We start from the raw sequence: 131,609 nt of genomic DNA, 5'->3' as shown, positions 1-131,609 counted from the left end.
AAATTGACGGAGACACATTCTCGTTTACGGCAATGAACTGGGGAATGGTTACAGGGGAGAAGATGATTAGGTGGCCATGATGGTACGATGGCCAGATTGGGAATTTAGCCAGAACAACAGGTTAACAGCCCTACTCTTTAGTGACCACAGAGAGTCTGAACACCTGTTTATATTGACATCTAAAAGACTGCACTTTACACAGCAATGTCCCCAATCCATGCAATATTTTTTAAGACCAGAGGAAAGAGTGCCTCCTACTGGCCCTCCAACACCACTTCTAGCTGCATCTGGTCTCCCTTCCAGGTACAACACTGCTTAGCTTCATGGGCAATCCAGCAGTGAGATGCAGGGTAGTATGCTGCTGTTTATTCATTCTGAAATTATTTTAATAATTAATAAACAGTATTTCAAAAAACCTGCAGAGAATTCTGTGTTTTTATGTCAAACTGTTTTTATTATATTTCAGTCTTCTGTGATGTATATAAAGTGTAATATTGGGATGCAAACTCAAAATGTAATACATTGCAACTCTATATCTGACGTGGTACAGGTGTCTTCATTTTTCTAAGTCTATAACCATGTGTGTGAGGTGTACACTTTTGTTTCAAATAGATTGTTTTAAGACTACCAAGAAATTCTCTGTGTGCCCCTGATTTAGCCCACTGAAGTAAAAGGTTTGTAAATATCTGTCTTATGTAACCATACTAAACGTAACATATCATACTAATTTGAGTGTTTACATTTAATATGTTACGTCTAGTCTATGAGACCAGGCTGGTATTCTGTGCTAATGACCATACACATAGTTTTTTTTTTACTGAGCGCAATATACAATACAGCGAACTTAGCAAAATTAGAAATTTACATTTACATTTAGTGTGTTAATAAGTGCATGGGGGTGGCACTTCCGCTATTGTTTCATCCAGAGTAGAGCAGCAGGTCCCAGTCATGCCAAGGATCAATAGCGGTCAGCATGGAATGCTGGGTTGTATTTTTCTAGTGGCGCAAACATAAACTAGGTCAATTAGTTGTTACAATAGCCAGCTACTAATGACACAAAAGCCTAATTATGGAATTGTGTTTCAAAATACTTTCATATGTTATGTACCGGGCTCCACTGGGCTCTAAATCAGTTGTACAATATCTTTTTGATTTTCAAAAATCCTGTCTTGGGGTGAAGGACCTAGTCCTACCACAGGCCTACTACACAGGGGGTGAAGATGATGTGGAGGTGCTCTTTGTGTAATGAAATTGAAAATGTTATGGCGAGAATCAAATAGTGTAACTTGGAGGTGAAAGGGGAAGGGGGAAATAAAAGACTACTCACTAGGCCTATCTGATGTAAGCAGTAAGGATGAGGTATGAGTATCTGGGAACAGGAAGATAAGGTTTTCTGCAGACAGGACAGAGGGGGAAATTCAAACAAAATGAGTCAAGGACGCCAGGTATGAGTTTCCTGGTGTAATATACACAAAAGAAAAACAGTGGGAAATCTCACAGAAGACTTCCTGCTTGACAGTTAGCTAAAGCACAACATGACCACACAGTCGATTGCTGCCTGCTGGCTGGAGTCTGGATGCCAGGGTTACACATCCTAAAATCTCTCGTAATTTGGTCAGTCTGTCCACGAGAGATTACCTGAGATAGTTCCAAAACTTTTCCACCATCATTCTTTACTGCATACATCAAAACACATGGTTTGTTTCTCAGCTTTTAGCTACACTAAGACAAAGTTCCCAGAAGAAAAAATCAAGAGATAAGTCATCTATGTATGACACTGTGTACTGAAAAGAGATGATGGTTAACACAGGAGAATAAAAGTCAAGGAAGGTCACTGGGAGCCAAACACCTCCTAACTGCAGTGTCTGGGACCTAGACGGACGGACGGACGGACGGACGGACGGACGGACGCACGCACACGCACGCACGCACGCACGCACGCACGCACGCACACACACACACACACACACACACACACACACACACACACACACACACACAGGAAGGCCGGCCACAGCGCTCCTGTAGACCCTGGATTGGCTGTTTTACAGAATCCTATTGTTCCTCTCTGTCAAGTAGACAACTATCTCCAGTGTCCATTTCTTCTCAGTCACTTTCACACCCAGCGGAACAATAAAGCTGCCCATTGAGAAGACAAGAGCCAAACAGGAAATTCTAACTATCTGCTTCTCTCTCTCTCCCTCTCTGCTTCTCTCTCTCTCTTCTTCTCTCTCTCTCTGCTTCTCTCTCTCTCTTTCTGCTTATCTCTCTCTCTGCTTCTATCTTTGTTTCTCTTTCTCTTCTCTTCTCGCTCTTTCTGATTCTCTCTCTCTTCTTCTCTCTCCCTGCTTCTCTCTCTCCCTTTCTGCTTCTCTCTCTCTCTGCTTCTCTCTCTCTCTGCTTCTCTCTCTCTCTCTGCTTCTCTCTCTCTCTTTCTGCTAATCTCTCTCTGCTTCTATCTTTGTTTCTCTTTCTCTTCTCTTCTCGCTCTTTCTGATTCTCTCTCTCTTCTTCTCTCTCTCCCTGCTTCTCTCTATCCCTTTCTGCTTCTCTCTCTCTCTGCTTCTCTCTCTTTCTGCTTATCTCTTTCCCTCTGCTTCTATCTCTTCTTCTCTTTCTCTTCTCTCTTCTCACTCTTTCTGCTTCTCTCTCTTCTTCTCTCACCCTGCTTCTCTCTCTCCCTTTCTGCTTCTCACTCTCTCTGCTTTTCTTTCTCTGCTTCTCTCTCTCTGTTTCTATCTCTTTTTCTGCTTCTCTCTCTCTGCTTCTCTCTCTCTCTGCTTCTCTCGCCCTCTGCTTCTCTCTCTCTTCTCTCTCGTCTCACCCTTTCTGCTTCTCTCTCTCTCTCTCTCTCTCTCTGCTTCTCTCTCTCTGCCTCTCTCTCTGCTTCTCTCTCTCTTGGCTTCTCCCTCTTTCTGCTTCTCTCTCTTTCTGCTTCTCTCGCTCTCTGCTTCTCTCTCTCTGCTTCTCTCTTCTCTCTCTTTTCTCTCTTCTCCCCCTTTCTGCTTCTCTCTCTCTTCTCTCTCCCTGCTTCTCTCTCTCTCTTTCTGCTTCTCTTCTTCTCTCTCTGCTTCTATCTCTGCTTCTCTCGCTCTCTGCTTCTCTCTCTCTTTTCTCTCTTTCTGCTTCTCTCGCTTCTGCTTCTCTCTCTCTCTTTTCTCTCTTTCTGCTTCTCTCTCTCTCTCCTCTCTCGCTTTGCTTCTCTCTCTCTTTCTGATTCTCTCTCTCTTTCTCTCTGCTTTTCTCTCTCTGCTTCTCTCTCTCTCTCTGCTTCGCTGTCTTTACGCTTCTCTCCCCTCAGTCTTTATCTCAGTCTGTCTGTCTGTCTGTCTGTCTGTCTGTCTGTCTGTCTGTCTGTCTGTCTGTCTGTCTGTCTGTCTGTCTGTCTGTCTGTCTGTCTGTCTGTCTGTCTGTCTGTCTGTCTGTCTGTCTGTCTGTCTGTCTGTCTGTCTGTCTGTCTGTCTGTCTGTCTGTCTGTCTGTCTGTCTGTCTGTCTGTCCGTTCAATTCAATTCAAGGGGCTTTATAGGCATGAGAAACATATGTTAACATTGCCAAAGCAAGTAAAGTAGATAATATACAAAAGTGAAATAAACAATCAAAATTAATAAAAATGAAATGGTATTTACAATGGTTTTTGTTCTTCACTGGTTGCCCTTTTCTTGTGGCAACAGGTCACAAATCTTGCTGTTGTGGTATTTCACCCAGTAGATATGGGAGAATATCAAAATTGGGTTGTTTTCTTTGTGGACCTGTGTAATCTGAGGGAAGTATGTGTCTCTAATATGGTCATACATTTGGCAGGAGGTTAGGAAGTGCAGCTCAATTTCCACCTCATTTTGTGGGCAGTGTGTACATCAACTGTTTTCTCTTGAGAGCCATGTCTGCCTACGGCGGCCTTTCTCAATAGCAAGGCTATGCTCACTGAGTCTGTACATTGTCAAAGCTTTCCTTATGTTTGGGTCAGTCACAGTGGTCAGGTATTCTGCTACTGTGTACTCTCTGTTTGGGGCCAAATATCATTCTAGCATTCAAATAGCACACTGTTTTTTGTTAATTCTTTCCAATGTGTCAAGTAATCATCTTTTTGTTTTCTCATGATTTGGTTGGATCTAATTGTGTTTCTGTCCTGGGGCTCTGTGGTGTCTGTTTGTGTTTGTAAATAGAGCCCCAGGACCAGCTTGCTTCGGGGACTCTTCTCCAGGATCATCTCTCTGTAGGTGATGGCTTTGTTATGGAAGGTTTGGAAATCACATCCTTTTAGGTGGTGGTAGAATTTAACATCTCTTTTCTTCATTTCGATAATTAGCGGCTATCAGCCTAATTCTGCTCTGCATGCATCATTTGGTGTTTTATGTTGTACATTGAGGATATTTTTGCAGAATTCTGCTTGCAGAGTCTCAATTTTGTGACTGTCCCATTTTGTGAATTCTTGGTTGGTGAGCGGACCCCAGACCTCACAACCATAAAGGGCAGTGGGTTCTATAAATTTATTCTATAAGTATTTTTAGCCAGATCCTAATTGGTATGTCAAAATGTATGTTCCTTTTGATGGCATAGAATGCCCTTCTTGCCTTATCTCTCAGATCGTTCAAAGCTTAGAGTTGAAGTCAGAAGTTTACATACACTTAGGTTGCAGTCATTAAAACTTGTTTTTCAATCACTCCACAAATTTCTTGTTAACAAACTATAGTTTTGACAAGTAGGTAAGGACATCTACTTTGTGCATGACACAAGTCATTTTTCCAACAATTGTTTACAGACAGATTATTTCACTTATAATTCACTGTATCACAATTCCAGTGGGTTAGAAGTTTACATACATTAAGCCGAATGTGCCTTTAAACAGCTTGGAAAATTCCAGAAAATTATGTCATGGCTTTAGAATCTTCTGATAGGCTAATTTACATCATTTGTGTCAATTGGAAGTGTACCTGTGGATGTATTTCAAGGCCTACCTTCAAACTCAGTGCCTCTTTGCTTGACATCATGGGAAAATCAAAAGAAATCAGCCAAGACCTCAGAAAAATATTGTAGACCTCCACAAGTCTGGATCATCCTTGGGAGCAATTTCCAAATGTCTGAAGGTACCACGTTCATCTCTACAAACAATAGTGTGCAAGTATAAACACCATGGGACCACGAAGCTGTCATAACGCTCAGGAAGGAGATGCGTTCTGTGATGAACGTACTTTGGTGCGAAAAGTGCAAATCAATCCCAGAACAACAGCAAATGACCTTGTGAAGATGCTGGAGGAAACAGGTACAAAACTATTTAAATCCACAGTTAAACGAGTCCTATATCGACATAACCTGAAAGGCCGCACAGCAAGAAAGAAGCCACTGCTCCAAATCTGCCATAAAAAAGCCAGGATACGGTTTGCAACTGCACATGGGGATAGATCGTACTTTTTGGAGAAATGTCCTCTGGTCTGATGAAACAAAAATATAACATTTTGGCCATAACGACCATCGTTGTGTTTGGAGGAAAAAGGGGGTGGCTTGCAAGATGAAGAACACCATCCCGTCCGTGAATCACGAGGCTGGCAGCATCATGTTGTGTTGTGCTTTGCTTCAGGAGGGACTGGTGCACTTCACAAAATAGATGGCTTCATGAGAAAGGAAAAGTATGTGGATATATTGAAGCAACATCTTAAGACATCAGTCAGGAAGCTAAAGCTTGGTCGCAAATAGGTCTTCCAAATGGACAATGACCCCAAGCATACTTCCAAAGTTGTGGCAAAATGGCTAAAGGACATCAAATTCAAGGTATTGGAGTGGATATCACAAAGCCTTGATCGCATTCCTATAGAATATTTGTGGGCAGAACTGAAAAAGTGTGTGCGATTAAGGAGGCCTACAAACCTGACTCAGTTACACCAGCTCTGTCAGGAGGAATGGGCCAAAATTCACCCAACTTATTGTGGGAAGCTTGTGGAAGGCTACCTGAAACGTTTGAACCAAGTTAAACAATTTAAAGGCAATGCTACCAAATACTAATTGAGTGTATGTAAACTTCTGACCCACTGGGAATGTGATGAAAGAAATAAAAGCTGAAATAAATAATTGTCTCTACTAATATTCTGACATTTCACATTCTTAAAATAAAGTAGTGATCCTAACTGACCTAAAACAGAGATGTTTTACTTGGATTAAATGTCAGAAATGGTGAATAACTGAGTTTAAATGTATTTTGCTGAGGTGTATGTAAACTTTTGACTTCAACTGTACCTATGGTGCTGATGTTTAGGCCAAGCTATGTATAGTTTTTTTGTGTGATCTTGGGCAACGGTGTCTAGATGGAATTTGTATTTCTGGTCCTGGCGACTGGACCTTTTTTGGAACACCATTATTTTTTGTCTTACTGAGACTTACTGTCAGGGCCCAGGTCTAGTAAAATCTGTGCAGAAGATCTAGGTGCTGCTGTATGCGCTCCTTGGTTGGTGACAGAAGCACCAGATCATCAGCAAACAGTAGACATTTCACTTCAGATTCTAGTAGGGTGAGGCCAAGTGCTGCAGACTGTTCTAGTGCCCTCGCCAATTCGTTGAAATATATGTTGAAGAGGGTGGGGCTTAAGCTGCATCCCTGTCTCACCCCATGTCCATGTGGGAAGAAATGTGTTTTTAGCTATTTTAACCGCACACTTGTTCTTTGTGTACATGGATTTTATCATGTTTATCATGCTTTCCATCAATTTGTATAGCAGACCCTCATGCCAAATTGAGTCTAAGTTTTTTTATTTATCAACAAAGCATAAGAAGACTTTGCCTTTGTTTTGGTTTGTCTGTTTGTATATTCGGGTGTGCAGGGTGAATACCTTGGTCTGTCGTACGATCATTTGGTAAAAATCCAATAAGAAATTTGCTCAGTACATTGTTTTCACTGAGGAAATGTACGAGTCTGCTGTTAATGATAATGCAGAGGATTTTCCCAAGGTTGCTGTTCACGCATATACCACGGTAGTTATTGGGGTCAAATTTGTCTCCAATTTTGTGGATTGGGGTGGTTCTGGTTCCAAATATTGGGGAAGATGCCAGAGCTAAGGATGATGTTAAAGAGTTTCAGTTTAGCCCATTGGAATTTGTTGTCTGTATATTTTAACATTTCAATGAGGATACCATCAACACCACAGGGCTTTTTGGGTTGGAGGCTTTGTGTTTTGTCCTGTAGTTCATTCAAGGTAATTGGAGAATCCAGTGGGTTCTGGTCGTCTTTAAAAGTTGATTCTAAGATTTATATTTGATCATGTATATGTTTTTGCTGTTTGTTTTTTGTTATAGAGCCAAAAAGATTAGAGAAGTGTTTTACCCATTCATGTTATGCAGGTGAATGAGGACCCAAAAGCGACTTGGCGAAAACAGAGTTTTTAATCCAGTAAAGATACTTTACAAAACAAAAGGCATAATACTACTCGTAAAGACGAGAACCGACTGGAGACTCGATCTTGAACAGCAGGTTGCCTCGGGAAGGAACTTGAACCTAGCAGACTCAGACACCTGCTCACCACGCAGCATCTGAGGGAAACACGACACGACAGGGCGATACACAAACACAGCACGGTGAACAATAGATAAGGATCCGACAGGGCAGGAACGGAAAACAAGGAGAGAAATAGGGACTCTAATCAGGGAAAAGGATCGGGAACAGGTGTGGGAAGACTAAATGATTGATTAGGGGAATAGGAACAGCTGGGAGCAGGAACGGAACGATAGAGAGAAGAGAGAGAGGGAGGGGGAGAGAGAGGGATAGAAAAAGGGAACGAACCTAATAAGACCAGCAGGGGGAAACGAACAGAAGGGAAAGCATAATGACAAGACAATATATGACAAAACATGACAGTACCCCCCACTCACCGAGCGCCTCCTGGCGCTCTCGAGGAGGAACACTGGCGGCAACGGAGGAAATCATAGATCAAACGGTCCAGCACGTCCCGAGAAAGAACCCAACTCCTCTCCTCAGGACCGTAACGGAAAAACGGAAAAAAAGGGAAACTAGGGTACTACTCTAAAAAAAAAAAAATGAGACACGGGTAGAGAACTGAAAACTTTAGAGCAAACAGGACCAAACAGGCCAGGAGAGTAACAACTAGGGACAGACTGAGACACAGCAAGGGCAGGAACAAGAACAGGAGAGATGCGATGGCAGGGAACAGACTGAGACCCAGCAAGACCAGAAGCAGAAGCAGAAAAATACGCACATGGGTGGACCCCATCGTCAGTATCGGAGCGCTGGGACAGAATGGCTCCCACGCCCACCCCGACGCGTCAACCTCAACAATAAACTGTTTAGTGACGTCAGGTGCAACAAGGATAGGAGCGGATGCAAAACGCTTCTTAAAGAGATCAGAACAACAATCATACGACCGGTGAGGAGGAAGGGAGTTGGTTCTGGACCGACTGAAGACCGTGCGCAGACCATGATATTCCTCCGGCACTCCTGTCAAATCACCAGGTTCCTCCTGAGAAGAGGGGACAGAACAAACAGGAGAAATAGCAGACATTAAACACTTCACATGACAAGAAACGCTCCAGGAAAGGACAGAACCACTAGACCAATCAAAAGAAGGATTATGACACACTAGCCAGGGATGACCCAAAACAACAGGTGTAAAAGGTGAACAAAAAATCAAAAAAGAAATGGTCTCACTATGGTTACCAGATACAGTGAGGGTTAAAGGTAGTGTTTCACATAATATACTGGGGAGAGGACTACCATCCAAGGCAAACATGACCGTGGGCTCCCTAACTGTCTGAGAGGAATGTCATGTTCCCGCGCCCAGGCTTCGTCCATAAAACAGCCCTCTGCCCCAGAGTCTATTAATGCACTGCAGGATGCTGCCGATCCGGTCCAGCGTAGATGGACCGGTAAAGTAGTACATGTACTTGACGGAGAGGACCGTCTAGTAGCGCTTATCAGTCGCCCTCCGCTTACTGATGAGCTCTGGCCTTTAACTGGACATGAAATGACAAAATGACCAGCGGAACCGCAATAGAGACAGAGGCGGTTGGTGATTCTCCGTTCCCTCTCCTTAGTCGAGATGCGAATACCCCCAGCTGCATGGGCTCAACACCTGAGTCAGTGGGGAAAGACGGTAGTGTCGGAGAGAGGGGAGACACAGTTAACGCGAGCTCTCTTCTATGAGCTCGGTGACGAAGATCTACCCGTCGTTCAATGCGAATAGCGAGTTCAATCAAAGAATCCACGCTGGATGGAACCTCCCGAGAGAGAATCTCATCCTTAACCTTAGCGTGGAGTCCCTCCAGAAAACGAGCGAGCAACGCCTGCTCGTTCCAGTTACTGGAGGCAGCAAGAGTGCGAAACTCTATTGAGTAATCCGTTATGGATCGATTACCTTGACATAGGGAAGACAGGGACCAGGAAGCTTCTTTCCCAAAAACTGAGCGATCAAAAACCCTTATCATCTCCTCTTTAAAGTTCAGATAATTGTTAGTACACTCAGCGCTTGCCTCCCAGATAGCTGTGCCCCACTGCCGAGCCCGACCAGTAAGGAGTGATATGACGTAGGCAATCCGAGCTCTCTCTCTTGAGTATGTGTTGGGTTGGAGAGAGAACACGATATCACACTGGGTGAGAAAGGAGCGGCACTCAGTGGGCTGCCCAGAATAACAAGGTGGGTTATTAACCCTAGGTTCCGGAGGCTCGGAAGAACCGGAAGTAGCTGGTGACACGAGACGAAGACTCTGATACTGTCTTGAGAGGTCGGAGACCTGAGCGGCCAGGGTCTCAACGGCATGCCGAGCAGCAGACAATTCCTGCTCGTGTCTGCCGAGCATCGCTCCCTGGAACTCGAGAGTAGAGTAGAGAGAATCCATAGTCGCTGGGTCCATTCTTGGTCGGATCCTTCTGTTATGCAGGTGAATGAGGACCCAAAAGCGACTTGGCGAAAACAGAGTTTTTAATCCAGTAAAGATACTTTACAAAACAAAAGGCATAATACTACTCGTAAAGACGAGAACCGACTGGAGACTCGATCTTGAACAGCAGGTTGCCTCGGGAAGGAACTTGAACCTAGCAGACTCAGACACCTGCTCACCACGCAGCATCTGAGGGAAACACGACACGACAGGGCGATACACAAACACAGCACGGTGAACAATAGATAAGGATCCGACAGGGCAGGAACGGAAAACAAGGAGAGAAATAGGGACTCTAATCAGGGAAAAGGATCGGGAACAGGTGTGGGAAGACTAAATGATTGATTAGGGGAATAGGAACAGCTGGGAGCAGGAACGGAACGATAGAGAGAAGAGAGAGAGGGAGGGGGAGAGAGAGGGATAGAAAAAGGGAACGAACCTAATAAGACCAGCAGGGGGAAACGAACAGAAGGGAAAGCATAATGACAAGACAATATATGACAAAACATGACAATTCAATTACATTTTGGATAGATAATTCTTCGTGTTGTTGTTTGTTTAGTGTTTTCCAAGTGGTTAGAGGCTATGGATTCTTCAGTTACATTGAACTGATTTTTGACGTGCTGTGAAGGTGTAGACTCAGGTTTATGTTTCTGTTTGGATAAGGTTTCTCAATTTCCTCTTAGCCTTTTGCATTCTTCATCAAACCATTTGTCATTGTTGTTAATTTTCTTCGGTTTTCTGTTTGGAATTTTTAGATTTGATAGGGAAGCTGAGAGGTCAAATATACTGTTAAATCACACTTTCACTATTACAGTGAAATGTTTTGTCCAGGAAGTTGTTACGAAAGTGATTGAATTTGTTGTTGCCTAATAGTTTTTTTTGGTAGGTTTGCAGTGTAGGTTTTCACTACATTCCTTCCATCTATAGCATTTCCTAATATTACTCAGTTCCTTTGGCTTTGATGCTTCAGGATTGAGTATCGCTCTGCTCAAGTAAACTGTGATTTTGCTTTGATCTGATAGAGGTGTCATTGGGCTGACTGTGAACGCTCTGAGAGATTCTGGGTTGAGGTCAGGGATAAATTAGTCTACAGTACTACTGCCAAGAGATGAGCTGTAGGTGTACCTACCATAGGAGTCCCATCGAAGCCTACCATTGACTATGTACATACCCAGCGTGCAACATAGCTGCAGGACTTGTGACCAGTTTTTGTTGTTTATGTTGTCATAGTTGTGCCTAGGGGGGCATATGTGGGAGGGAATGCTGTCACCTCCAGGCAGGTGTTTGTCCCCCTGTGTGCTGAGGGTGTCGGGTTCTTGTCCTGTTCTGGCATTTAGGCTACATGTCCCTGGGCCTGGAAATGATTGATTTCCCCCTCCAGGATGGAGAAGCTGTCTTCATTGAAGTATGGGAATTCTAGTGGGGGGTTATAGGTAGCACACAGGAGGACATTTTTCTCTGTTAAGCTCATTTCCTTTTGAATGTCTAGCCAAATGTAAAATGTTCCTGTTTTGATTCATTTAATTGGAGTGAGTTAGGTCTGTTCTATACCAAATTAGCATACCCCCTGAGTCCCTTCCCTGTTTCACACCTGGTAGTTTGGTGGATGGGACTACCAGCTCTCTGTAACATAGAGGTGGGTCCAGTGGGTCCATCTCCTCTATACCATGTTTCTTGTTAGATGACAATGTCTGTATTTCCAATTTATTTTTCCTTTATTTAACTAGGCAAGTCAGTTAAGAACAAATTCTGCCTTGTTCATGGGCAGAATGACAGCTTTTTACCTTGTCTGCTCAGGGATTTGATCTTGCAACCTAAGCTACCTGCCACCCTTTCTCATCAAGTCCAGGTTCCTGCTCTTTAGGTCAAAGGCAGATGACCTCAGGCCTTGAATATTCCAGGATGAGACAGTGAAGGCTTTGTGTTCCATAAAGTGTCCAATGTTGCTGGTCGTGTGGTTTGGCCTCTTGCCAGGAAGTGTGAGCAGAGCCCGCTAAGCATCTGGTACATGCCATTGGCTCGGGCTAGTGTAAGAGTGGGGGTTGGGCCTGTTTTCCTGCTCACAGCCTGGGCGTATGTGTGACTTCCATGTTAAGGCCTTCTTTTCTGGGGTGGGGTACATGGAGTGGGCAGGAGAGCATAGGTCTGATCTGAGGGGGCCTAAAATGGGGTGTGGGAATGGTTGACTTGGGGGGGGGCTGGTGATGTTGTGGTCTGGATGTAGGTCCTCTATGTGTAGGTCCGGGGGGGGGGGGGGGGGGGGGTCCAGCAGCAGGTATGGGATAGTGTCTAGCTGGTCTGGGCGGGTGTCTATTGATCTGTTGCTCCTGTGTGAAGTGTTGGGGCTGTGTTTGAGAGTGATGTCCTTTAGGATCCGGGCAAAGGTGGGCACTGCTGCCTTGTATAGGTGGACCTGGTTAGAAAGGCTGTTCAAGTCCAGGGTGGAGTGGTGGGCCAGGTAAACATTTGCGTTGGGGAAAGTAGAAGAAGCTTTTTCAATCACTCCCTTGAGTACTGTGGCCACCCTTTCCTGCTGTGCTCTCATGTCGTTTGTGCCTGTGTGGATTACTATGTGGCATAGTTGGTCCTCAAACAGAAGGTCTAGGGTCTCTCTCCACCTCCAGCTCTCCGGGTCTGGTTAAGGGGGTGTTGTTGTGCTGGACTGTTGTCTGGGTCTGTGCTGACTGAAACCTGCTGTTCCAGCTCCACCTACCTTACCTCCAGCTGGATAAATGTATCCTTCATTTCAATGAGGGAGTAGTACTGTATGCTGGGAGGTTGACTTTCCGCTTGGGGTTGCTCATTTGTGGCGTTATATAATGAAGAGGTCTGTACTGATCCGCTCGGGGTGGGGGTATCTTTATCAAGGGAGAGCTTCTCCTGCTGAGCTAATTCTTTGATTAGGTGAAAGTCCAGCTGAAACTGTTTGGGGTTGCCCTGTACCAATACTGTTCCAGACTTATATAGATTTATATTAGCTGACTCAGAGTCCTCGTTGTCTAGTATCCTGAGTTTCCACCCCTTGGTAACACCCCCCCCCCTCTTAACAGAGGTGTAATGTGCTAATATAGCGAGTGTGTCATGCCAGGGGATGGACTATGTGGAAGATAAGGTTGCTGATGTTCCCATTTGTATAATAGTCAGCAAAAAGTGTCTTTTGAAAAACAAATCATTGGGAGCTTCAGTTTGTGCTCTTTTCGTGTGTTATCTTTCTTTACATAAACAGGCTACTGTATTTTAATTACCTCTGAACAGCGGGAGGCAGCTTCTAAGGCCTACATTTGTTTGGAGTAGACTGTGCGAATCTCCTGCCATTATTGGGCTAAAAGGCTTTGACACCTCTCAATTAACACGTTAGTGCTAATTGAGGTTGAATCAAACTTGGCAGCCTTAATTTAGCATTCATTCCTTATAAAGTAATGTCATGTATTTTTCTTCTTGGCTTTTGGAAATCTAATATATCTTCAGACTAAGCATTACTCCCTCAGTTCCAGGTTGGATGGTGTTTTCAGGTTTCTGTTGTTTTCCAGATCATTTGCTGTATAGCTTTGGATTAATAATCTTTGGTAGTAAATCTTCCAGGTGATTCTGTAATTCCATCTAAAATCAGGTTGTAGGTTTTGGGTTTTGATTTGGAGTGAAGGCTATGTTGTACAGGGTAACTGTAACGGCGTTCTTCTATCTCCTCCTCTGACGAAGAGGTAGAACAAGGATCGGACCAAAATGCAGGTTACTCATGTTATTTTATTTAATGAAGAATAGACGATACATGAAATAACTATATATATACAAAACAACAAACGGAATGAGAAAACCTATACAGCCTGTCTGGTGAACAACTACACAGAGACAGGAACAATCATCCACGAAAACACTCACAGAATATGGCTGCCTAAATATGGTTCCCAATCAGAGACAACGAGAATCACCTGACTCTGATTGAGAACCGCCTCAGGCAGCCATAGACTACGTCGACGCCCCACAAAACCCCAAGACAAAAAACACACCACAATAACCCATGTCACACCCTGGCCTGACCAAATATATAAAGAAAACACAAAATACTAAGACCAAGGCGTGACAGTAACATCCTGTATATGTCCCTGACAAAAATCTATATCTATATTATTTTAAGAACATGCTGAAAAATGTAGGAGCTCATCTGCTTATGACCTCTCCTCTCTCTCCTATCTCAGTTCTCTCTCTCTCTCTCTCTCTCTCTCTCTCTCTCTCTCTCTCTCTCTCTCTCTCTCTCTCTCTCTCTCTCCTACCTCAGTTCTCTCTCTCTCTCTCCTACCTCAGTTCTCTCTCTCTCTCTCTCTCTCTCTCTCTCTCTCTCTCTCTCTCTCTCTCTCTCTCTCTCTCTCTCTCTCTCTCTCTCTCTCTCTCTCTCTCTCTCCTACCTCAGTTCTCTCTCTCTCTCTCCTACCTCAGTTCTCTCTCTCTCTCTCTCTCTCTCTCTCTCTCTCTCTCTCTCTCTCTCTCCTACCTCAGTTCTCTCTCTCTCTCTCCTACCTCAGTTCTCTCTCTCTCTCTCTCTCTCTCTCTCTCTCTCTCTCTCTCTCTCTCTCTCTCTCTCTCTCTCTCTCTCTCTCTCTCTCTCTCTCTCTCTCTCTCTCTCTCATCAATGTCAGTAGAAGTGTTTATGTTGTGTTTACAATTCCACACTCCTTTAGATGACTACTGGACTGTATGTGTACCCAACACAGAGGGGAAGTGAACAGTTGGAGTCATATTTCGTGCCAGTACAGCTCTCTAGTAAAAATAAATGGCCTAACCTTGACTCCGTTCATAGCAGAAACGTAATTAGCTTTTTAACTAATAGACGATTGATGTCCTGAGATTGCTCATGAACACACTTCTTGCTTCCTGCCACATGGTCAGCTTAAAGAAAGATAAGATATTTGGAGCCAAATAACAAATAAAGCCTGCTTTTGTGACTCTCTTAGTTTCCTACGTCTACAAATACCTTAGTCTTTGTAATTAATGCATGCGACCACATTAAATGTGTCTGTAATGGTGAAAAGTAGTGCACTGTGTAGGGAATGGGGTGCCATTTGGGACGTTTCATTAACAAACAATGAGACGACATAGAAAACTTCAAAGAAAAAGGGCATGAACAGGCTTGCATTCAGAAGATTATCTGCTAGCTTACTTATGCATTTATAGACCATTCACACAACAATGTCTGCTCAAAGCTCTTGCATAGTGGCTGTTACCTCGTTTGGCTTCCTATATTGACCCTGTTGAACCATGTGTAGCTAACTGAAGGCAATGAAGCAGAAGCAATGAGTGTTCTTTTTAAACAGTGATGTTTATTTGATTTTTTGTGTTGTGTAAGCCTCGGTGAGTGTATGTATGTGTGTGTGTGTGAGTGTGAGTGTGAGTGTGAGTGTGAGTGTGAGTGTGAGTGTGTGTGTGTGTGTGTGTGTGTGTGTGTGTGTGTGTGTGTGTGTGTGTGTGTGTGTGTGTGTGTGTGTGTGTGTGTGTGTGTGTGTAGTGGTGGAAAAAGTACCCAAATGTCATACTTGAGTAAAAGTGAATATACCTTAATATAAAATAACTTAAGTGAAAGTGAAAGTCACCCAGTAAAATATTACTTGAGTGAAAGTCTAAAAGTATTTGGTTTAAAATATATTTATGCATCAAAAGGAAAAGTATAATCATTTCAAATTCCTTATATTAAGCAAACAAGACAGCACCATTTTTAAATGTATTTTAAATTTACGGATAGCCAGGGGCACGCTCCAACACTCAAACATCATTACAAATGAAGCATGTGTGTTTGGTGAGTCTGCCAGATCAGAGGCAGTAGGGATGACCAGGGATGTTTTCTTGATAAGTGCGCAAATTGGACTCTTTCCCTGTCCTGCTGTATCTGTCATGTTTGTCATTTATTGTCATGTCTTGTCCCTGTGCTCCCCATGCTATTCGTTTCCCTCTGCTGGTCTTGTTTGGTTCTATCCCTCTCTCTCCCCCTCCCTCTCTCACTCTCTCGCTCTCTCTTCTCTCTGTCGTTCCGTTCCTGCTCCCAGCTGTTCCTATTCCCCTAATCATCATTTAGTCTTCCCACACCTGTTCCCGATCCTTTCCCCTGATTAGAGTCCCTATTTATTCCTTTATGATCCGTTCCTGTCCCGTCGGTTCCTTGTATTGTATTCACCATGCCGTGATTGCGTTTCGCCCTGTCCTGTCGTGTTTTTGCCGTGATTGTGTATCACCCTGTCCTGTCGTGTTTTGTGCCTTCATCAGATGCTGCGTGTGAGCAGGTGTCTCAGTCGACTACGGCCTGCGCCTACCCGAAGCGACCTGCAGTCTGTGGCCGCTTCTCCAGTTGTTTCCCCTCTACAAGTCTAGAGGAATTCTGTTATTCCGTTTTGGACTTTAATAAACTCTGTTTCTGTTAAGTCGCTTTTGGGTCCTCTTTTACCTGCATGACAGTATCGTCTGCTTCCAACTCACACCCTAAAAAACACCTAGATCCCCTGAACGCAGCCCACTTTCCAGCCCACTTTCCAGCTCACACTCTCAAACACCTAGATCCCCTGAACGCAGCTCACTTTCCAGCCCACTTTCCAGCTCACACTCTCAAACACCTAGATCCCCTGAACGCAGCTCACTTTCCAGCCCACTTTCCAGCTCACACTCTCAAACACCTAGATCCCCTGAACACAGTTCACTCTCCAGATCCCAATCACCTGAATTCTGATCACCTGTTCACACACCTGTATGTTATTATCACACACTATTCAGTTCAGTTCTTTGCACCCCGTCACTGTGCGGTATTGTTTGATTTGTGACACACATCTTTCAGCGCTCTGGGTTGCCCTGTGATTTATGCCTCCTGTGTATGATAGTTTTTGCCTGCCTCACTAATGATTCTTTTTCAAAGAATTCAATAATTTTTGTTTCAATATGAACCCTTTTCTTTTACAGGTTAATATGTTTAGGCCTGGTCCCAGATCTGCGGTCTCCCCACAGCCTGCCTGTACTTGCCTGTACTTTAGCCTTTCGGATTTCCTGTTATCTACCTATTGCCTGATCTCCCGGACTACATTACTAGCCTTTTCCCTGCCTGTACTGTTGCCCCTTGGACCCCCTGGGTATGACCTTCTGCCTGCCGCTGAACCCAACTACCTGCAACCTCCTGTGGTCCTTTACAATAAACACCTGCTGCGCCCTGCGCTTGAAACCAGCTCTCTGTCTCCCCTCGTGTTCATTACACCTGCGTAGCCATCAAAATGTAACAAGTACTTTTTATTGTCAGGGAAAATGCATGGATTGTCTTATTGAAATGTCTTATTAATGTAGTGAAGTAAAAGTAGTCAAGTACAGTAATCCCCAAAAATGACTTAGTAGTACTTTATAGTACTTTCAAGTATTTTTACTTAAGTACTATACACCCGTGTGTGTGCATGTGTGAGTGAATCTCACTGATTTTTAATTTTTAATTTCACCTTTATTTAACCAGATAGGCTAGTTGAGAACACGTTATCATTTGCAACTGCGACCTGGCCAAGATAAAGCATAGCAATTCGACACATACAACAACACAGAGTTACACATGGAATAAACAAAACAGTCAATAATACAGTAGAACAAAAGAAAACAAAAAGTCTATGTACAGTGAGTGCAAATGAGGTAAGATAAGGGAGTTAAGGCAAGAAATAGGCCATGGTGGCGAAGTGATTACAATCTAGCAATTAAACACTGGAATGGTAGATGTGCAGAGGATGAATATGTAAGTAGAGATACTGGGGTGCAAAAGAGCAAGATAAATAAATACAGTATGGGGATGAGGTAGTTGCATGGGCTGTTTACAGATGGGCTATGTACAGGTGCAGTGATCTGTGAGCTGCTCTGACAGCTGGTGCTTAAAGCTAGTGAGGGAGATATGAGTCTCCAGCTTCAGAGATTTTTGCAGTTTGTTCCAGCTGCAGAGAACTGGAAGGAAAGACAACCAAAGTAGGAATTGGCTTTGGGGGTGACCAGGGAAATATACCTGCTGGAGCGCGTGCTACGGGTGGGTGCTGCTATGGTGACCAGTGAGCTGAGATAAGGCAGGGTTTTACCTAGCAACGACTTGTAGATGACCTGGAGCCAGTGGGTTTGGCGACGAGTTTGAAGCGAGGGCCAACCAACGAGAGCGTACAGGTCGCAATGGTGGGTAGTGTATGGGGCTTTGGTGACAAAACAGATGGCAATGTGATAGACTGCATCCAGTTTGTTGAGTAGAGTGTTGGAGGTTATTTTATAGATGACATCACCGAAGTCAAGGATCGGTAGGATGGTCAGTTTTACGAGGGTATGTTTGGCAGCATGAGTGAAGGATGCTTTGTTGCGATATAGGAAGCCAATTCTAGATTTAATTTTGGATTGGAGATGCTTAATGTGAGTCTGGAAGGAGAGTTTACAGTCTAACCAAATACCTAGGTATTTGTAGTCGTCCACATATTCTAAGTCAGAGCTGTCCAGAGTAGTGATACTGGACGGGCGAGCAGGTGTGGGCAGAGATCGGTTGAAGAGCATGCATTTAGTTTTACTTGCGTTTAAGAGCAGTTGGAGGCCACGGAAGGAGAGTTGTATGGCATTGAAGCTCGTCTGGAGGTTAGTTAACACAGTATCCAAAGAAGGGCCAGAAGTATGCAGAATGGTGTCGTGATCTACTGCAGCTTTGTAAATAAACTTGAGTAAAATAATTGACTTCCTCTCTGTTAGAAACTGTCAGCTTCATTTGAAGTGTGTGATTCTGATTGACACTCCTCAGGGGGATGAAAAACAATCAAATTAGTTTTTAACGACCCTGAAGTTAATTACTCATTAAGGTAATGCTGTCTAATTAGAGGAGGCACTAATCTTCAGAAATTTCCCTTCAAGGCAGCTGTAGGCCATAGGCTGAGGAAACAAGATTGAGACACTTCCAGACACCGTTCTCATTCACGGTAACTTTACTATGTTCTTGCATACTAGAAGGTACTTAATACCTTTTACAGTTTTAATGCAATTTAAGAGGGGAAAATAATGGAGGGTTTTTTTGTTGCAAAATTGAATATTTACAGTAAAACCATACTAGTATTTATGATGCTCTTAATTTAGTAGTGTAGGTAACAGTCTCTCAAATCTTGTCATTAGGCCTATAGGTGTATTCCTGAGGCTCAAACCCTGAGCAGGTCTCATCAGGAATCATTCAACTTCATTTAATCTCATAACCTTTCATATCTAATAATGTCTCAATATATTTCTTCATGAAATCCATAAAGGACCATGTGATCATACATCATAGGGATGAATGTATGGGGCTCCGGGCAGCCGAGCGGAAATGGAGGAAAACTCGCCTCCCTGCGGACCTGGCATCCTTTCACTCCCTCCTCTCTACATTTTCCTCCTCTGTCTCTGCTGCTAAAGCCACTTTCTACCACGCTAAATTCCCAGCATCTGCCTCTAACCCTAGGAAGCTCTTTGCCACCTTCTCCTCCCTCCTGAATCCTCCTCCCCCTCCCCCCCCCCCCCCTCCCTCTCTGCAGATGACTTCGTCAACCATTTTGAAAAGAAGGTCGACGACATCCGATCCTCGTTTGCTAAGTCAAACGACACCGCTGATTCTGCTCACACTGCCCTACCCTGTGCTCTGACCTCTTTCTCCCCTCTCTCTCCAGATGAAATCTCGCGTCTTGTGACGGCCGGCCGCCCAACAACCTGCCCGCTTGACCCTATCCCCTCCTCTCTTCTCCAGACCATTTCCGGAGACCTTCTCCCTTACCTCACCTCGCTCATCAACTCATCCCTGACCGCTGGCTACGTCCCTTCCGTCTTCAAGAGAGCGAGAGTTGCACCGCTTCTGAAAAAACCTACACTCGATCCCTCCGATGTCAACAATTACAGACCAGTATCCCTTCTTTCTTTTCTCTCCAAAACTCTTGAACGTGCCGTCCTTGGCCAGCTCTCCCGCTATCTCTCTCTGAATGACCTTCTTGATCCAAATCAGTCAGGTTTCAAGACTAGTCATTCAACTGAGACTGCTCTCCTCTGTATCACGGAGGCGCTCCGCACTGCTAAAGCTAACTCTCTCTCCTCTGCTCTCATCCTTCTAGATCTATCGGCTGCCTTCGATACTGTGAACCATCAGATCCTCCTCTCCACCCTCTCCGAGTTGGGCATCTCCGGCGCGGCCCACGCTTGGATTGCGTCCTACCTGACAGGTCGCTCCTACCAGGTGGCGTGGCGAGAATCTGTCTCCTCACCACGCGCTCTCACCACTGGTGTCCCCCAGGGCTCTGTTCTTGGCCCTCTCCTATTCTCGCTATACACCAAGTCACTTGGCTCTGTCATAACCTCACATGGTCTCTCTTATCATTGCTATGCAGACGACACACAATTAATCTTCTCCTTTCCCCCTTCTGATGACCAGGTGGCGAATCGCATCTCTGCATGTCTGGCAGACATATCAGTGTGGATGACGGATCACCACCTCAAGCTGAACCTCAGCAAGACGGAGCTGCTCTTCCTCCCGGGGAAGGACTGCCCGTTCCATGATCTCGCCATCACGGTTGACAACTCCATTGTGTCCTCCTCCCAGAGCGCCAAGAACCTTGGCGTGATCCTGGACAACACCCTGTCGTTCTCAACCAACATCAAGGCGGTGGCCCGTTCCTGTAGGTTCATGCTCTACAACATCCGCAGAGTACGACCCTGCCTCACACAGGAAGCGGCGCAGGTCCTAATCCAGGCACTTGTCATCTCCCGTCTGGATTACTGCAACTCGCTGTTGGCTGGGCTCCCTGCCTGTGCCATTAAACCCCTTCAACTCATCCAGAACGCCGCAGCCCGTCTGGTGTTCAACCTTCCCAAGTTCTCTCACGTCACCCCGCTCCTCCGTTCTCTCCACTGGCTTCCAGTTGAAGCTCGCATCCGCTACAAGACCATGGTGCTTGCCTACGGAGCTGTGAGGGGAACGGCACCTCAGTACCTCCAGGCTCTGATCAGGCCCTACACCCAAACAAGGGCACTGCGTTCATCCACCTCTGGCCTGCTCGCCTCCCTACCACTGAGGAAGTACAGCTCCCGCTCAGCCCAGTCAAAACTGTTCGCTGCCCTGGCCCCCCAATGGTGGAACAAACTCCCTCACGACGCCAGGACAGCGGAGTCAATCACCACCTTCCGGAGACACCTGAAACCCCACCTCTTTAAGGAATACCTAGGATAGGATAAGTAATCCCTCTCACCCCCCCTTAAGTTTTAGATGCACTATTGTAAAGTGACTGTTCCACTGGATGTCATAAGGTGAATGCACCAATTTGTAAGTCGCTCTGGATAAGAGCGTCTGCTAAATGACTTAAATGTAAATGTAAATGAATGTCCCTGATCTGAATTGTAATCACAATGGCCATAGGTCCAGCAAATAGCCTATGGTAGACTTACCTTACGATGGTGGTTTAGGAGGAGTCAAACATTGTCTTTACACATAAATAAGATATGCTGAATGGTTCCTTCCTTGGAAATCTAAGGAATAATCTGGCCCAGTAGGTCAGATCACATAAAAGAGGTACTGATATGGCCTGCTGAGATTAATACTAGTGTGTCATAATGGTGGGAACACTGCAATATACTGCAGAGCCTCTGCACTGCATAGCCTGCAGTCAACACTGTTTGCTATCTTTCACTAGAGTCAGATACCAACAACTGAGCAATAAACCCTGCAGCTTTCTACTTCCCCCCCACACACACGTTCCAGATCCCAACCTGCACCATGACTGGCTGCATCACCACTTGGTATGGCAACTCCTCGGCATTCGACCCCAAGGCGCTACAGAGGGTAGTGTGTACGACCCAGTTCATCACTGGGACCGAGCTTCCTGTCATACAGGACCTCAATACCAGGCGGTGTCAGTGGAAGCATCTAACAATTGTCAAAGACTCCAGCCATCCAAGTCCCACTCTGTCCTTTCTGCTACCGCATGGCAAGCGGTACCGGAGCGCCAAGTCTGGGACCAAAAGGCTCCTGAACTGCTTCTACCCCCAAGCCATAAGACCACTGAACAGTTCATCAACTGGCTACCTGGACTATTTACCCTCCCCCCCTTAACTCTTTCTTGAACTGTTGGTTAAGGGCTTGTAAGTAAGCATTTCACGGCAAGGTTGTATTTGGCAAATAAAGTATGATTTGAATAACAACATGACCTGTCATTTATTATTTGGATATAGGCTATACAGTGTCCTTACTTCAGTTTTTCCATACTCCAGGTAGCCTTAGGGCCTAACCTCCTCTGTTCAGAATGCAGATCATTTTTGAAGGACTTCAATTAGAATTGACCGCAACCCTGCTGGCCAGGCCTTTGTGTCAGGCCCCCAGTCACCCCAGCCAAACCACCTGGCCACGGGCCACAGCCAGGGGAGGGGTGGTAATACTCACACTGTAGGACCTAGGTGTGAACAACGCCAAAGCCCAGACTGAGCCTTGTTCACATCCTGTGGAAGAATGTCACAAAAACAAATCTGACCAGCACACACAGACTGAATGCGACATATGGTTTATAAGTCTGTGTGTTCCAGATAGTAGAGGATGATTGGGAATGTAACATGGATAATTCTTTACAGGAAAGCATTATACTGTAGGATTTAGTGGAACATTAGATATGTGTGGAAGTGTGTGTTAAAGGAATGAAATAGTACTACTATGAAGGTTCAAATGCAGAGACGTGACCAAAGGTAATTCTCACAATGACAAGCCACGGGAAGAAACCATCCAAGTCTCATGCTACCCCCGTCTGGCAAAATAAATACAAACAAATTATTCAAAAAGTCAATTTGCTGGCCTACAGCCTCTTCCCTTAAACCAGGGATGTCAATGTCATTCCATGGAGGGCCTAGTGTCTGCTGGTTTTTATTCTTTATTTTCAATTAAGACCTAGACAACCAGGTGAGGAGAGTTCCTTACCAATCAGTGGCCTTAATCAATCAAGGACTGGGGAGGAGCGAAAACCCGCAGACATTCGGCCCTCTGTGGAATGAGTTTAACACTTGCCCTAAATGGAGAAATGCCCCAAACACATCCTGAAAGAGTTTACCTTTAGAATACCACATGACATTTTCTGAGTTCTCATCAAACCAAGTTTCTTGATGAGTATGCATTGATGGTTAAGGGCTTGTAAGTTAGAATTTCCTGGTATGGTCTACACCTGTTGTATTCGGCGCATGTGACAAATAAAATTTGATTTGCTCCATAGAAATATAATTACAATGGCTAAGGCCCTCAGATCACTGAAATTGACTGGACATTTGTGTAATCCTATGTCTATGGCATGCTCAATGGTGACATGTCTGCTTTATACTGAAGATGATGACCTAAGGGCCGGAGATATGGCCCAATGACCAGAGATATTTTCTCCCTTAGATACACATTGGAAGAACGTTAGAGCACCATATGTGTCTTTATCTTGGCCCTACATAAAGGGGCTGTGCTAACTTTGTAAATCTGTGCAGGAACAGGGGATTAGACCCCGTGAGTCTGCATGTGTCACGGCAGATGTCCTCCTCTTCCTCTGAAGAGGTGAAACAAGGATCGGACCAAAATGCAGCGTGGTAAAGTGTCCATGGTTTTTAATAAGAAAAACTAAACATGAACACAAATACAAAATAATAAAGTGAACTGACAACAAAACAGTCCCGTGTGGCACAAACACTGACACAGGAAACAATCACCCACAAAATACCCAAAGAATATGGCTGCCTAAATATGGTTCCCAATCAGAGACAACGACAGACAGCTAGCTGCCTCTAATTGAGAACCAATCTAGGCAACCATAGACATACAAAACTACCTAGAAAGGAAACAGCTCCATAAACATACAAAACCCCTAGACAACCCCTAATAAAGAAACAAAGATAACTAAGGCCAGGGCGTGGCAGCATGCATGGTGATGTACAGGGATGGTACTGTGTCCCCAATCACACACTGTAGATAAACACTAAATTAACTAATATGGTCAGGATGAAAAGTGGTCAACACTAGTTTTAGATGAACTCTGTTGGTTTGTATTATAAATCCCACTTTATACAGCCTGTAATCATACTGGGGTTATTGTTAATAATAAATGAATGTAGTTAATACATTTTTGATGGCAGAGACTGTGCCCATAATGTTACCTGATACCATTTTTGATGGCAGAGACTGTGCCCATAATGTTACCTGATACCATTTTTGATGGCAGAGACTGTGCCCATAATGTTACCTGATACCATTTTTGATGGCAGAGACTGTGCCCATAATGTTACCTGATACCATTTTTGATGGCAGAGACTGTGCCCATAATGTTACCTGATACCATTTTTGATGGCAGAGACTGTGCCCATAATGTTACCTGATACCATTTTTGATGGCAGAGACTGTGCCCATAATGTTACCTGATACCATTTTTGATGGCAGAGACTGTGCCCATAATGTTACCTGATACCATTTTTGATGGCAGAGACTGTGCCCATAATGTTACCTGATACCATTTTTGATGGCAGAGACTGTGCCCATAATGTTACCTGATACCATTTTTGATGGCAGAGACTGTGCCCATAATGTTACCTGATACCATTTTTGATGGCAGAGACTGTGCCCATAATGTTACCTGATACCATTTTTGATGGCAGAGACTGTGCCCATAATGTTACCTGATACCATTTTTGATGGCAGAGACTGTGCCCATAATGTTACCTGATACCATTTTTGATGGCAGAGACTGTGCCCATAATGTTACCTGATACCATTTTTGATGGCAGAGACTGTGCCCATAATGTTACCTGATACCATTTTTGATGGCAGAGACTGTGCCCATAATGTTACCTGATACCATTTTTGATGGCAGAGACTGTGCCCATAATGTTACCTGATTCCATTTTTGATGGCAGAGACTGTGCCCATAATGTTACCTGATACCATTTTTGATGGCAGAGACTGTGCCCATAATGTTACCTGATACCATTTTTGATGGCAGAGACTGTGCCCATAATGTTACCTGATACCATTTTTGATGGCAGAGACTGTGCCCATAATGTTACCTGATACCATTTTTGATGGCAGAGACTGTGCCCATAATGTTACCTGATACCATTTTTGATGGCAGAGACTGTGCCCATAATGTTACCTGATACCATTTTTTTCTGTGTTGTGTGGAATTAGTGAGGTGTGATGTGGAAAGGTAAAGGCGTTTAATTGCATATTAAGCTTATTAACACAGCACTCTGTTCTACAACTTGATAAATGTTTTAGTTACATGAGCATGACCTTAATATATCAGACACTTGAGTCGTCAGTGCAAGTGCTCATAGCTTCCATTGGCTATAATACAAATCCTAATGGTCTGCTGTCATACCTCCCATTTGTATTGGAATATTCTAGAATCATCATACACTGAAATTGTGCTTAAAAGTTCTGCCAAGCTCCTTATCACTGCAATGTTATAGAAGAGTTATCAGCAACACTTATAGAGCTTAGAGGAAAGCTTACTTCATTGGCAGTTTACAAATTGCACTTAATCTTTACCAAAAAGTATTGTTTCTCAAACCATCTTTGTAAAGACACACTGCCCCCTGTATGGTCTGGGGAGTAAGAGTTCATAGTACGAGATTAAATGGACTACTATCCAAAGCCTTCCGAAAAATGGTAAGTGCGGGTAGCCAATCTGTTTTGTGAGAAAGTCTGTGATATCATTATTCTATGCTTTCTCTCTCTTTCTTTCCACCTGGGATGTTTCGACAATTTCACAAACTGAAAGAACTTTCCCGGAGCACTGATCAGAAAAACATGCGTAGTAAACAAGAACAATAAAGGATTTCTCTAGCTACATTCTAGAATATTTTTGAACATTCTGACGCACCTACATCACCATGAGCCACATTAAAACAGTATCAATATGATACAGCATCATCGATTTTCGGAAAACAGAAAACTCTTCCCAACTTACCTATTTCAAGGATAGAATCATGTGACAACCTGCCAGGTCTTGGATGAAAAACTGACTTGGGGAAAGTGTGTTTGTGAAAACAAAAGAGCAATAAAAAAACAATTCAAATCTAATTTGATTGGTCACATACACATGGTTAGCAGATGTTATTGGTCACATACACATGGTTAGCAGATGTTATTGGTCACATACACATGGTTAGCAGATGTTATTGGTCACATACACATGGTTAGCAGATGTTATTGGTCACATACACATGGTTAGCAGATGTTATTGGTCACATACACATGGTTAGCAGATGTTATTGGTCACATACACATGGTTAGCAGATGTTATTGGTCACATACACATGGTTAGCAGATGTTATTGGTCACATACACATGGTTAGCAGATGTTATTGGTCACATACACATGGTTAGCAGATGTTATTGGTCACATACACATGGTTAGCAGATGTTATTGGTCATATACACATGGTTAGCAGATGTTATTGGTCACATACACATGGTTAGCAGATGTTATTGGTCACATACACATGGTTAGCAGATGTTATTGGTCACATACACATGGTTAGCAGATGTTATTGGTCACATACACATGGTTAGCAGATGTTATTGGTCACATACACATGGTTAGCAGATGTTATTGGTCACATACACATGGTTAGCAGATGTTATTGGTCACATACACATGGTTAGCAGATGTTATTGGTCACATACACATGGTTAGCAGATGTTATTGGTCACATACACATGGTTAGCAGATGTTATTGGTCACATACACATGGTTAGCAGATGTTATTGGTCACATACACATGGTTAGCAGATGTTATTGGTCACATACACATGGTTAGCAGATGTTATTGGTCACATACACATGGTTAGCAGATGTTATTGGTCACATACACATGGTTAGCAGATGTTATTGGTCACATACACATGGTTAGCAGATGTTATTGGTCACATACACATGGTTAGCAGATGTTATTGGTCACATACACATGGTTAGCAGATGTTATTGGTCACATACACATGGTTAGCAGATGTTATTGGTCACATACACATGGTTAGCAGATGTTATTGGTCACATACACATGGTTAGCAGATGTTATTGGTCACATACACATGGTTAGCAGATGTTATTGGTCACATACACATGGTTAGCAGATGTTATTGGTCACATACACATGGTTAGCAGATGTTATTGGTCACATACACATGGTTAGCAGATGTTATTGGTCACATACACATGGTTAGCAGATGTTATTGGTCACATACACATGGTTAGCAGATGTTATTGGTCACATACACATGGTTAGCAGATGTTATTGGTCACATACACATGGTTAGCAGATGTTATTGGTCACATACACATGGTTAGCAGATGTTATTGGTCACATACACATGGTTAGCAGATGTTATTGGTCACATACACATGGTTAGCAGATGTTATTGGTCACATACACATGGTTAGCAGATGTTATTGGTCACATACACATGGTTAGCAGATGTTATTGGTCACATACACATGGTTAGCAGATGTTATTGGTCACATACACATGGTTAGCAGATGTTATTGGTCACATACACATGGTTAGCAGATGTTATTGGTCACATACACATGGTTAGCAGATGTTATTGGTCGCATACACATGGTTAGCAGATGTTATTGGTCACATACACATGGTTAGCAGATGTCATTAGATCCGACAGTGCAGCAGTATCTATCAGGTAATATCTAACAATTCCAAAACAAAACCTAATATCTAACAAATTCCACAACAAAACCTAATACACACAATCTAGTAAAGGAATGGGATGACAATATATAAGTGTAAAATGTATGGATGAGCGGCTAAGATGCAATAGATAGTAAAGAATAGAGGGTGAAGGACACAGTACATATGTATGAGATGAGTAATGTGAGATATGTAAACATTCTTAAAATGGCATTATTAAAGTGACAAGTGTTCCATTTATTAAAGTGGCCAATGATATTCAGTCTGTATGTAGGCAGCCACCTCTCTATGCTAGTGGTGGCTGTTAAACAATCTAATGGCCTTGAGATAGAAGCTGTTTTTCAATCTCTCTGTTCCAGCTCTGATGCACCTGTACTGACCTCACCTTCTGGATGGAAGCGGGGTGAACAGGTAGTGGCTCGGGTGGTTGTTGTCCTTGATGATCTTTATGGCCTTCCTGTGACATCGGGTGTTATAGGTGTCCTGGAACGCAGGCAGTTTGCCGCCGGTGATGCGTTGTGCAGACAGCACCACCCTCTGGAGAGCTCTGCGCTTGTGGGCGGTGCAGTTGTTGTACCAGGAGGTGATACAGCCTGACAGGATGCTCTGAATTGTGCATCTGTAAACATCAGTGAGGTTTTTTGGTGACGGGACAAACTTTTTCAGCCTCTTGAGGTTGAAGAGGCCCTGTTGCGCCTTCTTCACCACGCTGTCTGTGTGGGTGGACCATTTCAGTTTGTCTGTGATGTGCAACCCGAGGAACTTAAAACTTTCCACCTTTTCCACTACTGTCCTGTCAATGTGGATGGGGGGGGGTGCTCCCTCTGCTGTTTCCTGAAGTCCACGATCATCTCCTTTGTTTTGTTGACGTTGAGCGAGAGGTTATTTTCCTGACACCACACTCCGAGGGCTCTCACCTCCTCCCTGTAGGCCGTCTCGTCATTGTTGATAATCAAGCCTACCACTGTAGTGTCGTCTACAAACTTGATGATTGAGTTGGAGGCGTGCATGGCCACGTAGTCATGGGTGAACAGGGAGTACAGGAGAGAGCTGAGAACGCACCCTTGTGTGGCCCCAGTGTTGATGATCAGCGGGGTGGAGATGTTGCTTCCTACCTTCACCACCTGGGTGCGGCCCGTCAGAAAGTCCAGGACCCAGTTGCCCAGGGCGGGGTTGAGATCCAGGTTATCAAGCTTAATGACAAGTTTGGAGGGTACTATGGTATTAAATGCTGAGCTGTAGTCAATGAACAGCATTCTTACATAGGTATTCCTCTTGTCCAGGAGGGATAGGGCAGTGTGCAGTGTGATGGCAATTGCATCATCAGTGGACCTATTGGGGCGGTAAGCAAATTAGAGTGGTGGGGTACGAGGTAATTGAGGTAGATACAGTATGTACATATAGGGATAAAGGTAGGGATAAAGGTAGGGATAAAGTGACAAGGCAAAATGATAGATAATTAACAGTAGCAGCAGGGTATTTGATGAGTCAGAGAAAAAAGGGTCAATGCAGATAGTCTGGGTAGCTATTTGGTTAACTATTTAACAAACTATTTAGTAGTGTTATGGCTTGGGGTAAAAGATTAAGATCCTATACCTGTACCCTCTGTAGCGCATTGAGGTCAGTGCCAAGCCATTACCATTCCAAGCAGTGATGCAGCCAATCGAGATGCTCTCAATGATGCAGCTGTAGAACTTTATTTTTTACTTATCTGAGTTACAGTCTTGTCCCATTGCTGCAACTCCCTTACAGACTCGGGAGAGGTGAAGGTCGAGAGTCCTCCAAAAACACAACCCCACCAAGATGCACTGCTTCTTGCCACCATGCTCACTTAACCCAGAAGCCAGCCACGCCAATGTGTCAGAGGAAACACCATACACCTGGTGACCGTGTCAGTGTGCACTGCGCCCAGCCCGCCACAGGAGTTGCTAGAGCACGATGGGACATGGACAACCCGGCCTGCTAAACCCAGACGACGCTGGGCCAATTGTACGCCACCTCATTGGTCTACTAGTCGCGGCCGGCTACAATATAGCCTGGGATCGAACATATAGACACCGGTTAGTCAGGCTGACTGAGGTAGTATGTACATGTAGATATGGTTAAAGTGACTATGCATATATGACGAACAGAGAGTAGCAGTAGCGTAAAAGAGGGGTTGGCGGGTGGTGGGTGGGACACAATGCAGATAGCCCGGTTAGCCAATGTGCGGGAGCACTGGTTGGTCGCCCCAATTGAGGTAGTATGTACGTGAATGTATAGTTAAAGTGACTACGCATATATGATAAACAGAGAGTAGCAGCAGCATAAAAAGAGGGGGTGGGGGGGGGACACAATGCAAATAGTCTGGGTAGGCATTTGATTACCTGTTCAGGAGTCTTATGGCTTGGGCGTAAAAACTGTTAAGAAGCCTTTTTGTCCTAGACTTGGCACTCCGGTATCGCTTGCCATGCAGTAGTAGAGAGAACAGTCTATGACTGGGGTGGCTGAGGTCTTTGACAATTTTTAGGGCCCTCTGACACCGCCTGGTGTAGAGGTCCTGGATGGGAGGCAGCTTAGCCAGTCCTGATGTACTGGGCCGTACGCACTACCCTCTATAGTGCCTTGCAGTCAGAGGCAGAGCAATTGCCGTACGAGGCAGTGATGCAACCAGTGCTCTCAGTGTTGCAGCTGTAGAACCTTATGAGGATCTCAGGACCCATGCCAAATCTTTTAAGTTTCCTGAGGGGGAATAGGCTTTGTCCTGCCCTCTTCACGACGGTCTTGGTGTGTTTGGACCATTCTAGTTTGTCGTTGATGTGGACACCAAGGAACTTGAAGCTCTCAACCTGCTCTACTACAACCCCGTCGATGAGAATGGGGACGTGCTCGGTCCTCCTTTTCCTGTAGTCCACAAACATCTACTTAGTCAAATCAAATCAAATCAATTTTTATTTGTCACATACACATGGTTAGCAGATGTTAATGCAAGTGTAGCGAAATGCTTGTGCTTCTAGTTCCGACAATGCAGTAATAACCAACAAGTAATCTAACTAACAATTCCAAAACTACTGTCTTATACACAGTGTAAAGTGATAAAGAATATGTACATAAAGATATATGAATGAGTGATGGTACAGAGCAGCATAGGCAAGATAGAGTAGATGGTATTGAGTACAGTATATACATATGAGATGAGTATGTAAACAAAGTGGCATAGTTAAAGTGGCTAGTGATACATGTATTACATAAGGATGCAGTAGATGATATAGAGTACAGTATATACGTATGCACAGGAGATGAATAATGTAGGGTAAGTAACATTATATTAGGTAGCATTGTTTAAAGTGGCTAGTGATATATTTTACATCATTTCCCATCAATTCCCATTATTAAAGTGGCTGGAGTTGAGTCAGTGTCAGTGTGTTGGCAGCAGCCACTCAATGTTAGTGGTGGCTGTTTAACAGTCTGATGGCCTTGAGATAGAAGCTGTTTTTCAGTCTCTCGGTCCCAGCTTTGATGCACCTGTACTGACCTCGCCTTCTGGATGGTAGCGGGGTGAACAGGCAGTGGCTCGGGTGGTTGATGTCCTTGATAATCTTTATGGCCTTCCTGTAACATCGGGTGGTGTAGGTGTTATGGAGGGCAGGTAGTTTGCCCCCGGTGATGCGTTGTGCAGACCTCACTACCCTCTGGAGAGCCTTACGGTTGTGGGCGGAGCAGTTGCCGTACCAGGCGGTAATACAGCCCGCCAGGATGCTCTCGATTGTGCATCTGTAGACGTTTGTGAGTGCTTTTGGTGACAAGCCAAATTTCTTCAGCCTCCTGAGGTTAAAGAGGCGCTGCTGCGCCTTCTTCACGATGCTGTCTGTGTGAGTGGACCAATTCAGTTTGTCTGTGATGTGTATGCCGAGGGACTTAAAACTTACTACTAACTTACTACCCTCTCCACTACTGTTCCAGTCTTAGTTACGTTGAGGGATAGGTTGTTATTCTGGCACCACCAGGCCAAGTCTCTGACCTCCTCCCTATAGGCTGTCTCATCTATGTCGTGATCAGGCCTACCACTGTTGTGTCGTCTGCAAACTTAATGATGGCGTTGGAGTCGCGCCTAGCCATGCAGTCGTGGGTGAACAGGGAGTACAGGAGGGGACTGAGTATACACACCTGGTGAGCTCCAGTGTTGAGGATCAGCGTGGCAGATGTGTTGCTATCTACCCTCACCACCCGGGGGGCGGCCCGTAAAGAAGTCCAGGATCCAGTTGCAGAGGGAGGTGTTTAGTCCCAGGATCCTTAACTTAGTGATGAGCTTCGAGGGTACTATGGTGTTGAACGCTGAGCTGTAGTCAATGAATAGCATTTTCACACAAGTGTTCCTTTTGTCCAGGTGGGAAAGGGCAGTGTGGACTGCAATAGAGATTGCATCATCGGTGGATCTGTTTGGGCGGTATGCAAATTGGAGTGGGTCTAGGCTAGGGTTTCTGGGATAATGATGTTATCAGCCATAACCAACATTTCAAAGCACTTCATGGCTACGGATGTGAGTGCTACGGGTCTGCAGTCATTTAGGCAGGTTGCCTTTGTGTTCGTGGGCACAGGGACTATGGTGGTCTGTTTGAAGCATGTTGGTATTACAGACTCAATCAGGGACATGCTGAAAATGTCAGTGAAGACACCTGCCAGTTGGTCAGCACATGCCCGGAGCACACTTCCAGGTAATCTGTCTGGCCCCGCAGCCTTGTGTATGTCGACCTGTTTAAAGGTCTTACTCACGTCAGCTACGAAGAGCGTGATCACACAGTCGTCTAGAACAGGTGATGCTCTCATACATGCCTCAGTGTTGCTTGCCTCGAAGCGAGCATGGAGGTGATTTAGCTTGTCTGGTAGGCTCGTGTCACTGGGCAGCTCCAAGCTCTGCTTCCCTTTGTAGTCTGTAATAGTTTGCAAGCCCTGCCACATAAGATGAGAGTCGGAGCCGGTGTAGTATGATTCAATCTTAGCCTGTTTGATGGTTTGTCACAGGGCATAGCAGGATTTCTTGTAAGCTTCCGGGTTAGAGTCCCGCACCTTGAAAGCGGCAGCTCTACCTTTTAGCTCAGTGCGAATGTTGCCCGGAATCCATGGCTTCTGGTTGGGGTATGTACGTACAGTCACTGTGGGGACGATGTCCTCAATGCACTTATTGATAAAGCCAGTGACTGATGTGGTGTACTCCTCAATGCCATCGGAAGAATCACTGAACATGTTCCAGTCTTTGCTAGCAAAACAGTCCTGTAGTTTAGCATCTGCTTCATCTGACCAATTTTTTATATAGACTGAATCACTGGTGCTTCCTGCTTTCATTTTTGCTTGTAAGCAGGAATCAGGAGGATACAGTTGTGGTCGGATTTACCAAATGGAGGGCGAGGGAGAGCTTTGTACGTGTCTCTGTGTGTGGAGTATAGGTGATCTAGAATGTTTTTCCCTCTGGTTGCATATCACAACATGTTGATGGAAATTTGGTAGTACTGATGTAAGTTTCCCTGCATTAAAGTCTCCGGCCACTAGGAGCGCCGCCTCTGGGTGAGTGGTTACCTGTTTGCTTATTTCCTTATACAGCTGAGTGTGGGCTTAGTGCCAGCATCTGTCTGTGGTGATAAATAAACAAAACGTATAGCTGAAAACTCTCTAGGCAAGTAGTGTGGCCTGCAATTTATCACAATATACTCTACTTCAGGCGATCAAAATCTAGACTTCCTTAGATTTTGTGCACCAGTTGTTGTTTACAAATAATCACAGACCCACCTCGTCTTACCGTAGTGCAGGCAGTTAGGAAAGCTAAGGCTAGCTTTTTCAAGCAGAAATTTGCATCCTGTAGTACAAACTAAAAAAAGCTCTGGGACACTGTAAAGTTCCATGGAGAATAAGGGCACTTCCTCCCAGCTGCACACTGCACTGATGCTTGGAAACACTGTGCAGCCATATTCATCGACCTGGCCAAGGATTTTGACTCTGTCAATCACCACATTTTAATTGGCAGACTCAACAGCCTTGGTCTCTCAAATGATTGCCTCACCTGGTTCACCAACTACATCTCTGATAGAGTTCAGTGTGTCAAATCGGAGGTCCTGGTGTCTGGACCTCTGGCAGTCTCTATGGGGGTGCCACAGGGTTAAATTCTCGGGCCGACTCTCTTCTCTGTATACATCAATGATGTCGCTCTAGTTGCTGGTGATTCTCTGATCCACCTCTACGCAGATGACACCATTCTGTACACCTTTGTCCCTTATTTGGACACTGTGTTAACTAACTTCCAGACGAGCTTCAATGCCATACAACTCTCCTTCCGTGGCCTGCAACTGCTCTTAAATGCAAGTAAAACTAAATGCATGCTCTTCAACCGATCACTGCCGCCCGTCCAGCATTACTACTCTGGACAGTTCTGACTTAGAATATGTGGACAACTACATATTGTAATCTCTCCTTCCATACCCACATCTCCAAGCATCTCCAATCCAAAATTAAATCTAGAATCGGCTTCCTATTTCGCAATAAAGCATCTTTCACTCATGCTGCCAAACATAACCTCGTAAAAGTTACCATCCTACCAATCTTCGACTTCGGCGATGTCATCTATAAAATAGCCTCCAACACTCTACTCAACAAATTGGATGCAGTCTATCACAGTGCCATCCGTTTTGTCACCAAAGCCCCATATATTACCCACCAGTCTAGTGTCCTGCTCTGTTCCTCATTTCATAAACCTCTCTCTCATACTCTACTGGCCCCTGGCCTCCGAGTGCAACACCATTGCTGCTGAGCACTCAGGGAGGTATAGCTTCATCTTAGCCAGTCTAGATAAATTAAGATAAAGATAAATACCATCTGTTTCAAATAAATGTAGGCCTATAAATCATGGACAATTATTTGCAGCATTGTCTCATTAAAATCTATTGTAGCAACCCCTGCAGCAGTGTTACTGCACTTTTAGAGATTTGAGATGGACCAAAACTATCCAGTCATGGTCCAGGGGATGAAAAGAAGCCTAAACATGTGTCACAGTGATAAAGCTAAACTTGAACTAATTTAGACCGCTATGCCAACACGTTTTCTTCAGCCGGGTCGAATGTCCACTTCCTATAAATACATGCCGTTTAGCAGATGCTTTTATCCAAAGCGACTTACAGCCATGCCTTTTCTTATAGCTGGCCCCAGTGGGAATCAAATGTCGAAGGCTGCTGAGGGGAGGATGACTCATATTAATGGCTGGAATGTGATCAAATGTGGTTGATACCATTCGATTGACTCCATCACTATGAGCCGTCCTCCCCTCGGCAGCCTCCGCTGGAATCAAACCCATGACCCTGTCGTTAAGAAACACAAACTCTACCAACTGAGCCACACAGGAGCCTCCATGTCCTCACAGCAAGTCTTTCTCTTCACGTAGAGGAATGACCTCAGACAGAGGTTCAGACTTGGTCCTGGTGTTGGTCTCCATTGACAGGCACATTACAGACCTCACCCAGTGTCATTATGGGAGTCACAGGCGCCTTCAGTCTCTATACCAGGAGGGAGGAACACATTCATATATCTGTCTATCTATCCATCTGTCCATCCATGCGTCCGTCCATCCATCCAGACATTATCCATCCATCTTGGTGGATTCATGTTCATTCATAGGGTGGCAGGTAGCCTAGCGGTTAAGATCATTGGGCCAGGAACTGAAAGGCTGCTGCTTTGAATCCCTGAGCTGGCAAGGTAGAACAATCTGCTGTTCTGCCCTTGAGAAAGGCAGTCCAACCCGCAACAGCTGAAGACATGGGCCTTGATTAAGTCAGCCCCTCTCACCTCACCTCTCTGATTCAGAGGGCTTGGGTTAAATGTAGAAGCTCTCGACCATCGCCTCTCCCGAGTCCGTACAGGAGTTGCTGCAATGAAACAAGACTGTAACTACCAATTGGATGCCACGGAATTGGGGAGGAAAAGGGGTAAAAAAAGAAAAAAGAAAAGATTGTTGAGGAGAAGAGTTCGCCTTTCATGGTGAAAAATAGCTAAGGTTGCCTACATACATTTTTAATAACAAAGGAAAATTCCACTATAAATGTTAAGAGACATGAAGTGCCATTTTCCTTACTAAAAAAAATCTGTGCAAAATGCAGAACTGTGAAACACAGTTAAACTCGCAATACAATGCAGCGTGATTAAGGCTGTAAATGTTTTGCTCATTGCGGTTGGCTGCCCTGGGTAGGGGCAATGTCACCCAATGCAGTGTGATGAATGAGGTAGACTCACCATGATTAACATTGGAGAGACCACCAACCAGCAGTGCCTGAAAGAAGAAATGTGGAAGTTTTTCCAGGATCCTTTTCACCATGATAGCGAGCCGCTGTACTCCAACAAATCAGCAGGAGGTATATTGTCATGGACTAAAAGCGTATAAGAAATGATAAGAATGAGATCTGCAAAGGTCATTATCTGCTGTATATTGATGGGGTCAATTTACGGTCATGATAGGGGCTGCACCAAATGTTTGATGTATTATAATAATTGATTATGCTTATTTTGTATTAATAGAAGGGGAAGGGCTATAAGACCCCTCCCTCCTCCACATTTATAGGGTCCTAGACTACAGATTAACTATATACAGTGGGGAGAACAAGTATTTGATACATTGCCGATTTTGCAGGTTTTCCTACTTACAAAGCATGTAGAGGTCTGTAATTTTTATCAGACGTACACTTCAACGGTGGGCCAAAATCCCTGCTGCAGTGTGTGCAAACCCGGTCAAGAACTACAGGAAACGCATGACCTCTGTAATTGCAAACAAAGGTTTCTGTACCAAATATTAAGTTCTGCTTTTCTGATGTATCAAATACTTATGTCATGCAATAGAATGCAAATTAATTACTTAAAAATCATACAGTGTGATTTTCTGGATTTTTGTTTTAGATTCCGCCTCTCACAGTTGAAGTGTACCTATGATAAAAATTACAGACCTCTACATGCTTTGTAAGTAGGAAAACCTGCAAAATCGGCTGTGTATCAAATACCTGTTCTCCCCACTGTATATTCATTATAAGGTTTAACATTGTTCCACAGTCTTTTATAGTCTCTGCCTCTTATAAAGAAACGGTGTGAGTTATTGCAGTCAAAAGGGGGAGGTCTGTGAGAAAGCGCCTCAAAGATAAAAAAAGATTCATAGACACAGAACCCTGCAGGGAGTGAAAGAGATAAGAGACCAGTCAGACATACCACTATAAAGCAACTTCTGGATTGGACATTTACTGCTGAGCCTTTAGTTAACGCTGAATCTATTGTTTGTATATCTTGGTCTTGGTCTCATGAGTAGAAGGTAATGACATAGGCAGTGACATCACTGGGGTTGACTGCAAACATAATAAAATAATTTGGACCCTTTCCTATTTTGCAGATAGACATCAGTTGTACAGTATGTTTGATGTTTGACCTTTGACTTCTGTCTACAGCTGTATTTTGATGAAAATTGTTATGATTTATAAGTGCACATTTTGAGTATTCCTTATTTGTTAAGTAAAAAAATGTAGCACAGAAAAATGGAACCAACAATATAAAATACATCTTTAGAAAATAAAGATCACAAGATGCATTGAAGACATGTTCAGCATTGCCAGATAATGGGGCAGATAGCCTATTGGTTAGAGCGTTGAGCCAGTAACCGAAAGGTTGATATATCGAATCTCTGAGCTGACCAGGTAAAAAAATATGTCGTTCTGCTCTTGAACAAGGCAGTTAACCCACTGTTCCTAGGCCATCATTGTAAACAAGAAATTGTTCTTAACTGACTTGCCTAGTAATATATATATTTCTTGGAAGAAAGAGGAGTTGTTTTGGAGAAAAAAACCAATGAATAATGTCATATAACGGCATAATCATTCAAGGCCAGAAGAAGCAAACAGATACAGCACAATCATTCTGAAAAAGAGCTCACATTGGAACACTTACCAAATATCCAGCATAGGGCAACAACTTCAGATAAAGAAGTGAACATCAGTGTTATAACCACAGCATGGTCTTCCAATTGGAAGATTTAGACCCTGTCCTGTAAAGACCAAGGCCCAAGGGGATAATATGATATTATTTGTTTGAATAGGATAACAGCCCCAATATTACACCTCTTGAAACCAGATACACATATGCATGCACACACACACACAAAGAGAAATAGAAACATGCATGGACACGCGCGCACACACACACAGGTGCACACACACACAGGCGCACACACACACAGGTACACACACACACAGGTACACACACAGGTACACACACACAGGTACACACACACAGGTGCACACACACACAGGCGCACACACACAGGTACACACACAGGTACACACACACAGGTACACACACACAGGTACACACACACAGGCGCACACACACAGGTACACACACAGGTACACACACACAGGCGCACACACACAGGTACACACACAGGTACACACACACAGGTGCACAAACACAGGCGCACACACACAGGCGCACACACACAGGTACACACACAGGTACACACACACAGGTACACAAACACAGGCGCACACACACAGGCGCACACACACAGGTACACACACAGGTACACACACACAGGTACACACACACAGGTGCACACACACAGGCGCACACACACAGGCGCACACACACAGGCGCACACACACAGGCGCACACACACAGGTACACACACAGGTACACACACACAGGTACACACACACAGGTACACACACAGGTACACACACACAGGTACACACACACAGGTGCACACACACACAGGCGCACACACATAGCTCAGTTGGTAGAGCATGGCGCTTGTAACGCCAGGGTAGTGGGTTCGATCCCTGGGACCACCCATACGTAGAATGTATGCACACATGACTGTAAGTCGCTTTGGATAAAAGCGTCTGCTAAATGGCATATATTATTATTATATTATTACACACACACATAGGTACACACACAGGTACACACACACAGGTACACATACGCACACACCTTAGTAATGCAGTAAAGGCCAAGCAGGAAGGCCAAGAAGTTAACAAAGTAATAGGGTCACCACCTTTTTATACACCAGCCTGAGGAGACTCTTTGGAACAGAGCTGTCATAATACAGTCCCCACAACCCCACAAGACAAAACACACATCAAACTATACACAAGACAAAACACACAAACTATAGAGAAGACACACATCAAACTACGGACCTGCCAAAACACACATCAATCTATAGATGAGACAAAACAAACATCCAACGACAGACAAGACACACATCAAATTATAAACAAGATACAAATCAAACTATCGACAGGACAAAACACACAAACTATATACAAGACTAAACATACATCAAACTATAGACAAATCAAAACACACCAAATTATAGACACGACAAAACACACATCATACTATAGAAAAGACACATCAAACTATAGACAAGACAAAACACACATTAAACTATAGAAAAGACACATCAAAATATAGACAAAACAAAACACACATCACACAATAGAAAAGACATATCAAACTATAGACAAAACAAAACACACATCACACAATAGACAAGACAAGACACACATCAAACTATAGACAAGACAAACATTAAACTATAGACAAGACAAAACAAAAAAACATGCAAACAAATCAAATGATAGACAGGACAAGAAACATATAATTATACACAATACAAAACACACATCAAAACTATAGACAAAACACACATCAAACTATAGACAATACAAAACCACACATCAAACTATAGACAAGACAAAACACACATCAAACTATAGACAAGACACACATAAAACTATATACGAGACAAAACACACATCAAACTATAGGCAAGACAAAACACACATCTAACTATAAAGAAAAAACACATCAAAACTATAAACAAGACAAAACACAGATCAGACTATAGACAAAACAAACATCCAACGACAGACAAGACACACATCTAATTAGACAAGATTAAACACACATGAAACTATAGACAAGAAACACATCAAACTACAGATGAGACAAGACACACATCAATCTATAGTCAAGACAAAACACACAAGAAACTATAGAAAAAACAATACAAACATCAAACTATATACAAGATTAAACAAACATCAAACTATAGACAAGACACTCATCAAACTAGAGACAAGACAGAACATAAACTATAGACAATACAAAACACTAACTATAGACAAGACAAAACACTCATCTTTTAATCTTTCATAAATAACAGATTTTGTTAGTGTGTGTGTTTGCGTGTGTGCGTGCGCATGTGTGCTTGTGTGTGCATGTGTGAATATACCTTACATTACAGACTTAAAACTTTATTGAAGTTTAGGTTCTATAAAACATATCAACAATACAATAGAATGAGGGGTTACGGATATTTTTAAAGGTTTCTATGAACCATAGAAGTTGGCTCAACAAGTCTGGACATTTTAGAGTCAGTGAGTACTGCAAGGCACTCAAAGAGGTGAGAAAGATGAGAAACTTGGGCTTGAGTCCCAAATGGCACCCTATTCCCTATACGTATAGCACACTACTTTTGACCAGAGCCTATGACCTTATGGGCTCTGGACAAAAGCAGTGAATAAATATGGGGAATAGGGTGCCATTTAAGATGCACCCTGAGTTATTTACCTCCTATTTTCATTCTCTGTTTAGAGATACGTTAAGCTGAGTCCTATTCATTGTGAATTCTTATATGTTATATGCTTCAAACACATCAATCTCACTCCCCAGACACACTGTACTTATCCTGGTCTGACCAGGTAAAAACAACATCCTCGCAGTTAATCTAGAATGAGAAGAACGAAAGGTTTCCCCCCGTATCTCTGGCGTAATTAATGGAAGAAGCACAGTTGGCTACGGTGTTAAGTTTAGTTCAATGATAAAGAGAGTGGAAGGTACTACGTTTACAGGCCTGTTTCCTAGCTCCTAGCCATAATGTCAAGATAGAAGAGGGGAGAGAGAGAGAGAGAAAGAGGGTGGGGAGGTGGAGGGGGGAGGGAGGGGAGAAGAGAGGGAGGGGAGGGAGAGAGGGGAGAGGAGAGAAAGAAAGAGGGTGGGGAGGTGGAGGGGATGGGGAGGGGGAGGGGAGAGGAGATAGAGAGGGGAGGGAGAGAGGGGAGAGGAGAGAGAGAGAAAGAGGGTTGGGAGGTGGAGGGTAGGGGGAGAGGAGATAGAGAAGGAGAGGGGAGAGGGGAGAGGAGAGAGAGAAAGAGGGTGGGGAGGTGGAGGGTAGGGGGAGAGGGAGGGGAGATAGAGAGGGAGAAGGGAGAGGGAGAGAGAGAGAGAGAGGGGAGAGGAGAGAGAGAGGGAGAGGGGAGGGAGAGAGGGGAGAGGAGAGAGAGAAAGAGGGTGGGAAGGTGGAGGGTAGGGGGAGAGGGAGGGGAGAGGAGATAGAGAGGGAGAGGGGAGAGGAGAGAGAGAGGGAGAGGGGAGAGGAGAGAGAGAGGGGGGAGAAGGAGTGACCCATAATAAAGTAAATAATGTGATAGAGAAAGCAGACTGGTTTGACCTCCTATTGCTCTATTTCACAGGTTTGACCATTTTCATTAAGTAATGGAGTTACTGAGTAACTCATGTTATATCATGATAATACAATTATACTTTTCTCTAAACACATCACTACAATAAACACTATTCATAAACATGTTATAAAAACATATTTAACTGTAGAATGAAGCATGATATAATGTATATTGTAAAATAGGAGGCTTATGTGGACATGTAGTCGACATAATTGGCAGAGTTGACATAGACACTTATCTACTGCCATTGAGTAAATAAAATAACACCAGGTTCATTTGTCAAAGAACACATTTTTTCTCAATACTGTCCCTAGAAAAGTGTTATTATAATGAAATGCTACGCCATGCATAATCAAGGCACTGTCGCATGAAAGTTATGATGATAGTACAATACTACACTATAATAGTGGTGCGGCAGATAGCCTAGCGGTTAAGAGTGTTGGGCCAGTAACCGAAAGGTGGCTTGTTTGAATACCTGAGCGGCAAGGTGGAAAAATCTGCTGTTCTACCATTGAGCAAGGCATTAACCCCCAACAACTGCTCCCCGGTGCCATTGAACTTGATTAAGGCAGACCCCTGCACCCTTGATTCAGAGGGGTTGGGTTAAATGTGTTAGACACACATTTCAGTTGAATGCATTCAGTTGTGCAACTGACTAGGTATCCTCTTTCCCTAATAAATCACATCTTCTCTCGCATGTTTTTACAGGCTCATACGTCTGTCATACGGCTCATCAAACAACCCTGACAGAAAGTTGTCTAACAAGACCCTCTACTGGACAATATTAGAATCTACACACTATAAACCATAGCCTGGGACAACTTTTTCAAAAGTTATCTGATCGGATTTCGGCAATCGGATAGGATTAAATGCATAGAAATGGAACGAATAGAACAGGTGTCCCCATTTAACTAAATTATATGCCCTTTCTTTTTATTCTATTTCTTTCCATTTAATCAGATAGCTTTTGAAAAATTGGGCCCTAGGCACTGGATCACAAGTGATTTCCCATTGTGGACAATCAGGTCAATTGTGAGTGAGAGTAATGTATACACGGACAGCTGATAATAAAGGCAGTGTGTTTGGTGCTAGTAGTTCTGTTTCACAGGTTGTTGCTGTGATGTAGTAGGCCGTGGCAGAATTGGGCCATTGGTAAGACAGGGCTGGAGTCATACTGTCCAGTAAGTATTCAAGGCTCATGTTAATGTCAAGGCTGGGGTCCTGGGAGTCGGGCTAAGCTGTGTGCAGGCTCCTAAAGATGCTGGGTCCCGACAAGGCTTGGCTAAGGTCCTAAGGATACTGCTGGGTAAGGCTCTTAGGCTGCATCCCAATTCTCCACCCTTCTCCCACAGTGTGCACTTAGACTTTCTGACATGGATTTTTAAAAGCATTGGATTGGATAAATCATTGGAAGGATCTTCCAATATTGTTAAATCCATGACAGAAAGTGTGCAAGAGCATACTGTGGGAGAAGGGTGGAGAATCAGGATACAGCTTAATAAGTGAGGTGTGGGTGAGTTAGTCAGAGACACGGAGTCCTGGTTCCGGATGGACTGGATCAGTCAGGGTGCTGGGCAGGGCCAGTACCAGGGTCCCTCTCCTGCATGCCTCTGTCCCCCTGTCCTCTCAGCGCCAGGTAGCGTTGGACTACCACAGCCCAGTCTGTCACTTGCTCCACACGCACCTGGCCAGCCAGCCTGGAGCTGGAGGGGAGGGGCTGGGCCTGGCCATCTGGGGGGCATAGAGAGAGCTTGAAAGATAGGAACAAGAATGTAGGAACTATATGTTTGTTGGAACTTTTATTCATGAGAATCAAGAATGTAAGATGCTCAAACTATTTGTTTTTTCACGTGCCATGCATGTATGTATCAGATAATATTAGAACAGCAAATCACATGCGCATTACCAAATGATTACTTTGAACAGTTAATTGAAGTGAATTGAAATACATGAAATATGTGAATCTCAATCAATTGAAATCAGTGAATTGAAATGGATCAGTACAATCAGACCCTCACCCTCAGGTAGGATCTGTGTCCTTTTGTTGGTCCTCATCCAGCCCAGGGAGGTGTGAGCTGGTATGTCCAGAGAGCGGGGGTCAGGCAGACCCTCTGCATCCTCCTCTTCAGTCATCAGGTCCCGGCCCTCTGTAGAGCAGATCTTACCTGGAGGGTTATACATAACACATACTGAGTGTACAAAACATTAAGAATACCTTCCTAATATTACATTTACATTTACATTTAAGTCATTTAGCAGACGCTCTTATCCAGAGCGACTTACAAATTGGTGCATTCACCTTATGACATCCAGTGGAACAGTCACTTTACAATAGTGCATCTAAATCTTAAAGGGGGGGTGAGAAGGATTACTTATCCTATCCTAGGTATTCCTTAAAGAGGTGGGGTTTCAGGTGTCTCCGGAAGGTGGTGATTGACTCCGCTGTCCTGGCGTCGTGAGGGAGTTTGTTCCACCATTGGGGGGCCAGAGCAGCGAACAGTTTTGACTGGGCTGAGCGGGAAGTGTACTTCCTCAGTGGTAGGGAGGCGAGCAGGCCAGAGGTGGATGAACGCAGTGCCCTTGTTTGGGTGTAGGGCCTGATCAGAGCCTGGAGGTACTGAGGTGCCGTTCCCCTCACAGCTCCGTAGGCAAGCACCATGGTCTTGTAGCGGATGCGAGCTTCAACTGGAAGCCAGTGGAGAGAGCGGAGGAGCGGGGTGACGTGAGAGAACTTGGGAAGGTTGAACACCAGACGGGCTGCGGCGTATTGAGTTGCACCCCACCTTTTGCCACCAGAACAGACTCAATTTGTTGTGGTGTGGACTCTGCAAGGTGTGGAAAGCGTTCCATAGGTATGCTGGCCCATTTTGACTCCAATACTTCCCACAGTTGTGTCAAGTTGGTTGGATGTCCTTTGGGTGATGGACCATTCTTGATACATACAGGAAACTGTAGAGCGTCAAAAGCCCAGGAGCGTTACAGTTGCTGACACAAACCAGTGTGCCTGGCACCTACAACCATACCCCGTTCAAATGTACTTAATTCACAATTCATGTTTCAATTGTCTCAAGGCTTAAAAATCCTTTTTTAACCTGTCTCCTCTTCATTGAAGTGGATTTAACAAGATACATAAATAAGGGATCATAGCTTTCACCTGGTCAGTCAATGTCATGGAAAGAGCAGGTGTCCATGTTTTGTACACTCAGTGTATATATAATACATGATGTAGCATTACACTCATGGTTTGCCTCCTTGGGAAACAATAATTTGTAGTGGTTAAAACTGCCGATATTGAATCTATGAATTCCCTGAACAAGGTAGGAACACTAGTATGAAACTCACCTCCATGTTTGCAAAGCACCTTGGCGAAGAAGAAGAGGTTGGTGAAGAGGTTGAATGGAGACGGCGTTCCCGACTTCCTACTCATGTCCCGTATGAGCACGGCCCGGCCAAACTTCCACTCAGTGTCCGAGCGGGCCTGAATGCGCTGGTAGGTGTCACTCATCATGGCAATGAGCAGGTTGATCAGCACGATCACCGTCACCACCAGGTAGATGCCAAACGCCAGTTGGGCCACCACGCCGGCAGCCGGGGGTGAGCCCTCCAACGTAGGCATTTCTTTAGGCTCCGTCAGGCCGAAAAGGGCGAAGAAGAGCAGGACGGACACCTCCCGAGGGGTGTGGACTGCCGTCTCCGGCTTCACAAAGGTGGCATTGTAGACGGCACACAAGCTCATGGTGAAGGCGGTGTGGAAGAGTGCCAGGATGACGGCAAACCTTCCCAGATCCTTCATCAGGTCACTGATGAGGATAGAAAACAAAAAAAAACAAAATAAGGCCTTATTATTGCAGATAATACTTAGGTGAACAATAAAAACATATTTACAGAGGTACAGTGCATTTGGAAAGTATTCAGACCCCTTGACTTTTTAAACATTTTGTTACGTTACAGCTTATTCTAAAATGGATTCAATAACGTTTTTCCCTTATCAATCTACAATCAATACCCCATAATGACAAAGGGAAACAGGTTTCTATAAGATTTTGCAAATGTATTAAAAATAAAAAACAGAAATACCTTATTTATGTAAGTATTCAGACCCATTGCTATAAGACTCGAAATTGAGCTCAGGTGAATCCTGTTTTCATTGATCTACAACTTGATTGAAGTCCACCTGTGGTAAATTAAATTGATTGGACATGATTTGGAAAGGCACACACCTGTACCACAGTAAGGTACCACAGTTGACCGTGCATGTCAGAGCAAAAAACCATGCCATGAGGTTGAAGTAATTGTCCGTAGAGCTCCGAGACAGGATTGTGTCGAGGCACCAAAACATTTCTGCAGCATTGAAGAAGTTTGGAACCACCAAGACTCTTCCTAGAGCTGGCCGCCCCGCCAAACTGAGCAATCGGGGGAGAAGGGCCTTTGTCAGTGAGGTGGAGATGGGAGAACCTTCCAGAAGGACAACCATCTCTGAAGCACTCCACCAAGCAGGCCTTTATGGAAGAGTGGCCAGATGGAAGCCACTCCTCAGTAAAAGGCACAAGGACTCCCAGACCATGAGAAACAAGATTATCTGGTCTGATGAAACCAAGATTGAACTCTTTGGCCAAATGTCACATCTCGAGGAAACCTGGCACCATTCCTACGGTGAAGCATGTGTGGCAGCATCATGCTGTGAGGATGTTTTTCAGCGACAGGGACTGGGAGACTAGTCAGGATAGAGGGAAAGATGAACGGAGCAAAGTAGAGAGAAATCCTTGATGAAAACCTGCTCCAACAGGACAATGACTTTAAGCAAACAGCCAAGACAACGCAGGAGTGGCTTCTGGACAAGTCTCCGAATGTCCTTGAGTGGCCCAGCAAGAGCCCGGATTTGAACCTGATCCAACATCTCTGGAGAGACTTGAAACTAGCTGTGTAGCGACGCTCCCCATCCAACATGACAGAGCTTGAGAGGATCTGCAGAGAATAATGGGAGAAACTCCTCAAATACAGGTGTGCCAAGCTTGTAGTGTCATACCCAAGAAGACTCCAGGCTGTAATCACTGTCAAAGGTGCTTCAACAAAGTACTGAGCAAAGCATCTGAATAGTTGTGTAATGTTTCAATTTTTTTATAAAAAAAAAATGCGCAAACATTTCTAAAAACCTTTATTTGCTTTGTCATTATCAGGTATTGTGTGTCGATTGATGAGGGGAAAAACTATTTAATCCACGTTAGAATAAGGCTGTAACGTAACAAAATGTGGAAAAAGTCTAGGTGAATACTTTCCTAATGCACTGTAGGAGCAGAGGAAGACCTGTTTAGTTGAAATGTGTTGCAGTATCAGTCCTGCTGACATGTTGATATGCTCATGTTGATATACTTGTATAGTTTTCTCCAATGATCTTCTCTCACCTGATGATGATGGCCCAGGGGCCAAACAGGTGGTGGAAGGTCAGGAACTCCAGCAGCTGGATGAAGCCTAGAGTCATTGCCACGGCTAGTAGGACGTTCCGGGTGAAAAGGCAGTGGAGATGGGAGGGGGGCCAGAGCTGGAGAACCAGGGCCAGGAGATGGCAGAGCAAGGCAGCGGCGGAGAAGCCCAGGACAAGCACTCGGATCCAGGCTAGGCCGTGGCGCTCCCCTGGCTGGGTGAGCTCAGACACCAGCATGCCCCCCAGCCAGGCCAGCAGCAGCCACTCACTCCATCCAGGCAGCAGGTGACCCAGGTGGATGGGATTCAGCGGGGGGTAGGCGATGGTGAGGATGAAGAGGGCCAGGAGAAAGACGTGGGACACCAGGTAGCTCATGAACTTCACGATGGGGATGGTGTTGAACCTGGTGTGGTTTTGAAAGATTTTACATTAAATCCTAAAATAATATTCAATCCCAAGATAATATTGTCTGGCAATCAACTATTTTACAAAACTGTCATTGATTCCCTGGAGGAGTTTTTATGTTTTAAGTTAATTGTTGAATAATTGATTCATGATTGGTCAAAAATAACTTAGTATTAGTTCTCTTTTTGTAACTGGTAGAGTTTGAGATACAATGTTTGAATTTAAACACATCCCACTCGGCACAAACTGGTTGACTCACCGTTGTTTCAATGTAATTTGTCAATGTATTGTGACAAGGAATCTAAGTGAAAAACACATTGGATTTGAAAAAAGAAACAGTTGTTTTGAGGGTGGAATCTCAACCACAGGATTATGTCATCATTGTAAAAAATGTACATTATCAGAACCCACCTGCTATTTATTTGGTCTCCCATGCAGGGTTTAAATCAAGCCTGGCCCTGCTTAGTGTTGACATTGGTCACTGACTACTACCAATGTGCTATCGCAAGAACGATTATTATTATATTCACTGTTGCTATCGAAATTATTCCAAAAGATAGGTTTAAAGCAAATGAAATGTAACCATACTTTATAGGTCATATATTATCAATGAGACTATTTAGCACTATATAGCATTTTGGAAGTCATCAACAGCTATTTTTTCAATTCAACCCAGGGTTCAACTAAAACTAGACAAGACATATAGCACTAGGGTTCAACTAAAACTAGACAAGACATATAGCACTAGGGTTCAACTAAAACTAGACAAGACATATAGCACTAGGGTTCAACTAAAACTAGACAAGACATATAGCACTAGGGTTCAACTAAAACTAGACAAGACATATAGCACTAGGGTTCAACTAAAACTAGACAAGACATATAGCACTAGGGTTCAACTAAAACTAGACAAGACATATAGCACTAGGGTTCAACTAAAACTAGACAAGACATATAGCCCTAGGGTTCAACTAAAACTAGACGAGACATATAGCACTAGGGTTCAACTAAAACTAGACAAGACATATAGCACTAGGGTTCAACTAAAACTAGACAAGACATATAGCACTAGGGTTCAACTAAAACTAGACAAGACATATAGCCCTAGGGTTCAACTAAAACTAGACAAGACATATAGCCCTAGGGTTCAACTAAAACTAAACAAGACATATAGCACTAGGGTTCAACTAAAACTAGACAAGACATATAGCACTAGGGTTCAACTAAAACTAGACAAGACATATAGCACTAGGGTTCAACTAAAACTAGACAAGACATATAGCACTAGGGTTCAACTAAAACTAGACAAGACATATAGCACTAGGGTTCAACTAAAACTAGACAAGACATATAGCACTAGGGTTCAACTAAAACTAGACAAGACATATAGCACTAGGGTTCAACTAAAACTAGACAAGACATATAGCACTAGGGTTCAACTAAAACTAGACAAGACATATAGCACTAGGGTTCAACTAAAACTAGACAAGACATATAGCACTAGGGTTCAACTAAAACTAGACAAGACATATAGCCCTAGGGTTCAACTAAAACTAGACGAGACATATAGCACTAGGGTTCAACTAAAACTAGACAAGACATATAGCACTAGGGTTCAACTAAAACTAGACAAGACATATAGCACTAGGGTTCAACTAAAACTAGACAAGACATATAGCACTAGGGTTCAACTAAAACTAGACAAGACATATAGCACTAGGGTTCAACTAAAACTAGACAAGACATATAGCACTAGGGTTCAACTAAAACTAGACAAGACATATAGCACTAGGGTTCAACTAAAACTAGACAAGACATATAGCACTAGGGTTCAACTAAAACTAGACAAGACATATAGCACTAGGGTTTCAAACTTTGGTTGATTTCAAATGGAATCTTCAAGTTAATCATCAACATGTTAGAGTCAAGTCTCCATCTCAACCAAAAATCTAAGTTAAAGAACATGACTAAATCAAATCAGACTTTATTTAAAGTACATTTAAACTTCGATAAGATTAGATTTAGTCCGATTCTTGAACTTAGATGTTTGGTTGAGTTGGAGATGTTAATCCAACATATCAATGATTAATTCATAGGCAAACCGGGTATTGAATTGTGTTTGTTGTCAATGCAACCAAATATGAACATTTAAAGGAGATTTATCTTCTGCTTGGATAGGTCCATCTGTGCCACTGATTTAGTCTGGCTTTAATTACAGTTTGACTACAAATTAGTAATTGATATGTTCGATTCACATCTCCATCTCAACCAAAAATCTAAGATAAGGAATAGGACTGAATCAAATAAAACTTGAAATGCAAATTGACATTTTTGCTTTTAAATGGTTGAAAGCACAGTGATAACACATTTAGATTAACCAAAACCCTGACATTGTTTTACCATTGGAAATTGGTTCTGCTTTTAGATGGTTGAAAGCATAATGATAACACATTGGTAATTCTACAAACTTCTGGCTGACTTTTTGAGTTGGTAACTAAAGATTGACATCTCATTTATCAATGTCTACCAAATATTACCCAAATTTCCACGTTGAAATGACGTTGTGTGTTCAGTGGGTTAGCCTCAAAAGGGCTCCCATTAATAAAGGCTATGAACCTGTATCTATCTATGAAATTCTACTCTGTACCTGTGTTTGAGAGGCAGTGAGAGGAACAACCACAGTGGAGGGCAGAGCAGCTGGCCAAAAAACAGCAGCAGGATCCTCCAGGAGTCCCACTGCAGACTGCCATACCACACCTCCGTCATGTACTTCTGGACAGCCGGGTGGGCCACCACTCCCTTCTGCCTCCCCTCGATCAGGCAGTCCAGCACGCTGGCCCCTCTATGGTCCACCGCCCTGAGGACGGCGCCGGCCCCTCTCCCCCCGGTCGAGGCCATGCTGAGCAGGTCGGAGGCCAGGCTTTCACAGTGGTGGGCTGCGGCCTGGAGGTCCACGTAGCGCTCCTTCTCCCTGAGGGCGGCCAGGCCCAGGGCTCGGGACAGACGCACAGCCGTGTCCAGGGGAGCAGCGGAGTGAAGAACTAGCTCCTCCAGAGTAGTGTTGGAGTTCAGCTTCCCACACACCATCAGGTCAAACACAAACTACACACAACATCACACCATCAGGTCAAACACAAACTACAGACAACACACACCATCATGTCAAACACAAACAACACACACCATCAGGTCAAACACAAACTACACACAACACACAACATCACACCATCAGGTCAAACACAAACACCACACCACATCACACCATCAGGTCAAACACAAACTACAGACAACACACCACATCACACCATCAGGTCAAACACAAACTACAGACAACACACACCATCAGGTCAAACACAAACTACAGACAACACACCACATCACACCATCGGGTCAAACACAAACTACAGACAACACACACCATCAGGTCAAACACAAACTACAGACAACACACCACATCACACCATCAGGTCAAACACAAACTACAGACAACACACACCATCAGGTCAAACACAAACTATAGACAACACACCACATCACACCATCAGGTCAAACACAAACTACAGACAACACACACCATCAGGTCAAACACAAACAACACACACCATCAGGTCAAACACAAACTACAGACAACACACCACATCACACCATCAGGTCAAACACAAACTACAGACAACACACACCATCAGGCCAAACACAAACTACAGACAACACACACCATCATGTCAAACACAAACAACACACACCATCAGGTCAAACACAAACTACAGACAACACACCACATCACACCATCAGGTCAAACACAAACTACAGACAACACACACCATCAGGCCAAACACAAACTACAGACAACACACACCATCAGGTCAAACACAAACTACAGACAACACACCACATCACACCATCAGGTCAAACACAAACTACAGACAACACACACCATCAGGTCAAACACAAACAACACACACCATCAGGTCAAACACAAACTACAGACAACACACCACATCACACCATCAGGTCAAACACAAACTACAGACAACACACACCATCAGGCCAAACACAAACTACAGACAACACACACCATCATGTCAAACACAAACAACACACACCATCAGGTCAAACACAAACTACAGACAACACACCACATCACACCATCAGGTCAAACACAAACTACAGACAACACACACCATCAGGCCAAACACAAACTACAGACAACACACACCATCATGTCAAACACAAACAACACACACCATCAGGTCAAACACAAACTACAGACAACACACCACATCACACCATCAGGTCAAACACAAACTACAGACAACACACACCATCAGGTCAAACACAAACTACAGACACCACACACCATCAGGTCAAACACAAACTACAGACAACACACACCATTAGGTCAAACACAAACTACAGACAACACATACCATCAGGTCAAACACAGACAACACACACCAACACACCATCAGGTCAAACACAAACTACAGACAACACACACCATCAGGTCAAACACAAACTACAGACAACACACACCATCAGGTCAAACACAAACTACAGACAACACACACCATCAGGTCAAACACAAACTATAGACAACACACACCATCAGGTCAAACACAGACAACACACACCATCAGGTCAAACACAAACTACAGACAACACACACGATCAGGTCAAACGCAAACTACAGACAACACACACCATCAGGTCAAACACAAACTACAGACAACACACACCATCAGGTCAAACACAAACTACAGAAAACACACAACATAAGGTCAAACACAGACTACAGACAACACACACCATAAGGTCAAACACAAACAACACACACCATCAGGTCAAACACAAACTACAGACAACACACCACATCACACCATCAGGTCAAACACAAACTACAGACAACACACACCATCAGGCCAAACACAAACTACAGACAACACACACCATCATGTCAAACACAAACAACACACACCATCAGGTCAAACACAAACTACAGACAACACACCACATCACACCATCAGGTCAAACACAAACTACAGACAACACACACCATCAGGCCAAACACAAACTACAGACAACACACACCATCAGGTCAAACACAAACTACAGACAACACACCACATCACACCATCAGGTCAAACACAAACTACAGACAACACACACCATCAGGTCAAACACAAACAACACACACCATCAGGTCAAACACAAACTACAGACAACACACCACATCACACCATCAGGTCAAACACAAACTACAGACAACACACACCATCAGGTCAAACACAAACTACAGACACCACACACCATCAGGTCAAACACAAACTACAGACAACACACACCATTAGGTCAAACACAAACTACAGACAACACATACCATCAGGTCAAACACAGACAACACACACCAACACACCATCAGGTCAAACACAAACTACAGACAACACACACCATCAGGTCAAACACAAACTACAGACAACACACACCATCAGGTCAAACACAAACTACAGACAACACACACCATCAGGTCAAACACAAACTATAGACAACACACACCATCAGGTCAAACACAGACAACACACACCATCAGGTCAAACACAAACTACAGACAACACACACGATCAGGTCAAACGCAAACTACAGACAACACACACCATCAGGTCAAACACAAACTACAGACAACACACACCATCAGGTCAAACACAAACTACAGAAAACACACAACATAAGGTCAAACACAGACTACAGACAACACACACCATAAGGTCAAACACAGACTACAGACAACACACACGATCAGGTAAAAACGCAAACTACAGACAACACACACCATCAGGTCAAACACAAACTACAGACAACACATACCATCAGGTCAAACACAGACTACAGACAACACACACCATCAGGTCAAACACAGACTACAGACAACACACACCATCATGTCAAACACAAACAACACACACCATCAGGTCAAACACAAACTACAGACAACACACCACATCACACCATCAGGTCAAACACAAACTACAGACAACACACACCATCAGGTCAAACACAAACTACAGACACCACACACCATCAGGTCAAACACAAACTACAGACAACACACACCATTAGGTCAAACACAAACTACAGACAACACACACCATCAGGTCAAACACAAACTACAGACAACACACACCATCAGGTCAAACACAAACTACAGACAACACACACCATCAGGTCAAACACAAACTACAGACAACACACACCATCAGGTCAAACACAAACTACAGAAAACACACACCATAAGGTCAAACACAGACTACAGACAACACACACCATCAGGTCAAACACAAACTACAGAAAACACACACCATAAGGTCAAACACAGACTACAGACAACACACACCATAAGGTCAAACACAGACTACAGACAACACACACGATCAGGTCAAACGCAAACTACAGACAACACACACCATCAGGTCAAACACAAACTACAGACAACACATACCATCAGGTCAAACACAGACTACAGACAACACACACCATCAGGTCAAACACAGACTACAGACAACACACACCATCAGGTCAAACACGAACTACAGACAACACACACCATCAGGTCAAACACAAACTACAGACAACACACACCATCAGGTCAAACACAGACTACAGACAACACACACCATCAGGTCAAACACAAACTACAGACAACACACACTTTTAGGTCAAACACAATCTACAGACAACACACACCATCAGGTCAAACACAAACTACAGACAACACACACCATCAGGTCAAACACAAACTACAGACAACACACACCATCAGGTCAAACACAAACTACAGACAACACACATCATCAGGTCAAACACAAACTACAGACAACACACACCATCAGGTCAAACACAAACTACAGACAACACACACCATCAGGTCAACACACAGACTACAGACAACACACACCATCAGGTCAAACACAAACTACAGACAACACACACCATCAGGTCAACCACAAACTACAGACAACACACACCATCAGGTCAAACACAGGCTACAGACAACACACACCATCAGGTCAAACACAGACTACAGACAACACATACCCTCAGGTCAAACACAGACTACAGACAACACACACCATCAGGTCAAACACAAACTACAGACAACACACACCATCAGGTCAAACACAAACTACAGACAACACACACCATCAGGTCAAACACAGACTACAGACAACACACACCAACACACCATCAGGTCAAACACAAACTAGGTACTCATCAGCAACATTGATTAAAAAATATATGTTTTGGCAGTGCCTGTTCTATTAAAATTGTGGTTTGCTGACATCTTGTGGTTAGACTAGAAAGAAAGTAGAAAGTATAGGGAGAATATTGAAAGGGAAAGGGGGATACCTAGTCAGTTGTACAACTGAATGCCTCCAACTGAAATGAGTCTCCGCATTTAACCCAATCCCTCTGAATCAGAGGGGGGCTGCCATATTCGACATCCACGTCTTCGGCACCCAGCGAACAGGGGGTTAACTGCCTTGCTCAAGGGCAGAACGACAGCCAGAAAGAGAGAAGGAACACCAACCTTCCTGTCCTCCAGGAGTCTCAGTATGTTGTTCTCTTTTCGTCGTAGCAGGAAGCTAACCGTCCCCTGGTGGTTATCCCCGGCAGCGTACTGCAGTGGTGTTCGTCCCCCCTGGCACTCTACACTGGCCGACGCCCCACTCTCCACCAGGAACCGCACCATGTCCAGACAGCCTGCTTTGGCTGCGTAGTGGAGTGGGGTCCAGCCACTCTAGAATTGGGGGGTCAGGTGTGAATGGAATTAGTGTGTGATCTGGCATAGTTTTTTATTATTGTCACCATAACATCCCCATATCATCCTCATAACATTGTCACACTCTCCCCATAATGTTTCCATGACATCCTCATTCTCTCCCCATAATGTTTCTATGACATCCTCATACTCTCCCCATAATGTTCCATGACATCCTCATTCTCTCCCCATAATGTTTCTATGACATCCTCATACTCTCCCCATAATGTTTCCATGACATCCTCATTCTCTCCCCATAATGTTTCTATGACATCCTCATACTCTCCCCATAATGTTTCTATGACATCCTCATACTCTCCCCATAATGTTCCATGACATCCTCATTCTCTCCCCATAATGTTTCTATGACATCCTTATACTCTCCCCATAATGTTTCCATGACATCCTCATTCTCTCCCCACAATGTTTCTATAACATCCCCATTCTCTCCCCATGATGTTTCTATAACATCCTCATACTCTCCCCATTATGTTTCTATAACATCATTTACATTACATTTAAGTCATTTAGCAGACGCTCTTATCCAGAGCGACTTACAAATTGGTGCATTCACCTTATGACATCCAGTGGGACAGTCACTTAACAATAGTGCATCTAAAACTTAGGGGGGGTGGGGTGAGAGGGATTACTTAACCTATCCTAGGTATTCCTTAAAGAGGTGGGGTTTCAGGTGTCTCCGGAAGGTGGTGATTGACATCCTCATTCTCTCCCCATAATGTTTCCAAAACATCCTCATACTCTCCCCATAATGTTTCTATAACATCCTCATTCTCTCCCCATAATGTTTCCATAATATCCTCTACTCTCCCCATAACATTTCCATAACATTCCCCTACATCCTCAATAGATCCTCAAACTCTCTCCATAATTTTTCCATAATAACCTCATACTCTCCCCATAATGTTTCCATAACATCCCTTACATCCTCATACTCTCCCCATAATGTTTCCATAACATCCTCATACTCTCCCCATGGCGTGTCTATAACATCCCCTTAACATCCTCATACTCTCCCCATAATGTTTCCATAACATCCTCATACTCTCCCCATGGCGTGTCTATAACATCCCCTTAACATCCTCATACTCTCCCCATAATGTTTCCATAACATCATCATACTCTCCCCATAATGTTTCTATAACATCATCATACTCTCCCCATAATGTTTCCATAACATCCTCATACTCTCCTCATGGCGTTTCTATAACATCCCCTTAACATCCTCATACTCTCCCCATGTTTCCATAACATCCTCATACTGTCCCCATAATGTTTCCATAATATCATCTACTCTCCCCATAATGTTTCCATAATATCCTCTACTCTCTCCACAATGTTTCCATAATATCCTCTACTCTCCCCATAACGTTTCCATAACATTCCCCTACATCCTCAATAGATCCTCAAACTCTCCCCATAATGTTTCCATAACATCCCTTACATCCTCATACTCTCCCCATATTGTTTCCATAACATCCTCATACTCTCCCCATAATGTTTCCATAATATCCTCTACTCTCCTCATAATGTTTCCATAATATCCCTTACATCCTCATACTCTCCCCATAATGTTTCCATAACATCCTCATACTCTCCCCATAATGTTTCCATAACATCCTCATACTCTCCCCATAATGTTTCCATAATATCCTCTACTCTCCCCATAATGTTTCCATAATATCCTCTACTCTCCCCATAATGTTTCCATAATATCCCTTACATCCTCATACTCTCCCCATAATGTGTCCATAATATCCTCTACTCTCCCCATAATGTTTCCATAATATCCTCTACTCTCCCCATAATGTTTCCATAATATCCCTTACATCCTCATACTCTCCCCATAATCTTTCCATAACATCCTCATACTCTCCCCATAATGTTTCCATAACATCCTCATACTCTCCCCATAATGTTTCCATAATATCCTCTACTCTCTCCACAATGTTTCCATAATATCCTCTACTCTCCCCATAACGTTTCCATAACATTCCCCTACATCCTCAATAGATCCTCAAACTCTCCCCATAATGTTTCCATAACATCCCTTACATCCTCATACTCTCCGCATATTGTTTCCATAACATCCTAATACTCTCCCCATAATGTTTCCATAACATCCTCATACTCTCCCCATAATGTTTCCATAATATCCTCTACTCTCCTCATAATGTTTCCATAATATCCCTTACATCCTCATACTCTCCCCATAATGTTTCCATAACATCCTCATACTCTCCCCATAATGTTTCCATAACATCCTCATACTCTCCCCATAATGTTTCCATAATATCCTCTACTCTCCCCATAATGTTTCCATAATATCCTCTACTCTCCCCATAATGTTTCCATAATATCCCTTACATCCTCATACTCTCCCCATAATGTGTCCATAATATCCTCTACTCTCCCCATAATGTTTCCATAATATCCTCTACTCTCCCCATAATGTTTCCATAATATCCCTTACATCCTTATACTCTCCCCATAATCTTTCCATAACATCCTCATACTCTCCCCATAATGTTTCCATAACATCCTCATACTCTCCCCATAATGTTTCCATAATATCCTCTACTCTCCCCATAATGTTTCCATAATATCCTCTACTCTCCACATAATGTTTCCATAATATCCTCTACTATCCCCATAACATTTCCATAACATTCCCCTACATCCTCAAACTCTCCCCATAATGTTTCCATAACATCCCTTACATCCCCGTACTCTCCCCATAATGTTTCCATAACATCCTCATACTCTCCCCATAATGTTTCCATAACATCCTCATACTCTCCCCATAATGTTTCCATAATATCCTCTACTCTCCCCATAATGTTTCCATAATATCCCTTACATCCTCATACTCTCCCCATAATGTTTCCATAACATCCTCCTACTCTCCCCATAATGTTTCCATAATATCCTCTACTCTCCCCATAATGTTTCCATAATATCCTCTACTCTCCCCATAACGTTTCCATAACATTCCCCTACATCCTCAATAGATCCTCAAACTCTCCCCACAATGTTTCCATAATCTCCTCACACTCTCCCCATAATGTTTCTATAACATCCTCATACTCTCCCCACAATGTTTCCATAACATCCTCATACTCTCCCCACAATGTTTCCATAATCTCCTCACACTCTCCCCATAATGTTTCCATAACATCCTCATACTCTCCCCACAATGTTTCCATAATCTCCTCACACTCTCCGCATAATGTTTCCATAACATCCTCATACTCTCCCCATAATGTTTCCATAACATGTCATTACATCCTCATGACATCCTCATACTCTCCCCATAATGTTTCCATAACATCCTCATACTCTCCCCATAACATCCCCTTACATCCTCATGACATCCTCATACTCTCCCCATAATGTTTCCATAACATTCTCATACTCTTCCCACAATGTTTCCATAATCTCCTCACACTCTCCCCATAATGTTTCCATAACATCCTCATACTCTCCCCACAATGTTTCCATAATCTCCTCACACTCTCCCCATAATGTTTCCATAACATCCTCATACTCCCCTCACAATGTTTCCATAATCTCCTCATCCTCTCCCCATAATGTTTCCATAACATCCTCATACTCTCCCCATAATGTTTCCATAACATCCTCATACTCTCCCCACAATGTTTCCATAATATCCTCTACTCTCCCCATAATGTTTCCATAATATCCTCTACTCTCCCCATAATGTTTCCATAATATCCCTTACATCCTCATACTCTCCCCATAATGTGTCCATAATATCCTCTACTCTGCCCATAATGTTTCCATAATATACTCTACTCTCCCCATAATGTTTCCATAATATCCCTTACATCCTCATACTCTCCCCATAATCTTTCCATAACATCCTCATACTCTCCCCATAATGTTTCCATAACATCCTCATACTCTCCCCATAATGTTTCCATAATATCCTCTACTCTCCCCATAATGTTTCCATAATATCCTCTACTCTCCACATAATGTTTCCATAATATCCTCTACTCTCCCCATAACGTTTCCATAACATTCCCCTACATCCTCAATAGATCCTCAAACTCTCCTCATAATGTTTCCATAACATCCCTTACATCCTCATACTCTCCCCATAATGTTTCCATAACATCCTCATACTCTCCCCATAATGTTTCCATAACATCCTCATACTCTCCCCATAATGTTTCCATAATATCCTCTAATCTCCCCATAATGTTTCCATAACATCCCTTACATCCTCATACTCTCCCCATAATCTTTCCATAACATCCTCATACTCTCCCCATAATGTTTCCATAACATCCTCATACTCTCCCCATAATGTTTCCATAATATCCTCTACTCTCCCCATAATGTTTCCATAATATCCTCTACTCTCCACATAATGTTTCCATAATATCCTCTACTCTCCCCATAACGTTTCCATAACATTCCCCTACATCCTCAATAGATCCTCAAACTCTCCCCATAATGTTTCCATAACATCCCTTACATCCTCATACTCTCCCCATAATGTTTCCATAACATCCTCATACTCTCCCCATAATGTTTCCATAACATCCTCATACTCTCCCCATAATGTTTCCATAATATCCTCTAATCTCCCCATAATGTTTCCATAATATCCCTTACATCCTCATACTCTCCCCATAATGTTTCCATAACATCGTCATACTCTCCCCATAATGTTTCCATAATATCCTCTACTCTCCCCATAATGTTTCCATAATATCCTCTACTCTCCCCATAATGTTTCCATAATATCCCTTACATCCTCATACTCTCCCCATAATGTTTCCATAACATCCTCATACTCTCCCCATAATGTTTCCATAACATCCTCATACTCTTCCCATCATGTTTCCATAACATCCTCATACTCTCCCCACAATGTTTCCATAATCTCCTCACACTCTCCGCATAATGTTTCCATAACATCCTCATACTCTCCCCATAATGTTTCCATAACATGTCATTACATCCTCATGACATCCTCATACTCTCCCCATAATGTTTCCATAACATCCTCATACTCTTCCCACAATGTTTCCATAATCTCCTCACACTCTCCCCATAATGTTTCCATAACATCCGCATACTCTCCCCACAATGTTTCCATAATCACCTCACACTCTCCCCATAATGTTTCCATAACATCCTCATACCCCCCCACAATGTTTCCATAATCTCCTCATACTCTCCCCATAATGTTTCCATAACATCCCCTTACATCCTCATAACATCCTCATACTCTCCCCATAACATCCCCTTACATCCTCATGACATCCTCTTACTCTCCCCATAATGTTTCCATAACATCCTCATACTCTCCCCATAATGTTTCCATAACATACTCATACTCTCCCCATAATGTTTCCATTACCTCCTCATACTCTCCCCATAATGTTTCCATAACATCCCCTTACATCCTCATAACATCCTCATACTCTCCCCATAATGTTTCCATAACATCCTCATACTCTCCCCATAATGTTTCCATAATATCCTCTACTCTCCCCATAATGTTTCCATAATATCCTCTACTCTCCCCATAATGTTTCCATAATATCCCTTACATCCTCATACTCTCCCCATAATGTTTCCATAACATCCTCATACTCTCCCCATAATCTTTCCATAACATCCTCATACTCTCCCCATCATGTTTCCATAATCTCCTCACACTCTCCCCATAATGTTTCCATAACATCCTCATACTCTCCCCACAATGTTTCCATAATCTCCTCACACTCTCCGCATAATGTTTCCATAACATCCTCATACTCTCCCCATAATGTTTCCATAACATGTCATTACATCCTCATGACATCCTCATACTCTCCCCATAATGTTTCCATAACATCCTCATACTCTTCCCACAATGTTTCCATAATCTCCTCACACTCTCCCCATAATGTTTCCATAACATCCGCATACTCTCCCCACAATGTTTCCATAATCACCTCACACTCTCCCCATAATGTTTCCATAACATCCTCATACCCCCCCACAATGTTTCCATAATCTCCTCATACTCTCCCCATAATGTTTCCATAACATCCCCTTACATCCTCATAACATCCTCATACTCTCCCCATAACATCCCCTTACATCCTCATGACATCCTCTTACTCTCCCCATAATGTTTCCATAACATCCTCATACTCTCCCCATAATGTTTCCATAACATACTCATACTCTCCCCATAATGTTTCCATTACCTCCTCATACTCTCCCCATAATGTTTCCATAACATCCCCTTACATCCTCATAACATCCTCATACTCTCTCCATAATGTTTCCATAACATCATCATATTCTCCCCATAACATGTCCTTACATCCTCATAACACCCCCATACCTTCCCCATAATGTTTCCATAACATCATCATATTCTCCCCATAACATCTCCTTACATCCTCATACTCTCTCCATAATGTTTCCATAACATCCACAAATTCTCCACATAACATCTCCATCTCCAGGCCAGTCTCACCTCTTCGGTGTGGTTGATCTCGGCCCCCTGGCCCAGCAGCACTCTGACCATGGCCACGTGGCCGCTGGCGGAGGCCAGGTGCAGACAGGTGCGGCCCTGCTTGTCCCTCAGGTGCAGCAGAGAGCTGGAGCGGCTCAGCAGCAGCCCCACCACAGACATGTGACCACTCTGGGCCGCCAGGTGAAGGGGGGTGGAGCCCTGAGGAGAAGGGGGAGGGACAGGAGGACGGTCAGTCTGACAGATCCCCACAAATATATACCGTACACATATGCTCACACACAAGCTTGCAAAACGTGCACATGAACACAAACATTTACACATAAACACTTGCACAAATGCATACACTCATGTAAAATGCATTCAGAAAGTATTCAGACCACTTGATTTTTTCCACATTTTGTTACGTTACAGCCTTATTCTAAATTGGATTACATTGTTTTTATTCCTCATCAATCTACACACAATACCCCATAATGACAAAACAACATTTTTATTTTTTTGCTAATTTATTAAACATAAAACACTGAAATATCACATTTACATAAGTATTCAGACCGACACCTTTGGCAGCGATTACAGCCTCAAGTATTCTTGGGTATGACGCTACAAGCTTGGCACACCTGTATTTGGGGAGTTTCTTTCATTCTTCTTTGCAGATCTTCTCAAGCTCTATGAGGTTGGATGGGGAGCGTCACTGCACAGCTATTTTCAGGTCTCTCCAGAGATGTTCAATCGAGTTCAAGTCCAGGCTCTGGCTGGACACTCAAGGACATTCAGAGACTTGTTCTGAAGCCGCTCCTGCGTTGGCTTGGCTGTGTGCTTAGAGTCGTTGGCCTGTTGGAAGGTGAACCTTAGCCCCAGGCTGACGTCCTGAGTGCCCGGGAGCAGGTTTTCATCAAGGTTCTCTCTGTACTTTGCTCCATTAATTTTTCCCCCGATCCTGACTAGTCTCCCAGTCCCTGTCGCTGAAAAACATCCCCACAGCATGATGCTGCCATGCTTATGCTTCACCGTAGGGATGGTGCCAGGTTTCCTCCAGACATGACACTTGGCATTAAGGCCAAATAATTCAATCTCGGTTTCATCAGACCAGATAATCTGGTTTGTTATGGTCTAAGAGTCCTTTAGGCACCTTTTGGCAAAGCGGGCTGTAATGTGCCTCTTACTGAGGAGTGGCTTCCGTCTGGCCACTCTACCATAAAGGCCTGATTGGTGGAGTGCTGCAGAGACGGTTGTCCTTCTGGGAGGTTCTCCCATCTCCACAGAGGAACTCTGGAGCTTTGTCAGAGTGGCCATCGGGTTTAAAAAATATATTTTTTCTCTTTTATTTTTTATTTGTTACATAAAACATAAGGAAGGGGTAACATTAAAGTATTAGAACATGATGGACAAACAATACAGCATCAAGACACTATCAAACATGTATCAGTCTTTCCGCAACAGTGCCATCCTTATGTATGAGGGTGTGTGTGCATGAGAGTGATATAAAATATATGTCATAATTTCCTTTTTCATGATCACAATCTGGTGAAACCCGAACCCTCCAAGATCCCCCCACAGTTCCCCAATAGCTGTCCCTCAACAATTCGCGAACCCTTCCACAGCCCCTCCACCCCGGAATAAAAATAAATAAAAATAAGATTAAATAAATTCCATTCCCCACCCTCAAGAACCCCCCAATGCACCAACAACCAAGAGAATGAACTAAAGAGAAAAAAGGAAAAGACAGAAGCAATCAGCAAACAACAAGGCAAAAAAATAAAACAAAATAATAAATTTAAAACAAAGGACATCAAGGACAACTAAAATCAGAACAGCAATGCCTACTTTATATGTTTGTGTGCATGTCTGGCACTATTACATGTATGTGTGTGTTCTTGTATGTGTTTATTTGAATGAGAGTGTGTGTATATGCATGTGTACAAACACCTGCACGGCATCAGCCTCAGGCAAACCGGCGTTAGTTGTAGAAATGCTGGCACTTAGTGTCATTCAAATGTACTTTTATTATGTTTTATTTAGCCTTTTTTCCCCTTTATCTTTTGACCATCATTCTCTCTCTCACACAGCAACTCCACTCCCACTTGTCTCCAATTCCACATACCAACCCTCAGTCCATCCCATCATTCGCTCTTACACAGCAACTCCACTCCCACTTGTCTCCAATTCCACAGACCAACCCTCAGCTTCCCTCAGTCCATCCCATCATTCTCTCTCTCACAGCAACTCCACTCCCACTTGTCTCCAATTCCACATACCAACCCTCAGCTTCCCTCAGCCCATCCCATCATTCTCTCTCTCACACAGCAACTCCACTCCCACTTGTCTCCAATTCCACATCCCAACCCACAGCTTCCCTCAGCCCATCCCATCTAACTCTGCCGGCAACCCACTGTGTGTTTCTACGCAACACATATCTTTCAACTATGCTATGATGTTTAATGTACAATTTCAATCTATCTAATCAAATAGAATTTACAGATTGCAAAAATCTCTATAACTCTATTGCAGTCCTGTATGGCACAGTTGTCAACATCCTGGTCCTCAAATGAAACTGGTATACTTTCCTATTTATGCTATTTTTATTCCTACCCAGTTTTGATCCTTTATATTGGGCAGACAGACCAGTTCCCTACCTCTTCCCGCTGCCACCTGACTCCTCCATTTTTAGGAAAATGCTGTAAACAATTGGTTGAACTCTTGGATTGAGCAGACCTTCCCGTACAATTCTGATAACTCCATGGAGAACATAACTCTACCATTACAATTTACAATATCATTTAAGAACAAAATACCCTTTTCAAACATCTTTCCCATAAATATAGGTATTTTATCAACCAGTACATTTGAGTTCAGCCATAATATTTGTTCTATCTTTTCAGGGGGATGGAATTGAAATTGTAGCCAGCTCTGCAATGCTTGTTTGAAAAAGACAGATACTTGGAAAAAAGTATCATTTTTAAATAATCGAAAATGAGACATGGCAAAAATGCCATTTTAAACAATGGATGAACTTTTCTTATTAATCTACTTGAGAATTATTTAGGGTTCAAATAAAACTTTTGAATGAGTGAAGCTTTTAGAGAGAGGTTTAGTGCTTTTATATTTAATAATCTCAACCCACCCAATTCATATTCATTATATAGATAAGCTCATTTTTATTTTGTCTGGTTTAGCGTCCGAGATAAAGCTAAATATTTTTTGCTCACATGATTTGAAAAAGGAATCATCAGAAGTAGGCAGCGCCATAAGTATGTGAGTAAACAGATCTGACTGAGGAGTTAATCAGGGAAATTTATACATAAATAGACAGGTATTTACCGCTCCATGGTTGCAGGATCTTGTCTATTTTGACATGTTTTCTATTGAAATTCATTGTGGAGAGCTTATTTATATCTGTTGTGATATGAATACCGAGTATGTCTACTTCACCATCAGCCCATTTTATAGGTAAGCTGCAAGGTAATGTAAAAGTTTTATTTTTTAAGGATCCAATACGTAATATTGTACACTTATCATAATTAGGTTTTAGTCCAGAGAGTACAGAAAAGTTATCTAGATCTTTAATGAGACATTGCAGGGATCTAGCTTGCAGACTTAACATAAAACTTGAGTCATCGGCACACATGGACACCTTTGTTTTTAAGCCTTGGATTTCTAATCCTCTAATGTTGTTATTGGATCTCATTTTAATAGCTAGCATTTCAATGGCCATAACGAATAGATATGGTGACAGCGGACACCCTTGTTTAACTCCTCTTGACAATTCAAAACTCTCTGAGAAGTAGCCGTTATTTACTATTTTACATCTGGGGTTACTATACATTATTTTCACCCATTTTAAGAGAAGAGAATTACCGGAATTGAAAAATTCCAGGCATTTATAAATAAAATCCAGTCTTACTTTATAAATGCCTTTTCAAAATCTGCTATAAATACCATTCCTGGCTTCTTATATGTTTCATGATGTTCTATTATTTCTAGCATTTGTCGTATATTATCTCCAATGTATCGTCCATGTAAAAACACTGTCTGATCAGGATGAATAATACCTGGTAAAACCCTTTTAATTCTGAGTGCTATGCATTTTACTAGTATTTTTGCATTACAACATTGAAGTGTAAGGGGCCTCCAGTTTTTTTAGATAGACCGGGTCTTTATATTTGCTATCTGGGTCTTGCTTTAATAATAGAAAAATCAGACCTTCCTGCTGAGTACGTGACAGACTACCATTTCTATAGGAGTAGTTAAAACAATCTAACAATGGAGCTTTAGATATATCAAAAAATACTTGATATACCTCTACCGGTATGCCATCAAGCCCTGGGGGTTTTCCAGACTGAAAGGATTTAATAGCCTCAAAAGGTTCTTCCTCTGTAATTTGGCCTTCACACTGATCTTTCTGTACATTTGTTAATTTTCCATTTTTTTAAATATTATTTGTAAAGAATTCCTTACCGCAATCTTCATTCAGTGGGAGAGGATGAGACGGAAAAGAGAACATCTGCCTAAAATAATTCGCTTCCTCTTTTAAAATGTAATTCGGAGAATCATAGATGACTCTGTCTTCAGTAACGAGTTTCTGCAAATTCTTATTGTTAGCGTTCCTGTATTGGAGATTCAGGAAGAATTGTGTGCATTTTTCTCCATATGTTCTTAGTTTTTCCTCTAACTTATTTTATATCTCTGTAGTATTTTTATTGCTATCTACCTGTACTATTAGTTCATGGATTTCCCTTGTTAGTCTTGTTTCTTTAGCCAGAAACTGCTTTTAAAAAAGTATTATTATTATTATTGATGAATATTGAATTGAATGACCCCTGAATGTACATTTAAAGGTATCCCAAACAATAAGGGGATTTCCTGAACCAATATTATACTGGAAAAATTCAGTTGTAAATGATTTTGTCTTAGTTAAAAATAAGTTGTCCCCCAGTAAACTTTGATTACATTTCAATATCCCTGTCCACGTGGAAAATCTATAACCTCTATCTAACCTTTGATGCAAGAGAGAAAGATACAAGAAAGTAGTCAAGACGACTAGCTTGATTAAGTCTCCTCCATGTAGATCTCACTAGGTCGGGGTTTGTAGTCTCCAAATATTCACTATTTATAATGTGTCCATAATATTTGTGATTTCCCTAAGGGCACGGTGATGATAGTTTGTAGAGTGATGACCTTTACGGTCCATTGAGGTACTTAACACGGTGTTATAGTCTCCTACCATAATGATTAGATAATTTGTTGCATGTAAGTTCAATAAATTGGTATAAATGTTTTTTCGAAGAAGTGTGGATAATCCTGATTTGGAACATATAGATTTCATGAATTCTCTGATGGCACCCTCTGGATAATTGTATGCGTCCTCAGGAATACCAGAAGAAAATCGATTTTCACGCATGCTACGACTTTGTATGTCTAGTAGCGTCTCCTTCATCACCCTGTTTCCCCGAGTAGAGAATCCATGTTGGAATCGTGTATTTTTACCTTGGCTGTGAGTGTCTTGTTTTCTCTTTGGAGCTTGAGACTTTCACTCTGGCTGAACTCCTAACTTCCCCCTCAGCCCTGCTACCTCCTCACACAACCTTTCCATTGTTGCATGGATTCCAGCCCTGCTACCTCCTCACACAACCTTTCCATTGTTGCATGGATTCCAGCCCTGCTACCTCCTCACACAACCTTTCCATTGTTGCATGGATTCCAGCCCTGCTACCTCCTCACACAACCTTTCCATTGTTGCATGGATTCCAGCCCTGCTACCTCCTCACACAACTGTTCCATTGTTGCATGGATTCCAGCCCTGTTACCTCCTCACACAACTGTTCCATTGTTGCATGGATTCCAGCCCTGCTACCTCCTCACACAACTGTTCCATTGTTGCATGGATTCCAGCCCTGTTACCTCCTCACACAACTGTTCCATTGTTGCATGGATTCCAGCCCTGCTACCTCCTCACACAACTGTTCCATTGTTGCATGGATTCCAGCCCTGCTACCTCCTCACACAACCTTTCCATTGTTGCATGGATTCCAGCCCTGCTACCTCCTCACACAACTGTTCCATTGTTGCATGGATTCCAGCCCTGCTACCTCCTCACACAACCTTTCCATTGTTGCATGGATTCCAGCCCTGCTACCTCCTCACACAACCTTTCCATTGTTGCATGGATTCCAGCACTGCTACCTCCTCACACAACCTTTCCATTGTTGCATGGATTCCAGCCCTGCTACCTCCTCACACAACTTCCATTGTTGCATAGATTCCAGCCCTGCTACCTCCTCACACAACTTTTCCATTGTTGCATGGATTCCAGCCAGAGAACTAGACACTACCTCAATGGTAAGTAAATCGTCCGTGTCTGTAGATTAATCTGTTTTTCTTTATTTTGTCGGGTTAAAGGAGTATGTTGTTCCTCCATAGCGTAAAGCTGTTGGTACTCGTCGATTTCCCCCAGGATCTGCTTGGTATCCAGATTGGCTCTATACTGCAACTAGTTGTTTTACGAAGTTGTTTTACGAAAAGATAACAATGAGTCTTTCTCACGACGACGACAGGTGTCTGTAGTACAGACAGCCAGCAGTCGCGGAATCCACACACAAAAAAAGGAACACAAACTTGCAGTCCCAGCCATAAAGGCTAACCGCATTGTGGAACCCTTAGTAACAAAACTTTAGTTCGGATTAAAATCGATTTAATGAAAAAGTTTGAATGTAAACAACAAACCGAATGTAGACAATACAGTGTCCTGTTGCTCGCTTTGATTTGGCCATCGGGTTCTTCGTCACCTCCCTGACCACGGCCCTTTCTCCCCCGATTGCTCAGTTTGGCCAGGTGGCCAGCTCTGGGAAGAGTCTTGGTTGTTTCAAATTTCTTCCATTTAAGAATGATGAAGCCAACTGTGTTCTTGGGGACATTAAATGCTGCAGACATTTTTTGGTACCCTTCTCCAGATCTATGCCTCGTCACAATCCTGTCTCGGAGCTCTACGGACAATTCCTTCGACCTCATGGCTTGGTTTTTGCTCTGACATGCACTGTCAACTGTGAGACCTTATATAGACAGGTGTGTGCCTTTCCAAATCATGTCCAATCAATTTCATTTACCACAGGTGGACTCCAATCAAGTTGTAGAAACATATCAAGGATGATCAATGGAAAGCAATTTTGAGTCTCATAGCAAAGGGTCTGAATACTTACGTAAATAAGATACTTCTGTTATAAAAAATAAATAAAATTGCTTTGTCATTATGGGGTATTGTGTGTAGAGTGAAGAGTTTTTTATTTATTTAATCCATTTTAGAATAAGGCGTAACAAAATGTAGAAAGGCAAGGGATCTGAAAGCTTTCCGAATGCACTAGCAATGGTCATCACAATTTGTATTTATTATTTTTTAGTGTTATTTTACCCCTTTTCTCCCCAATTGCTAGTTACAGTCTTGTCTCATTGCTGCAACTCCCATACGGACTCAGGAAAGGCAAAGGTCGAGAGTTGTGCATCCTCCGAGACACAACCCAACTAAGCCGCACTGCCCACTTAACCCAGAAGCCAGCCGCAACAATATGTTAGAGGAAACACCGTGCACCTGGCAACCATGTCAGCGTGCACTGCGCCCAGCCCGCCACAGGAGTTACTAGTGTGTGATGGGACAAGGACATCCCTGCCAGCCAAGCACTTCCACAACCCGGAGGACGACACTAGGCCAATTATGCTCCGCCCCATGGGTCTCCCGGTCACAGTCAGCTGTGACAGAGGCTGGACTGGAACCCAGAATCTCTAGTGGCACAGCTAGCACTGTGATGCAGTGCCTTAGACCACTGCGCCACTCAGGAAGCCATCACAATTGTTAAAAGTTTTTTTTAAACTTCTCTGTCTAGGTCTACCTGTACTCACTCTGTCTAGGTCTACCTGTACTCACCTGCTCTGTCTAGGTCTACCTGTACTCACCTTCTCTGTCTAGGTCTACCTGTACTCACCTGCTCTGTCTAGGTCTACCTGTACTCACCTGCTCTGTCTAGGTCTACCTGTACTCACCTGCTCTGTCTGGGTCTACGTGTACTCACCTGCTCTGTCTAGGTCTACCTGTACTCACCTGCTCTGTCTAGGTCTACCTGTACTCACCTGTTCTGTCTAGGTCTACCTGTACTCACCTGCTCTGTCTAGGTCTACCTGTACTCACTCTGTCTAAGTCTATCTGTACACACCTGCTCTGTCTAGGTCTACCTGTACTCACCTGCTCTGTCTAGGTCTACCTGTACTCACCTGCTCTGTGTAGGTCTACCTGTACTCACCTGCTCTGTGTAGGTCTACCTGTACTCATCTGCTCTGTCTAGGTCTATCTGTACACACCTGCTCTGTCTAGGTCTACCTGTACTCACCTGCTCTGTCTAGGTCTACCTGTACTCACCTGCTCTGTGTAGGTCTACCTGTACTCATCTGCGCTGTCTAGACTGCCTCATTAATTCATTACTGTTGTTGTCACGTTCTGTTGTGTCAATAGGATACCCTCAGATTAAAAATCAACAGGCTTGGCTCTAGATTACACCTATCTATACATACTTTACATTGTTTGTGAGATCAGACATAATATCACTATAATCCAAGTGTTCATTTTTGGAAGTTACTTTCATTTTAGTGCATCTAATTTGTAAACATTTCAACTGTATGAAATTATTACTTTTTTCAATTCCACAAAAAATGAATTCCACAATTATTCTCTTTCTTGTGATGTAAGTGTCTAGATGATGCATTAAATCCCATATGGAGTGTTCTTATAGATGCAACAGAGAGACAATGTATTCCATTGAGCCTATTTCAGCCATTAGTGTTTTTGACAAGTCATTTCAAACATTACAAACATTTCTGCGATCATAATGTTAACGGGAAAAACGACAGGCAAAGTATGAAGAGTAAAAGGAAAGCAATCAATCCAGCGAGATGCCCAGTCTTGCAGTCAAATGACCAAATTGCCCTCTAGTGGCCTCATGGAAGGAATGTTATTAATATTTTTCATAATTTAATTAAAATACTTTTCTTATCTTTTTTTCTCTCCAGAAAATCCTACATTTGAGTTTTCTGTGATTTACATAAGTGTAATATTGGGATGCAAACTAAAAGTTGTGTATATTTCAGCTCTATATCTATATATACTTTTTAAGCCTATAACCATGTGTGTGAGGTGTATTCTTTTGTTTCAAAGTAGATTTAAGACTACCAAGAAACACTCTGTGTGACCCTGATTTAGCCCACTGCAGTAAAAGGTTAGTGGATTAGTGCACCCATCAAACACTGGAAATTGATGCCTGAAAAAGACAGATCCTCAGGTGGGCGGGGCATGCACATTGCTATATGCACACATATTCACTTACGTGCATGCACACACACAAAAAGAGCTTACCTGTATGTCTGTCACTTTGTCTGCCTGTACACCAGGGGAATTGAGCAGCAATCTCACCACATTCTCATGGCCAGACTGGGCAGCCAGGTGTAGGGGAGTGTATCCTGACTGGAACACACACACACACACACACACACACACACACACACACACACACACACACACACACACACACACACACACACACACACACACACACACACACACACACACACACACACACACACACACACACACACACACACACACACACATACACACACACACAATGAATGACTTTTTATGAAGGACTCTTTTATTCATGGGGGAGGACTGTTGATTTTCTGGTCATAAGTGAGTTGTGGGGTACTATAATGTTACCTACCTCTGAAGGGGGCTGCTGCACTGGTATTCCCTCCCTACTGTTGCTGTTTGGGATGTCACTGCGCATGGTGGCTGGCACCTTGGTAAGGATCTCTGAGACAAAGTCCACCTGACCAAAACGGGCTGCTACATGCAACGCAGTCAATCCTGTCTGGGATCATAGTTACACATCAAATCAACATACCTAAACAGTAGTTAACTTAAAACTAGTTAACATAGTTAGTTGGTTAACATTTTCTAGTTTTAAGAGTCGGGACAGATACCTTGGAGCTGGTGATCTTAAAGGAGATGCTTCCCTTTAGCACGTCCATGATGTGTGTGTGACCGTTCTTGGCTGCCAAGTGAATGGCTGTCATCCCTTCCTGGGAAGATGAGAAAGTTAATAAGCTTTTGAATGAATCGATCTGAGCTACTTTTGAATGAATCGATCTGAGCTACTTTTGAATGAATTGATCTGAGCTACTTTTGAATGAATCGATCTGAGCTGCTTTTGAATGAATTGATCTGAGCTACTTTTGAATGAATTGATCTGAGCTGCTTTTGAATTAATCGATCTGAGCTGCTTTTGAATTAATCGATCTGAGCTGCTTTTGAATGAATCAATCTCTGTTGAGCTATTCTTTACTGTAGACTGGGTTTTGCATGACATCCTAAAACTGAATTGAATAAATTTAGCTACAGTCAGTAACAGTGCATCATTTCTGGTCAGTCTGCAGTCAGTCTTTGGTCAGTTCCCCCCCAGGTGAGGTTGTGTTCTCTCCATCACTCACTGCGTCCTCTTCAGCTACAGACGCCCCGGCCTCCAGGAGGACCTTCACCACCTCGGTGTGTCCCCCAGCAGACGCCAGGTGCAGAGGACAGGAGCCATTGGTCTGGGGATGAAGGAAAGTGGACAGAAGGGATTTTAAAAAGTCAAGCTGGTGACTAAGCTTATCAATCACCCTTTATCCCTTTGATAATCATATCAAATCAAATTATAATTGTAACATGCAGCGAATACAACAGGTGTAGACTTTAAGGTGAAATTTTTACTTACGAGCCCTTCCCAACATTGCAGAATTTAAAAAATACAAAAATATACATAGTAACACAAGAGGAATAAAATACACAAGAATAGAGCTATAAACAGGGAGTACTAGTACCAGATCAATGTACTGCTATTACAGGGAGTACCAGATCAATGTACTGCTATTACAGGGAGTACCAGATCAATGTGCTGCTATTACAGGGAGTACCAGATCAATGTGCTGCTATTACAGGGAGTACCAGTACCAGATCAATGTGCTGCTATTACAGGGAGTACCAGATCAATGTACTGCTATAAACAGGGAGTACCAGATCAATGTGCTGCTATTACAAGGAGTACCAGATCAATGTACTGCTATTACAGGGAGTACCAGATCAATGTGCTGCTATTACAGGGAGTACCAGATCAATGTGCTGCTATTACAGGGAGTACCAGATCAATGTACTGCTATTACATGGAGTACCAGATCAATGTGCTGCTATTACAGGGAGTACCAGATCAATGTGCTGCTATTACAGGGAGTACCAGATCAATGTGCTGCTATTACAGGGACTACCAGATCAATGTGCTGCTATTACAGGGAGTACCAGATCAATGTGCTGCTATTACAGGGATTACCAGATCAATGTGCTGCTGTTACAGGGAGTACCAGATCAATGTGCTGCTGTTACAGGGAGTACCAGATCAATGTGCTGCTATTACAGGGATTACCAGATCAATGTGCTGCTGTTACAGGGAGTACCAGATCAATGTGCTGCTGTTACAGGGAGTAATAAGGGAAAGAGCATTTAACATCATACAACAGAATCTGTATGATTTAAAGCTGGTTCTAAATTCAGGTAAAACAAAATGCATGATATTTTCAAATGCCAGGCATGTTACTAACCATGCCATTGCTACATTGGCTGGACATACTATAGAGCAAGTTAAAGTGCACAAATATTTGGGTATGTGGGTTAATGATAAGCTGAGCTTCACTGTGCATGTAAAGAACTTTATAAGGAAGCTCAAGCTGAAAATAGGTTTTTAATACCGACATAAGGCTTATTTTTCTTTGAGGCCAGGAAGGTGCTGGTACGATATACATTACTGGCAGTTTTAGATTTTAGAACACTTGATTCAGTGTATCATGCAGCCCTCAGGTTCATTACAAATCAAAAACGTCTAACACATCATTGTGATCTCTACAGCTCTGTTGGCTGGTCGTCATGGACCTTGCGTAGGCTTAAACACGGGTAGACACTGATTTATAAGGCCATATTGGGTAAAATGCCATTTTATCTCTGTTCTTTTTTAGTCAGGTCGGTCAATAAATATCAATTACGGTCCCATTCTCATTTGCTTCTAACAGTACCAAAAATTAGAACAGGTCATGGTAGAAATAGTTTTAGTAACTTAGCTCTGTTGTCCTGGAATTCTCTCCTGAACATTTTAGAATTTGATGATCTAGTTTCGTTGGTGGAGTTTAAATACTTGATCGATGTATATATCATAGAAGAGTGTAATTGTTTTAGGGGGAGCTGTTTTTAGTCAAGACTTTCATGGTTTTTACATAAAATGTTTTTGTTGTACTGTATGTTTATAGTTTTGTTTCATGTTGTGTTAGTGTATGTAGGTTGTTTTGTTTGAAATGTTGTTCCCCCTCTGTCACGCCTTGGTCTTAGTATTTTGTGTTTTCTTTAATTATTTGTTCAGGCCAGGGTGTGACATGGGTTTATTGTATTTTCGTATTGGGGTTTGTAGTATTTGGGATTGCGAATGAGTAGGGGTGTTGTATAGGCTTGGCTGCCTGAGGCGATTCTCAATCAGAGTCAGGTGATTCTCATTGTCTCTGATTGGGAACCGTATTTAGGTAGCTGGGGTTTCACTGTGTATTTCGTGGATGATTGTTCCTGTCTCTGTAGTTTCACCAGAATGGCTGTAATTAGGTTTCACGTTCCGTTTGTTGTTTTTGTATTTATTAGTTATTTCATGTATCATTCCGTTTTTCTTCATTAAAGACTTGAGTAACCACCACGCTGCATTTCGGTCCGACTTTCTTTCGACAAACGAAGAACGCTGTTACAGAATCACCCACCACACACGGACCGAGTGGTGTGGTAACAGGCAGCGACAGCAGGAGCAGCGAAAGGAGGATGAATTATTCGGAGAATGGACATGGGAAGACGTGTTGGATGGCAAAGGTTGTTACACTTGGGAGGAGATACTGGCCGGAAGAGATCGCCTCCCATGGGAACAGGTGGAGGCACTTAGGAGAGCAGGGGCAGCAGGAGATAGGAGCCGACGATACGAGGGTACACGGTTGGCAAGGAAGCCCGAAAAGCAGCCCCAAAAAATTATTGGGGGGAGGCTTAAAGGGAATATGGCTATGCCAGGTAGGAGACCTGCGCAAACTCACTGTGCTTACCGGGGGGCTAGAGAGACCGGGCAGGCACCGTGTTATGCTATGGAGCGCACAGTGTTTCCATTCCGGGTGCATAGCCCGGTGCGGTTCATACCAGCCCTTCGTATTGGCCGGGCTAGAGTGGGCATCGAGCCAGGTAAAGTTGGGCAGGCTCGGTGCTCAAGAGCTCCAGTGCGCCTGCATGGTCCGGTCTATCCAGAGCCAACTCTCCTTGTTTATCGTGAGGAGCCAACGAGGAGACCAGAACCAGAGCCGGTGTTAGAGGTGAGCGAAGCAGAGACTGTGAAGGAGTTAATGGGGAAAGTGGAGGAGAGAGTAATGAGGGAGTTGCTAGTATGGTGCTATAGGTACGATATTCGTCCGACGGAGCGTGTCAGGGATTTAATGGCACCTGGGTCAGCGCTCCATACTCGTCCTGAGGTGCGTGTTAGTCGGCTGGTGAAAAATGTGCCAGCCTCACGCACTAGGCCTCCTGTGTACCTACCTAGCCTTGCACGTCCTGTGCCAGTCCTGCTCTCAGGCTCTCCAGTACACCTTCACGGTCCAGTCCATCTTGTGCCACCTTCACACACCAGTCCTCCGGTAGCAGCTCCCCACACCAGGCTTCCTTCTGCGTGTCCTCGATCCTGTAGCACCAGTTCCAGCACCACGCACCAGGCCTTCAGTGCGCCTCAACTGTTCAGCACAGCCAGAGCCTTTCTTCCCTCCTGCGCTGTCGGAGTTTCCCGTCTGTTCAGCGCTATCAGAGCCTTCCTCCTCTACAGCGCTGCTGGAGTCTCCTGTCTGTTCAGCGCTATCAGAGCCTTTCTCCTCTCCTGCGCTGTCGGAGTCTCCCGCCTGTTCAGCGCTATCAGAGCCTTCCTCCTCTACAGTGTTGCCGGAGCCTCCTGCCTGTTCGGAGCAGCCTGAGCTGTCAGTCTGCATAAAGCAGCCAGAGCTGTCAGTCTGCATAAAGCAGCCAGAGCTGTCAGTCTGCATAAAGCAGCCAGAACTGTCAGTCTGCATAAAGCAGCCAGAGTTGTCAGTCTGTATGAAGCAGTCAGAGCTGTCAGCCTGCATGGAGCAGTCAGAGCTGTCAGTCTGTATGAAGCAGCCAGAGCTGTCAGTCTGCATGAAGCAGCCAGAGATGTCAGTCTGCATGAAGCAGCCAGAGCTGTCAGTCTGCCTGAAGCAGCCAGAGCTGTCAGTCTGCCTGAAGCAGCCAGAGCTGTCAGTCTGCCTGAAGCAGCCAGAGCTGTCAGTCTGCAAAGAGCTGCCAGTCTGCATAGAGCAGCTAGATCCGCCAGTCAGCCATGATCTTCTAGATCTGCCAGTCAACCAGATTCTTCCAGATCTGCTAGTCAACCAGAATCTTCCAGATCTGCTAGTCAACCAGAATCTTCCAGATCCGCCAGCCAGCCAGGATCTACCGGAGCCTACTACCTGCCTGAGCTTCATCTCAGTACTGGGCTTCCTCTCAGTACTGGGCTTTCTCTCAGTACTGGGCTTCCCCTCAGTCCCGGGCTGCCCCTCAGTCCCGAGCTGCCCCTCAGTCCCGAGCTGCCCCTCAGTCCCGAGCTGCCCCTCAGTCCCGAGCTTCCCCTCAGTCCCGAGCTTCCCCTCAGTCCCGAGCTTCCCCTCAGTCCCGAGCTGCCCCTCAGTCCCGAGCTGCCCCTCAGTCCCGAGCTGCCCCTCAGTCCCGAGCTGCCCCTCAGTTCAGTGGGGTTCTGGGTGAGGACTATTAGGCCATGGTCGGCGGTGAGGGTGGATTATCCCAGGACGCGAAGGGGAGGAACTATGACATTAATGGAGTGGGGTATTTCGTGGGTGATTGTTCCTGTCTCTGTGTAGTTTCACCAGAATGGCTGTAATTAGGTTTCACATCATTAAAGACATGAGTAACCACCACGCTGCATTTCGGTCCGACTTTCTTTCGACAAACGAAGAACGCCGTTACACCCTCCTACTATTGGACCAGGTCTCTCTTGGAAAAGAGATGTTATCTCAATGAGAAAAAGGAGAAAAACCTGTATAAATAAAGGTAAAATTCGAAATAAATTCAAACAGAGCAGCACTACTAGCAAAACCCTCCTGCCCTCTGACATTGTTGTGGAATTATTGTGTTATTCTATAACATTGTAATTCTCTATTGTTCTGTTTCCCTGATACATTTTCAGCCAAGCACAGAGAAACACTACTTCCTGACTCCTTGTGACTCCTAAACCCTGACCTCTGACCTTGTTACTCAGCGTGGTCACTCCCCCCTGTTTGAACTTGAGCAGCTCCCTGATGACGGCCAGGCTGCCCTTGGCCGCAGCGATATGGGTGCAGGTGGCCCCCTCCACGTTGGCCAGGGTAGCCAGCTCTGGACGGTGCTTCAGGAACAGCTTGACCACCTCAGAATGGTCGTTCTCTGCAGCCAGGTGGAGGGGCGTCTGGCCGTGCTGGGGACAAGAGAGACATAAATGAATGGAAGGATGGACGGATGACTAACTGAATTAACCAATGAATGGGTGTTTTGGATGGGGGGATAGGCGGCCGGTAGCCTAGTGGTTAAGCGTGTTGGGCCAATAACTGAAAAGTTGCTGGTTCAAATCCCAGAGCTGACTATGTGGCAAATCTGTCGATGTGCCCTTGAGTAAGGCACCCAAATTGCTCTGGATAGGTGCGTCTGTTAGGATAGATGAATGAATGATAGTTAAATGCAACCAGGGGGGAATCTGGCCATGCTGATAGATAGGAAAGGCACAGGTAAAATAACAAAGAAATTAGACCAGGACTTTTGTAAAATTAGATTGTCGAAGTTACGACTACAGAGAAATTTCCTTCAGGCAATATTTACATTTTAATTTGTCTATTTAGCGCAGACAAGATTTAAATAGACACAGACAGCCACACACAGACAAAGGCAGTGTCAGACAGAGAAACAGACTCACTATGTCTGTGGCAGTGATGTCTGCTCTGAGATGCAGCAGGCTGCTGCACACATCCAGCTGTCCACTGATGGCAGCGAGGTGGAGAGGAGTCTGCTTCGTCTGGGGGTCAAACATACACAGAGGTTCAGAACACCTTATTTCTCTTTATGGGTCAGGAGTGGACAAATAAAAGTGTTCCTTAAGAAAGAGAAAGATATGGCAAGAGACTTTGCTAGGTGTTCGATAATAACTTTACTTCCCCTGAGCACACAGATTAGCCTTGTGAAACTCGACTGACCACAACGCTCGTTATGTTTCACTTCAATATAATAGAACAGAATGTGAGCTTGTGAGATCAGGTTAAACAAGGTTACACACAGATGCCTACGAGAATATATATGACATCTGCCCCAATAATAACCAAATGTACTCTTTTATTTCCTATGACTAGGGACATGTTCTCAAGACCTCCATAGTTGAGGGGTCATTGCTCAGCTCACTGACCAGGGAGAGAGCGTCGATGCTGGCCAGGTGTGTCTCCACCAGTTGTCTGACCAGGCTGGCAGAGCCGTTCTGGGCCCCCAGGTGTAGTGGAGTGAGGCCCAGCTTGGTCTTGGCGTTCACAAAGGCTTTATGGGACAGCAGAATGTCAGAAATGTCCTCGTGGCCCCGCTCTGCTGCCAAGTGGAGAGCTGCCTTGCCGTCCTGTAGGATACATCAGAGTTGTGTTCATTAGGCTCCAAACGGAAGAAACCGAAACAGGGAGGGACTATGTAAACGTGTCCCATAACAAACGCTAGTTTTGGTTTTGTAAGTGGAGATTTGGGTCGGCGTCCTGTAGGATACATCAGGGTTTTGTTCATTAGGGCACGCAGCACAGCCATGACGATGTCATATCTTCTTTGGCTTTTATCCTGCTTGAGTCATGATGACCACATTGCAGTGACTCAGCAAAATGAATGTTTTACAGCTCAGCAGGCCGTGGCAGAGTTTAAGAGACAGAGTTACGTTGTGGTACAGTATACTGAATTAGCCAATGGAAAAGTCTGAAACATTCCAGGGCCCTCACCTCATCAAAGACGTCCACCCTGGCGTGGTTCTGAAGCAGGATTCTAACAACCTCTGTGTGACCTCTCTCAGAAGCCAATAACAACGGGGACCAGCCGTTCTGTATGGGCCCACAGAGAGTGCCCTCTCAGTAAACAATAACGCATAACCAAAAGGCAGTTCATGCCACTTCGGAATTATACTCACCCACAAACTACCCATTTAACAGCAGTACCAGTTATTTTACAGCAGTAAACCAATATTTAAATATTATGAGAAACTCTCCAGTAACACCCAAGTAACATTCTATCAGTACCTTGGAGTGCTTGTTGACTGCCATCTGCAGGCGACTGGAGGGAACACTGTTGAGCATCTCCTGGAGAACGTCAGTGTTGCCCACTCTGGCACAGTAGTGAAAGGGAGTCTCACAGGACTACAGGACCAGCCGAGAGCAGGGAGAAACAGAATGAGACACAGATGTACCTGTACACCTCAATAACATAACACCAGAACATCTAACTACTATTCAGCTACCAAACAGAACGTGTTGTACTGTACCCCCCCATCTGCTGTAGTGTACAGCATTGCTTAAAGGAGTCATTCACTCAAAACACATCAACTTCTATACTGAAAGTATAATCTTGAAAACTTGACATTTTTTGGGATTGTATTGTAGCGATCCTCCATAACATGATCCATGTTACAATTCCCACCAAGTTGTTTAACACTATCGGCACAATGCATAGGGTGTTTGTAGACAAATTCATCAAATGCTATAGCTATTGTTGACCCACAAATGCAAAGATACAAATCATGATATCAGACTGTTCCTTGTGCCATACCTCTTTGGTTGCGGCAGTGATGTCTGCGTCATATTCCATCAGAATCTTGATAATGTGTACGTCTTCTCCTTCTCTGTGGACGCTCTCCTTCTGCAGCTCAGCAGCCAAGTGCAACGATGTCTCCCCTTTCTGCAGTCACACAACAATAGAATAATGCTACATCAAAATCAAGAAATAAAGTAACATACAAAGAGGAGTTGGCCAAATTGCATGTGAAATGGAAATGGAAAATGCAAAATGGAAAAACATTTCTATAATAGAACAATGATGACAGTAATATTTCTATAATAGAACCTCTATCCCATCATCTGGTCCTGTGTGGCTCAGTCGGTAGAGCACGGCGCTTTAAAAAAAATCCCACTGGAACCACCCATATGAAAATTTATGCACGCATGACTATAAGTCTCTTGTCTGTGAAATGGCATAAATGTTGATTATTATCATGAGTCTTATTCTCACTCTGTTCCCCTGGCTCACACAGCACTGAGCTTCCTCACGGCTTCTCTCACTGGTCAGATAGGTGAGAATATCCTCCACCACATGGGCGTGACAGTGGCGCACAGCGACATGGAGAGGGTTCTCTCCAGCCTATGAATACAGAAACACACACATATTTCAACACACACACACATGCATGCATGCACATACGGTGCCTTCGGAAAGTATTCAGACCCCTTGACTTTTAACATTTTGTTACGTTACAGCCTTATTCTAAAATGGATTAAATAGTTTTTTCCCCCTCATCCAATCTACATAAAATACTCCATAAAAAAAATTGAAATATCACATTTACATAAGTATTCAGACCCTTTACTCAGTACTTTGTTGAAGCATCTTTGGCAGCAATTACAGCATTGAGTCTTCTTGGGTATGACGCTACAAGCTTGGCACACCTGTATTTGGGGAGTTTCTCCCATTCTTCTCTGTAGATTCTCTCAAGCTCTGTCAGGTTGGATGGGCAGCATTGCTGCACAGCTATTTTCAGGTCTCTCCAGAGATGTTCGATCGGGTTCAAGTCCGGGCTCTGGCTGGGCCACTCAAGGACATTCAGAGACTTGTCCTGAAGCCACTCCTGCGTTGTCTTCCTGTTGGAAGGTGAACCTTCGCCCCAGTCTGAGGTCCTGAGTGCTCTGGAGCAGGTTTTAATCAAGGATCTCTCTGTACTTTGCTCCGTTCATCTTTGCCTCGATCCTGACTAGTCCTTGCCTCTGAAAAACATCCCCACAGTATGATGCTGCCCCCACCATGCTTCACCGTAGGGATGGTGCCAGGTTTCTTCCAGACGTGGTGCTTGGCAAACATGGCCAAAGAGTTCGATCTTGGTTTCATCAGACCAGAGAATCTTGTTTCTCATGGTCTGAGGGTCTTTAGGTGACTTTTGGAAAACTCCAGGTGGGCTGTCATGTGCCTTTTACTGAGAAGTGGCTTCCGTCTGGCCACCCTACCATAAAGGCCTGATTGGTGGAGTGCTGCAGAGATGGTTGTCCTTCTGGAAGTTTCTCCCATCTCCACAGAGGAACTATGGAGCTCTGTCAGAGTGACCATCGGGTTCTTGGTCACCTCTCTGACCAAGGCACTTCTCCCCTGATTGCTCAGTTTGGTGGGGTGGTCAGCTCTAGGAAGAGTCTTGGTGGTTCCACATTTCTTACATTTAAGAAACACAATCCTGTCTCAGAGCTCTACTGACAATTCCTTTGACCTCATGGCTTGGTATTTGCTCTGACATGCACTGTCAACTGTGGGACCTTATATAGACATGTGTGTGCCTTTCCAAATCCTGTCCAATCAATGTAATTTACCACAGGTGGACACCAATCGTTGTGGAAACATCTTAAGGATGATCAATGGAAACAGGATGTACCTGAGCTCAATTTCGAGTCTCATAGCAGGGTCTGTATAATTATGTAAATAAGGTATTTCTGTTTTATATTTGCAAAAAAAAACTGTTTTCTCTTTGTCATTATGGGGTATTGTGTGTAGATTGATGAGGATTTTGGGGGGATTGAATCAATTTAAGAATAAGGCTAAAACATAACAATATGTGGAAAAGGTAAAGGGGTCTGAATACTTTCCGAAGCCACTGCACATACAGTACAACCACATGAAAAAACACATACATGACCACAAAAAGGAAGTGTTTTAGACTACTGAAAGTGGGAAATAGACTCAATGTGCCATTGTTACACTGGTTAGACAGAGAAAAGTGTTTCTACTTGACCTTAGATATCCAGGTGAGGTCTCCTCCCTCCTCTTTCAGGGCTCTCATCATCCGCAGTCCACCGTGGCGAGCAGCAACATGCATTGCCGTCTCCCCATTCTGACAGAGAGAGAGAGAGAGAGAGAGAGAGAGAGAGAGAGAGAGAGAGAGAGAGAGAGAGAGAGAGAGAGAGAGAGAGAGAGAGAGAGAGAGAGAGAGAGAGAGAGAGAGAGAGAGAGAAGCTGGAAGTTTATGTGGAACACAATCGAATAGCCTTGCCTTCAGATTCAGATGAGCCCTCTGATCTGATAAACCCACTCATCTCTGGCCACAGTGAAGGGGGAGCTCTAACCTCCTGCTCTGCGTTGACATCAGCCCCGCTCTTCAGCAGCATCTCAGCCACCTTTTCCCCCTCCTTCACTCTGGCAGCGATGTGCAGCGGGGTCTCCTGGGCCTTCATGCAGGGGCAGAGGGAGGACAAATGGACGGTAGAGGTTAGCAGCACATGCCAACAATAGCAGTTACTATGGTACAAAACCCATATTACTTTCCAGACCATTGTCAAATATATAGCACAAATGAACAAATGTTGAATTGTGTATGTTTCTAGGACATAGGTGTATGTCTCACCTTGCCTCCATTGAGTTGGACCTGAGCCCCAAAGCCCAGTAGCATCTGCACCACGAGGGGCTTGCAGTTCTGTACAGCAATGTGTAGGCCCGTCAAGCCGTCTTTAGTGGTGGTGTCCACGTGTGCCCCCTTCAGGAGAAGAGACTTCACTACAGCCGTGTGACCTTGCTTGGCTGCAGCATGGAGACACATTGCACCTGACTGTGGAGGTGTGATGCCAGAGTATGATACATCAATTATAGGTAGGGTTCATTTGATAGGATACATTAAATAACATAGTAAGAAACGATCATATATACATAATGATGTATTCTAAATATCTGGCTATTCTCATTCAGTATCTGTACAATGCAGTGCATTTGAAGATGTGATATTCAAATACAATTTTAGGCCAGTGATTTATGCTACTTTTAAAAAAGTGCCAATTGGACACCTGGACTTCCTGTACCTTATTGGGCATGTGCAGTGGGACCCCTTTCTTCAGGAAGGTCAGGGCGGTCTCTGGGTGTCCACACTGGGAGGCTACATGCATCAGGGTGCTGCCATCCTAAGAGAAGACACTGTAATTTATATACAGTCTCTGGAAGACTGCACACTGGTTTTAGAAGGTCATACAAAGAGACGGAAGCAAATGTGCTATTTTTATCATTTGAGGATCAACTGGTTGAGATTTCTAACTCTTGACTTTTACATTATTCATGCTAATGACTACTACAGCTTCTATAGCCAGAAACCATCACAGTAACTAGTGACTACTACAGCTTCTATAGCCAGAAACCATCACAGTAACTAGTGACTACTACAGCTTCTATAGCCAGAAACCATCACAGTAACTAGTGACTACTACAGCTTCTATAGCCAGACACCATCACAGTAAGTAATGACTACTACAGCTTCTATAGCCAGAAACCATCACAGTAACTAGTGACTACTACAGCTTCTATAGCCAGACACCATCACAGTAAGTAATGACTACTACAGCTTCTATAGCCAGAAACCATCACAGTAACTAGTGACTACTACAGCTTCTATAGCCAGAAACCATCACAGTAACTAGTGACTACTACAGCTTCTATAGCCAGAAACCATCACAGTAACTAGTGACTACTACAGCTTCTATAGCCAGACACCATCACAGTAACTAGTGACTACTACAGCTTCTATAGCCAGACACCATCACAGTAACTAGTGACTACTACAGCTTCTATAGCCAGACACCATCACAGTAACTAGTGACTACTACAGCTTCTATAGCCAGACACCATCACAGTAACTAATGACTACTACAGCTTCTATAGCCAGACACCATCACAGTAACTAATGACTACTACAGCTTCTATAGCCAGACACCATCACAGTAACTAATGACTACTACAGCTTCTATAGCCAGACACCATCACAGTAATTAATGACTACTACAGCTTCTATAGCCAGACACCATCACAGTAACTAATGACTACTACAGCTTCTATAGCCAGGCACCATCACAGTAAGTAATGACTACTACAGCTTCTATAGCCAGACACCATCACAGTAACTAATGATTACTACAGCTTCTATAGCCAGACACCATCACAGTAAGTAATGACTACTACAGCTTCTATAGCCAGACACCATCACAGTAAGTAATGTCTACTACAGCTTCTATAGCCAGACACCATCACAGTAACTAATGACTACTACAGCTTCTATAGCCAGACACCATCACAGTAACTAATGACTACTACAGCTTCTATAGCCAGACACCATCACAGTAACTAATGACTACTACAGCTTCTATAGCCAGGCACCATCACAGTAACTAATGACTACTACAGCTTCTATAGCCAGACACCATTACAGTAACTAATGACTACTACAGCTTCTATAGCCAGGCACCATCACAGTAACTAATGACTACTACAGCTTCTATAGCCAGACACCATTACAGTAACTAATGACTACTACAGCTTCTATAGCCAGGCACCATCACAGTAACTAATGACTACTATAGCTTCTATAGCCAGACACCATCACAGTAACTAATGACTACTACAGCTTCTATAGCCAGACACCATTACAGTAACTAATGACTACTACAGCTTCTATAGCCAGACACCATCACAGTAACTAGTGACTACTACAGCTTCTATAGCCAGACACCATCACAGTAAGTAATGACTACTACAGCTTCTATAGCCAGACACCATCACAGTAAGTAATGACTACTACAGCTTCTATAGCCAGACACCATCACAGTAACTAATGACTACTACAGCTTCTATAGCCAGACACCATCACAGTAAGTAATGACTACTACAGCTTATATAACCAGACACCATCACAGTAACTATAGTACCAACCAAACACAGATATAATGTATATCTAACAACCGCCACAGGACTCACATACTTTATTATCTTAATCATGGTTCCATATGAGATCATAGTCCTATACTGTAACTACACATATGGCTTGTTAAGATGTAGTGGTGGTAACCTACCTTAGTTCTGGCCAACACGTTGGACTTGAACTTCTCTGTGAGGACCTCCACCACGTTGGTGTGGCCACGCTCTGCAGCGATGTGCAGAGGTGACCTGTCCATCTGGAGGTTAGAGGTCAGATAATGTGGTAAGGTGCACATGGCAAAAAAACTATTGAAACTCACTGGTGGACTACAATACAATACATAATTGGGCCAGTTTCCCAGACACAGTTGAACCCTGGTCTTGGATTAAGAGGCACTTTCAATGGAAAATCTCCATTGAGCATGCTTTTGATTAGGACTAGGCCTAAACATTGTCCTGAAAAAACTTGGCCTAAAATATGGCTGAAACAATGGGATTTAGAAGATAGTTTTTTTTTTGTATAATATTGTTGGGCTTCCGTCCTTCCAACCCACCTTGTCAGTGACATTAGGGTTGGCCTTGCTCTGGTAGAACAGTTTCAGCAGCAGCACATCTCCCTCCCAGGCAGCTATGTGGAGAGGAGTCTGTCCTTCCTCCTGTCAGACAGGAAACAACAGATGTACAACTCTACAATAACCACACCCAAAAGCTGTGCTAGATGTTTTTACTGTCTCCATAATAATGTCTTGTCTATGAAGGTTTACCAGAACAGAATGCAATGCAGAGAACAGTATATTAAGTTTGATTACTCATGCCTGTGACAGTCTTGTCTCCCTGTTTGCAAGGAGAAACTAATACACTGCCTACTCACATTTTGGATGTCTACATTGGCCCCGTTCTCAATGAGGACTTTGGCCATCTCCAGGTCCGTCTTTCGGCAGCAGACATGGAGAGCTGCATCTCCACTAACCTGAAGTACAGTATCAAACACATCATGTTGCACAGACTCACTTTGTTGCTATGTTTCTACAAAGTAGCCTGGTCCCAGATCTCTTTGTGCTGTATTGCCAACTTCTACAGTTGTTGTCATGGCAAAGAATATAGGAGTTGGCAATACAGCACAAAGAGTTCTGGGACCAGGCTACCTATCGATGTGGACAAAATCGCAACTATATCCTCAGTTTCGAAGAGAAATGGTCAGCCAGACATACTCTTTCACAATGTTCCCTCTCTCCCAGGCCATCAGGTTGCTGCCATATGTAACGTGTAAAGGAATCGATTTTAATAGTGAACATAATTACATTACAATCATTGTGAGTTGTGTCATAAACACCACTTGTAAATAGAAAGGCCAGACCAAGCCTGTAAACCCCTGGAGGTGGAGCCCAGAACACAATCCTCAGAAGACACACAGGTCAGTAAATCAACCAAACAAGAAATGATAAAAAACTGAAAAACACTAAAAACATATTAAACACCCCGATAAAGTGGTTTGGGAGATTTGCACAGATTTTCCTTTAAAACTGGGCTCTTTTTCTGTAAGTGCTCGGTTAACCTATTATCCCATTTTCACCATGACTTACAGGGCTAGCCACAATTGGAAACATGTTTCTACTTTGGGCTGTATTACTAAGTCATGGTTTAATATGTCACAGAGAGTACTTTAATAGTGCCATTAGAGCATGAAGGGAGGGAGGGAATCAAAAGACTGGTGTCATTTGACATAATGTTATACATACTAGACTGGTGTTATGTGACATACTGTTATACATACTAGACTGGTGTTATGTGACATAATGTTATACATACTAGACTGGTGTTATGTGACATAATGTTATACATACTAGACTGGTGTTATGTGACATAATGTTATACATACTAGACTGGTGTTATGTGACATAGTGTTATACATACTAGACTGGTGTAATGTGACATAATGTTATACATACTAGACTGGTGTTATGTGACATAATGTTATACATACTAGACTGGTGTAATGTGACATAATGTTATACATACTAGACTGGTGTTATGTGACATAGTGTTATACATACTAGACTGGTGTCATTTGACATAATGTAATACATACTAGACTGGTGTTATGTGACATAATGTTATACATACTAGACTGGTGTTATGTGACATAATGTTATACATACTAGACTGGTGTTATGTGACATAATGTAATACATACTAGACTGGTGTTATGTGACATAATGTAATACATACTAGACTGGTGTAATGTGACATAGTGTTATACATGCTAGACTGGTGTTATGTGACATAATGTAATACATACTAGACTGGTGTAATGTGACATAGTGTTATACATACTAGACTGGTGTAATGTGACATAATGTAATACATACTAGACTGGTGTAATGTGACATAGTGTTATACATACTAGACTGGTGTTATGTGACATAGTGTTATACATACTAGACTGGTGTCATTTGACATAATGTAATACATACTAGACTGGTGTTATGTGACATAATGTTATACATACTAGACTGGTGTTATGTGACATAATGTTATACATACTAGACTGGTGTTATGTGACATAATGTAATACATACTAGACTGGTGTTATGTGACATAATGGAATACATACTAGACTGGTGTAATGTGACATAGTGTTATACATGCTAGACTGGTGTTATGTGACATAATGTAATACATACTAGACTGGTGTAATGTGACATAGTGTTATACATACTAGACTGGTGTAATGTGACATAATGTAATACATACTAGACTGGTGTAATGTGACATAGTGTTATACATACTAGACTGGTGTTATGTGACATAGTGTTATACATACTAGACTGGTGTAATGTGACATAATGTTATACATACTAGACTGGTGTTATGTGACATAGTGTTATACATACTAGACTGGTGTAATGTGACATAATGTTATACATACTAGACTGGTGTTATGTGACATAGTGTTATACATACTAGACTGGTGTAATGTGACATAATGTTATACATACTAGACTGGTGTTATGTGACATAGTGTTATACATACTAGACTGGTGTTATGTGACATAGTGTTATACATACTAGACTGGTGTTATGTGACATAGTGTTATACATACTAGACTGGTGTTATGTGACATAGTGTTATACATACTAGACTGGTGTTATGTGACATAATGTTATACATACTAGACTGGTGTTATGTGACATACTGTTATACATACTAGACTGGTGTTATGTGACATAATGTTATACATACTAGACTGGTGTAATGTGACATAGTGTTATACATACTAGACTGGTGTTATGTGACATAGTGTTATACCTACTAGACTGGTGTAATGTGACATAGTGTTATACATACTAGACTGGTGTAATGTGACATAGTGTTATACATACTAGACTGGTGTTATGTGACATAGTGTTATACATACTAGACTGGTGTAATGTGACATAGTGTTATACATACTAGACTGGTGTTATGTGACATAGTGTTATAGTTTCTTGGGTGCACCCAACGCACTTCTGTACTTTGATTGGTTGTAAATTACACGATAAGTTGTACATTTTGGGCCAAAGCTTATATTGGGCCAATGCTTAACCTAATATCAAATTAATTTTGATTATGTAACTGTCTATTAATTTTTCCTACACAGATATCCTATCCATTTTAAAACCTTACCCTTTAATGTAATGTGTCAATAAACATGTGTCAATAATGTGTCAATAAACATTAGGTAGCTATTATTATGAATGCTATATATACAGTATAGTTCTTATTCCTAAATGAAACCATGTAACCCCAGACACCTTAGTTGGCTCTTACTGTTTTCTGAGCCCTAAGCTGAGGCTCAGATAGAGTTCCAAGGAGCTCCCTAACGATTCCAACATTCCCGGCTTCGACGGCTAAGAGCAGTGGAATGCAGCCATCCTGGACACAGACACAAAGAGATGGAAACAATGACTGTCTGTGAGCTGCAACCCAGCGCAGTCAAGAGCCAGAAAATCTCCTCAGGGTAAAGATAATATACTGTGAAAGTCAGTGGGTGCATCTGAAATGGCACCCTATTCCCTATATAGCACACTGCTTTTGACCATGGTCCATAGGCAGGGCCCATAGGGCTCTGGTCAAAAGTAGTGCCCTATATAGGGAATAGAGTGCCACTTGGGACACACAGCCTGTGCTTAGCTTATATATACAGCACAGTCGGTTATTCCAGTCATTCGAGACCACACAGTAATACATTTGATTGGCGGATGAGGTGAGAAGTGATGGATGAGAGGGAGAAGAAGAGTGCGTCCCGCTGCGGTATCATGTGGCAGATACCCTACCTTGTCTGGTACGAGCCGGGCCTCTTTGCTGGAGAATTTGAGCAGTGTCTGGATGGTACCGAGGGATGGGGTGGCTCGGGAGGCAGCAAAGTGGAGTGGCAGCTGGTCCTTGGGCTGGTATAATGAAGAAACGAGGACAGAATGAGGGATATGGTTGCAGGTTAGCGTTTTTTTGTCAAGGATCTTGTTCTGGAGGGAGCACTACAGAGTGGTCACTAGCTAGCACAGACACAAAGTCATAAAATCAGATTTTAAACCTAACCCTAACCTTAACCCTAACCTTAACCACACTGCTAACCATAATGCTTAACCCTAACCTTAAATTAAGACAAAAAAGCCCATTTTTGTTTTCATGACTTTTTACAATATAGCCAAGTTTGACTTTGCAACTACCCCATCTAGTGGAATTTGCTCAGGTCTGCCTCCAAGGCAAGACGCATGACAATAAACGTCAACCTGCGATATGGTTAGGAATATGTTTTGGTGATGTAACCAAAATCCATGTCAAAGATACTTCTAAGTCCAACACATTTTGTCCACTTGATTAATTATTTATCGGTTCGGTTCACAGTTTCTGTATTCTTGTCTGTATGGGAAACAGCTGATTATTTTGACGGCACTTTTCCCGCCACTAGTTTCCTTAGAGAGTCCAGGATTGTCAGCACCCTTGGGAACATGGGTCTGCACGATGAGCCAATAACAACCATGGCTATTTTCTTCCTCTGGAGATTACCACAAGCACATTTCTCTCTTTCTTTCTTTTTCTCTCTCTCCCTCACTTTCTCCCACTCTCTCCCTTTCTCTCTCTCACTCTCTCTCTCTCTCTCTCGCTCCCTCTCACTCTCTCACACTCACTTTCTCTCTCCCTCTCTATCTCTCTTACTCTCTCTTAGCCAAATAATTCACAAGTAGATCACATTATGTAAAATCATCTTTTCATGCTCTATAGTGTTGGCTGAGCTGGGCCTCTGCTTAACAGAAAATATGAATGCCTGCAGATGTTTGCATGGGCAGACATTGCTATAAGAAACCACCTGATAGATTAGTCATCAAAACCCCACTAGACAGTTTGATCCTATTGAAGGTACCAGGCTGTCATTTGTGTCCTCTAAGCCCATAGTGGTTCCTGTCCGTCACACAGACTCTGGATGTCATAACAGGTAAGCTCGGCCAAAACTCACACAAATAATAGCAGTTTTCAGTTACCACTGAGGAGAGAAAAGGGCCAAATAAGCCAAACCACAGGCCTGTTTAGGAATGCTATCCTCCCTGGGCTGTCCTCAGCACAACGTCTGGGGAATAGGTTTGGAGGTAAAGGTAGAAGGGTGAGATGGAGAAAGGAATAGAATAGAATAAAATAAAATATATTCAATATAGAATATAGAATAAAGAATACAAAGAGGCTTACACTGGGGCTAGAGACAACCTACCCCTCCTAGTGAGTCAGGATCTGCCTTTCTGGCCAGGAGCTTCACAATGTCTTCCTTGGAGTGTGCTGCAGCTACATGCAATGCAGTCCTGCCATCCTATAGGACACAAACAGAGAGACTACATAGTCAATTCTGGCCGAACATAATATCATTATTGCAGATTGATGATTAGCTCAGACTGTGCACACACACACCACCCTAATTTACAAATTGCACTGCATTTAAGATTCTGCCAGGTCTCAGTAAATATTATCCTTCCATTGTGCAGTCTGACTTAATGTATGATTGAAGTATGATGATCAGTCTATAATGTGATTCAGAGTTGCTCAAACGAGTGCAGATGTGGTTGCAGCCACCAATCCATCAGTCTGGGATTACAGTTTTTCTACGAGGGAAGCATTTTTTACCCATGCTGCTTTGTGGAGTAATGTATAATGTCTGTAACCTCACATTGAGGCACACCACAGAGAAAATCCTTAGGACAGTCTGCAACCCGGCCATGAGATATTTCACAAGCCACCCATCATTTTTTTTTCTTATCACATTTTTGACTTCTGTCCAAATCTGAAATGGAAGTGCTCTGTTGGGGTACAACAATTACATAGTTGGAAAGGACTCCAAAGAGGCAATGCCAACAAAAATAAGGAGAGGAGAAGCAGTGTGAAAGCTAGCTATGTGTACACTCTTACAAAAAAAAAGGTTCCAAAAGGGTCCTGCAGCTGTCCCCATAGGATAACCCTTTTTGGTTCCAGGTAGAACCCTTTTTGGTTCTAGGTAGAACCCTTTTTGGTTCTAGGTAGAACTCTTTTTGGTTCCATGTAAATCCTCTGTGCAAAGGGTTCTACATGGAACCCAAAAGGGTTTTACCCGGAACCAAAAGGGGTTCTTCAAAGGGTTCTCCAATGGGGACAACCAAAGAACCCTTTTCGGTTCTAGATGGCCCCTTTTCTTCTAAGAGTGTATGTATGATGATCTACAAAATACATTCTCACTCTAACTGAAGAGACCCAGTAAAAATACTGCTTGGCTCCACATAAAAAAAGACATATTGTAGCAAGCTTAGTAAAGTATTAAAGTATGTTTGGAAACACACAACTTGTCAAACAGTGTGGAGTAAATGGACAGCATGACTGATTTTCTCCCAGTGCCATAATTCATATAGAGTCAATTCTTTGTTACACACCAGTGCAACGGTGAGAAGCTAAATGTTCTATATAAAGGACAGAAAGACTCAATAATTAATAAGAACTATCTTTGAACTGACAAAAATAATGGCCAGAAAATGACAGGATAAAAACTAGGATTTTAGGAAGTGACACAGAGACTGTAAAAAGTGAACTGTGGGACAGCCCTTCTCTCATTAAAGAGTCTGTAACCTCACATTCCTGCTCTCCAGAGTCTACGTATTCTGACTGACACAAGTAGTCCGTCTCTCTCTCTCTCTCTCTCTCTCTCTCTCTCTCTGCTAATAACCGCTCTGGCTTCCTCCTCATCCATTGGCTACACAGTATTCCAGAAGCACCGCAGCGCGGGAACACGCTGGCATGTTCACACACACACACACACACACACACACACACACACACACACACACACACACACACACACACACACACACACACACACACACACACACACACACACACACACACACACACACACACACACACACACACACACACACACACACACACACACACACACACACACACACACGTTGGCATGGTCAGACGTTACATTCTGCCACCCCAACGGGATGAGACTGCCAAACCCAGAGAGAAACCCTCTCAGATCAGACGTTCTCAGCTCTGGCTCTCTAGCTCTCTGGCTCTCTGGCTCTCTGGCTCTCTGGCTCTCTGGCCTCAGACAAACGGCTCTAAATCGTTCCAGACAGGGCTGTGGGCTGTGCACATCTGCACACACTACTGCAAGGGACAAGGGATTAATGTCTCAGCACACACAGTGTTTACTGGACCGACTAGGACAAACCATTTATTAAGTCTCTGCTTACAGATGTACTATCTTAATTTGATCACTCTGTTGTCACAGAGAGCAGCAGGTAATGCAAAGTGTAGTGTATTCAAGGATTAAAAAATGTTTCTAAAGTTTGTAATTTCCAGTTTAAAAAGTCAGAATTGATTTATCATATCTAAAAATGTATCAACCCCTACAAAAATGTCAATGAATTATAATGAATAATTCACATTTCCTGTTCCTGCAGGATTATTTTCCTGCTGTGGGAAACTGTTCAAATTAAGATAGCATGGTGCTCTGGTCAAGATGTCAAGATGGGTAAATGATAGTAATGTATTGCATTCCAATTGCAGAATATGTCTACCAATATATCTATCAATATATCTATCACTATATCTACCAATATGTCTATCACTATATCTACCAATATATCTACCAATATATCTACCAATATGTCTACCAATATGTCTACCAATATATCTACCAATATGTCTACCAATATATCTACCAATATATCTATCACTATATCTACCAATATGTCTACCAATATGTCTACCAATATATCTACCAATATGTCTACCAATATATCTACCAATGATAAATGTTTTAAGTGGCTTCACTAGATACAATGAAAATAAATTGCTACAGGCTTAAATCCAGACTTCTGGGGGTTTTGTGCATGGAGTGGAGAGATTGCATTTGCACATCATTAAATTCCCCCATAACTCATAAGTCAGTAAGGGTTTCCATAGATTGTAGGTTTGAGCTGAAGTGGAAACATTAGGGCAGAACAGCAACAATAGACTACAGTCATAAACTATAACACATCAAATGAAAATATGAAATGAACTGAACTAAACCCGGGAGCAAATTTATCGGAAAATTCAACACTTGAGCTCATACTAAATAGAAACATGCCCGGGATTTTATAATGGAGACTATGATGCATACAGTAAACCTTTATAATGATTCATAATTTCCGATTTTTCCCTATGGTAAGCTACAGCTAATTATTTCTTGCTCGGTCAGCCATCTGGGCAGCAAAGGTCTATAAAAGAGCCTTTGATTATCTCTTATGGCTGGTTAAAGTCATGGCTACTGCCTCTGGCAGCCTGGCATAGCAAATGAGTAACCCTGAAGTCTGCAATCAGGCTAAACACGATGAATGGCCAACAATGAAACACTTGCAGGTCCTGATTGACTAAGTTTATTGAGGGGTGAATTTGTTAGACCTCGTCAGTCTTAGCCTGATCCCAGATCTGTCTGTGCTATTTACCACAGGAGTCGGCAAGAGGATAAACAAAATGCTCTTTAAAAAAAACTAATAACCTAATAAAAGCATCATGTTTGTTTACTTTATCCCACAAGAATGAATGTGTTTTTATGCTGATTACTCAGCCTGATCCCAGATCTGTCTATGCTGTTTACCATAGGAGTTGGCAAGACAGGATGAACAAAATGCTCTTAAAAAAACAACAACAACCTGATAAAAATCATCATGTATACTTTATCCCACAATAAAAAAAGTGTTTTTCTGCTGATTACTCTGCCTGATCCCAAATCTGTCTATGTTGTTTACCATAGGAGTGGACAAGACAGCAGACAAATCTGTAATCAGGCTAAGTAATCAGCAGAAAAAACAATTCTATCTATGGGATGAAGTCAACAGGATGCTTAAAATAAAAGCTTTAGATAAACAACAAAAGTGTGTAGCCCACATCATCCCAATTCCAAAGAGTTAATATTGCCACATAAAGCAGTATTGTATTTGGACGCTGTGGGAAGGGCAGTCTACTTTCCTAAACAAGCTTTAAAATGTTTCACTCAATAAAGGAACAATTCCCACTTTCAGTAGGCCTACAGTATTTTTTAGATATTCAACTGCTTTTCTCAATCTGCTTCAATGCTCAAGATTTCATAGATTTTTACTGCCTATCACAGCTGCTGTACACATGTGACATCATTTATTTTATAGTGAACATGGGGAGAAAAACACCTACTGAAATGATTAGTCTGTCTAGTTATGTCACCACTTTATGGCAGCGTGCGTTATCCATTTAATAAGGGAGGCTTCAGATATTATATCACACATTCTGGAGGTTCCTACTATCCCTGTTCCACCACGAAAATAAAATGTGTGAAAAAATGTAATTTTCCAAAAGTTTGGCTATTCATGAGGAGATACAGCACACCGACTGATTGTTTTGTCATTCTCATCATTGTGTTGTTTTGATTGTGACTCGCTGTGCCCAGCTGGGTCATAAACGCAATAGAATAGGACCCAGAAGAGATGCCTAGTGAGTGTCTCTACTGTAAAGGTCAGTGCCGCCAGTACGCCCACTCCTCTGCCAACAACATTTACCTCAGAAGCAACCCTGATCTACCCCACAGATAGAGTTCTAATAGCAATACCACCAATTCTATTCCTATGATCTACCCCTATTACCCACAAGTCCTCTGCACTACACTCGTGTCCAGTTAGAATGAGAATTGTGGTGCATACTTCCATAGTTGTTTCTTAATATGTAGCCTGAAAATAGACTTTGTAGACTTGAGTTTATCAAGGTGTTACGGTATATGCATACAGCAGTCGGATTGCTGCCCTTGGATCAGTGCATCATCGACGGAAACAATCCGACTGCTGCTCTTGGATCAGTCCATCATCATCATCCTCATCCTCATTAACACTTTCCAGTTTGAGTAATGTCTTACCTTTGTCCTTTCACTAGGGCTGCCTCCTAACTCCAGTAGTCTGTCTACTGCAGACAGGCGGTTCTCCCTCACTGCAATCATCAGGAGACTCAAGCCAGACTCCTGGAAGAGAGAAGAATCAACCATATCTATCTTATTAGCTGACTCAATAGTATCAAATAGCTATCCACCAACATTTTATAATTGTAATACATTATTTGATATGCTTGAAATAAAAATGTTGCATATATTATTTCCCCCAAAACATTATGTTGGAAAATGATGCTGGTTTTAAGATACGAATAATCATACCTTTTTGTTATAGCCCACAAATATGTGTAGGCTATAAATGTATATATATATATATATATATATATATATATATATATATTAATAGCCCAAATATATTTGATTAACATTAAGCTAATTTGATGTATTCATTGACTTTACTGAAGTCCCACCCTGCATTACATATCATACTAATGCACATCATGATAATAAACCGGTAAAAAAAAACAGTTTAGATTAAAAAACAACCACAACCATTTTACCTCATCGATCACGGTTAGTTCTGGGTCTCCCTTGTCCAACCCTTTGATTGTCTGCTCGAGCGCAATCCATTCACCCTTCAGAGACAGCTGCAAGAGTCGCTGGCTGGACCCAGAGTTGACTGAAGATGTCTCAGACATATTTTACATAGGCTACCATTCGTTTTTAAAATGCACAATTTACACTAGTACATCTAATGAGAATATAGTTATTTCTTATTGCGCGTGGCTAAAAGCTATGTCCTCGTGGCAGGTGTAATTCGAAAGTAGCATTCTGATTGTAGAATTGGTGCTTCAAGTTTCCCCGTCGTTGTATGAGGTAGAATAACCAGCATTCCGTTAACTCCAACATGGGAAAATCCACCGCCCCTATCCACCACTAGTTAAACTTTTATAACTCCGCCTTTGTACTCTTGTTACCTTGGATTCGTCTGTAGACTAGCCAAGACCCCCACTTTTCCATCTATTTTGTAGGCTAAACATGATGATAATGACCATAGAGCTCTGATAGGCCTACGCGCTTTAGTAAACTCATTTTGGTAGTTTACTGTTCCTCATCATCCTGTGTCTGTCTGTGTGTGTTTGTGTTTGTAGAACACATACTGAGCCTTCATCTGTGATTAGAAGAATATATAATTTGTTTTATTTCATGGCTAATAAAAAACACAATAAGCATTGTTTATTCAGAGGTTAGCAATATTTTTTTTGGGGGGGGTGACACAGTGTTACAATGTTGCAATAATCTTTGTAGAAATTGGCATGATGTTACTTACAGTCATTGAGCTATATTATAATGTTACAATGTTGCAGATCATCGTCAGCTATCCACGCCAAAGCTTTGTGTTACCATGGTAACTGATATGCGTCAACAATTAAGTCCTACGTGAAACGCGTTGCGTTTCATAGCAACTCAAAAATAGCAGAAGGGAGACAGCGATCAAGGGCATTGTGGGGCTGGACGGCATACTTTATTACCAGTAACATTTAGGGGTTTCTGACGTTTCTTTTTCATATAAGACGCTTTTCTTTTTTGTCGTTTGGCTAGGAGGAACTAATGACCATTATTTTGTGCCACACGGAACTTGAAGTTGAGACAAAAGATCAATCAAGTAAACTAAAGTAACGTTACAAGTAACAACAGATGTGGATGAGACGGTGTTATAAACGCGCAAATGTTTAAAAACACCTTTCAAAGTGGATTCCTATCTATCTTGTATAGCATTGGGAGCAAACCTCTTCAGATATGGGATAAAAAGGTAAGCAGCGATTTACACAAGCCTACGCATAAATTAGCTTGCTAACTAGCATGTTTGACATCGGCTTGCTAGCTAGGTAGCTAAAGAGCAGGGCTTGGTATGGTGCTAAGTTCCAGGGAGCAAGCAACTAACGTTAGCCATCTAACTAACCAGCTTACTCATGACAATGGCAATAGAAACCTAGAAGCTAGTTTGCTAACGTTAGCTGGTTTTGTGTTCCTCAAACTGCCCTGTGTTTAGCTAGCACTAGGGCATATTGTGTTAGCTCAAATTTGACAGCGATGTTACAGTATTGTCATTGTACTGTCTTAATCAAGGCTTAGCTAGCAAGCTAACTCACGTTTGTTTATTAGCTTGGTTAGATATCCATTAGTTCTCCAGCTTCCCTTATACATTTACATTTAAGTAATTTCTTCCTGGGTTCAAATTTTAATACTCACACGCATTTCTTAAAAGTAGTAACATTAGCTAGTACAAGCTAGCTAACCCATTACAAACGGTTGCTTGTGCTGTTACAGGTCAGGAACGGCCACATAAAGCGGATTACAGACAACGACATTCAGTCGCTGGTGCTTGAAGTGGAGGGAACAAATGTCAGGTAAGCTTGTTCCATCTTCATAGCCCGTTTTGGCAGGTCTGCTGTTTGTGCATCTCTTCTTCAGTCAACTACATCCAACCATGTGTCCTTAAATTCAACAGCACAACCTACATCACTTGTCCGGCAGACCCAAAGAAGACACTTGGCATCAAACTCCCATTCTTAGTTATGATCATTAAGAATTTGAAGAAGTATTTCACCTTTGAAGTCCAGGTAGGTTATCATCCAAGTCAACAATCAGAGCCATTGCATCTGTACAATCATGAAAGCTGTGCTTTACTGTATTATAATTATTTTAATCAAGTCCTCGTAAGTTTCCGTTAGCCGGTAAATAGACTGCTTTTGTCCGATGCTATTTTTTGTTGAAAAGCGATAAATAAAATTTGCTGCTGGTCAATTGTCCAGGAGAATAAGAAAAAATCCCATTGCAAAATAATCATTTTTTAGCTTATTCATTGATGTAAATAAGAGTCGATATAAATACATTTGACTGGTCATGTTTATCAGTTTATAGAATAATTTGCATAATTTTGTGGAATTAGATTGGCCGGTGTGTACAGTATATTTGTATGTATCTTATTTATCACATGCTTACAGCCTACAAGTGTAGCACCTTTGAGTGGAAAATATGTCAGATATTGCAAGAGCTACTGCTGAAGCATCTTGTGGTGCTTTCAAGACAACTGGGAACTCTGGAAAATACGAGTTCAAATAATGATGTCTGTGATCTTCAGGTCGGAAGTGCTCTAGGCCCAAGTTCCTGAGTTGTAATTCCGAGTTAGATGACTGTTTAAAACTATTTTTCCCATTCTGAGCTCCCAGTTGTTTTGAATGCAGCATCAAACGGCAATGGAAGGCAGGCTTCATCAGTGCGTCACACACCACTTTGCAAGGAGCTGGAGGCAGTATGCATTTTGAAAACATATACTTAATTGTTTGAAACCTGAAAGTTTTAATACAATCCCAGGTGCTGGATGACAAGAATGTGAGGCGGCGGTTCCGGGCCAGTAACTACCAGAGCACCACTCGGGTGAAGCCCTTCATCTGTACCATGCCTATGAGGCTGGACGACGGCTGGAACCAGATCCAGTTTAATCTGTCTGACTTCACACGGCGGGCCTACGGCACCAACTACATTGAGACACTCCGCGTACAGGTCAGTCAGAAAGGCTCATGGACCAGGGTAGGGTCATGGTCCAAGATGCAATATACGGATCTTTTACCTAGTCTGGTCCCAGATCTTCGTGCTGCCTTGCCGACTCTTATGGTCATTGCCATGGCAAGTTTGGTGACCATAGGAGTTGGCGAGACGGCACACACAGATCTGGGACCAGGCTAGCTCTTACATCAAATGTGTGTGGAGGAATAATAAGATACTGAACTCATTGTTACTGTAATACACTTTAAAAATGGGGTGTCAAACAGATTTTGGTGATTGTTAATGAGCTTGATAGTCAAATGGTAGAATTGTAGGTCCATTATCATTTCTACAATGTTTCTATTTGGTGTTAGTCATTTTAATGTATTTTGAGTTCTCTCCCCCATGCTTTAAAATATTAGTAAGGGTATGTTCTGAACAAGATTAGATATTGCAATACCTTGCCTGTGTTTTTGTTCCAGATCCATGCAAACTGCCGCATACGGAGAGTGTACTTCTCTGACAGACTGTACTCGGAAGATGAGCTCCCTGCAGAGTTCAAACTTTATCTACCCGTACAGAACAAAGCAAAGGTGAGTACAAATAATGTCCATGCCAGTTGTCATGTAGGACTACAGCTCAGACTGGGTTTCTCCCTAATGGCGCCCTATTCCTTTTATAGTGCACTAATTTTGACCAAGGCCCATAGAGCAAAGTAGTGCACTTATATAGGGTGCCAGTTGGAATGCAAACACTGTCTCGTATTCATCTCAAAGAATGAGCAAGATCAGTCAAAGTACAATATCTGTTGCAGTTCTTGTAGCTAATCGACATGTTTCTTTGCAGCAGTAAGGCAGCTGAATCGATTCTCCTCCCCCATTCCAGATGTGAATTTTATTTGCAGATAGTCTACATTTGTTTTAATGTTTTTGCTTTGAAGTATTTTGGAACCATGTGATTGTTTTCTCTGCACAATAAACATTTTGTAATTCTGAGTAAACCCTCAATGATTGTGCAACAAATGTATCATTAACAAGCACTGGTCAGTGTAAGCTCATGGTTATTACATACAAGACAACAGTCAGGTTCCAGTTCCACAGGCAGGATTTTATTTAACTTGTGCAGTGACAGCAGTTGTACTGTATCTAATGTTACAAAACTCCTAGCACAGAGAACATGAAAGAAACATAACAAAACATGCCATGTTCTGGAACAGTCTCCCAAGTGATAGGAGCCGCATGGAAAGCAACCGGCCCTCACCAACTTAGCCAATCTGTCACGCTAGATGGGACTTAATAGATTACAGATCTGAAGTTGAATTACAATATTTAGCAAAATGTCACAAATTGTTTGTTTAAAAATACCTATTACCTGCCCATCAAACACACTTGGGTTGAAATTGTAAATTAAAATCATGCTAAGTTAAGACGGAATGTGAGGATGGAAGCATTATTTCTTACAACTGTCCTGAATGAAAATAACATGTACAAAAAACAAGTCAGGCAATATATTTCCTACAACACACAATAGAAGCTGGAATAAAAATACTAAGCACTTAAGTAAAACAAGTGAAATACAGGCTCGATTTGGTTTGTGGCTCGTGTAGAGATGTCGGGCATGAGTAGGATATTTGCTGAAGAAAAGCATGTCATTGAAACCATGAAGGGTTGAGTGGGCTAAACTAGATGACGGTTTAAGTATATGAGTGACAAAGGTAAATTGAAGTGCAAATATAAATGCATACTGTGTTTACTGTTTGGATCACCATTTATTTTTAATGGGATGTCAATATTGGCAAATAAAACACCCAACTTATTGAGGACCATGTGTCTTTAGCAGATACATTCAAAGAGCACTAATTTCTTGGAAAACACCATGCATTTTTGTGCAAACAGATAAAAGGTATAATTCACCCAAACACTTGACTGGTTATTACTGCAGCCACATGAAATACACAACTTAATACTCAAAGGCATGACAAACATATCGATAGGTGTACAGTACCAGTCAAAAGTTTGGATACCTACTCATTTCAGGGTTTTTATTTATACTATGTTCTACATGGTTGAATAATGGTGAAGACATCAAAACTATGGAATAACGTAGTAACCCAAAAAGTGTTACTATATTTGAATTATGTTATGAGATTCTTCAAAGTGCCTTGACAGCTTTGCACACTTGGCATTCTCTCAACCAGCTTCATGAGGTAGTCACCTGGAATGCATTTCAATTAACAGGTGTGCATGATTAAAAGTTAAAGAAACCACACCAGTAAGAAGAGGCTTGCTTGGGCCAAGAAACACAAGCAACGGACAGACCGTTGGAAATCTCAAATTTGGACTTTAGTTCCATCCGCTGTGTCTTTGTGAGAAGCAGAGTGGGTGAACGGATGGTCTCCGCAAGTGTGGTTCCCACCGTGAAGCATGGAGGTGATGGTGCTTTGCTGGTGACAGTCTGATTTAGAATTCAAGGCACACTTAACCAGCATTGCTACCACAGCAGTCTGCAGCGATATACCATCCCATCTGATTTGCGCTTAGTGGGACTATCATTTGTTTTTCAACAGGATAATGACCTAACACACCTCCAGGCTGTGTAAGGGCTATTTGACCAAGGAGAATGGAGTGCTTCATAAGATGACCTGGCCTCCACAATCACCTGACCTCAACCCAATTGAGAGTTTGGGATGAGTTGGACCGGAGAGAAGAAAAAGCAGCCAACAAGTGCTCAGCATATGTGGGAGCTCCTTCAAGACTGTTGGAAAAGCATTCCAGGTGAAGCTGGTTGAGAGAATGCCAAGAGTGTGCAAAGCTGTCAAAGGCAAAAAGTGGCTACTTTGAAGAATCTCAAATATTTTGATTTCTTTAACACTTTTCTGGTTACTCCATGATTCTATGTGTTATTAGTTGATGTCTTCACTAATATTCTACAATGTAGAAAATAGTCAAAATAAAGGAAAAACCCTTGAATGAGTAGGTGTGTCCAAACTTTTGACAGGTACTGTAGAGTTTTTTGCATTGATCTTCATAGTTGTAGACTATTAAAGTAAGAAACAGAGAAGGCATACAAATGTTCTCTAGCTTTGGCAGGGTAGTGTTTCACAACAATTGCACATGACTGGACTAGAGCCAAGTGTCTCTAGTGTATCAGTGCATTCGAGAAACTGAAGGCCAAAAACTTTCTGTAGTACATTATTACTAATCAGTTGAGCTTCATATAAAACATTTCCCTTTCAAAATAAACATTTTTCCTTATTTAGTAGAATATATTGCTCCTCTGCTTGCGGCCAACTGCTCATGATTGTGACACGTAATGTAATACGTAGAAGTCGTGGACGTACATCAGTACGGCGATGGGCTGGCCAATGATGAGCGAAATCCAGACTGCCGCATTACCATAGTTACCTCTCAGGAAGCGGCCGACGAACCAGGCGAGTGGAATCTGAAAGAAAAGTTGAGGCAATCATTGAAAAATCTAAAACCACTTTAAAATGTGAGTATAATCATTAACAGACCATATTGTCAAACCCACTGTTTGATTATAAAAATACATTTTGTTTTTAGAAGAAATGGGTTTCTGACCTGAGACATCATGCCCATGAATGCCCACAGTCGGAACATTTTCAGAGGAACGCTCACCAAGTACTGAAATGAGAGAAGAAGATTATCAAATCGATGCAGCCTTTAAAACACTGACATGTACACCATCAGATTAAGTCAAGTATGAAACTTGCCATGTTGGAGAGGATAAAACCATAATGGGTAAATTGTGACTGACTGATCTAAAAATAATATTAACTAGGTAAGTCAGTTAAAAGAACAAATTCTTATTTACAATGACGGTCTACCCCGGCCAAATCCGGACAACACTGGACCAATTGTGCGCCGCCCTATGGGACTCCCAATCATGGCCGGATGTGATACAGCCTGGATTTGAACCAGGGACTGTAGTGACACCTCTTGCACTGAGATGTAGTGCCTTAGACCACTGCACCACTTGGGAGCCCAAGTGGTTCTAAGTAGTTATTTATGTAGATCAGTCAGTCGGCTGCAATGTCAAACACGCCCAGAGTGTTAGATGGCAACACAAATCTCAGCCACCCACACAAACCTCGTGAAAGAAGGCGGAGACCAGGAAGATGGCTGTCTGAGCGACCCACTTATTCACACCTCTCCCCATGAGAGGCTTGTAAAAGTGGCTGTGGAGTACAAGAGAAAAAAAATAATTATTTATTAGTTGGGAACTGTAGACAATAACCAACAGCGTTGTTTATAGCCATCTTAAAAACAACTGCTATAATGTCACAGAACTTACTGTAGACAACTCACAACACATGCTCACAACACACAAAGTTAATGCTGTAGGATGTGGTATTGTTCCAATCACAATGTTTATTTCTTAAATTCCTACTCACCGGAGGCACCACTTGTGCACAGGAATGTTCCAGTTAGACCAGAAATAAGTGACCGTCTCAGAGTTCCTGCAAAACAACAAGTGACTCGGTCAGAAACAAAGTTGCAGTTCATTATCTAGTCACTACTGTCCATGACATGGAGGGAAAGGAGGCGCAGGGCAGCCTCATTCTTGAAGTAAAAAAATCCTTTATTTAGAAGACTTTGACTAAGCTACTTTACCATTACATCTAGCACTACATGTAATCCAAACAGATGGCACATTTCACATGGTATCACTGCACAAATAACACAAGGCTAACAGAATTGTCATCCACTTACCACCAGTCCTGGTAAAACTCCCTGTCGCCAAACCGCATCAGCTCAGCTACGAAGTTCATGGAAGAGTGGAAAAACCAATAGAAAAAGATGAGCCAGATTAAATGATTGGGAACCTGTTGGGGTAGAGGGGAGAGGGAAAGCCTTGTGCCATTAGACAGTCTGGACATCGGAAAAGTATTCAGACCTTCACTTTTTCACAATACAGCCTTATTCTAAAATGGATTAAACGTTTTTTTTTATCCGCAATCTATACACAATACCCCATAATGACAAATCTAAAACAGGTTTATACATTAGCAAATTTATTACAAAAAAAAAAAACTGAAATGCCTTATTTACATAAGTAGTTAGACCTTTCCCTAGGAGACTCGAAATTGAGCTCCGGTGCATTCGGTTTCCACTGATCATCCTTGAGATGTTTCTACAAGCTGATTGGAATCCACCGGTGGTAAATTCAATTGATTGGGCATGATTTGGAAGGACACGCACACCTGTCTATATAAAAAGGTCCCACAGCTGACAGTGCATGTCAGATCAGAAACCAAGCCATGAAGTCGAAGGAATTGTCCGTAGAGCTCCGAGACAGGATTGTGTCGAGGCACAGATCTGGGGAAGGGTACCAAAATATTTCTGCAGCATTGAAGGTCCAAGAACACAGTGGCCTCCATCATTCTTAAATGGAAGAAGTTTGGAACCACCAAGACTCTTCCTAGAGCTGGCCACCCTGCCAAACTGAGCAATCGGGGGAGAATGCCAAGCGTTACATCTGGAGGAAACCTGGCACCATCCCATTAGTGTAAAATACTACTTAAGTAGTTTTGCATATTTATATTTGACAACTTAATTCACTATATTCCAAAAGAAAATGTACTTTTTACTCCATATATTTTCCTTGACACCCAAAAGTACTCATTACATTTTGAATGCTTAGCAGGACAGGAAAATGTTTCAATTCACACACTTATCAAGAGAACATTCCTGCTCATCTCTACTGCCTCTGATCTGGCAGACTCGCTACACACAAATGCATTGTTTGTAAATGCCTGAGTTTTTATTTTATTTTTATGGATAGCCAGGGTGATACCCTAGCTAGCCATAAAAAAAAGAAAATGGTGCTGGCTGGTTTGCTTAATATAAGATATACTTTTACTTTTGATACTTAAGTATATTTAAAACCAAATACTTTTAGACTTTTACTTGAGTCATTTTCTATTAAGCCATCTTTACTTTTACTCAAGTATGACAATTGGGTACTTTGTCCAAATATTGCACCATCTGTACGGTGAAGCATGGTGGTGACAGCATCATGCTGTGGGGATGTTTTTTAACAGCAGGGACTGGGAGACTAGTCAGGCTCGAGGGAAAAATTAACAGAGCAAAGTACAGAGATCCTTGATGAAAACCTGCTCCAGAGCACTCTGGAACTCAGACTGTGGGCGAAGGTTGACCTTCCAACAGGACAACAACCCTAAGCAAACATCCAAGACAGCGCAGGAGTGCCTTCGGGACAAGTCCCTGAATGTCCTTGAGTAGTCCAGCCAGAGCCCAGACTTGAACCTGATCAACATCTCTGGAGAGACCTGAAAATGGATGTGTTGCAACACTCCCCATCCAACCTGACAAGAGCTTGAGAGGACCTGCAGAGAATGGGAGAAACTCCCCAAATACAGGTGTGCCAAGCTTGTAGCGTCATACCAAAATAATACTTAAGGCTGTTAATCGCTAGCAAAGGCACAACAAAGTACTGAGTAAGGAAAGGGTCTGAATATTTATGTAAATGTGATTTTTTTCATTTACATATAAATTAGAAAAAATGTCTGAACTTGTTTTTCCTTTATTATGGGGTATTGTGTGTAGATTGAAGGGGAAGGGGGGGGACTATTTAATCCAATTTAGAATAAGGCTGTAACAAAATGTGTGAAAAGTGAAAGGGTGAATACTTTCCAAATGCACTCCCTCTACACCTTTAATTATAGGGCCAGTTTCCAAAACACAAATTAAGCCTGGTCTTGGACTAAGAAACACTGATGCTGTATGTACAGTGTAAAAACACCTCATTAGGATTACCTTCCTAATATTGAGTTGCACATAGGAAGCTGTTCAGAGTAAAATTCCACCAGCAGCGTTGCAGTTCTTGACACTCAAACCAGTGCACCTGGGTACTACTGCCCTACCCCATTCAAAGGCACTTAAATGGTTTCTTGCCCATTCACTCTCTGAATGGCACACATACACAATCCATAGCTGTGTTCGAATACCCATAATGTATACTACATACTTTGAGTATAAACACACTACTTACTAATGAGTTCATTTTAGTATACTGTAAACAAACTATCGTTTCAGTTGAGCTTACTAGTGCTCCGCATGTCTACGGGAAGTTGCTGTTGCTATGCAACCTCTTGCTAGCTTGTTAGCATAACAACATGTCTAGCTAAACAATTTACGATTTCGGGTGTTTGTAAATTCAATCTGGAGTGCCAGAGTGTGCTCGTAAATCCAGAGCAATCAGCTGGTGCGAGCGTTTCGCTCCTGGAGCGTTCAGAGCACATACGCTCTGGCCGAGGAGTAGGGTTGATTCAAGCACCCAGCCTAACTGGCTAACGTTGGCTAGCTACTTCCAGACACAAATGAGAGAACGCCTCACTGACCATTTTACTCGGCCTAGCAGAGCTGGTTAGGCTGTTTCCATGTTATCCAGAGCGTTTGTGACTAACTGTGTTGCTGGCAACAATTTAACTACGCTCTTTTTTGCAGACCTTTACTGACACCAGCCATATTCATATATGCCATTTAGCAGACGCTTTTATCCAATGGACGTTGAGCATTGGTATATTCATCAGTTAGATTGCTCTGAAATCTGAGTCAAATTTATTTATAAAGCCCCTTTTACATCAGCCGAGGTCACGAAATGCTATGCAGAAACTCAACCTACACGTTAGATTGCCAGAACTAACAATGCCCATTGAAACGCACAACAATACCATTTAGCTGCCTTAATTTTGCCGGACCCCAGGAAGAGACGATGGGGATCCAAAATAAATACAAATACTGCTGAAATGCTTTGCGGTTCGTAAGGATAGCGTAGCTAAAACATTGTCACCCAACATAACTTATTCTTAAAGTCATTACATTGCTCAGCATTTTCTTAGCATTTGTCATAGGTGAAGCAATGAATGTGAATGAATGACTTTAGCCGCATATTTTCCGCGATTGTCATCAACTCTGAAAACGTGAAGCCACGCCCATTTCTGAAGGACTGCATTATGGGCCCTAAAAGCAAATAGTGGATAGCGTCTCAAACTCAAGACAGCCACACCCTCGTCTACTTACCCTTGCCTTATGCACTTGATCGAGTTTGCCTGTGCAAAATGATGTTCACTTCGGGGCCTGAAACCCCCCCCATAATTAAATTCCGACTATTGTACATCCGCCAAAACGTAAAACCTTGGCTGCATTCCAAACACTTCAGACATCCTCAGCCCTCAAGTTAAGTGGACACTTCTGAGGAGTGTCATGAGGGAGGAAGGAATTAACTTTAAATGGACAGCCCTTGACCGGAAATTTGCCAATCCCGTGATAAGTGTTTCCAGCCACCAATAGCTTGTGGGTGCTTTATATGCTTTACAGTCAATTATGATTGCCTGTCTACTTATATTTATACTTACCATGGGGTTAAATTCTCGGGCCGACACTTCTCTGTATATAAACGATGTTGCTCTTGCCGTGGGTGATTCCCTGATCCACCTCTACGCGACACCATTCTGTATACATCAGGCCCTTCATTGGACACTTATTTACGAAGCTGCAGTAGATCACGACACCATTCTGCATACTTCTGGCCCTTCTTTGGATACTGTGTTAACTGACCTCAAAACGAGCTTCAATGCCATACAACACTCCTTCCGTGGCCTCCCAACTACTCTTAAACGCCAGTAAAACCAAATGCATGCTTTTCAACCGTTCGCTGCCCGCACCCGCCCACCTGTCGAGCATCACTACTCTGGACGGTTCTGACGTAGAATATGTAGACAATTACAAATACCTAGGTGTCTGGCTAGACTGTAAACTCTCCTTCCAGACTTACATTACAGACTTATATTTCACAAAGCCTCCTTCCCCCATGCCGCCAAACATACCCTCGTAAAACTGACTATCCTACCGATCCTCGACTTCCGCGATGTCATTTACAAATTAGCCTCCAACACTCTACTCAGCAAACTGGATGCAGTCTATCACAGTGCCATCCGTTTTGTCACCAAAGCCCCTTATACCACCCACCACTGCAACCAGTAAGCTCTAGTCGGCTGGCCCTCGCTACATATTCGTCGCCAGGTCATCTATAAATCTATGCTAGGTAAACCCCCGCCTTCTCAACTCGCTATTATACCACCCACCCATAGCGCGTGCTCTAGCAGGAATATCTCACTGGTCATTCCCAAAGTTAACACCTCATTTGGCCGCCTTTCCTTCCAGTTCTCTGCTGCCAATGACTGGAATGATTTTTTTTTTTGATTAAATGTTTTGTTGGAGACATATTTCCCTCACTAACTTTAAACATCAGATATCTGAGCAGCTAACCCATCGTGGCAGCTGTACATAGCCCATCTGTAAATAACCCACCCAAGCTACCTACCTCATCCCCAGATTGTTTTTATGTACTTTTCTGCTCTTTTGCACACCAGTATTTCTACTTGCACATCATCATCTGCTCATCTTTCCCTCCAGTGTTAATTTGCTAAACTGTAATTACTTCGCTACTATGGCCTATCCTCATGCCATCATGCCCCCCCCCCTATTGTGTTATTGATTGTACGCTTGTTTATTCCATGTGTAACTGTATTGTTTTTTTGTGTCGCACTGCTCTGCTTTATCTTGGCCAGGTCGCAGTTGTAAATGAGAACTTGTTCTCAACTACCTTACCTGGTTAAATAAAAATAAATTAACTATTAATATATGCCTACTGTATGATAGCTAACAAATTAATTAGATAACTAACGTTAGTCTGCCTAGCTACTTCTGAAGGAAAATGTTTTATTTCTACAATTTCCAAAAGCAATCAAACAAAAACATTACACGTTTTGTAAAGGTGTGCATTAGTGGCATAATTTCTAACTTAATACATTCGTTTTTATCATCACAAATTTCATTATGGGGTGTTTCAGGCCCCGAAGTGAACATAATTGTACACTCACAAACAAGGGCAGAGGGGCTTACGTTGCAAACTTCCCTTTTAATAATGCTTGGCTAATCATTTGGACCAATGACAAATATGGCTGCCGGGATTCCCCCAAGGGCATAAGGCAAGGTTAAGTGGACGAGGGTGTGTCTTTTATGACTGAAACGCAGCCCTCAACATCAATATGGAGAAGTTAACATACAAGTATAAGTAAAAACAAATGTAAATAAGTTAGAAATTGTGGTATTAATGCACATGACGGCACAAACACTTCGTAAAAGTAATGTTTTTGTTTGGTTAGCTTTTGGATATTGCATAAACAAAACAGTTTACTTCTTCAGATGTTTCAGCTAGGCAGGCTAATGTTAGTTAGCTCATTCAATTTGCTATCATACAGTAGGCGAATATTAATAATTATACAATTAATATAAGTAGACATGCAATCACAATTGACAGTAGTGCATATAAAAGCACCCACAAGCTACGGGTGGCTGAAAACAACCATTGCGGGATGATCGAGTGAGAAAAAAAAAATCCTTCCTGCCTCCCTCGCATCTTGCCCTGCAGGTGTATGTATACTCGTCAGACGTCATGATGTCACCAGAAGTGTTCACTTCATTTGAGGGTTGAGGGTGTGTCTTGTGTTTGGAATGCTGACTTCATATTTTGGAGAATTTAGTACGACATCCAGAAACTTCTGGCATACTAACTCTATCCATACAATATACTCAATTAAAGTCACAAATAGTGTGGTTAGTAGGATAATTCAAACACAGCTCATGTCTCAAGATCGTTTAACACACAGGATAATACACTGGTTGAAGTGGATTTAACATGTGACCTCAATAAGGGACCAGCCTTAACCTGGTCAGTATGATGGAAAGAGCAGGTGTTCAATGTTTTGTACACTCAGTGTATATTGAGAAAGTATTTTCAGTCCTGGACTTGGCTTTGTCTGGGAAAATGGCTCATGACGTATGTATGGTGAACCAACATATCTTTTCAATGGGAAAATATGACAAATGTGAAACATGATAGAAATTAAACAGATTAAGTGTTAGGTTTGTATGGAGACATGGGTTTAGGTAATGTCTTTATTTACACTCACAGCCAGTTTCAGCATGCGCTCGATCATTCTGGAAAAGTCCATATCCTGTCATTGGGAGGGGGTGGGGGGGTAAATGAAACAAAGTCACCCTTAAGCACAGAGAAATGGAGAAGTCCAATAGACAGAAGTCTAACATACGGAAGACGTTAATATTTACCTGGAATGGTTTCATGGAGTTCTGAATAGTCGGCACCATCCACTGAAAGAAACATGGTTAAAGGTTTTTGTGAGACATGGTTAAGGTAGACTCAGCGATATGATGCAGATGTACAAAGTAAAAAGTATAGTGGGTCAAAATCTGCAACAACTAAGAATTGGTTGTTCTCTATTTTGGTCCTGTGGCTACCACGTCAGAGCGTGAAGAGAACCCATGCACATCTGCAGATGCTGTTACTGTGTGAGTCTTGCATCACAATATCGCTGCTACTGCTCTTGCAACGTCATTTCGCTGACTAACTATCTTATTACTTGATAATAAAGCCACCCATTAATCAAAATGTACTTGGTTTATTTTCACTCATTAAACAAATACTAACCAATGTAATAATAATTAACATACCTGTTGTACCAATCCAATCTGTAACTGTATGAAGAACAGCTGGAAAAGATTTCAGATCACTTTAGATTTTAAAATGCATTTACATATACAGTATGTTGTCATGAGGGTAGTGTATATTATTTAGGGTGCATGCAAATGGCACATTCCCAGGTCTCTGTTTTCATTACGTGATCTTTGACCTCACCATCTCAAAGAGTCTCCTGAGCAGGAAGCTCTTGCGTATCCGTGGTGACCGGGGGAAGTTCAGCTCATAGCAGAGAGTTGGGGCAAACACAAAGTAATATATATCTATGGAGGGTGGACAGTAAAAATACAATTAAATTGTACATCTTTTGAAATAAGAATTTTGTGCAGAAATGTATAATCTGTATGGACTTAATTTAATTTAGTTGTAAACAGCTACTAGTCATGCTCATTATGGTCAATATCTCTTTCTGTTCTGACCTCTGTGTGTGAGATTCCCAGGGTAGGACACATGAGCGTGTACAGCTGACCCATTTGACTGGGCGATTGATGGACCTATGGGTACACAAAACGTGTGGATGTACAAAACAGATTATTTCTGACAGCAGTACTTCTGAACAACCAGTAGATGGAGATGGCAGTACAGTAACGTTTCAGAAAGTGAGATGTTGTCGCAAGAGGGTGCATTTAATCATATGTGCGCGTGCTCGTATTTATTCAGGGGGCAAAAGATACATATTTAAACAAACGCCGAAAGCTTTTCGCAGTAAACAGCCCAGCCAAAGACAGGTCACAGAAGTTACTCATACAGCAATGGGTCATACAGCTCATTAAATACCTGTATATTTCTCCTCACGTCGCACGCATTTTTGGAGGTCAGAGTAATTTGAACAGCAAATCAGATCTCGGGCAGCATCTGTGTTACTGAGAGAGCGCAAATGGCGAGAAGACCCATAGTTGTGCGTGCATGTGTCAACATGCTAATTTGGAGATGCTAACCAGTTGACATTATTACACCAGCACTGGAGAAAAGATCAAATACAATCAACCAGGATGGACAATGTTGATATTTTCTCAGGAGGGTGTACAAAGATGGCAGCCGTAGCACTTTATTTTAGTTGCTGCCATTGATACACTGAATTATATATATATTTTTAAAAAGACTCACAACATGCAGTTCATTACAGTTCATAAGGAAAATCTGCCAATTGAAATAAATTCATTAGGCTGCAGTTAAAGAACCTGGTGAGGACAACGAGCACGCAGATGAATTCTCCTGTGACGGTTTCTGACAGTTTGTGCAGATATTCTTTGGTTGTGCATACCCAGTTTCATAAGCTGTCCGGGTGGCTGGTCTCATTTGGCAGTTGGAAGTACTGCCAAATGATAAAATTACGTTGAGGCGGCTTATGGTAGAGAAATGAATATTCAATTCTCTGGCAACAGCTCTGGTGGACATTCCTGCAGTCAGCACGCTCCCTCAACTTCAGACATCCGTGGCATTGTGTTGTGTGACAAAACTGCACATTTTAGAGTGGCCTTTTATTGTACCCAGCACAAGGTGGACCTGTGTAATGATCATGCTGTTTGATCAGTTTCTTGATATGGTCAGGTGGATGGATTATCTTGGCAATGGAGAAATGCTCACTAACAGGGATGTAAACAAATTTGTGCACAGAATGAGAGACAAGCTTTTTCTAAATATGTATATTTTATTTCAGCTCATGAAACCAACACTTTACATAGTGTTAAGTATACTTTGTTTGTACTTTCCTCATTTGATTATGCACGCAGGTACACACAAACGGAAGTGTGAAGGGACACCTGGTCAGGAGTACTCACATGAATGGGAGCGGGTCAGGGTGCGGGCTTTGGTATGCCTAATCTCTCTGCACCACATGTTCACATCCTTATACGAGTACAACTTCATGAAGAGGATGGTATAGACACACAGGGCAAAGGCTCCACCCACTACACAAGACAAAATAGATATAAAGTTTTACAATACTACACTATTTTAGAAGTGGACAAATCCTGAGTGGCATTTAGTATGTTTGATATGGTCAAGGAGTAAATATACTGTTACTCACAGATAAACATTAGGCCTATGTATATGGCCATGCAGTGTACGCGTGTGTGTGTGTGTGAGATCATGATCAGGCCATCTCACCTGGGGTAATGGAGGTCAGCGTGAGCACAGTGGCTGATGGGAAAAAGAGGAGGGTGGTCAGATTGACCAAGTAAAGGAATGTTCCAGTAGTCTCTGAGATGGTGCCCTGCAGAGCAACAGGGAAAAAAAAAACATTGTTAACACAGTGCTCTGGGCACAGAATTACTACATACAGTATAATAAATGTATGGGCCTTTGTGTGCCTGGGGTGGTCTAGTGGTCTAAACTGGTGCCTCCAGTATACATGTACCAGTGCGAGTGTGGTGATCATCCTTGAGACGTTTATACAACTTGGAGTCCACCTGTGGTAAATTCAATTGATTGGACACGATTTGGAAAGGCACACACCTGTTTTATAAGGTCCCACAGTTGACAGTGCATGTCATATAAAAAACCAAGCCATGAGGTCAAAGGAATTGTCCGTAGAGCTCCGAGACAGGATTGTGTCGAGGCACAGATCTTGGGAAAGGTACCAAAACATCTCTGCAGCATTGAAGGTCCCCAAGAACACAGTGGCCTCTATTATTTTTATATGGAAGAAGTTTGGAACCAACTAGAGACTCTTCCTAGAGCTGACCACCCGGCCAAACTGAGCTTTCGGGGAGAAGGGCCTTGGTCAGGGAGGTGACCAAGAACCTGATGGTCACTGACAGTGCTCCAGAGTTCCTCTGTGGAGATGGGAGAACCTTCCAGAAGGACAACCATCTCTGCAGCACTCCACCACTCAGGCCTTTATTGTAGAGTGGCCAGATGGAAGCCACTCCTCAGTAAAAAAGGCACATGACAGCCTGCTTGGTGTTTTTCCAAAAGGCACCTAAAAAGGATTCTGACCATGAGAAACAAGATTCTCCGGTCTGATTAAATCAAAATTGAACTCCTTGGCCTGAATGCCAAGCACCAAGTCTGGAGGAAACCTGGCACCATCCCTACGGTGAAGCATGGTGGCGGCAGCATCATGTTGTGGGGATGTTTTTCAGTGGCAGGGACTGAGAGACTCGTCAGGATTGAGGTAAAGATGAACGGAACAAAGTACAGAGAGATCCTTAATGAAACCCTGCTTCAGAGCGCTCAGGACCTCAGACTTGGAATGTGAACCTTCGCTTCACAAGACAACAACCCTAAGCACACAGCCAAGACAACACAGGCATGGCTTCGGGACAAGTCTCTGAATGTCCTTGAGTGGCCCAGCAAGAGCCCGAACCCGATCTAACATTTCTGGAGAATCCTGAAAATAGCTGTGCAGCAACGCTCCCCATCCATCCTGACAGAGCTTGAGAGGATCTGCAGAGAATGGAAGAAACTCCCCAAATAAAGGTGTGTCAAGCTTGTAGCTTCATATCCAAGAAGACTCTAGGCTGTAATCGCTGCCAAAGGTGCTTCAACAAAGTACTGAGTAAAGGGTCTGAATACTTATGTAAATGTGAGTTTGTTATACATTTGCACAAATTTCATATTTTTTTTTGCTTTGTCATTATGGGCTATTGTGTATAGATTGATAAGGAGAAAAACAAAATGTAATAATTTGTAGAAGGCTGTAACATAACAAAATGTGGAAAAAGGAGTCTGAATACTTTCTGAATGCACTGTATATATACTGAACAAAAATATAAAAATGCAACAACTAACAATTTTACTGAGTTACATTTCATATAAGGAAAACAGTCAATAGAAAGCAATTTATTAGGCCCTAATTTATGGATTTCACTTGTCAGGGACACAGCCATGGGTGGGCCTGGGAGGACATAGGCCTAGCCCCTGGGGAAGCCAGGCCCAGCCAATCAGCCAATTCCCCACAAGCGGGCTTCATTACAGACAGAAATACTCCTCAGTTTCATCAGCTGTCCGGGTGGAGGCGGATAATGGTAGAGAAATTAACATTAAATTCTGTGGCTGTAGCTCTGTTGGACATTCCTGCAGTCAGCATGCCAATTGCATGCTTCCTCAACTTCAGACATCTGTGGCATTGTGTCGTGTGGCAAACTGCATATTTTAGAGTGGCCTTTTTGTCCCCAGCACAAGGTGCACCTATGTAGTAATCATGCGGTTCAAAATCAGCTTCTGATTGGATGGATTACCTTGGCAAAGGAGATATGCTCACAAACAGGGATGTGAACACATTTTTGCACAAAATTAGAGAAATAAGCTTTTTGTGTATATGGAACATTTCTGGGATCTTTTATTGCACACACACACACACACACACACACACACAGCTTTTAAAAAAAAGCCACATTGGTTTTTATTATGGGGGGAATGCTTGAAAAACCTATTTAACAGATGTCCCACACCATCTCTACCTAACAGGCGTCTGAAAAACTTGTTCACATGCAACAGAGAGATTAGTGAGATTTCACAGCACATCCTTCATATTAGTCCAAGACATTATGGCATGACACTCACCACTGATAGCCTCCGCTCCGTGTACAAAGCTGCCATTATGAACACGTTCGAAACTGAGGAAAAATAAACACATTAGATTCGGGTACTCTACAAAAGACAGCCGTGTAATATTCCTACAATATTGATTCCAAAATTAGAAAATTAGCCCCCACTTGGTGGGAAAACAGTTGATGATATTTCAGTTGGTATAATGACTTGGGTTGCAAAGCAACCAAAACCAGACAATAAGACATTAAAATAAGTAGATTTGGGAAGATGTACAACAATCACAATAGTAAGGCTAGCATGCCAAAGAGGAGAGCGGTTTAGTCTACATACCAATGATAAGGCAAGATGCAGGCCAGTTATATGGGTCTTTTAAAAACAGTGAAACCACTTGGATGGGGTCCACCAGTATCCCATATCTATCAGAGGTGGTAAAGAAGATATTGATGGATACTACTTTTACAAAAGAAGCTGTGGTCAAAATGAAAGGATCGGCAGTCGTGACAGAAGTGATTAACAAATGATCATATTGAAGTTGACAGCCTAAGTGTTTTAGTTATTTAAAGCTGCAGATACTTACTTTATTAGATTCTCCAGGAAAAGGCGTGCATTGCACAAGACCTGCAACAAAAGAGATTTTGCAATCAGAAGTAAACCAAATTTATACAAACAAAATTGTATGAAGGAGAAGACTGACCAGTGATCATTTATTATCAACACAGACAGACTGGTCACAGGTCAGTCTTCCACCACGTTGATGTGAGCCATACACTACAAGTGCCGAGGCAGTCATTTTGACTGCATGCGAATTGTAATTTAAAATACATTTCTGCAATTTAAAAAAAAGTCATACCCCCCTTGTCCTCAATTTTCTTAATCTATTTAACACATTTGTTTGACTTCCAATATCACGAAAATAATGTGTTAAGGGGGGGACTATAATCCTCCTTGAGTCACATGCAGGTAAGACATTCTGATTTCACATAGTATCGGAAAGTGCAGATTAAGGTTTCCAAAACACACTTCACTTTGCCAAACAACTTACAATTTAAGAGATGAACTCCATTTCAAAATATCCCTTTCTAAGAATAACCCCTGATCCTTGGCGCTCCACACTTTGGAATGTTGCAGTGAAAATGCCTGCCCATTGGCTTAGTAAGGGGAGGGTAAAGAGAGGCCCAGCAGTTTAAATGCTAATCTCAATGCTATAAAGGCTGATAAGAACAATCATCCATTCTGGCAACAGATGACCTAACCCTGGGGACCAACCCACAACAGGCAGCGGTACATGACACAGTATATGTTCATAGCTTGCTTCTGTATTACAGCAAAAACAAACGAGATGTGGGATCAAGCGAGGTGAAAGATCTAGGCTAATCGTCCTTGTGTTTCTCACCATGCAGTGTTGAAGCTGTTATCGGTCTCCAGATTGGTTAGGATACACAGGCTAGCTAGCACTTCCATTAAAGGTTTAATCTGATGTATATCCCCCTTTTGGAACTTACACTGTATAATTAATTTGATACCTATTGATTCTTGAATATAACTTATGAGTCTTGAACTTAGTTCAGCGGTCCAAAAATAACCAAAAATTAAAACCAAAGAACCAAAAATATACATTTGTTTTACCCTATTGTTTGTAAAGAATGTAATTGTAAACCAACACCGTATAGCCTCAAAACATGGTTAAAACTATACATTTGATTTCATGGATGGTCAGTCCTTGGATCTATTGTCTAGTCTATGAATTTGAGAGTGGTTACATTTCTCTAGGCCTATCCCTGAGCGGTTTACAAAAACAGGTCCATATACTAGCCTTGTGACCATACTGATCGTGCAATAGCTCACATTGTTTCACTGAGGCTAAAATGTTAGCAGGCTATCCATAGACTATATCACAGCGGTCACTCACTGGTGGTGTCACGTTCACCTAAAGCTGACAGTCACACACAGAGACACTGAAAGAGCAAACCCTGATCCCGAAACCTTGGCCCTGGATAGTGGAGTCGTGCAGACCCTGTTTGAGTTCCAAACCGAAAATAGACATGCTGTTGTTGCCACATTAAAAAAAGAAAAGCATGAGTCAACCTACAAGCAGCATACCAGACAGACTGCTTCATTACAAGGTTAGGTTCGTTTCTGCAGCAGCAACTTCTTTACTACATTATTCAAAAGGGCTTGTTCAATTTCAGGAGCAACATATAAAAAACAAAATCATAATAATTGAACCGTTAAATTACTCCCATTTCTCCCAAACAATAATGATAGCTGTGGGTTACCTGTATGTTTAAGCCCCTTCAAAATATCAACCTAAAGAACACCAACATAGCTTAGCATCAATTATGCATGTAGCCAAAAGGCTACCTAGCCTAACACACATGACCTGTAAGATACATAAACTGCAATATTTATGGTCCATTGAAACAGTCTACATACTGTAGATATTGCCTAGGACCAGAGCCATTTATTGAAATGGGCAGCTCTGATCAGGCCTACATGAAGCAGCACGTGCTGAGGAACCAACCCCTTCGAACTGGCTGGGCATCACATTGACCAAAGAATATCCTTGGTGAGCCAGCAATGTAAAAGATAGCTACAGAGGGTCCACCGTGTAACAGTTACATCTCTTTTCTAGCTCACATCCTCTAGCCAGCAACTTTCCACTTGAGTTTCAGACCCATTCATTAGCGGGTACAAAGAATGTAGGGATGATTCCCAGGGAATATGATGGGGGGGGGGGGTCAGTTTGAATGTCATAGCGATCATGTTTCAAAGACTGGATTAATACCGGCTTTGGAAATTAAACTTCTCGCTCAGATGCTTTGAAGGCAACGGCAAGATTTTTCCTGCAATCTCTCTTCAAAACAGAAAGAATTGGGTGTTTATTTTTAGTTATAATATATGAGATTCTGTCCATATTAATTTAATAAATTATGTTAGAAATGCGCATTATTGGATGTTCTGCCAGAAAAATAAAATACCATTGAACTTCCATTAACACTTTAAGTAGAACAGGAAATGTCTATCATCAGAGGAAGAAGAAATTCTGAGTCCTCATTTGACCTTACCCTGGGGGACAGAATTAACTGCAACACATCAACTGACAAATCAAACACTTGACAGGAGTCCTGAATGCTCTGGCTACTGCCCACTCCAATACACAATGCCAGCAGCCTAGCATACCTGGCAGAACATGTCAATGACTTGAACCTTGCCTATCTGAACAGTGCAAACTTAAATTGATCAAACTTCAGAGACTACATTTGGCTAAACCTAGGTAATATGGACCTCCAGTTTGTCTGGACATTTGTGCATTCCTGGTTGTGCTTATCAACACACAGTAGGCTACAGCCTCCAGTAGGCTACATGAACCAGATAAGGTGTACTAGTAAAAACAGGCAATGCTTGTAAGGTGGGTGACACAATGAAGAGATTCTTATCAGGCTCCTCTCAGTAAAAAGAAAGACGACAGGTTCGTGTTAAAATGCCCACCACAGAGCCTAACTGCCAGAGTGCCAAGAGAGGAGTGGTGACCATTTCTTTGACTGCTATAATAGAAAGTGAAGTTTGATGTTTTTATGAAAACATCAAGAGAGCGATCAAGAAAGAGTGTGAAAGAGCACAAAGGAGAAAGAGTGATTGAATGACTTGGCTAGCCTCCACAGTTGAATGGGGCAAGCTGTGTGACACATGACCAAGATGCTTCAGCTCTCATTCAAAGTCCAAGTCTCTTCATAGTTCATTTAAAAAAACTCCTCTCTCATAAGAAAATATAAGAGGGCCAGGGATAAAAGTTCTCTTATCAATCTGATTACTGTTTTGTTTGCCATGCACAGGCATAGTGTGGATAAGATAAGTCAACAATGTTTACCATTTCTATTGAGAGACAGCTCTGAAAAGACATTCAAACACTGTTTGGTTACTCATGATTCTCACTGTGTAGACAACAGCCCAAGAGAAACTGATATCTGCCTATCAATAAAACTAGCAATTGGCAGGAAAGCAAGGACTGTAGGCCTACTGAGAGACAGAACCAACTATCCATCCATCCACAAAGCTGATCAGAGTTGAGTCTTCACAGATTTCCCCAAACAGGAGAGAAGTAATTGACAGAAGAGTACCGGTATTCAATATTCTACAAATTGCAGTCTAATTTCGAGAGTCTAAAAGGACAATGTGGGTTCATGCAGATTTATATCAATGGCTCCAATATGGCTGATAAGTTGCCAGCAGCATCACTGTATTCTCTATAATTTGCATAATCAACACATCCCATAAAAAAAATCTGTCAGTTTAAACCAGAGATACAGTATCGGTTTTATTACATTGGATGCATCTCAATCTATTCATGACACACTTCAGCATCTACAGACACTAACAGATCAATAAAATATCCTCGTAATCTATGCCGAAAAGGGATATCGCTTATGTTTTTGCATTTTAGTCAACCCTAATCCTTTTCCTAACCCGCTGCGTAAATACTCCTAATCTGCTACGAAATGTCAAATATTAAGTTCATTTGACAAAAGCTGGATCCCTTCTTGTCATGACCATGAAGAGAGACACATTGTATGACACAACGTCCATAAATCTTAGAGAACATTGTCCAAAAAACAAAAAAAACAGTTATCATGCAATAACCCAATGATAATTTGTTGAGAACTTCATTAATGAGGGGAAATGTATGGACATTACAGCATATGACAAAGGCCTCAATGGGATAGGACAACCTGCTGTGTTGACTATTGGTTGTCCCAGCCCAGCAATAGATGTAGTATTTATATGAAACTATAACCTGAATGAATTAAAACACCAAACACTTAAGTGCCGTAAAGGTAACCCGAAGAAGTGATATTCTAACATCAGGAGTGCTTTTCATTTGTTTATGTACATCTGTAGGTTCACCAACAGACCTCCATCAATACACCCATGTCAACTGGACTCCCACTGAAGATGAGCAGTGCTGCAGGAGCATCAGGTTCTACTTCTTTTTCAGATATGAAAAGGAGACATCCCTCAGCTGGTTGTCATATGCTGTGCTTTTGACTGAATTATTCTGTTGTGCCATTTGAGTATAGCACCTTCACATCATGACAAAAGTGTCCTATTAAACCCTATGAATATATCAAATATAATTTGGAATGTTAAAGTACAGTATGTTTAAAATAGTATTTTACACAAATAGGCTATATTGTTTTACGGGTGAAATAGTATGTTTCATCTGCTTTGCACCGACCCATTGAATAAAAAGTATTTCTCATAGCCCTACTATCCTTTTAAAATGTAAAACTCATTTTGCATAGACAATGTAATTGTGGTAGTCTTAGGCAAACCATTATCATAGTAGCACCTCCAAGTGCCACTCAGACCTTCTGGGAGGAAGGTATCTTGCATTGAATTTGGTAGTAGTTGTGTGTGTGATTAAAGCGCTTGCTTCTATACATTTCACCACCTAGATTACAAGGGTTGGATTTGCAATAAACAATTTCATGTCAGCACAAGACATGTACAACATCCAGTATAATGATTAGCCTCATATACTTTGTTCACTGGAATTGTTTAAAAAAAATTGAGAACATATAGCTGAACATTGTGTAAGCGAAGCTATTTTCTGATTCATATGCACCATGTCAAGGGGTGCATTGCAAATGCCCATAAGGCCAATGCCATCATGGTTCCCAACACTGCTCCTCGAGTACCCCAACAGTACAGTTTATTGTAGCCCCGGACAAACACACCTGATTCAACAAAAATTTGTGTTGGGGGTATTCAAGGACTGGAGTTGGGAATCACTGCTGTAGGCCTACGGCTGCATTCCATGCCATTATCAGCTGCAAAATGGGTTCACATGTCTGATATCCTGAAAATTGTAACAATCAAATAAAACTAATTGGAGAGCTTATGACTGAACAGAAAGATCATTTTCATTTGAGAATACATCAAAGAAACAGACAAATGATATTTCCCTTCCACTGTTTATTGCAGGATGGTGATTAATCAACATAACGATGATTCAAGATGAACTAGTGTCTAAGTTAACAATTAAAACACGTAACTTAAAAAAAAAATATTGAAACCATTTCAAAGTGTACAAGTAAGCTAACTCATATGTAAAGGTTAAACACTTTATTCACAAGTAGACTATTATTCCTAAAGCATCATTTCAGGTGAACAAAAAGTCAATAACAGAGGTGGCCAACCTCTCCACTGAATCACAGGGAAGCAGACTTCTGTTCCAGCCCAGCAATAGCACACTCGATTATTAAGTAATTAGGTTTGATTACATTGAATCAGTGTTAGTGCTGAGCTGGAACAGAAGCCAGCACACACAGCAGGGTTGGCCAGCTCCAGTTGTAATGTTTATACATTGTGTAACTTTTAAACTGTATTTCTGTTCACAAAATGTGCTAACATAGGTACACATATAGTATACAAGGATGTACCCTTATTCTCTTGGGACCTCTTCATCTGCAGACAGGGTTTGACAGCTCTGTATCTGAGGACAGAAAACATCAAAAGAAACAAGACTGCATTATTCTCAAATTAAACAGCACTGAGTATTATGTTACTATATCTCAGTCCTCAGTTTCCCGCTAGAGACTGGAACTGGAGAATATTTTCACAATGTCACCTTCTCTATTCAGAGTAGTCTACTATCCCTTCTCTGACAGCTGGAACTGGAGAATATTTTCACAATGTCACCTTCTCTATCCAGAGTAGTCTACTATCCCTTCTCTGACAGCTGGAACTGCTAACTAATCCCTTTACCCTCTTCCATGGCTGTCATCTCCCTCTTCAAAGGGGGGGGGGGGCGGCACTCTTGACCCAAACTGCTACAAAGTATCTGCATTTGTGCACTTGAGCATAATCATGAGAGTAAACAACTGCTTGCTACATCTACTTGCCTGTTTGTGTGTGACAAGAACTGAGTAACATGGTGTGACTTGCATGTTGCAAAACTGTAGATAACAGCCCAGCAGATGCTTTGTCCTTGTGTTTGTATATAACAATATTGAGCACATGGTGTGACTTGATGTATCTTACAACTGTGTGGTTAAGCAGGCATAGGAGGGGTGGTCATCACGAGGTTTAACTGAGATGGAAAAATACTGAACAGCACAATAGCAGGAACTGAGCAACTGTTATAACTAGGCTGCGATACCAGAACAGTAGGAATCTATACATTGACGGAGGGAGGACTCCAGGAAGCGCCAAGAGGCGGGAAACCGCCTGAGCACCTGCAATAGGCTGAGCAAGTTTAAACCACGCTCAGCCTCTACTGTGATAGACATAGTTCCAACCCGTCTATCACAGTATAAGAACAACTGTTTACGTACATCCTGTCAGTTCTCTGTTCTGCGTGGTATTACAGTGAGCCCATATATACGAAAGTTGCATTTGCCATTTATTACTTAGCTAATAAAAAAATACATAGTATACAATCGTTGACTCATTGTTATATTTATCCTTATACCAGATTCGAATTTACACAACTAACACTGGTGATATTTAATTCACTTAGCTAACTTTACATGCTGTATAGCCAGCTATTGTTAATAACTAGCGAACTTTACGTTAGCAGCTCATTTGAGTTCGCCTGCACACAGAGTTTATGTAGCAAGCTCTAGCTAGCTAGCAACACATCATTTTCAAAAAAGATTTACTTACTTTAATAGGTTCTTCCACTGCCTCCATTTTCTGGGTCCTTAGAAAAACTATATAGGCAATCTTCCTGAAGTTTCCTGTGGTAGCAAAAAATAGCCAGCCATCCAACAGACTGACTTGTCTTCCAACATGGTGCCTGGTGCGATAGCTAGGTGATTTGTGACGCAACTTCAAGCCCGCTATAGCAGTAAGCCCAAAAATTATGAATTAATTAGGATATTTTTTTTGATACTTCATACTTACTTTTTTTAAATTTATTATCCTTGGTAGGAATTTCTTAAAACAAACCGACATAGCTTAGTATAATTATTAATGATCAAATCTTACAAAAAAAATAAGTCAGGCTAGCACCTACCAGCATGACCACACACCAGTTGAGGATGCCTCTATAGTTACTGTAGCCACTGGCTGAGCTGAGCAGGGACTCCTGGAGGACATGGCAGCTGAAGAGACAGTAATAAGGATATACAGTATTAGATACAACTAATTAACTTTAGTTTTAAATTTAAAATAAATAAATACAAATAAATAAACGGCTCATTGGCCGGTGCACAGCGACGACCCTCTACTCCAACCTAATATACGGGCACCCGAGTGGCACAGGGGTCACTACAGTCCCTGGTTAAAATCCAGGCTGCATCACATCCGGCCGTGATTGAGAGTCCCATAGGGCAGCACACAAGTGGAGGGGTAGACCGTCATTGTAAATAAGAATTTGTTCTTCACTGACTTGCCAGGTTAAATAAAGGTTACATCGAAATGTAAAAAAAGTTCAGTGTTAGTTTGTGTGTGTGTGGGGGGGTAAAGCAGAAGACATCACGAATGGTCTCAAAATATGTATATATATATTTTTTTTAAAGAGGCTTTAAAAAAACAGGTCTACGGCGGACATATTGTTGATTATAGAATTGACATTGCTTTAGGGGGGAAATTATAATGTTCATAATTCATTGCATCATTTGTCACAGATATTTCCTGGCAGTAGGCTTATATCTGAGATTTAATTTCCCAAAACACTGGATATTGCACTTCGAGCTTTGGGATAGTAAACTTTGTTAGGACTTTGCCAATTCCCAGAAGGCCAAGGACACTGGTTGTGAAAACTGGAGTAAAGGGAGTTTGTTTGGTATTGCGAAACCAGAAGACACCTCGCAGTGGAAGTGATAGGCCTACACAAAACAAGCCCATAATTGAGGATCACTGAAGTGTACAGCCACAGTTGCACTAGTCTAGCACATTTAAAATTTACTGCAGCAGGTAACCTATGGACATTTGGCCTAGATTTCTTGCATGCAAGCAAAGGAATCATACATGATGGAAGTGAACCTATGAAAGATTAGTCCTTTCGACCTATATTATGAGGAACCTGTAGCTTGTACCTACCTACCTGCAGCTTGTATTATGAGTAACCTGCACCTAAAGTTTCGAAAACATTTCAGGGCTGCATGTAACTTTGCGGTTAAGAGCATTGGGTCAGTAACCGAAAAGTTGCTGGTTCGAATTCCTGAGCCGACTACTTAAAATCTGTCGATGTGCCCTTGAACAAAGCACTAAACCCCAATTGCTCCTGTACATTTCTCTGGATAAGAGCGTCTACTAAATGACAAAAATATAATTCTAACAAAAGAGTGACAGCTGTAAATTAAAGACATCTGTGAGCTGAGCGCACAAAAAGCCTTGCGTTATGTCTTACCTAAATCTTTCGCTGGTTTTGCTCCTCTCCTTGCGTGGTGTAGTGACCGGCTCCTGCACCCGTTTTTCCTCCTTCACTCTCCGGTTGCTGTGGCTCGGTTGGCTTGAAGTTTTTTCCCCCTGCGCTGCCGTTGGCTTGTTTAGAATTGGCACCTGCTGGCGTAGTGCAGATGGTGGTTCTCCTTGTTCTGCGTGTCATCATGGGGACTCTATCGTTTCTGTCACCCATTTTTTAAATGTGAAGCATTCAACCGTACCTTGCTAGAATTGAACTAGACGTTTTTCCCTCGAGCCTCTGCTGTAAAGTCCAGCCCGACATGCTGTGGTGGAGAAGGTTGCAGTCCCAGTTATAAACCTCAACATTATTTTGATTGAGGAGGGAGGAGCAATAGTTTGTGGGAGGTGCTGGTGGTGGTGGTGGGGGGGGGGGGGGCACAGTTTAACGCTTTTGGAGTTAGTCATTTATTTTGTTATTTAAAAAATGGCGTATAAATGGGGAATATTGTTAATCAAAGTCTGGTTTTCCTCAAAGTGCACACATGGCAACTCATTTGCATGTCAGAAGACAAGAGTAGTGAAACGTTACAAGCACTAGTGCACTGAGCCCACCTTCATGGATTTCCAATTGAAAGTGAATGCATATATTTTTTTTAATTGCTATCCCTTTGCACCAATCAGATAGCATGAAATTATAAATCCCTCCTCAAAAGAAGTTAAGTGGATTTCCTGGGACAATAGCAGATGATACATTAACAGCTGTATGGTAGATCACAACTCGAACTGAGAATTCGTTGTAATTGTTATTTTCTGTTGTTAGACAAACGATTATAAACCTGTATTTACTTCAGCAAGTGACGGTATCACAACATATGTATTGTTGATGTGTTATTAATTTTAACAGGCTATGAAAAAGGGAAAGAATCACCAGCAAAGTACAGGAAGCCGGGAAAATGGGTATGGAAATACTCAGAGACATATAGGTAAATTAACTAAATCAGTATTCAATTATTAACAAATAGCAGATAAAGTACTCATACATTGCACGTTGGGAATCGTTTTACAGATTGTTGACAGTTGAATAGACGAATAGTTTCACTAGTATTTAGCAGATCTCTGTTTGAATCCTCTGTGAATGCATATCGGCTGGTCAGCTGCCATACATGCTACGTGGAACAGCAAAGCAACGTGACTATCGATTGACCCAGAGCAGAGCTTGGATGGGATTTACCTATATTAATAATCCCCATAAGAATAGCCTGCCATTCTTCAATGGCAATATACAAATTTACATTTTAGAATCATCATAACATATTCTTCATCAAAACAGGTAAAAGTTGATAGTGTCAGTCAGTAAAGTTGCCAATGCAGTTGAAGCAAAGCATGACTGCAAAATAAAGATGGGTCATTCCTGTTATGTGGTGCCTTTTCTGTCCCCAAGAAATAACACCTTATTTATTGTCAAATGTGGATTCCAAAGGTCTTAAAATATAAAGTTAGATGTCCTTTACCATAAAAACACGAAGATATGGATCTCAAAGGGAATTTGATGTATTTTTACCACCTCGCCGGGTGCTATTCATCCACTATGAGATATATGCCATTAAATAATCAAATATTCCAAATATTTCTTCATTATTTTATAGTCCTACTTAAAATATCTGTCATAAATACTTTTCTTTTCATGATTATTGTATTTATTGTTACTGTATTTAAGATTTTCTGTGTTTCCCTGATTTCACTTTCCACCCTGTTAGTTTGTAGTAATACCCCTTCAAAAACAGCCCCTGTCAATCAGTTTTTTGGAGAGATAACAACCGTTTTTTAAATTGAACCTTTATAGGCAAGTTAGTTAAGAACACATTTTTATTTTACAATGATGGCCTACACCAGCCAAACCTTCCCCAAACCCGGACGACACTGGGCCAATTGTGCACCGCCCTATGGGATTCCCGATCATGGCCGGTTGTGATACAGCCGGGTTTTTCAATGGTTTTTCTTTATTTTTTTTACTATTTTCTACATTGTAGAATAATAGTGAAGACATCAAAACTATGACATAACACATATGGAATCATGTAGTAACCAAAAAAGTTTTAAACAAATTAAAATATATTTTAGATTCTTCAAAGTAGCCACCCTTTGCCTTGATGACAGCTTTGCACACTCAAATCAAATCCATTTTTATTTGTCACATGCGCCAAATACAAGAGCTGTAGACCTTTACAGTGAAATGGTTACAAGCCCGTAACCAACAATGCCGTTTTAAGAATATACAAAAAAAGTAAGTCTCTTCTTCTTATTGGTGTCCTTTAGTAGTGGTTTCTTGCAGCAATTTGACCATGAGGGCCCAATTCACACAGTCTCCTCTGATCAGTTGATGTTGAGATATTTTCTGTTACTTGAACTCTGTGAAGCATTTATTTGGGCTGCAATCTGAGGTGCAGTTAACTCTAATGAACTTGTCCTCTGCAGCAGAGGTAACTCTGGGCCTTCCTTTCCTGTGGCGCTCCTCATGAGAGCCAGTTTCATGATAGCGCTTGATGGTTTTTGCGACTGCACTTTAAGAAACTTTCAAAGTTCGTGAACTTTTCCGAATTGACTGACCTTCATGTCTTAATGGACGGTTGTTTCTCTTTGCTTTTTTGAGCTGTTATTGCCATAATATGGACTTGGTGTTTTACCAAATAGGGTGATCTTCTGTATACCACCCTTACCTTGTCACAACACAACTGATTGGCTCAAATGCATTAAGAAGGAAAGAACATCTACAAATGAACTTTTAACAAGGCACACCTGTTAATTTAAATGCATTCCAGGTGACTACCTCATGCAGCTGGTTGAGAGAATTCCAAGAGTGTGTAAAATAAAGGCAAAGGGTAGCTACTTTTGAAGAATCTCAAATATAAAATATATTTTGATTTGTTTAACACTTTTTTTGGTTACTACATCATTCCATATGTTTAATTTAATAGTTTTGATGTCTTCACTATTATTCTACAATGTATACAATAGTAAAAATAAAGAAAAACCCTGAAATTAGTAGATGTGTCCAAACCTTTGAATGGTACTGTATATATATCTAAACTCATGAAAAAAGAAATGTCCTCTCACTGTCAAATGCATTTATTTTCAGCAAACTTAACACATGTAAATATTTCTATGAACACAACAAGATTCAACAACTGAGACATAAACTGAACAAGTTCCACAGACGTGACTAACAGAAATAACAAAGCTAATCTGTAAACAAGAATCCAATTTTATCAGCATATCGATTGCGCAACCAGGGGTGGTAAAACCTTGGATCATTGTTACTCTAACTTCCGTGACGCATATAAGGCCCTGCCCCGCCCTCCTTTCGGAAAAGCTGACCACGACTCCATTTTGCTGATCCCTGCCTACAGGCAGAAACTAAAACAAGAGGCTCCCACGCTGAGGTCTGTCCAACGCTGGTCAGACCAAGCTGACTCCACACTCCAAGACTGCTTTCATCACGTGGACTGGGACATGTTTCGTATTGCGTCAGATAAAAATATTGACGAATACGCTGATTCGGTGTGCGAGTTCATTAGAACGTGCGTCGAAGATGTCGTTCCCATAGCAACGATAAAAACATTCCCTAACCTGAAACCGTGGATTGATGGCAGCATTCGCGTGAAACTGAAAGCGCGAACCACTGCTTTTAATCAGGGCAAGGTGACCGGAAACATGACAGAATATAAACAATGCAGCTATTCCCTCCGCAAGGCTATTAAACAAGCTAAGCGTCAGTACAGAGACAAAGTGGAATCTCAATTCAATAGCTCAGACACAAGAGGCATGTGGCAGGGTCTACAGTCAATCACGGACTACAAGAAGAAACCCAGCCCAGTCACGGACCAGGATGTCTTGCTCCCAGGCAGACTAAATAACTTTTTTGCCCGCTTTGAGGACAATACAGTGCCACTGACACGGCCTGCAACGAAAACATGCGGTCTCCTTCACTGCAGCCGAGGTGAGTAAGACATTTAAACGTGTTAACCCTCGCAAGGCTGCAGGCCCAGACGGCATCCCCAGCCGCGCCCTCAGAGCATGCGCAGACCAGCTGGCCGGTGTGTTTATGGACATATTCAATCAATCCCTATACCCGTCTGCTGTTCCCACATGCTTCAAGAGGGCCACCATTGTTCCTGTTCCCAAGAAAGCTAAGGTAACTGAGCTAAACGACTACCGCCCCGTAGCACTCACTTCCGTCATCATGAAGTGCTTTGAGAGACTAGTCAAGGACCATATCACCTCCACCCTACCTGACACCCTAGACCCACTCCAATTTGCTTACCACCCAAATAGGTCCACAGACGATGCAATCTCAACCACACTGCACACTGCCCTAACCCACCTGGACAAGAGGAATACCTATGTGAGAATGCTGTTCATCGACTACAGCTCGGCATTCAACACCATAGTACCCTCCAAGCTCGTCATCAAGCTCGAGACCCTGGGTCTCGACCCCGCCCTGTGCAACTGGGTACTGGACTTCCTGACGGGCCGCCCCCAGGTGGTGAGGGTAGGCAACAACATCTCCTCCCCGCTGATCCTCAACACGGGGCCCCACAAGGGTGCGTTCTGAGCCCTCTCCTGTACTCCCTGTTCACCCACGACTGCGTGGCCACGCACGTCTCCAACTCAATCATCAAGTTTGCGGACGACACAACAGTGGTAGGCTTGATTACCAACAACGACGAGACGGCCTACAGGGAGGAGGTGAGGGCCCTCGGAGTGTGGTGTCAGGAAAATAACCTCACACTCAACGTCAACAAAACTAAGGAGATGATTGTGGACTTCAGGAAACAGCAGAGGGAACACCCCCCTATCCACATCGATGGAACAGTAGTGGAGAGAGTAGCAAGTTTTAAGTTCCTCGGCATACACATCACAGACAAACTGAATTGGTCCATTCACACTGACAGCGTCGTGAAGAAGGCGCAGCAGCGCCTCTTCAACCTCAGGAGGCTGAAGAAATTCGGCTTGTCACCAAAAGCACTCACAAACTTCTACAGATGCACAATCGAGAGCATCCTGGCGGGCTGTATCACCGCCTGGTACAGCAACTGCTCCGCCCTCAACCGTAAGGCTCTCCAGAGGGTAGTGAGGTCTGCACAACGCATCACCGGGGGCAAACTACCTGCCCTCCAGGACACCTACACCACCCGATGTTACAGGAAGGCCATAAAGATCATCAAGGACATCAACCACCCGAACCACTGCCTGTTCACCCCGCTATCATCCAGAAGGCGAGGTCAGTACAGGTGCATCAAAGCTGGGACCGAGAGACTGAAAAACAGCTTCTATCTCAAGGCCATCAGACTGTTAAACAGCCACCACTAACATTGAGTGGCTGCTGCCAACACACTGTCATTGACACTGACCCAACTCCAGCCACTTTAATAATGGGAATTGATGGGAAATGATGTAAATATATCACTAGCCACTTTAAACAATGCTACCTTATATAATGTTACTTACCCTACATTATTCATCTCATATGCATACGTATATACTGTACTCTATATCATTGACTGCATCCTTATGTAATACATGTATCACTAGCCACTTTAACTATGCCACTTTGTTTACTTTGTCTACATACTCATCTCATATGTATATACTGTACTCGATACCATCTACTGTATGCTGCTCTGTACCATCACTCATTCATATATCCTTATGTACATATTCTTTATCCCCTTACACTGTGTATAAGACAGTAGTTTTGGAATTGTTAGTTAGATTACTTGTTGGTTATCACTGCATTGTCGGAACTAGAAGCACAAGCATTTCGCTACACTCGCATTAACATCTGTTAACCATGTGTATGTGACAAATAAAATTTAATTTGATTTGATTTGATTTGATTTGAAATTGAATAATTGGTCCCTGAACAAAGGGGGGTCAAAATCAAAAGTAACAGTCAGTATCTGGTGTGGCCACCAGCTGCATTAAGTACTGCAGTGCATCTCCTCCTCATGGACTGCACCAGATATGCCAGTTCTTGCTGTGAGATGTTACCCTACTCTTCCACCAAGGCACCTGCAAGTTCCCGGACATTTCTGGGGGGAATGGCCCTAACTCTCACCATGGCAGAACACTAACATTCCTGTCTTGCAGGAAATCACGTACAGAACGAACAGTATGGCTGGTGGCATTGTCATGCTGGAGGGTTATGTCAGGATGAGCCTGCAGGAAGGGTACCACAGTAGGGAGGAGGATGTCTTCCCTGTAACGCACAGCGTTGAGATTGCCTGCAATGATAACAAGCTTAGTCCGAAGATGCTGTGATACACCGCCCCAGACCATGACTGACTCTCCACCTCCAAATTGATCCCGCTCCAGATTACAGGCCACGGTGTAGCGCTCATTTCTTCGACGATAAACGCGAATCCGACCATCACCCCTGGTGAGACAAAACCGTGACTTGTCAGTGAAGAGCACTTTTTGCCAGTCCTTTCTGGTCCGGCGACGTTGTTGCAGGTGATGTCTTGTGAGGACCTGCCTAACAACAGGCCTATAAGCCCTCAGTCCAGCCTCTCTCAGCCTATTGCGGACAGCCTGGGCACTGATGGAAGGATTGTTCGTTCCTGGTGTAACTCGGGCAGTTGTTGTTGCCATCCGGTACCTGTCCCGCAGGTGTGATGTTCAGATGTACCAATCCTGTGCAGGTGTTGTTACACGTAGTCTGCCACTGCGAGGATGATCAGCTGTCCGTCCTGTCTCCCTGTCGCGCTGTCTTAGGCGTCTCACAGTACGGATATTGGAATTTATTGCCCTGGCCACATCTGCAGTCCTCATGACTCCTTGCTGCATGCTTAAGGCACGTTCACTCAGATGAGCAGGGACCCTGGGCCTCTTTCTTTTGTTGTTTTTCAGAGTCAGTAGAAAGGCCTCTTTAGTATCCTCAGGTTTCAAAACTGTGACCTTAATTGCCTAGCATCTGTAAGCTGTTAGTGTCTTAACGACCATTCGGGAAACAGTGTTTAAACCCTTTACAAATAAGATCTGTGAAGTTATTTGGATTTTTACTAATTATCTTTGAAAGACAGGGTCCTGAAAAAGGGACGTTTCTTTTTTGCTGATATTATGTCTGTGTTATTAAAACGGTTACATGCATTTGTTAGGGAATAGCACCATCTGTCATGCAGGTGAAAGAGGACCCAAAAGCGACTTGGCGAAAACAGAGTCTTTAATCCAGTAAAGTAAATACAAACAAAAAACACAACTTTCACTCGAAATGACGAGGACAAACTGGAGACTCGATCTTGAACAGCAGGTGAACAGCAGGTTGCCTCGGGAAGGCACTTGAACCAGACAGACTCAGACACCTGCTCACCACGCAGCATCTGAGGAAAACACGACACGACAGGGCGATACACAAACACAGCACGGTGAATTCTAGACAAGGAACCGACAGGACAGGAACGGAACACAAAGGAAGAAATAGGGACTCTAATCAGGGAAAGGATCGGGAACAGGTGTGGGAAGACTAAATGATTGATTAGGGGAATAGGAACAGCTGGGAGCAGGAACGGAACGATAGAGAGAAGAGAGAGCGAGAGAGTGAGAGAGGGAGGGGGAGAGAGAGGTATAGAAAGAGGGAAAGAACCTAATAAGACCAGCAGAGGGAAACGAATAGAATGGGAAGCACAGGGACAAGACAAGATAATAAATGACAAAACATGACAGTACCCCCACTCACCGAGCGCCTCCTGGCGCACTCGAGGAGGAATCCTGGCGGCAACGGAGGAAATCATCAATGAGTGAACGGTCCAGCACGTCCCGAGACG

General features: G+C 42.6%; 3 protein-coding genes across 4 annotated transcripts; 1 reads left to right on the top strand and 2 right to left on the bottom strand.

The window, feature by feature from the left end:
- Positions 1–40,970: 40,970 nt before the first annotated feature.
- trpn1 (transient receptor potential cation channel, subfamily N, member 1) lies at positions 40,971–95,666 on the bottom strand. Its single transcript, XM_046360834.1, has 30 exons — positions 95,346–95,666; positions 94,816–94,917; positions 90,130–90,225; positions 88,700–88,813; positions 88,194–88,298; positions 85,254–85,352; positions 84,937–85,038; positions 84,538–84,639; positions 82,504–82,602; positions 82,056–82,256; positions 81,778–81,879; positions 81,447–81,545; positions 79,688–79,816; positions 79,229–79,357; positions 78,703–78,819; positions 78,409–78,507; positions 77,844–78,044; positions 77,361–77,459; positions 76,662–76,868; positions 71,785–71,886; positions 71,278–71,376; positions 71,016–71,165; positions 70,652–70,759; positions 61,258–61,455; positions 54,501–54,710; positions 49,566–50,020; positions 46,494–46,916; positions 44,434–44,891; positions 43,110–43,256; positions 40,971–42,822 (listed from the first exon to the last, which is right to left on the bottom strand). Exons 1-30 carry the CDS (start codon positions 95,481–95,483, stop codon positions 42,650–42,652), a joined length of 4,863 nt encoding a protein of 1,620 aa, XP_046216790.1. The 5' UTR covers positions 95,484–95,666; the 3' UTR covers positions 40,971–42,649.
- Positions 95,667–96,263: 597 nt separating this feature from the next.
- LOC124042729 (cilia- and flagella-associated protein 20) lies at positions 96,264–99,329 on the top strand. 2 transcript variants are annotated; one of them, XM_046360832.1, is made up of 6 exons: positions 96,264–96,598; positions 97,117–97,196; positions 97,298–97,409; positions 98,164–98,352; positions 98,817–98,927; positions 99,181–99,329. In XM_046360832.1, the coding sequence occupies exons 1-6, from the start codon at positions 96,515–96,517 to the stop codon at positions 99,184–99,186; spliced, it is 582 nt and encodes a 193-aa protein (XP_046216788.1). In that variant the 5' UTR covers positions 96,264–96,514; the 3' UTR covers positions 99,187–99,329. The 2 variants fall into 2 exon arrangements, with proteins under 2 accessions (XP_046216788.1, XP_046216789.1); XM_046360833.1 differs by having other exon boundaries at positions 96,297–96,598; positions 99,184–99,329.
- Positions 99,330–101,315: 1,986 nt separating this feature from the next.
- Positions 101,316–124,108, bottom strand: dgat1a (diacylglycerol O-acyltransferase 1a). Its single transcript, XM_046363991.1, has 18 exons — positions 124,063–124,108; positions 123,791–123,977; positions 122,453–122,540; positions 115,013–115,053; positions 114,766–114,851; positions 114,448–114,500; positions 112,048–112,153; positions 111,720–111,848; positions 110,358–110,432; positions 110,098–110,201; positions 109,914–109,952; positions 109,512–109,553; positions 109,355–109,399; positions 103,068–103,180; positions 102,749–102,814; positions 102,445–102,532; positions 101,916–101,978; positions 101,316–101,775 (listed from the first exon to the last, which is right to left on the bottom strand). Exons 1-18 carry the CDS (start codon positions 124,106–124,108, stop codon positions 101,629–101,631), a joined length of 1,518 nt encoding a protein of 505 aa, XP_046219947.1. The 3' UTR covers positions 101,316–101,628.
- Positions 124,109–131,609: the final 7,501 nt, after the last annotated feature.

Source organism: Oncorhynchus gorbuscha, linkage group LG09 (assembly GCF_021184085.1).
Source record: "Oncorhynchus gorbuscha isolate QuinsamMale2020 ecotype Even-year linkage group LG09, OgorEven_v1.0, whole genome shotgun sequence".
Classification (NCBI taxonomy): Eukaryota; Metazoa; Chordata; class Actinopteri; order Salmoniformes; family Salmonidae; genus Oncorhynchus; species Oncorhynchus gorbuscha.
This window is presented reverse-complemented; position numbering and strand designations above follow the sequence as displayed.

What these genes read in the sequence shown, in the direction of transcription:
- trpn1 (XM_046360834.1), bottom strand. Translation starts at nt 95,483, where the DNA reads ATGTCTGAGACATCTTCAGTCAACTCTGGGTCCAGCCAGCGACTCTTG. An exon ending in CTGTAGCTGAAGAGGACGCA is followed by an intron (nt 71,377 to 71,784) that starts GTGAGTGATGGA and finishes TCATCTTCCCAG; the next exon opens with GAAGGGATGACAGCCATTCA. An exon ending in AGATCAACCACACCGAAGAG is followed by an intron (nt 54,711 to 61,257) that starts GTGAGACTGGCC and finishes CCCCAATTCTAG; the next exon opens with AGTGGCTGGACCCCACTCCA.
- LOC124042729 (XM_046360832.1), top strand. Translation starts at nt 96,515, where the DNA reads ATGTTTAAAAACACCTTTCAAAGTGGATTCCTATCTATCTTGTATAGC. An exon ending in GTGGAGGGAACAAATGTCAG is followed by an intron (nt 97,197 to 97,297) that starts GTAAGCTTGTTC and finishes TAAATTCAACAG; the next exon opens with CACAACCTACATCACTTGTC. An exon ending in TTGAGACACTCCGCGTACAG is followed by an intron (nt 98,353 to 98,816) that starts GTCAGTCAGAAA and finishes TTTTTGTTCCAG; the next exon opens with ATCCATGCAAACTGCCGCAT.
- dgat1a (XM_046363991.1), bottom strand. Translation starts at nt 124,108, where the DNA reads ATGTCGGGCTGGACTTTACAGCAGAGGCTCGAGGGAAAAACGTCTA. An exon ending in CGGAGCGGAGGCTATCAGTG is followed by an intron (nt 112,154 to 114,447) that starts GTGAGTGTCATG and finishes GTTGCTCTGCAG; the next exon opens with GGCACCATCTCAGAGACTAC. An exon ending in GTGCACAAGTGGTGCCTCCG is followed by an intron (nt 102,533 to 102,748) that starts GTGAGTAGGAAT and finishes TGTACTCCACAG; the next exon opens with CCACTTTTACAAGCCTCTCA.